At 35.5% G+C, this 144,179-nt stretch overlaps 2 protein-coding genes across 2 annotated transcripts; both read right to left on the bottom strand.

Moving 5' to 3' along the window:
* Positions 1-45,792: 45,792 nt before the first annotated feature.
* Positions 45,793-134,289, bottom strand: LOC132565104 (thyroid adenoma-associated protein homolog). Its single transcript, XM_060229715.1, has 39 exons — positions 134,217-134,289; positions 133,732-133,850; positions 133,265-133,431; positions 132,942-132,974; positions 132,558-132,606; positions 132,036-132,226; positions 131,540-131,628; positions 130,519-130,757; positions 130,243-130,308; positions 129,907-130,024; positions 129,666-129,735; positions 128,994-129,187; positions 126,496-126,648; positions 126,246-126,327; positions 125,977-126,134; positions 125,491-125,646; positions 125,136-125,246; positions 120,872-120,989; positions 120,375-120,523; positions 119,822-120,192; positions 119,414-119,559; positions 117,970-118,178; positions 117,751-117,860; positions 117,094-117,226; positions 116,340-116,459; positions 114,026-114,148; positions 113,732-113,829; positions 108,590-108,676; positions 107,950-108,084; positions 107,346-107,514; positions 106,965-107,071; positions 105,337-105,865; positions 104,277-104,354; positions 102,335-102,375; positions 101,714-101,786; positions 67,464-67,629; positions 48,113-48,223; positions 46,914-47,047; positions 45,793-46,475 (listed from the first exon to the last, which is right to left on the bottom strand). Exons 1-39 carry the CDS (start codon positions 134,280-134,282, stop codon positions 45,894-45,896), a joined length of 5,850 nt encoding a protein of 1,949 aa, XP_060085698.1. The 5' UTR covers positions 134,283-134,289; the 3' UTR covers positions 45,793-45,893.
* On the bottom strand, positions 109,886-111,920 carry LOC132565074 (regulator of G-protein signaling loco-like). The gene is made up of 2 exons (XM_060229682.1): positions 110,811-111,920; positions 109,886-110,464 (listed from the first exon to the last, which is right to left on the bottom strand). The coding sequence occupies exons 1-2, from the start codon at positions 111,918-111,920 to the stop codon at positions 109,886-109,888; spliced, it is 1,689 nt and encodes a 562-aa protein (XP_060085665.1).
* Positions 134,290-144,179: the final 9,890 nt, after the last annotated feature.

Here is a 144,179-nt window from a genome sequence, read left to right as displayed (position 1 = left end):
AGTTAATGTATCGCTAAACAGTGAAAATATCCCCGCGAAATTAACTGGTTTTATGGTATTTGTTATGTTAATTCATATATAAATGAGAGGAACCCAGTACTTCTAGGTCAAAGAATTCAAGAAACTCAGTTCATTATTAAACATTTGTCATACAGTCTTATCTTTGTCTGTCATAGTTGATAATAACTATCTACTAACACAATCTTCTATTCAATTCGTGATGTGTCGTTTCCAATATTTTGGTATAAAATCCAACTTACACGAAATTTGACACTAATACATGACGTCGATCTCCTAGTTCTCCACATCATAAAGCTGGAAGTTGATGTTTTCACCTTGAAAACGTACTTTTAAAACCGGCCAATGCCGGACAGGACGTAAAACGTAATTGTCCTTATTAGCCTCCTAACTGTCAAACGTTTTGCACTTAGCATCACTGTCGAGCCCTAGAAGCATTATGACACTGTTTAATTTGTTATCCGGTTCTATTTTATCTAATTCTATCTGCATATCGACATGTGCTGTTCACACGTGGGTCTTTATCACAACCTAAATCAACTGTCTTCTTCAGTAGAAAATGTATCTATTCTACACTCACCATTGCGGTAGGGATGTGGCGAGCTGGGATCAACACTGGCGTGATCTAATGACTTGTCATTGTCATTTTATCATTCAGAAATAACATCTGATTTTATCTATTAATTTTTACTTATTCGTTTATTACTGATTTTTACTTGCGTTACGGAATCAGGGGTTACAGATCTGTTTGTGGTTTCACGAATAAGAAGAATGCTTAATACGAGCGGGGACCGTTACTAAAAAAGAATCTTTTTTTATTTATCTGACTTGAACCGTCAAGGAAACGGAGCGCTACTTAAAGATATCTTTGATTCATTTGTATTATAAATTATGTTTTAGCAACAAACTACTTCGAATTTTCTTAAAATTAATTTTCCTCAAAGTCATGCTATTGCCAATAAAAAATTTATTCCAATTTATTTCTTTATCTTTTTATTTATTGTTGTTTTTATTTTCATTAAATCGAATTCCGTTGACAAAGTCCTGATATCTCGCCTTTAGTACACAGTAAAATACATGCTATAAAAATCACGCAGGCTTTACGTCTAAACTCTCACACATGGCTAGTAAATAACCTTATATATCATGTTGTATTTTTTTAAACATTCATTATCAAACTTGCAATTAATCACCAAAAATGCTATGAGTAAGAGTTCTCGTCTCGGTTCCCATGAAAAAGCAGCTACATTTGTTTTAAATAAAATATGGTGCGATAACACCGACCCTTAGATAACTGTTGGAAATATTTCTCTAAACTGCCTTCGCAACATGTGTAATAACTCAACATACATTTTATAGGTAAAACGAAACTAGCAACATGTCCCTGTTATCAGTGACTACCATCACAAAATAAACACGCTAGGCGCAGTGACGGGCATCACGCCTGATTTATATCAACTTTTAAATAAAGAATTCTCTCCTAATTAGAATCATGTGAGTGAGAGCTTCTGTCGCGGGCAGATATCATTTAAGAGACTGGATCATTCGGAATTGTTTGGTCATCCCATCAGTGAGACTGACAAACAGATGGATGGAAGCTAGATTATGTTTGGTAACCGGCCATAAGAGGCACGTACTTTTGCAGGTACTTGGCAGAAGCCAGATAGCAAAGTTATGATGCTTTTATTATTCTTCCTACCATATCCTTATACCTTCTTAGATAACTCGTCTTCCTTGTCGCATTGAAATCTCTGTGTGAGATGTCCTGCTTTGTTTTTTAGTTTGTAGTGTAATTGCCCTATTGGTGGTCATTGGAGCATTGCTACCATCAGACCTCAGAGACGTATTTAGTTATATGCATATGTCTCGAACAACCTTGTCTGCTGGAAGGCCGAAAGGTCGTAAAAGTGGACGTGAAACCAGTTAAATAAATAAATAAATAAGTATGGATAACTAATGACATGATATAGAAAAAACACTGATGCTAGCATAACTTGAAAGTTGAAAGACTTGTGAAGCAATAATAGCAAAGTCAAGTTCTAGATCAGAAGAAATCGTTCAGTAGTTGGTACCGGGCAGACAGCGCCAGTAGAACACACTAAGCCGTGTTTCCCATCATGCCCTTACTAGCACTACTCCTCGCAGCTAACTAACTAGCATGCTCCTGTAATTGGACATAATTTCATTCAAGTAATTTTCACTTTAAAAAAAATGCTATTTATATAATCTGGAGGTCAACTTTTTTGGCTTCAAAGACCAGAATCAGGCTTTGGTTCCCACCGAACGGTTGAAAACGGACAAGCGTAGGAGGTAGTGAAACAGAAATTACTCGGTCAGGGATCGACAGTGACATCACTCACAGCGCACGGTGTGCACCCTGTTGGCACGTGAGTGTTCACATGAAGTAACAAGTCCATTCATTAATGACATATACCCATATTATATGGATTTCTGACGTACGACATTAAATAATAACACGCTTTTTCAAGTACTTATGTACGCCCTGTCTCCGGCATATATCGTATGAAATGTCACCATATTTCATAATTGCTTAGAAGAAAATATTTTATTTTTTATTTTGATATCATGGTTATTTAAGAAAATTGTATGGAAATACGCTATATTTTTTTTGTGTTCCTCCCCCTCCCCCAATCCCCCCTCTTTTTCATTTCTTAGATACTAATATATTTAAAACTGTTATAATAATATGACATTGTCACGGTTCTTTGATTCATAGGCCCCGAAATGTTTCAGAATATACAAATGTACTTGACGTTCTAATATTTTCAGATCTATGAAAATTACAAATTTTATTGAAATATGGAGCTAGTGCTCCCCCCGGGTAAATTTTGACCTTTCTCTCGATCACATTGGGTTATGATAAGTCGCATCCTAGGTTTAAAAAACTAGGCCTCAGGCATGAGAGTGTTAAAAGGACGAAACATATGTATGTTGCGGTTTAATTCATTATTTGGCACCGATTTTATTTTTTTTTGTTAAAAAGTGGTATTCATTTGTATGTCTTTAGTACTATCGCCCAATAATGGACATTCTCGTTCCTATTCTTTTGTTTGTTTGTTTGTTTGTTTGTTTTGTTTGTATTTTTGTCCATATTTACTGAACATTATACACTAAATAATTATAAAGGAATTCATGCTTATTTACATACTGGTAAATGGAAACCGTCATCTACTGTAGTGCTAATCCACAACGCCGCTTTATTATGTACATTTTCGTATCGGCGTTTATGTATGTATGAATGCCACCACGAGTTTAGATGACACCAGAGTAAAGAAAATTGGTCTGCTGTGCTGCCTTGATTACAAATTACGGATTCAAATAGTTGTGTTTGGACTCTTTGATAGGAAGATAATATTTGGCATGTACCAGTCTATATATAACCATGGTAATTGCAAACATTACGCCAGAACATCATTAGATGGATGTATATTATATTGTTGTTTTTACAACAAGACGAGTTGAATATACTTGAATTAAGTTGACAGAATAACCGAACACAGGAGGCCCAAAATACAGTCTTGATATACTGTCAAAAACGGTTTTTCGGTGAAAAATGTGTCACTGGTTAGGAAAACGGTAAATTAACTTACGTATAAATGTAGTTTTAAAGGAATTATTGTTTCTCAGCAGCAGATTCTCGAACATCAGAATCTTCAAATACCTTATATAAATTTAACCATTCATTTTATACCGTATTGAGACAAACAGGAAAACTTGGTAGTTCTAAATCAGTTGAGATATCAGATAAAACACAAATAGTCGAAAGCATGTGATTTTTTTTCATGTGAATTAACCCCCTATCACTCGTCACTTCGGGATTAGACGAGATTAGACCACCCGGTCATTCAAGTCTGTGATATGTTCTCCACCAGTGTCCGCCCTAACGATGTCGATTTATATGTGGATATATTCAGTAATTACGTGTATTTAGGTCTTAAAGACAAACATTCTCCAATATTATTTATCATTTGAATATTCCATTTCCTGGCAAGTCGTATAAGTGACGGATAAGGTCTGAGTAGAAATAATCAGATATGGATTTGTCATCGCTCTGTCTACGACATCGCGTTTTAAACCAAATAAATGATCTGTCAGAATTGAGAAAAGTTTCTTCCTCTTCCGCAAAGTTATTCAAAATATAAACAATAGTTACTAGCGCCCCCTGGTGTTTTTCAGACAATCTATTGCGCCATACAAGAGCCGCGGTTCTCACGCTGTCCGCTCGCAAGTGTCCAATATAGTATTTAACAGCTTTACACGACAAAAAATAAACATCAAATTTTCAGATACGGGGTCTGGGTTATGGTGCAACAGGGTTCCCACACTGCACCATGCACATGGGGCCCCGTAATGGGGTTGCCATAGCATCGAAATATATTTCAATATTTCCTGGAACGTTCAGAGGACTTTCTGATATCAAATTCACTACTAAATTGTTAAGAGAATTTTAAAAGGCAGTCAGAATTGAAACACTCGATTTGAATGATTTTTTAAACTCAAAAAACAAAAATAAGAAATAAATAAAACTTTGATTCAACGACGAACTTAGTTTTTGAAATTTGTCTCATTTTCTTTTACGTTGAACAAATACGGATCCCGTGGCCCCATAAAGTTGAAATACACAGCACGCCTCTGAAATGACTGGTATATGCTGGCGTTATTTAATACATATGTATGTTAGCTGTAGGATGGTGGGAAAAAGTCGCCAAGTGTTACAGAAACATGTGGAACTGCTTTATGGTCCGCCGTCCTCACCACACTCTGTAATTACTAGACGACGGTGGGAAAATATTTGAATCTTTCTCTTCCTTAACGTAATTGGATAAACAAAGGACGCGGACCAGGTAGTCCCAGTAATGCTTCAACGCTCAAAGACTCTTGAATATTTCGTTTTATCTTAATAGACTATAAACATTTGATATGCTGGAATGTCTATATGCATCACGACCTGTTTAGATCAGAGCTGAACACACTATTATGATTATTTCGATACAAGGTATCAAAAAGCATAATTTGATCCTTGGCATGCACCAGTAACAAAGAGATTTCCCACTAGTAAACGCTCGTACTTCCTACTTTCTGTTTCAAATAGAAGATACTCATACATTTCAGTCTAGTTTCTGTACGATCTGAAAATGAGACCGTCACAAAATATTCAATATGATTATAAACGTTAATTATATAAACATTAGTGTGCATCTGAAATGATTTGAGGAATGAAATCATTTTCGAATTCGTAGACAAATTTATAAGAGTTTTGTCTATCAAGAGATATGTCTGGCGCTTATTTAAAATAAACAATAAAACAACGAGTTCAATAATTACGAAAACAGAAAAATTAAATCAATATGAATCCAGATTTCGAAATACTCGACGAAAAAAATTCTTTGCAGCCAGGATTTTTACAAATGATTATATAGTACTGCGATGGTGGGACGTTCTGTAAACCCGAGTACAAGAATTATACAAATTGTTCACATTTAATTTCAAAATTACGGCTTCTTTCATTCCTTTTTGATAAGAAGATATTTAATCTGGATTCCTTTCGAAATTATTTGGAATCATTTCAGTAGCAACGCCTTCTCAAAGACGCCACACTCATTGAAACACTAAAACCATTGGTGGTTCCGCCATTCGAGGATAACCAGTCTCGTATATTTTTACGATCTCGCAATTCTGGGAATGTAAGATTAAGATTTGGCTGGGAATTGACATGTCTTAATATATAATGATATCGTATATTGTTTTAGAAACTCAATTACATTCTTCACAGCCACCCTCGCGTTAAAAAAACATCAGGGTGCCAGCTTTTCGGTGCCCCTATGGTATTAACAGGCCGCCATACTTAATCTGAGAAGACCAAATGAATTAACACACAATAATGTTCAATGAACACAAACTAGCGCTGGAATTTCAATACACACCTTGTCTATGTGAACTTGCTTCAATGGTCGTTATACCGTATTAAAACAACAAGAAAAAAGATAACAGATGATCGCGTCTCGACCTGATAAAAGAACGGTACAGTTTCCAAAAGAAGGTAAAGTTACGCGGTTTCTTTGCTGAGGATTATATAACCTATGATCGCGGGTTTATCATTCTTGAAGGGATCTCGTACTAAATTGAATTATTTCGGTTGCCATAATTAAGTGATTTTGTAGATGAGAGGAAGGTAGTATCAATCTGTGAACTAGGATTTACCTAATCCCACACACAGACGTCCAGCACACAGCGTGCCTGTATGTTTATTTATCTGTTTACACAATACGTTTATTGTCTTTTATATGTTGTAGTTATATTAACTAACTTATAAACATGAAACAGGAAAGTTTATTTCTCGGTCCTGCTAACAATTTACAATGATATTACCTCGTGTGTTTGACAGCCCTAATTATATTTACGACATACGGCGGTTAAAAAACACACACACGTAACATTTACTACGAGGGAGAAAAAAAAATTGTATATAAATACTGTATTTTATAATGAACAGATGATAAAGGTAGTCATCAACTTTGATGTCAGAAAAGACTTCCGTAATGTATTACTGTTGTTGATACAACTTAAGGATGACCTCACCGTCATGGTAAACATCCTCTTCATCTTTATTCATTAATAATTTGATAAAACATTTACGAATATTTTGTTTATCTGCGTTGATTTGTTTTGTGCCTTCATGGATGATCTTTATTAATCAATACATAATCTAAGTGATAGAAACAAACTTTACCAATATCTCACGATAGTTGCTGAGGAGTTCGGTGACGGTACCAATGCCTGGTAGGTTTAGAATATCACAAGGGCGTGCGTTAATGAGTTATTTCTGGACTAATTATCGCATAGGTTCAGCCACCAGTTAGATCACAAGGTGCTTACTCTTCGTGGAATCTCCTAAACCTGATGTTAATTAGTGAAATACCCAAAACTTACGCGATTTTAGTCTATATCACTGCGGGGATAAACTAACACCTTCTCTCTATGTTTCCTGTATACAAACAGTCATTGTTATTGTGGCACGCCAATAAAAGCATTCCTATTAACCTGGACCCTTTGAACCTTACGCAAACGTTGATGTTTATGAAAATGTATCTGTGTTCGGCTGTGGTAAGTATGGCCCCCTATGGTCTGGGAGGGAGAGGGAGTTGCTTGGCCCTTTAACATGCACCATTAGCTCACGCGTTGATTGTTGTGGTTCACAGCAGTCGCCAAGGCGAGATCCCGCGGGATACAAACTATTTCCTTGTTTCATTCACCTATTCCGGAAGTTTGTCCATACATGAAAGACCGAGCAAGTCGAATTGCGATTACATGGATTCCCCGTAGTATCGTTTGAGATCAAAGGGGAATACCCTTCGCCACGCCTTTCACGCCTTCCATGGATATCAAGTAATACACGGCGAAACACACGGTTTAATTAGTCATGGCAATATGGGATTTATCGCCCTTTGGTGGAAGTCTTCACACAACAAACATGACACGGCTTTAGACCATGCTTGGACAAGTGCGAAGTCATTAGCAAGGGAATGTTGCTACTTTTATTTCATAATTAACATTTTTATGGTTTCTATACTAAGCATTTACAACATTTCTTCTCCGCAAGCATCGCCATTAATTTGCTTTTAAGAACATATTAATAGATATATGATTCCACTCCGATGTGAGTATGTGCTGGAGTTCGATCACAAAGGAGCATGACTTCGTGGAGTTTTATTACTTAACCGTTTCAATGGACTTGTCGGTCACTTTAAAAAGCAAGTGCAGGCTAATTTGTAAAACATGGCCACTAAGTGAGGATATTAATATCATGATCGTCAGTACAGACTCGATTACCCCTTGTCCGTCTTTGACACCTTACTGTTCTGTCCGTTTATAAAGTACGGTTCATTTGCGATGTAAGCACCGGCCAAGCAACCGTAGGTGTAACTATGTTAAGAGGACACCTGTATCGGACGGCTCACTGAATCTTCACGTATTGCAATGGTAGATACGAAAGAGATCAAACAAGTTCATCTCTGTATAAACAAACACTTTTGTCCTGGTTTTCGTTCACCTCGCTCATTTCTAGTTTCATTTTCACATACCGCTACTCACCTTCCCCACCCCGAACCTCCAGACATCATTTAACTGCAAGACAAATTGCAGCTTAACTGCTTCAGCTTAAAATAAAAGATTATTCTGTTAGGGTAGATGTCGTGAAAAGCAATGAAGAAGATAAATTTGTTTTGGTTGCCTTTTCAATCTAAAATTGGAATCTAGATTTGGGAGAAAACTATGAGGAGTGTGTTACAGTTAAATGTATTTGTACCCGCTACACTTCTGCTAGTATTGTTTATGATCACGTAAAGCCACGATTCAAAACAATTCCGTTCTAGATTTGTATATATTCTCATAGATGTGCCGGTCATTTTTATGGCATTGTCATTTGGCTATTATGTTGGTTCCATGAATAACTGACCAGTTTTGCTAGTCTTGCACTCGGCCCTTGAAAATGAAACACTAATTAGACATGGTGATTTATGTTATTAAGCTGTGATTTCTCGATCACCATTTTCCTGGAATCTGACGTAATCAACGTTTGTCATCCGCAAGATGGCGTACACGGACCCTTGGACTTTCGTCATGACATATTCCACGAACGACGAGTAGATGTAAAACATAGCTGAACCTTTTGATTTTGCAGATAAGCAAGCATGTCAGATACAGAATTACCGATCATACGAGGACGACACATGGCCTTTCTACACAAAGTTTTTGAATAATTCAGCTGAAATACGAATTTTGCAAAACTAATTGTTAAAGTTTTAAATCCGTCTCAGTCTAAGAAATCATAGTTGTAAAAATCATAACAAACCAAAAACAGAAGTGCATGGTCAGTCCGATATCTCTGAAAAGATTTCGTGTGTAGATGCACATCCTGTATTCAGCATGCCCAAACAGCTCTACGTCCCCGCACGTGAACATACAAATCGTAGTTAGTTATGCAAATATGTCTCGTTTTCAGTGTCCCATTCAGAGCTAAAATGTAGATAACTCTGATTTTTTTCTTCCTATAAATCAGGACCTCGCGGTTTTCTACTATCGCTATGTACTTAAGATCAACAATATCACAGATCACATCCTGGTAACCACAGTGTATCGTCCTAACACTAACAAACACATTATTTCTTCAAGGGATTACATAACACTGATTTAATTGATATCAAAAAAGGGTTTAGTTATTTATTTATGAGATGTACTTTTGTTATCGTCTGTAGCGCGTCATAACATATTTGTTTGTTTTTTGTTGTTAAGCGGTTAATGTCCTCGCAACAAAGACGTAACGCATTACAACAGTGTACTTTAAATAGAACATTATAATTTAGTTGTCAATACGATATTTCATAAGTGATATGAGACATGTATAGGACTGAAATATATTTAGGAAAAGAGTAAGAATAGAATGCTTTAGAATTTGCATTTAAACATAACACACGTCATACACAAAAATTGACATGAAATTAACGCATTTGATTTAAATTAAAGTTTTAGTTTTCAAATATCCTTGTTCCTTGTGACGAATACCTGTGCTGTCGTTCTTAACGGAAAGCCTGATTTAAAGAGGAAAATGTCATAGGACTGAGGGAATGGTAGGGTTGATGTAATTGAGAGGGTGTTTCAGTACTGTGAAAATGTCAGTATATCTGTGTCAGTATATACTATGGTTATCGATAGACTATGTGTCCTGTCAGTAATGAGGCAGTTACATTGAAATGTCGGTATAAAGAGTTCTTTGGTATAAATTATTTCTACGTATAGGACTTGCCAGTAAACACGATGTATCAGTACAGAAGAAGTGTAAGTAAAATGGGTATATCGATATATAGGATCATATTACAGGAATTTGGAGGATATTCCGGGTAATCAACATTCTTTGTTATCAGTGGTAATATGACACAGCCACTCCTTTACAAATGCTTAATTTCAAAACCTCTCCATATCAGTGTTCGCCACAATATAATTACCTAACGTCTTAACCTGTAGCTGTTGAAATATAACCCTAAACTGCTGTATATGTTACTGAGAAGGGGCGACAACTCAGTGTTTATCTGAGACATGACGCAGTAGAAACTCTAACCGTCGGGTCCAGGAAGTTATCGCGCTGGCCAATTAGGACTAGGGTGGCACGACAGCTCCCGGCGGCTTGCCTTTTTCAGCAGTTGTTCCCAAAGATCAGTTGTCCGATTAGCCGTCTATCCTACTACCTATCTCTGCCCTGCTAAATGATTACGTTGATATGTTAATCACTTTGTCATTAGAGCTAGTTACAAGGTGTCTTGTAAAAAACGGATAAAAGCCGTCAGATTGTGTGTAACGAAGATCTGGGTACTGTTGTATGATCAGACCACCAGGCTGGACGCTGGATCCCTCGCCAATCCTCTACACTGTTTCGGACGTTAAATTGGCTTTTTAAGTCGTTAACCAGACAAAGATTTGTGCTTCCTGACGATTTATAGACCCACTGAAACACGTGTGATTTTGGCGCTGTTGAGATATACCATCATGTACATATGATTTATGTCAATAAGAATGAGGTGTTCCGTTTAATAAGGTGTCAATAATGCTGCTTTGCGTAAATATTGATTACCAATTTTGGAAATTAATAAATTAGACTATGGAAGAATGTGAAACAGAAGTAGATATAAAAGCAACAGGGACATATGTAATATGAATTATCATGTTGCGACCCTTTTCTATATGAGAACCTTGTTTGTATATGAAGTAGTCCTTTAAACCTGTGTAGCTTAGTGTTGTGATGATAAGGCAATATATTATTGTAGGTAATTTTTTGTGTATTTTCCACAATTATGTATGTTTTCTGTTGTTTCCATCGATAACTTTCTACATATCATTGCTCATCCTTAATATTGTACTTGACCCTGAGATATACTTTGATACAGCCGGACATAAATATCTCAGTCCGTGCCTTGGGTTATCGTTTGTTTCATAGACCATGAATAGAGCCAATCATGTCGAGACATGGAACTTCCGGTTGTCTATAAAGTCGGGGACTAAAGAGAACCCTGCAGTATCCGTCGCTATACATCTTCTTTTATGGAAATATAACATTGATGTACATAAACATCGCGCGCAATTTTGTTTTCTCAGTAATAAAAAAAATATTCGGAAAACGACTACAGATTCCTTTGTGGCTAGTTTAGATAGAACACTAGAAAATGTGGCGTGAACATTTAGATCATTAGATTGAAAGGTTATAATTGTTTATATTAAATTACTCATCACATGTCACGTTTTCAATCACGCCTGATGGTAACAGTTATGTATACATATACCTGACAGGTAAGTACACACAGGTGTGATGTCGTAAATATCTGATAAATCTATTGATGTTAAAACAAGAGTATGCCCCCCACCTATTCTCTATCTCTATCGTTCACCAAAATTGTCTTGAACCCAGTTCACATAAAAAACGGTGTGGTCATTCTGCACGCGTGTTCGATCGTCATTCATCCTACGCAAAGCATTACGGGTGCTCTTGTCGGGGTGTTGTAATATAATTGCTGATTTCCGCTGCATCATTGTTATCATATATTTTCCTCAGGTAACACACAGGTAAAATAAACACAGGTATGTAATTACCTGCTAAACCCGTTAGACTGATGAGGAGATAGGAGGGACTTCACACAATGGTGGCGACAAAGTAACGGTCATAATTTGTCGCGTCACACCACGTGCCTTCTCTGACATGTAACATGGTTACCTGCTATCGGTGTTCATCAGCGGATGTCGTCCGTGGTCATTACGTGGGAGCACAATAACGTCACTAATCGCTCTATTACCTCCCCTTGAGATGACGTCACTAACTGACCGCCTCCGTGAACCGAATTAATCGGTACTCACTGTTAAACATCATGTTAAATCTCAGGTAAAAAAGAACGGTGCATGACTTTGACTTTTTTTGGCACGGTAACTGTTGAAGGACTTTCCAGACCATAAATTCTGCCAAAATTTCACTCGGCGCTATCTTGAAATCAGCTGATAAAACGCGGGGAGGTCAAAGGGCACTTACTCATTTCGCCAGTTTGGCTACATCAGAAATACCATCTCATTGTAGCGGTGATGCACGCTCGCGTAAACAACCGCACGATAACATATCTTACGTTACGGGACATCAAGTAAGGTTTACAAACTTTGAAATCAGTTTAGGTTTTTATGATATGCCAAAAACACCGATGTGGGGAAATTACGCTCCCCGTGCCGTAAAGACTAATTTCTGATCTACAAACGTTTATCCCTAATGGGCACGTATATAGTCATCAGTTTGTATGCACTCGAGGTAATATTAAGGGCGTTTGATTTTTAAGTCCTCGTTAAATTTTATCTGAAATGCGCTTTTCCGTCAATTCGGTTCAAAACTGAATGAAAAAAGAGCATTTCATTTACATTCGTCTGCTTATCAGTTAAAAATTAAATGCAGAATAAAGACGAGACACTTTGACGGTGAACTATATGAATATCATGATTACATTTTATCTTCGAGCCAAGTAGACATCTGGGTAAATCAAGGCACATCTGACAATCTAATGTCTCTAGTTTAGTATATTAGCTCTGCTAGGCTCACCCCGATACATCATATTATCTAACTAAACAGTGGCGCAATACCGAATGTTACTTTTATAAAACGCTGTGTAATCTATGAAATCAGCAACAATTTGTCTATTGTGCCTCTAATATTGTATATTACAAAAATTATATTTTTCATATCGTCATACAATCTATAATTTTTCAACCGTACAACTTACGTATTTTTTTTCAAAAGTTTTAACAAGCAAAACGCTGTGAATACAAGGAAGTCAGAGCGCGGGCTGATTTATGTACGGGATTTTTTTAACGTTAAACATGGACGTATAGAAGATAATTACGTCAAAAGTAGTCTTTGTAGTAATGATTGCCAAGAATGGAATCGTGTTAGTGTTACAAGTTCACACCGAGAGGATGGGGGAGAGGGGTACGTCATCAATGAGGAGGTGAAGCGGGGCTGTTAGTTTTATGTTATATAGAGTGTGTAATAAATACATGTATGAAAACCTGCTCATCAGAATCATCATTAGCAGCTACAGCGGCTGTGGAGCCAGACTTAGCGCTATCTCCTTCAACAACCTGTCAGACAACGTAAACACATGGACTTACGCACGTGATTAACACGCACCTGCAAAGCTATCAGCGGCAGTTAGGGGAGGAGGGACGAGGAGGAGACAGTGGGGAGAGACCCGGACCGACGCGGAGACGGAATCGGTAACTAGTATGAAAGTGGACCAAGACGGCGAATGACATCTCTAAAGAGGAGCCGGAACTCATAGAGAACCTATCAGTCCATTTGTCATGAAAATAATAGTTCACCACTAAAGATACAACAGATGTTTCGATGTTTTATAAACCCGGGCGTAATAACGGACAGTTACCCGAAATATACAGATATATAGATATACATATATATATATCAAATACAGACTCGCAAGTGATCTTGACAAGAGAATCTAGTCGTATGACGTCATTCAGATGCTTTTCCGTAAATATACAAGTACAAGTACAGTTTCCTTGGCCCAGCTTTTCGCATCAATTTTTTTCTAACATTAAACAACACTCAATGGCTGTATACCACACGATTAATGTGGTGCAATAAAACTGAAATAGCGTAGAAATAAATAAAATACCGATACATTTTTATAGAGTTAAGATACAAAATAAGTACCAATCGGGCTTAAAAATGTACCTAGTGACTCCGAGTCGGTCCGTGCGTCCGAGATTTTATCAACGTTTGTAGGATTTATGCAGGTATGAAATAAGTTGGCAGCTGAGTTGTGGTATTAAAGATATGACGGTAAACTCGAGCGAAACAGATCGTGAAATCGGCTGATACATATCATGAAACGTACTGTCATAATTTATTGGGTCAATGATGTATTTTAGCGTGATAGGTACCAGATATATACATTTTGATCTTGGTTATGAAAATGTACTCTTAGAAAAATTACACAAGGAAGTTCGTTAGCATATAATTTCATTATTGCTACTGTCCTTTACCGACAACAAAATGACTGTACTGTTTAAAAAAGCTAGTACAAATGAAGACTTATTGAATTTTTTTGGGTGCGTCGACTAGAGGTCATGGGCTCGATTCCAGATCGGAGGAGCTTCTTCCTTTCTTTCTAGCACGTGTTGCTATTGCTTCTCGTGTGTATGTGCATGCTTGTTCCTGGATATGACATGTCATTAATGCTACAAGGTATGTTATCGTATGTTAACTATGGAGGCTTCATGAACACTCCTATTCTAAGATCTTTCTCATTTTGTGTTTAAGGGATCAAAAGGCATACTGAGATTGGTCTAATGTATACAGCCCTCACATCAGCATTGTAAAATAGGCGGAGGAAGGGAGGGTGCAGAAAGGGAGGACGTTTTAGAGGCAAACTATACTAATCTCAAACATAAACGTAAATTAAGATGCCAGCGATTTTTCATTAAGCTGCTACCCCACATGTAGGTAAACAGAGGGCCATGAAGGTCACGGGAGGTGAGCGAGGTCACCTGTAGACGAGGGTACAATTAACTAATACACAGGTAGGGCTGGACTGAAACACATGTTCCGTCTCTGCCATAAGTGTCTGATAATGAGGGATCCCTCCGTATCGCACCAGGCTACGCTTGTGTCGACTTTACAAGATTACGTTTGATGTGAAGTGGGCTGTTATCTCGTCCTCTGGTGCATTCACGAACGTGCACATGAACGTGCAAGTGTAAAACATATATAAATAGCACAATCAGAAGACTAGTAATTCCTGCCGACACAGAGTCTGAACTAATCAGGATATTCTAGGCACGGATAAAAGTATTTTTACAGGTTGTGAAACCACATGTTAGCTTCAACAGACACGCTACATATTTTCTTTTTTCAGTTTGTGAAGAAATCTAAGACCGCATTCTTAAATTAAACATTTGAATTGTATCTAATACAAAAAGTGTTTCCTAGCATGCTGACAGTTTTCTCTAAATCAATGAAAATGTATTGGCGTTTGCTGTTACCGCTGTTGTTTGCTTTATTTGGCGAGAACAATACGTGTATTTCTTCAAATGAAAATTTACATTTTGTAATTGTATTATGTAACATGGAATATTATTTGACGGACTGTTACATCTATTCTTGTCAGTCGTCCTATAACTCCAGACAGACCGTCACATCAATGCAACCTAATAAGACCGTCACATTCGTGAACTCCAGCACAACCCGTCACATCTTTGCACTCCAGCATAAACCGTCACATCTATAACATATCAAAATCATTCAACAACTTGACCAGAAGTAATATACAAATATGTAAATATGGGAAGCGAGATCATCCAACACGATTTCCTATTACATTCTTTTTATTTTACAATAAACCGAGGAAATTGACATCAAAGTTCATTTGCACCCGGTGAACTTTTGGGTAAACCGGAATTACGTCAACGAGCGTCAAATATAGTAAATGAACCGATTCAACGGTGTCGCCGGCCCTCCCACTCCGCCTTTGTCTATATGATTGATTACTGATTGATGAAAAACAAACATTCCTTTAATTCGAACGAAAAGGAAAAATATGTTTACAGTCGAAGATAACAATAACGGCGTGGGCATATCTAGTATAACAAACATTATTCCTTGTAATTCCTAAATAAATGAATAAACAAGATATAGAAAAAATGTACAAGTAAGTATATCTGCATTAAAATGTTTGGATTTTGTTTTAGAAAAAAAAACATATAAAAACAGAAATGCACGAAAGTCATGACACAAACTCACAACTGTTTCACACGGTCCGTTTTTAACACGTTTATCTCTATTCAGTGTTTCAATCACCAGGTTGAAACCAAAACGGAAATCAGTGTCGTTATATAAGAGAAATATGCCGTGCAGAGATATGCTTGAATGTATCTGTTTTGATTGCCAAACAGCTATACATTTCAAAAAATGTAACAGTGAACGAACAACATCAATTTTAGGTATCTAAAAACGACAGAGCAAGTTAGGTTTAAAAAAAGCATGTCTCTAATTTGTTCAAGTGGTTGTGGACAACATGTTGCCAAGATGAAGAAAAACAGATTAGAGGGCAAAAGGTACAAATTAAAAACGCATACCTGCTCGGCTGGCTGGCGTGTGTGGATTACAGGATTAGGATTTATTGGGGGAACACTGCGATATTGGGAATTTTGGCACCGAAGGCGCGAGTCGGAAGTGATTAGGGCGAAACCTCAAACTCAGCAGCCAGGACGGCGTGTGTTAAAATTAGCAGCCGAAGTGGCGTGGCTTAATGAAGAAATTACATAGGTATACAACAGATGTACCGTAAAGGTAGTTCGGGTATCTCTCGGGCGTCAAGGTTGGCTGTATTCTGACAGTGTTATAAGATATAGGTTGATTTGGCTACATATTGGAAGGAACAATCAATCTGATAACTTTCTCGTGTAAATCACCAACGTAGAGATCTCTTGTCACTAATTATCGTATTAGTAAAACTACGCCCAAGGCCAACATGAAAAATAAGTAAATGTTTTAATAGTTTTATTTCCAGATTTTTCGTCCGATATATTTGAAGTCTTTAAAACATTTTTATAATCCACTATCATTATCTAATAACTGATGTCATTTTCCAGTTTCATCACGTTTATACCAAATAATAAACACGAGAACAAATGTTAAAATAAATTATGGAAATTACCAGTGATTATATTTGTCCCTCATTAAAGTCAGTTTGTACTTTCATTAGAACCAGAATCTGTTGCGGTTGTGCGCAACATGCTCAGGTATATTCACAAATTACCCAATGATGTTCAATCCTGTTTTAATTATAGTTGATTCGGACCCATGGAGATCGTTAGTGCCATACACAAACAGGTGGCTAGTAGCAAGTTCAAGGTTACCAAGAAAGCGGGGTCGCCGAGGGGTCAACCAGACTCCCTGTCAGTGTGGAGATTAACCCGTTCATCCCCACTTCCGAATTCGATAAGATTGGTCCATTCTACTAACGAGTTTGTACCCACAGAAAAACAAACAGATCTGTCGTGTTATGCCGACTTGGGAAATATGAGATATTTGAAAAGGACAAACCCCTTCCCTGACGCCCTTGATATGGACGTCTGTGTTTTCATATTTTATCTTTGACATAACAATAATATAAGTAAACATATACTACTGCCTGTCATATAATAGTGTATGTACTACTCACTATACTACTGTCTGTTATATAAGAGTACTATGTACTACACACTATACTACTGTCTGTTATATAAGAGTACTATGTACTACACACTATACTACTGTCTGTTATATAATAGTACTATGTACTACAAACTATACTACTGTCTGTTATATAAGAGTACTATGTACTACACACTATACTACTGTCTGTTATGTAATAGTACTATGTACTACAAACTATACTGCTGTCTGTTATATAATAGTAATATGTACTACAAACTATACTACTGTCTGTTATATAATAGTACTATGTACTACACACTATACTGTCTGTTATATAATAGTACGTATGTACTACACACTATACTACTGTCTGTTATATAATAGTACGTATGTACTACACACTATACTACTCTCTGTTATATAAGAGTACTATGTACAACACACTATACTGTCTGTTATATAATAGTACGTATGTACTACACACTATACTACTGTCTGTTATATAAGAGTACTATGTACTACACGCTAAACTACTGTCTGTTATATAATAGTACGTATGTACTACTCACTATACTACTGTCTGTTATATAATAGTACTATGTACTACACACTATACTACTGTCTGTTATATAATAGTACTATGTACTACTCACTATACTACTGTCTGTTATATAATAGTACTATGTACTACTCACTATACTACTGTCTGTTATATAATAGTACTATGTACTACACACTATACTGTCTGTTATATAATAGTACTATGTACTACAGACTATACTACTGTCTGTTATATAATAGTACGTATGTACTACACACTATACTACTGTCTGTTATATAACTGTACTATGTACTACACACTATACTACTGTCTGTTATATAATAGTACTATGTACTACACACTATACTGTCTGTTATATAATAGTACTATGCACTACACACTATACTACTGTGTGTTATATGACAGTATGAATATATTACTGTTTGTTATATGATAGTTTAAATATATTACTGTGTGTTATATGATTGTATGAATATATTACTGTGTGTTATATGACAGTATGAATATATTACGGTTTGTTATATGATAGTATGAATATGATACCATTCACTATAACATTGTACTATGTATTATGATACGTGTAATGCTGCCTCTTATATCGTAATATGAATGTAACATTATTATGTTATTATATGACTGTTTTGTAAATGTTGACCTCCTGTCGTACACGAAATCTCTTTCCTGTTACACCTGAAAGTCACGTGTCAATAACAACATTACGTGTCTATTTGAGGTCACGACGTGCAAGTCGCTTCAGTGCATGCGCCCGGCGCCAATATTAGGTGTATAGAACACGGTGAAGGTCCCCCCTCCCCCAACCCAAACAGGGACGGGACATCGACAAAAACACCTTACAGTGTGAAAGGTGCCACATCAATGGGGGTACACCGTCCAAATCCGTGTTGGAGCCTTCTCCATACATCGCTTATCTTGGCACCACTAGATAACCCGGGATATGTTCAAAGACCCGCGAACAGAACATCTTCATCGTGTAGTAATATTACATTCCCCTCACGGCTTGTCAGATGTACATAAAAGATATAGATCTATTGGATTCCTCATCCATAGTCAGAAACCGTGAAGAAAACAGTTCATTGTCGATAGACTTGTTTCCAGGCCGTACAACAACGTGTTAAGGCTATTTTAATTGTTATTGAAGTACTTTATATCGTTGGTGCACGAAATCAACTATCTAAAGGGGACAATGACCTTTGTACCTCTCTAGAAAACTCATAATCCGATCATTCACAAATTTGATGTTGCAATTGAAAACATTTATCATAACTACTTAAGGTATACTTACTTTGGTAGTTTTTTCAGTGCTTGGCAGTAGTTATAAACTCACACTCCGTGAATATAATCTCGTATGTTAAGGGGAATAACTCTTACCAGCAATTTATCAACAAACATGATTGCCACCATTTTTTTGATCCTATTAAATGAGAATTTAAATCTCGTGTTCTGTTAGAAAGTTGGTTTTAAACCAATTTTAAATGTGAATTCGACCAAACCATCATACAACCCTGTGTTATATACACTTAACTGCAGTAAAACTGAGAACAAAATGTACGTAGAATAGACGAAACACGCCGTTCTTTAATGTCTTCATATTGATAATCATCACATCCATGTACCGCAAAGAAGGGTGGAGCACAAATTATATCAAGTGAATAAGGAAAAAAGGGTCCCCTCTAACGTCATAAGAGGTTACGTAAACAGTTGGTATCACATTTGCGAATAAGTTTTCAACGCCGATCGGTAGTTGTCGCTATGCTGATTTTCGGTAATTCGAAGACATTAGTAATGACAAACAAACTCCAATACATGTGATTTGTTAGTTCCAGTACAGAACAGAGAAGCCCAATACATGTGATTTGTTAGTTCCAATACGGAACAGAGAAGTCCAATAAATGTGATCGTTAGTCCCAGCACTGGACAGAGAAGTCCAGTACATGTGATTTGCTAGTTCCAGTAGTGAACAGAGAAGACCAATACATGTGAATTGTTAGTTCCAGCACGGAACAGAGAAGTACAATACATGTGATTTGTTAGTTCCAGTACGGAACAGAGAAGCCCAACACATGTAATTTGTTAGTTCCAGTACGGAACAGAGAAGTCCAATACATGTGATTTGTTAGTTCCAGTACGGAACAGAGAAGTTCAATACATGTGATTTGTTAGTTCCAGTACGGAACAGAGAAGTTCAATACATGTGATTTGATAGTTCCAGTACGGAACAGAGAAGTTCAATACATGTGATTTGTTAGTTCCAGTACGGAACAGAGAAGTACAATACATGTGATTTGTTTGTTCCAGTACGGAACAGAGAAGTCCAATAAATGTGATTTGTTAGTTCCAGTACGGAACAGAGAAGTCCAATACATCTGATTTGATAGTTCCAGTACGGAACAGAGAAGTTCAATACATGTGATTTGTTAGTTCCAGTACGGAACAGAGAAGTCCAATACATGTGAATTGTTAGTTCCAGTACGGAACAGAGAAGTCCAATACATGTGATTTGTTAGTTCCAGTACAGAACAGAGAAGTACAATACATGTGGTTTGTTAGTTCCAGTACAGAACAGAGAAGTCCAGTACATGTGATTTGTTAGTTCCAGTAGTGAACAGAGAAGTACAATACATGTAATTGTTAGTTCCAGTTGTGAACAGAGAAGTCCAGTACATGTGATTTGTTAGTTCCAGTACAGAACAGAGAAGTACAATACATGTGGTTTGTTAGTTCCAGTACAGAACAGAGAAGTCCAGTACATGTGATTTGTTAGTTCCAGTAGTGAACAGAGAAGACCAATACATGTGAATTGTTAGTTCCAGCACGGAACAGAGAAGTACAGTACATGTGATTTGTTAGTTCCAGTTGTGAACAGAGAAGTACAATACATGTGATTTGTTAGTTCCAATACGGAACAGAGAAGTCCAATACATGTGATTTGTTAGTTCCAATACGGAACAGAGAAGTCCAATAAATGTGATCGTTAGTCCCAGCACTGGACAGAGAAGTCCAGTACATGTGATTTGCTAGTTCCAGTAGTGAACAGAGAAGACCAATACATGTGAATTGTTAGTTCCAGCACGGAACAGAGAAGTACAATACATGTGATTTGTTAGTTCCAGTACGGAACAGAGAAGCCCAACACATGTAATTTGTTAGTTCCAGTACGGAACAGAGAAGTCCAATACATGTGATTTGTTAGTTCCAGTACGGAACAGAGAAGTTCAATACATGTGATTTGTTAGTTCCAGTACGGAACAGAGAAGTTCAATACATGTGATTTGATAGTTCTAGTACGGAACAGAGAAGTTCAATACATGTGATTTGTTAGTTCCAGTACGGAACAGAGAAGTACAATACATGTGATTTGTTTGTTCCAGTACGGAACAGAGAAGTCCAATAAATGTGATTTGTTAGTTCCAGTACGGAACAGAGAAGTCCAATACATCTGATTTGATAGTTCCAGTACGGAACAGAGAAGTTCAATACATGTGATTTGTTAGTTCCAGTACGGAACAGAGAAGTCCAATACATGTGAATTGTTAGTTCCAGTACGGAACAGAGAAGTCCAATACATGTGATTTGTTAGTTCCAGTACAGAACAGAGAAGTACAATACATGTGGTTTGTTAGTTCCAGTACAGAACAGAGAAGTCCAGTACATGTGATTTGTTAGTTCCAGTAGTGAACAGAGAAGTACAATACATGTAATTGTTAGTTCCAGTTGTGAACAGAGAAGTCCAGTACATGTGATTTGTTAGTTCCAGTACAGAACAGAGAAGTACAATACATGTGGTTTGTTAGTTCCAGTACAGAACAGAGAAGTCCAGTACATGTGATTTGTTAGTTCCAGTAGTGAACAGAGAAGACCAATACATGTGAATTGTTAGTTCCAGCACGGAACAGAGAAGTACAATACATGTGATTTGTTAGTTCCAGTTGTGAACAGAGAAGTACAATACATGTGATTTGTTAGTTCCAATACGGAACAGAGAAGTCCAATACATGTGATTTGTTAGTTCCAGTACGGAACAGAGAAGTACAGTAATTTATCAGACCCAGTAGTCGTACAATCTCTTAGTATACTAATACATACAAGTACTTAGTTGAACTGATGTCCTCGGGTTTTCCCGAGTGTAGGTTCATCAGGGACCCAAGTTAATTAAGGAGTGACAGAATAGCAAGTAAACAGCTCGGAATAATTCTCCGTCGTGTACTTGTGCGCGTGCAGATGTCATCATGTGTGTTAATGAAATACATAAATGTACTATATTATAGCTTGCCGCTATTGCTGTCAAAAGCTCAAAGAACGATAGTGAATATTTTTAACGAAAATATATAAATGCGTAAGTTCACATGTTTAAATGTATGATAAACATATTGCTATTCTGAAAGTATAAATGTACATATTTACCACCGCCCTATAGAAACGAGCTATTTATATTGTACCTACGGTATGTAGGGATAATGTAGGAATCACTCGCTATGAGGAGGGTCTTGTTTTACTTAGGAGGGTCATGTAGTGTACGTACATGAACGGGCGGGGTTCAATCAATTCTCCTAACAAAGCCTCGCCCTCGACGTAACATAAACAACGGCTGGAGAAATGTAGTATGATTCATATATACAAACTGGATGAGGTAAAGTAATAAATATGGTTGGTTGTAATCACTTGGCTTGTCAAGGATCATTGGTTATAAGTAACACAGAGTGGATAGTATATGGAAAATAACTTTTTTATAACGTGTATTGTTATTATTTGGCTCAAGTGAGGAATCCTCTGTTTAAATATCCATTTGAAAAAAACATTTCCTGCTAGATTTAGAAATGATAATGTTGAGGTAGTTGAACAGTGCCAACCATTAGTTTGAAATTCTCCGCCATCATCGACTAGATTGTTTACGGAGATTACTGAAAAGACACGAGTCCTAATCACGGTAACTATCGTTAATTCAATTGGTTTTCAGTTGAAAGATGTTCAAAACTGACTGTTAGAAGTTATTGAGGACATTTATCCGTCGATCTTCATATTAAAATCTATGTCACAGTCCCTATTACATCATCGGCACGTGCTTCAGGCTGTGTACGTCACCTTTCCATTACAAATGTTTTACTTATCAACCAATATACGGGCATGTCAGACGCACAAGGTTACATCACGGCACTGTTTTCATACACAAAACATTCAATCATTATCAAAAACTAGTGTAACGGTTTCTCTCTCTTTTTTAAACTCATCTGTTAATGTGTGTTATTGGACTGACAGTATGTTATGGCAATTTTGACCCCCTAAAATGCCACCTCCGCCAACAATTAATCACGGGCAGCCAGGTTCGTGGGCCGGGTCATCAATGGCACGTGGTCTAGGCGCCAAACATTCGAGGTTTCAGCAGCTAAAAAAAACTTGTTACCATGTCCAACACAATTGCTGCACTCATTGTTACAACCCCTGTTTATAAATATCCTATCTGTGTCGCTTACTCTAATTTTACATTGTGTGCTGATCGAAAATGACCTTTAAAAAGAGGTTTCGTAACTCCGATATGAATTTAATACCTCGCGTTTTTTGTATTTTTCGTTCATAGTTAAACGCCTACTTAATTTACCCACTGCATGTAGAAATATACATAATTTTGTTAAATATTCTGTTATATTTGCTGTATTTATAAAAAATATTTCATTAATTCGAGACGAAATATTTCTCTATTTTCGGTATCTTGCGGTCAACGCGAAGAAGTCCGGGACGAGAGAGGACAAATGACGTGCTGGATTACTAAAATAGACATCATTATCAAAAAATACATTTGTTGCATGAGATTCAAAGACAAATCGATTTCTGTCAGGAGATGGCCTAAAGTTACAACTGGCCGACAAAGACAGGACAAGGGCTCGTGGGAAAATCTAGAAATCAAATACTGTAGCGCTTCTGTCCGAATGTTTGTCATTAATTAGTAATGCTAATTGGAAAATATACCCTTCAGTTAAAGTTTCATTAACACTTCGTGAAAGGCACATGAATCATTGCTCACTTTTACGTCAACCTGACCCTCCTTTGACAACCTCCCCCTGTCAGAGGTCTGATGGGCGTGTCGCTCTGTAATGAGTGATGCGTGATGATGCCACCCTGGTGCACTCCCCGTTGGTCCTGTAATTAAACTTAATGTAATACATATAGAAATATGTCCCCCACTTCTGTCACTTCCATTAAAGGTCATTTTACATTGCTATGGTGCATGTCAAAATGGCAATTTTGACTAACCTGTCAGTCATGTCATATTATAATGTTGACCTTATTTGGTCAGTGTAACTCGTTAGGTGCATCAATAGGTTACATAGCAAACGATAACTGTTTTCTAGATACGGTGAAAGACTTAAGATGAATTCTCTTAAAGGGACTAAATAGTAAGATATTTATTTCACAACTTGTAACATTTAAATATCCGCTAAAAGTTGTTTACTTTGGGTTAATTATAATATTTTAAAGTGTGCATGATTTTATTAACAATGTCAAAAAATTAAAATGAAATAGCAATTTAGGATTCAGACTAATTCTAACTCATTTATTTCGCCCTGTCACGCGTAGAGCGTGAAACAAGAGGTCACTTAACAAAATAAGAAATGAGACATGGCTTGCAAATTAAGTTTTGGCTAATTACATAAGTATACATAGTAAGGAATCATATCAAAACGGCGGGTTAAAGCAAGGCTCCGAAAGGTCATGTGATGAACTCGGCTATCTCCGATCAAAACAGCGATGGGTGGTAAACACACAGCGAGTGTCGACTAGCGTTAGTTTGAAGCTGATAATCTTTATCAATTTTTCTCAGAGGGTGTATTATAATTTTGTCTAATTTTAAATATTACAATGTCCGCCCGAAATCAAACGCATGTGAAATCTAACAATTTAGTGTCCCTTTAGATTACAACAATTGCAAGCAGAAACATAACTTGATGTTGTTTGGGTGGTGACAGTATTCAGAAGACCGATATAGTAAAATCGATACTTTGCTGGAATCCGTCTCTGACAAGTCAAGTTGTCTTTGGTTTATTTCTGACACTGTCATTGGCCATGATCGCCATCACCCTTAACCGCATTCGTCCTCGTGCCCCACCCCTATCTCCTTTCGTCCTCTGTAATATAGATATAAACTTAATTTTTTTTACAACAATTGCGAAACATGTCATGTCAACTTATACTAATCACTCTTGATGGCCCGGATGTAAGCGCGCGAGGGGTCTTATTGTGGGAGGAAACCGGAGTACCAGGGAAAAACCCACGTGGTCGGGCAGATGACCCCCTTACCTTTTCACGTCCGTTTCGGGAATCGAACCCCTAGGTGATAGGCGTGTGCGTTACCACTACCCGACCCCTATCCCTCTTTGTCATCCCGGTTCGCTCCAACTATGACTTCGTTCGTCCTCTTACTCCAACTTAACTCCTTTCGTCCTCTTTCCTCACCCCTTAACCTTAGCTTTCCTTCGCCCCCACACCAAACCTCAGCAGGCATGTAGCATCATAAACACAAACAGATAAACGACCTTTAATTCAAACGTCTTGCGTGACATAACTAGTGATGGTATTCCAAGGAACGTAATCGGTGAGATTGTGTTATGTTAGATATCATAAGTCATGTGGTTTTGCTTTGCAATGCTTCCCTGGTGGTAGGATAATTTGTATATAATGGTCCAACGCAAAATATAATGAACTATGAATTGATTAGCAGGAGACTGAAGCACTACTATCACAAACAATTAAATTAAATAATTAGGAGAAAACTACAAAACCAGATGATGAAAATAGATATAGATAAATGAGAACGAAAGCCAGTTGAATCCCGTAGCCTTTTGTTTAGTCTATTGCTCTTGGGAAATACTCCTCACTGCGTATCACCGGAAACAGTCCTTCCGTGTGGTCAAGGACAAACGGCAATGGTTACATTTCATTACGTCAAGTAAGATATTGATAAATATAACAACAAATAATACACTGCCGTATTCTATGTTTGTTCTGTTGCGGAATGTGACCCGGAAGTGGACGTTTTCTCGCCCCCGCGGTAGAAATCATTGGATAACGTCATGATTTATGTGTTTATCTATTCTGAAATAAATATACATGTTTGTGTCAGTTTGATTCTAGCATTTTATTTTATTTTTGAATACTTGTATATGATTTGCTCGATTAAACAGGTATTTTTAACTATTTTTAATACAGGGATCGTGTTGTAAGGAATTCCAAGTTCCAAATTCAATCCTGAGTATTGATTAAAAAGACTTGAATCATCATATCTGTCCTAGAAAAATGGGTGGTTTAATAAAACTATCAAACAAGCCTTGAGTTTAATTCCGATATCCTTCTTGAGCTGTTTTTTTCTTTTTTCTATTCTTTTTTTATTCATTTAACCAGCATTAGTCCCGCTACTATTTTCTTACTCTCACTTCCAGCGTAGGGAGAGTGTTATGTAGCGATAACATGTATTGGCTAATAAACGTGAAGTGTACATGAATTCCAAAATTCAGCTTTATCAATTTTCGATTAAAATTTAATAACTCACATAACTTTAAGACGCCAAGCTAAACTTTCCGGTTTTTCTTACATCAATATTGATCGAATCCCTGTTATAAATGATTTAAAAATAAATAAAAATATCGATATATTGAAAAATATCGAGGTACACGTGAATATGTCAGTAGGTTTTTGTGACGTTACAACAAGCAGCTAGATTGTGTAATGTTCTATATCATAACATCCGCACCGTGACGCGTCTTTTCTGACTGTCACTTTGATTCAGAGTAACGGCCATGATGATATGTACTTTGTACGACAAGTAGACTAACGCTTGGCTTATCTATAACCCCGATCTGGGAATGATGGCAAACAGTCCAGAAAAAGACAGTTAAAAGGACCTGATTTAGGGAATATAAACGGTCTGTAATGAAAATCATCTGTTGGGAAATAAGGCTGACACTTATTACTCATTAAATCTCTCAATGGGCAAGAAACCGTATCCATTCCGGAATATACGCACCGATCCGCTCCACCATTTACATGTATGTCGGTTGCGTATAAAATTCCGGTTCCGTAATTGTAGCGGATTAATTCTGGGAAAACGAACGAATGATTGTAGATCATGTGTGCAAGTCAATAAAACTCGATTCAAAATTGCGATAATTGTTCTTGATATGTTTTATGATGAAACGTATACGGCAGCAAAGTCGTAACTGTCACAAACATTTATTTACATTCAAACGGAATATGTATATACACGAACGCCGTGCGAGTGCATTACATTCTTATTGTGAAGTGGAAGCGGGGATCAAACGCCCCTGAATATACTTACCAACTCAAATGGTGGGCTGACTCATAGCGTCACCGAGTAAACAAGGTCAGGTACATCTTATTGCATTCTTAGCCGACGCTGCTTCCTAATTAAATACATATATCGTAAATTTTGTGATCGCATCAATGTATCAGCATTGAGATTTCTGAAAAAGGATTAAAAAGAAAAAAAATTAAAAATGAAAACGAGGAAAATACACGGACATACGTATATGAGATCAACTCACAGCAATTTTCTTCTACACGACATAAAGGTTTTTAAACACACGCCACAGATGTGCAATTCCTACACATAGCAAGTGAACGTCTGTGTAACACATCTATACCTTTGTTACAACATGTACTCTGGGTATCTCGAACTGTCTGGTCGCACTTTGTTTCTCGATTTTACTAACTGGCCTTTTGGAAATTAGATAAAGTATATTGAAGAGAAGCATATATTTCCTACAAGCCATTTAAAAAAATCACGTTTTTGTAGATCAGAATTGTGAGTTGTGAATAAAAAGGATTTCCGGGCTGAATGACGTACCATGCAACTACACTCACATATGACAATTACACATATTTTACACTCATGTTTCGAGTGGATTTCAAAGAAAGCATATCACAATCATTCTTCGTTAGTGAATGAGTCAGTGATGACAGTTGCATGTTTTCAAACAAATCTGACACGTTTTAGTTTCTTACTTCATATGGGCTTTTCACGAGCGAGAAATTAATTAGCTACAAACACTACTCATAGTACAGCTAACGTCATATATTTTATACTTACATAGCTTCAGTACTTAAATATACAGAATGTCGACAGACAATTTCTAGAGCGTGAGAGTTACAAGTACGTCAGTACCTGATCTAAAGCATTTTAACATATTTCATTATTCTTTTGAAAGCCAGAGGAAGCCTTGAAATCTTACGAACATATCACATCTACTGCCATCATGTGGTAGAAATATGGTCCCAGGGAGCATCTCAATACACTGGAAGACAGAATAATGAATGCGTTGTCTGTTTCGGCAAGGTTGCTCATCAACAAGACCATCGGCCCCAGCAGTTCGAGTCAGTTGATACCGAAACGAATGTATCAGTGAAGCGTTACTATCGAAATGTTTATTCACCGACCAAAACTTACCTCCCCGCAGGCACAGCGTAAATATGTATATTTAGTACTCTGTATCTCCATTGAGCTTTCAAATGCAAAGGAGCGTGACTGCACTTTTGCATTGGGCCGGGACGTTTCCAACACAGCACAATTAATTCATGGAGACGAGACAGCAATGGCAACGAGTCGATATTTGTGTACATATTCTATAATCTACTTTAAGATGACGACATCACTGGCCGCACCTGCTGTCGTTTTCTTTAAAGTACATTCACTTTTTAAGAGCAAAGACACTTTTCTCTGTTAGTTTTATCTCAGAAATGACAATTGTGCAATATACGCTGTTTATGTATAATACTTTCCAGTTCACTAATTATCAGTACCTTTAGTATGTGACACTATCACCTTGAACTGCTGCTTATCAAAATTGTCTTTCAATTTATCTTTGTACATATATATATATGAGGGAAATAAGTCAAACATTATTACGTAGACGTGAACACTTTTGTTGAAAAAAAAACTGCAGTTTGCTCTTCATAAGGCCCGATTTTCGTCCTTCAAGAATTTTCTATGGTTTTGATGATTCACTGCTTTTTTTGCCAAGGAACAATGATTTGCATGTCAGTTCATAAGATGGATTCATCTTTCGTCTAAACAGTACCGGAAGCGGAAATGGTGTTATATCTACATTAGTGGGTATTCGGGATAGTATCTGTCTAATTTTGGTATGTTATGGATGTTCGGCCTACAGATAGTACACGAAAGTCGCCAAAGACATAGTACACACCTGCTGTTGGTGTATTTCGTTATCGCTAAAAGCTTATTTTTACCGAAATATAATCTTTTCTGCTACCTGACGTTTTGAATTCTGAATTCGATGATGTCGGGTCAGTGAACACGTGGTTATGTTCCATTATCTACGCTAGATTTGAACATTGTTTTACTTGTCAAAGATCAGGTACGTGACTGGTTCGGGTTCCTACATCAATGATGCCGAGTGTGCGGTAGAGACATGACTGATAGTTGGCTGTGTTCTGAGGAACTAACTGAACAGACAATAATATCTTGTTTAAAACTAATTTTCATCGACACGATAAACACTTCTTTTCCGTGTTTACGCCGCGGAGGCTTATCTAGTGCACGCAGGGAGTGAAACGGTCCATCACTGTCACTCGAATTGATGTATTCTTGAAGACGTGTACACAGACTCCGACATCACAAAGACATGGTTTGATACACTGTGGTTAGATTACAGGATTTCTGGGTGTAATTTATTGTTGGAGCCAACCTGATTTGTGTTATAACAGATTATCCGCTGGAAACATGTTACAGAATATACTATATTCGTGACACACACCAGTTGTCCTACATTTCAGACTATTTTCCTATCTCTGCTGAATCAGACTTTTCAATATTTAACGAAAACAAATATGAATATGCATTTATTCTAAAAAACACACTATGTTGTAAACAATGGAAAGAATTTTGTAATGTATACAAAATAACATTATACACGAGAGTTCATTTTAATCACGCGAGTATAATTGACAGTCTATATAAGGAGGTATGGGCCATGGATCGCAGTATTGATGACTAGGGGTAATGAAATCATTATCACGTATCAATACAAACAGTATTTAAAAAAATGTATTTTTCATGTAAAGCGATCGTAAACAATAGGTTGTGACAGGGCCCTTATGTGTTACGATTTTTCAATATGCTGTTGATCATGGACGAATGGTTGTGAAGTATGAAGTGATTATCAATATTACAGACAAGTCGAGAGCTATCAGTCTCTGTTTATTTCTATTGACATCTGTATATATTTCATTAGGCTGTCGATAGGTGTGGTCCCTCCTGGTTCACGGGTGGCTCCACTGTGCAATGCTGTTTCACACCTGACAAATGCGATCATTTCGTTATGGTAGCACGGCACTGCCCTATACTGTTATTTTTATGTACTGACGTAAACATTGTTGTTATGCACCATCTGCCGAAGTTTACATGTGGTAACCTTGTGGTAATGTTGTGGTAGCATATTGATGTAAAGTCATAAATGATTATGTTTCTTGTGTCTGTTTTGTCTCTGTCACAATCTCGTACAACATTGGCCTTACATTTCGTACGCCCGGTCACAAATGGGTTTTGTGTCGTGGAATACACCTTGTCTATCGGGAATTGTCTTCGCGTCGCAGTAACGTCCTTCGCAAATTTTTCTCACATATAGTGTTGGCTGCAACGAACTTGTCTTATGGTTTCACCTCTACAATTCATGTTTAGTCCCCGAAACTAAAGCCCTAACGTTTATTTCACATTTATGTATGGTCTCTTTCATTGTGAATTAAGTTTTACGTTCTCATTAATGTGTCACAAATTGGCTTAACGTTTTTTCGTCGCCTTTCACAAATTGTGGTTTGTGTTTATAAATGATGTCGGTTACAACTTTCAAACCTTTTTTGTGGTCTGTTACGAAATAATTTTACGGGGTTTTTAATTTAAATACATGTTTTATTTATTCTTTTTTGACGAGTAAATTTAAAACCCTATTTGCTTTATCGGATATCCCTTCGTGATATCGCTCTAATATTCAGCAACATACAAAGAACTATGCTAGTCACAAACCAATATTGTAAATGTTGCAGATGGTATCGAACCACAGCAGATTAGCATCTATACAAATATTGAGGTAGAACATTCGTACAACAGCACTAACACACGTATTTATCCTGCCAATAGGCGACAATACACAGCGACATAGACAGGTGTTGTTCCACCCCAGGGACAGAATATCGTATCATTTGGACAGGTTGACTGCACAAATTGAATTTTAAAGCCAGGATGATACGAGGAGACGTTAACAAAGATATTCTTTAGATACAGCTTTGTCTCATTAATTTGTTACTACAACGAAATACAAGTCTGAAGCAAGCAAAGCCGATTTACGTGTTTCCCGTGACGTAAACCAGTCGTTATTGTAACAAAAAATACCGAATCTTTCAGTTACATTTCCGCTTAGGAAAAATTATACCATTATGTTGTGTTTTTAGTTTATGTAAATCTATCGTAAGTGTACCATATGGACATTAATATCCTGCAGCGGTAACACCATAACCGTTGTATACAGCGCCACCTGTCTCATAGTGCCCGACATTTCCACCAACCAGGACCGAGCTTACATTGCATTATTACATCACGCTATATCAGTCATTACATGTCTTGTGTTTTTGTCCTGCAGGCACGTGCCCAGAGCACAAACAGGACTAGGTCACTATACTTGCGGCTCATGCAAACGTAAACAGTACCAATTCCATTATGACAAGAGTACAACAGAATTCGGTCAAGGCAAACGTTGTTTTCGTTTTCTTTCTCTCGGTTGATAAATATCGTATGCAATTGTACTTGTAACTTTGCATTTAGCACACTTGAACTTGCCTTTTTCTGCTTTTAAGGTTCGAACCTCGAACCTTGCGATGAGGTTCAATTATTCCCTGAGCTACATAATGTCATCCATGTTATTATGATTGCAACATGTGATCCGTAACCATGAGCCATATTTGAATAAATAAATATCATAAACAGATTGTCATGGAAATAAGTTTTCAGCAGCTGATGGAGAAGAGTGATACAGCATTACATTGAACAGCTGGACTTAGATTACCATGGAAGCCCACACAGGCTGTGATGTTACGGATGAGCAACAAACATCAATGGTATGTTGCCATCACAAATATTTGTGTCGTAGATCGATCTTTTGTTTCACTGACGACATAGAAGGATAACATCGAAAAGTAACTATTTTAGGATATTTCATAAATACTTTATACTTATTAAAATGAAAACTATGTAAAACCGGATATAAAGTGGAATATCTATTATTGATCAGCAGCGCGGAGAAACGCGGAATCGACACATCCACCTTCGGCTAATAGTGATAGGTATTTAAACTCATTAACAACGCTGGCTACTGGCGACAGTGATAGTATCATTTCCAATCACTGCTTCATCATCGACGCTTAATGTGGATTTCTCACATAGAAATACAGTACCATCAAAGAAACAAACAACTTTTGAACATAACGATTTTCATATTGAAATTAGTCTTTGGGGCGTTTGTATTCATTAAATTGGAAGTTTGCTAGAGTGAAAATGATCATAAAATATTTTGATTGTAAACTAATATAACTTGTTTTTCATTCGTTCATCAGAGTAAAGCTGTTCAGTGATATGTAATATACTGGAATACTGTGACAGTTTGGCTTTTTTCAAGAATGAAATTAAATGGGATTAATTGGTACCTTGAAAATAATACATGTATATGTAAATTGATGTATTTTGATAACTAAAGCGCCAAAGTTTAAACCGTCAGATTTTAAAAATTTATTTATCTAATTAAAAAAACACCTTTGAAAATACTTTTGTAAAAATAATGTGATCTGTTTGTATGTTTATTTGAAATGTAAATATAGATATAAAATAAACAGATATTGTGAATTCGGTTGTAGGAATCATAGCATCGCGTTTATCAGCTTCTCGATATGTGCAAACAAACGTACTTCGTGACCCTAGATCACATGAATCGGTACAGAGTGTTTATCAAATGTTAAACACGTGGTCCTAATTCAGAATAATTTACGAAGAAATTGATTCCAAGTACTGAAATTGTGTAGGTAACCAGAATTAGACGTTAAACAGTACAATTTCAGTACGAAATAGCCATCACACATCTCATTACACGGTATGGTAACTTGATGCATTAGTTTGAGCCCCCCTCCCCCACACTCCCTCCCTTCCCCTCTATGTCCCGGGCAGTATCATTAGATAGTACACATTACCAGCAGCCGACCAACCAGTAATTAATGATTGATTTTAATTGATCTATGATGAATCAAATTCTCCAACACATGTGACGAGTCAAGTGGGCCCTACTGAAGTAATGTTGTAATTTTCTTTCATCCTCGGTGTAATTAGCCGGTATCACTAATTATTTACATTCCCGCTAAATACAATATCTCTGAAGTTTCTGACAATCTGTAAATAACTCCCCGTTTTTTTATAAGTATATCATGCCTATATACATTAACTACTTTTTAGCAAGGTGAGTTTGGTAAACAGTATCGAAGATATGGTTTTAATTTTGTCTGAAATGTAAACTGTATATGACCTTGTTGTGCCTTCGTCCACTAGTTGTATATTAAAACTTGGAAGACACGTGTGCGAAATTTTACGTCGACTTTACATGTAAATACATACTATGTTTTCAAATGGTCATAAAACGGCAAGTAAATATAGCAGGGACGGAAAAGTTCCAGCTAGTATTGAGCGTATATTGAAAATTCATCAGTCATTCACAACTGAATGAAAGATCTACGAATATTAACCGGCACACATATTGTTTTCTTGCTTCAGTTTGTTGTTTTGAAAAGTTTCAACTTGTTTTCGTTAAAACAGTTTTTTATAACTTTTCAAGAATGAGGAATTTTCTATGGCCGAATAATTAGTGTTAAGTGTCCATGCTTACATTACGTCAATGTAGAAAACGATTCGATTTTACACTTCCCCGCCCTTGTCAAGTTACCTGTCTCTCATATCGATGACATTTATAACACTTTTGCTTGTCATTGTAAGATTGACAATGAATACATGTCCTAAAATAGGTCTTTATTTTACTTTCGCTTCCAAATAATGTAAGATGTATACATTTGTACATGAAAACATTTCTATAAAAATAACAATTCTTACGTAATAGTATGGCACTTATGATAGTATGTTTTGATTTCCAGAAGTTTCGTATGGAATTAAAACCAATTTGACAAAGTACACCAAACAGTAAACAAGGCGCCACGTGTTCCTTCTTAAAGTGGAGTCGAATGACAAATGTACGTAACTGCAGCGTTTCCAGTTAAAACCATTACAAGAACGAGCCGAGGAAGAAATCTTTTCTATCGTGACCGTTTTATTCTGTATGTTTACAAACAACGCCAGGTGTTGGGTTGTACCTACTGACCCTAGATCTGTAGCCATTGTGTTGCTCATTATTAACAAGAACGACCTTCCTTCCCGCGCTCCGTCAGCGTCAGCAGTTTGTAAACAACAAAAACACGCATTCGCATTAGCCCTATGTTATTGTATGAAAACGAACATCAACAAATATTCTTGACTCCAAGATCATACGTATATGGATGGAAAGGCATGCCAGCGGTATTGTGTGCATGCCTTCCCGGCAGATGCTACCACTCTCTGGTCATTCATTGTTGCAAGGGAGATCACTCTGCCTTACGGTGATGACACCATGACCGAAATATCATGAAATGAAAGTCAGACAATCCAAACGTAGTATGACGTAACTTGGTGGAATTTTATTGTTTTTTAAGAGGCTTAGTCTCAGTCACATATAAATGGAATTTTTTAGCAAATAGTTATAGTTTTATCGCCGTGAAATATACCGAACATAAAAGGAAAAAAAATGTCCGCATAGTTTACATAACTTGAAAATAATTAAATAGAACCACGCTAAAAAAATCATTTATTTTCAATTTTCATTGTTAGTATAAAACATCGACGTCCTCGTTGTGACCAGTATAAGTCACATCAAATTATAATTCTCTTTTCCGAAAGGAAGATGTGTAGTTTTCTTGAAGGATTGCACCAAGACGATAGATACAGTAACTAGTAAATCTGCGCTAACAATAAATAAAAAATGGCCATTCAAAGACAACGCATGTTCTTAAAGGAAAATAAATATGGCGACATAAAAAGATCGGTATCCAGATGGGTATGACGAAATATATCTCTTTTCTATTTATAGTAAACTAGCAGGTGAACTTGAAGCTATCTCGTGTCTGTCCTAATGAGGCGACACTTAATGGATTCATTTATATAAGCTTAAGATATTTTATCCTTAAATCAGAGAGAACACGTTTTGGGAACATGCGTATTAAATGTTCATGTCCTCGCCTGCATTTACAGTTAATTATTCTGAAGTCATCTTCAAGTTTAACAACCCGGAACCACACCTGTCATACATCATCTGGTGTTACAGTCGAGCACACCTGAGTGCGTGTTACCGTTTCCTATGAATGATTTTCTATAATGGAAATATATTAGTTTTGATATACTTTCTTTACAAACAAACCGAACCCCAATATACAACTGCGTACCCATTACACTAACGACATGGCCACACCCATCTCGTAGTCTCCCCGACTGGTCCATACTCCTCTTCCGACAGGAACATACGCTTGTACCATAATGATACACATTTCTGTGTAATTTTCTGTTCTCTTAGGCTAAACCTCTTTGTACGATTAGGCTACATGTAATATCGTCCCCTGTCTCATCAGGATACATATCTCTGTACAATAAGGCTACACCTCGCTGTACCACAAGGATACATCTCTCTGTACAATAAGGCTACACCTCGCTGTACCACAAGGATACATCTCTCTGTACGACAAGGCTACACCTCGCTGTACCACAAGGATACATCTTTCTGTACGACAAGGCTACACCTCGCTGTACCACAAGGATACATCTTTCTGTACGACAATGCTACACCTCGCTGTACTACAAGGATACATTTCTCTGTATGATAAGGTTATACCTCGCTGTACAATAAGGCTACACCTCTCTGTACGGTAAGGCTACATTTCTCTGTTTGATAATGCTACACCCCTCTGTACGATAATGCTACACCGCTCTGTACGATAATGCTACACCGCTCTGTACGATAAGGCTACACCTCGCTGTACCACAAAGATACACCCCTCTGTACGATAAGACTACACCTCGCTGTACCACAAAGATAAACCCCTCTTGTATGATAAGGCTACACCTCGCTGTACCATAAGGATACACCTCTTTGTATTACTGGGCCGAATCCACAGGGCTTCCTGTCACTAAACACGAGTGACCCTAGTATGACTAAGACGCAACCATTTTACCACCGGACCACACCCAGAATTCGGCTGGGTCACACCCCTCTGTACACAATTTATTACACAAGAACATCTTACACGTCCGCAAGCTGCTCCAACTTTACATATCGTTCTGCTTCAGTGAAAAGACAGGTGTGAACTAACTAATCTATTGACACCTGAAACATTTCCGAGTACAAATTATTATCAATTACCTCAATGTGACAACACGAACGAGACGAACCCTCGATTAAGCCGAATTTTCTGGTAAAATCGCTCTTTTAGAAAAATAGCGGCCGTTGTTAAATAAATAGCTGTTAAGTATCTCCAATTAATGACAGTTATTTAATGTAAACAACAAACATGTACATAATTTCATTTCAAACACTGAAAAAATGCACATTCATTCTCACGTATATATACAATTAACAAGTTCTTTAGGTACAAACTATACAAGGATGAGTATAAATGTACACAATCTCGACAACAGAGTATCATACAATAACTGAACAATAACAGGATAGCATTTATCTCCATACGTGTGATTAATGTTGATATATGATTCATACGGAAGTGTAAAAAACAAACTAAAATAAAATCCAAATGACGTCATGTTGAATTACGGAAGATTACAGTGATGCATGATTCCGATAACCCATGCATATTTAAATATCCTTTAGTTCAAGTGACGGTAAATCGTTGTTGTTAATAGATACAAGAAGAACCTGTAATTACTGGTATTTGAACAATGCAATCGGTAAACTATAAAATCTAAATATTTTATAAAATGTACGCATCAGAGCTGGTCACGTACTTAACACGAATGATGATATATTTGTATATTTAATCACAATAACGACACAAGTTAGCATTTTCCTTAATGCACATTTCAATGCTTAATTTAACAAATTTCATCAAAAAATAAAATCAAATAAAATAAAAAAAACGTAAGGCATGTTTCTGAATACGGTTGTATATTAATTTTTAAAATGATAAATTGAGAGAAGTCGTAACCTGCACACGTTCCTTCTCCTACATAGTTTCAAGAATTCATTATATGCTATTTGTAATTTTGGAGAATATAAAAAAAACATCAGGGGCAAATCCTCTGCTGAAATTAGACAAATTAAAATCGAATTCATATTTGATGAAAAAAAAATAAATAAAAAATAAAAACAAACAAAACAAACGTTTTAAACATCCATTGTTCCTATATCAGCTACCCCCTCTCCCCCAATAAAGAAAGAAATATATTTTAATACATATTACCACGGACTTAGCTATATCTATGTCTGTGGTATAACTGATTATCAATCAGCTGATATTGATAATTGACAGACATACACATATCTGTTGTTGTTCTTTCATTAAAGCCTTTAATTGATTTAACCATTAAATTTGTATTTATTTTTAAAACATGTAAATTTCATGTTTATTGTCACCATTCACAATCGTACAATGCTGAAGGATTATCTTTACACCTGATTATTTTTGTCACACGGGTGTGCTCTAACACGAGTCAAGGATATGCACGTTCTGTGCGTTCAATATTATTTCTGCAATTCAACAAAACATCAACATGTGTAATACCTTCTAAAATCGGCAATTTCGATCCATATAGAATTAGATAACAAGGTACACGAGATTGCTTTTTAGACTTAAACTTCGATTTAGTTGAGCGAAATATAAATCTCCAGCGACTGTTTAACTCACAAATAATGAATAAATGTCGTAAATTGTAAATGTTATTGCTGACGAGACATAAGTCCTGGGCTTGTGTTGTAATTTTTACAGGCGAGGATAACACTTCTGATTCTTTACCTTTAAATTAAACATTATTCTAACAAACCGTAAATAAACACCTAATATCACGGATAAGGACCCTCTTGTAAAATCATTCGCTTCATAGTTACATTATCTGACTTGAAACCATAAAAAACAACACAGGTAGAAATGTGGAAATAAATGTTTTATAAAATTCCGTATTTCCCCCTTAATACTCTTGTAATGAACAAAATGAGACATCTTGCCGTACAGAATCGAGAGCTTTGTTTATATCTTTGAGCGTAAGTTGTGTTACGAAAACTTCAATTACGTTTTCAAGAGTCTCCGTGTAAATCTTTCTTTTGTTCATATCTTGCTCCAGTTTTATTCAGTTCGAGTTAGGATTCTGATTCTGATGATATTTTGCTATTATCTTGTCTTGTACAGCAGTCGTGACTATTGAAAGCGACAATTATATATCTTATAGGGGCAATCAAACCCACATTGTCCGGAAACTGTTTCTAAAATTGTACATTTGTATTTAAATAATGATATGCTTTAAAACATCCTTAATGGCTGGCCGACCAAGCAATCAAGCAATCAAGCAAGCAAACAAGCAAGAACGCAAACAAGCAATTAAGCAAACAAGCAATTAAGCAATCAATCAAGCAAGAGAGCAAACAAGCAATTAAGCAAACAAGCAATTAAGCAAACAAGCAATTAAGCAATCAATCAAGCAAGAGAGTAAACAAGCAATTAAGCAAGCAAGAAGCTATTAATCAAACCTATCAAACAATAATGTACAATGTAATAGGATAAATTCTTAGTCATAAAGGGACATATTGAATGCATACGTATACAGCAAATAAACATTCCATTTGCGAGTCTTTTAATACGCCATCGATTGCGAGAACATCAAGACGCACAGAAGATTGTTTCAAAACACAGTGATAAATATTCGTAAGAAGGTCGAGTTCTAGCTGTTTGCGTCGCTGTGGCGTTGAAATGAAATTTTCATCATGATGTAGGTAACTATAAACTGATACCTGCAAACTCTCAAAACATCTGGAATGCATAAGTCAATTAAAGGTCATGTGTATTACAATGCCGTTAAATTAAAAATAAAGTAGACCCTGCCATTTTTAATTAAGGTTTTGAACACAGTTGACGTAAGGCAGACGACAGCCGTAGCACCCTCGCGCTATTTCATTTGATGGGTTCATTTTACGTGCTCTCACGTGAAGAACTCCAAATTCCAAAAGGTGAGAGAGATTAACCCTCTCGAGTAACCACGGGACCTAGATGGGGACGGTCAGTAACAACGCTGGTGTTGATTAAAGTCCGACGTTTTAAACTATTTTGTGAGCTCTCGTTATGGAAGCACGTGTTTCGTTTTAACCTCCCTAGTCGTCATAATGCCGATTGCGTGAACACCGCATTTTTACGGGCACGTGGTTTTCGTGGTAGAATAGTTGAAATCACTTCTATCGCAAACAAAAGATATATGGATTGGACAAAAGTTATTAGAAATAAATATATGCAGAACTAGTTTATGAAACAATAGCATACTCTTTTTTTATATGAAAGCATTTCGGATTTACAGGGAGATTTCAGAAAAATAGGAAAGAATAGGATTAGGGACACCAACGAATATTTGAAAAATGTGTGGGAATGACTTGTGTTACCAGTGTAAGATTCATACATATCTATTAATATATTGATATACATGGTCTTGTATAATACAAAGTGATTTTCCCTGGTCAATACAAACAGTACAGATACTTTACATCAGGGAGAAAAGCGCAACTTTTACTGAACGCGGTATTTTCTCCAGTCATTAGAATCCATATATAGATAAGTACAACCGTGATGTGAAGCAATGCTGTGTATGACCAGAGAGGAAGCCATGGTTTCTCAGACCCCCCCCCCCCCCACACACACACAAAAAAATAATCCCCCCCTTAACCTCTAAAAACCAATTAAAGATTTCTACTTCAATAAATGGTATCTTCTCTGTATTAAATTTTCCATAACGTCCATTGTCCTTACATACAGGGAACCAGAGGACGTATAGACCTTAAGTACAATTATGTTAGAATATATTTTATAGAATACACTTTGTACAGTAGAACTGTCTGACATACACGTATGTGTCATCAGCTACATACGTCCTGGTGATAAGCTCCCAAACATTGTCTATGCTATGGTATAAGGTTTGGCGTTGACCAGTCCAGTAAAGCCTAATCAGAGACACACAACCGATTCAAAATGGCTCCATTTCAAAAAGTTAGGTTGCTACTAGTTTCATTTCGGCCTGGGTTACTAAGTATTTCTCTTCTGCGATATAACGGTAGGTATTTACTCCACACTCAACAGGTATAAAGATCCATGGTCATTAACATTTCCCGATTGATATACTGTTTGGTTCTTAAATTCTTGAAATCGTTCATTGTCAAATAACGTTTTTTCTTTCGTTATTTTAAAATATTTTTGTCATTAATGATAACTTTGAAATGTAATAAATGGGAAAAAATATGTTTTTGATTAGTACCATATATATACTGATATTTTTCTTTGGTTCGTATTCAGGAAATATATATCGTTTATCTTAAATCTGTAATAACTTTAATTGGAAACAACCTCTGTGTATATTCTTTGCGTTTCTTCGTCCACCCCTTCCTCCCCTCATTATCAGAGGGGTAGACTCCTAGCGAGTTTCCAAACACATCTATTCACCATTGATCGTTATACTACCCCAGGGAAGAAAACTGTTGTCATTTACAAGCCACAGGATTCATACCTTCGCCCCACCCTATCCGCTCATTAAACAAATTCCTGAAAATATGAATTTGAAGTATTGGGTAGATGCTGTTTTGTGTCTATGGAGAAGTCTTGACACCTCAGTCGTCATGATAATGTCCCATCTACGAGTAAAAGTGCGGCGTCACTTTGGGGGTCCGCTTAAAGTACACAGGTTTTCTAGCCTTATCATGTCAGCACTAAAAGAGTATCATTATTTATACTTCTGCTTGTAAGTACCAACCTCGTTAGTCCGTATAATTAGGTCAGTACGCTGGCTAATTTGTCTTTTTTTTCGTAATTTTGTCGGTTTATCGACCGAATGACTTTCTGTTATCTGGTATTCGTACACTCCCTGACCGCCTTAAAGTCTCTCTTTCATCCGGTTTTCGTTTACCCCTCACCGTCTCAGTGTCTTTCTGTCGTCCGATATTCGTTTACCCCTCACCGTCTCAGTGTCTTTCTGTCGTCCGATATTCGTTTACCCCCTCACCGTCCTAATGTCTTTCAGTTGTCCGATATTCGTTTACCCCTCACCGTCCTAGTGTCTTCCTGTCGTCCGTTATTCCTTTACCCCCTCACCGTCCTAATGTCTTTCTGTCGTCCGATATTCGTTTACCCCCTTACCGCCCTAAAGACTTAATGCCTTTCTGTGGTCCGGTATCCGTACACCCTCTTACCGTCCTAAAGTCTTTCTGTGGTCTAGTATTGTACACCCTCTTATCATCCTAATGTCTTTCTGTCGTCCGCTATCCGTACACCCTCTTACCGTCCTAATGTCTTTCTGTCGTCCGGTATGTGTACACCCTTTTACCGTCCGAATGTCTTTCTGTCGTCCGGTATGTGTACACCCTCTTACCGTCCGAATGTCTTTCTGTCGTCCGGTATTTGTACACCCTCTTACCGTCCGAATGTCTTTCTGTCGTCCGGTATTCGAAAACGCTTTTCTTACTCTCTTACTGGGTAACTGTCATTCATGTGGCTTAGTGCAGAGGTCAGTGTGCGGTGATGTTATGAACAAACAGTGATGACTGATTAATGATATCAATACACATTTCTGTGAAAAGCGTGTATATGATATAGGATATTGTGTGATCGTACTAAAGCTGAGGTGGTGACCTTGTCATAATCAACAGCTCCACAACAGAGGTATAAAATGAATTTTATAACTAGTTAGAATGATGTAACGTCCCCAATGACCCCAATACTACCAACAATATGATATCGTTCTCCGCTTGTTTTACCTGATCCTTCACTAATTAGACCTCGTATACGCTAGTCTGCTCTAGAGTTTATGATGATTAAAACAAATAGGTCTATCAACATTCGGTTTCACGAATCATCAGATACAGTTATAGAGGTGGCGTTACGGAGTTATCAGAAATGTATCAAGGGACCGGCGTGTTCCAGATAGAACGTCATAACACATTTGTAGGTTTGTATATCATTAAAAATATGAGTTTCTAAGACAACGTGAGCATTTTATTTGTTTTGGGTCAACTTTAAAGGATAGATAAACAATTTTACTGATGATTACTGATGACCAGCTGTATAAACAGATAGAAACATCTATGGGGGTATGTAACAGAGTTTTAAATATTTCATAACAGACATTGAAAAACAAGTTATATATTGATGTGGCATCAGCTTAAAAGATGTATATCATTAGGATTTGTATGTAATGCGGCCTCAATAAGCCGCAGTGATTGGTCAAACATGACTTGACAATTACCTGCAAATCAACACCTATTTCCGTGAGACAGAGACTGATAAGCTCGCTCTGATTGGTCAACAAAGATATGAGATGTTATTGTGGTCTAAAGAAATGCCCGTATGATAAAGATTGACAAGCAGTAATTGATAAAAAACGATCTATTAAGGCTGCAGACATCGCCATGAAATAACACAGAGCGCGGAAAGACAATACATGACCAGCCAATTAGACCGGTAAAAATAAAGGCCTGACAAACTAACCGATGGTTGACTAGTTTGTGTGGTCATCGATATTGGTCAAAACAGAGATTTACATATCTCAAATTTATGTGTCTTGTTAAAAGGATTTCTTAAATCTTAGTGTCGGGCGTCGTCGTAGAAACATACCTTATTTCACAAGGTAATGATGATTGGCTAAAGGTTTGGCAAATCAGAGATTGACTAAATCTTATTTGACAATTGGCTAAAAAATGTTGACAAGCCAACGGTGATTGGTTGATTTTGTTTTTGTAATTAGTGTATGATAATTTACACCAAAACTGGTATTTCAACACTGTTAAGTAATCACTGACGATTTGTCAGATGTCTCTGGCAACAGGTCTGCACCAGTCGATGTGCCGACTGTACTGAGTGGAACACATGGGTTTCACTTCCACAGTTTAATGTTACACACAACTAGTCTAGATAAGCCGTAATTTAACGAGCTTTAATGCAGAGAAATACACTAAACAGCGTGTTAACCTATCATGGACACCTACAGTCAAACTTATAGGTATGGTACACAGCAAAGACATGTTGCCAAGGAAAGCTGTACGGTCCGTAGCTCGATGATGTATGGTGAAAGTTTTTGGAATGAAAGAGTTGCCTGTGTAATATTGGCTTGGCACCACGCTGTTTGTCTTATCTCAAATCTTAGAAAGTTAAAGCAAAGAATATCCCCTGCTAGTTTACCAATTCATCAACCAGGAATTTACGTTGAGAGTTCAGATACTCACTTGATTAACAGAGAAAGAAACCTTTTAACAGGAACAAAACGTCTTTGTTCAAGCTTCAATATCAACACAAGATGACTTCTTAATTTACGTTTCAGCAACATTTTTTCGAAGCCTCGGAACTCATTATATTGGAAATTTGGCCAAGACCCCATCAGATACCTATGTTTTTCGTTTCAAATCAAGTCATCATCAGATGTTAAATTTGAAATACTAAAACTCCAGCTTCCAAGTCACCTTAGTATTACCGTGATGTGTCAGAACTCTGATATTTTCTGATGAATGCGTTATCCGTGATCTGCTCGCACAAGAACCGGTCTGTTTCGGGCATTCTAATCACTGACAATTTATTTTGATAGGCTATATTTTGCAAAATAAAGATTTCAGATGATTTTTTTTCTTAAAAAAAGAAAATTATTTTTCCGTCGATAGTTTATCATTAAATAACATTTTTAGGGCGAGTTAAAAATCATTTGGAAGTCATGTACTAGTTTCTCAGTGCAAGCCAACATTTAGAGCTCACAAGTACTTTAATTTATCCACTGGAGATTTGGGAAATGAATTCCTGAGAATCTTACCTGAGATCGATAATTAACACTGATTATCAATTACTTTTCAACAGGTTTTATTTTTTGATAAAATCAAAACAGCAGAATGCCAAGAATACCCCAAATCAATAAACATCATCTTCAGATTTTAACCTATTTAATACAATACTTAGACACCACATATCCCACAGATCACTACAACATTAACAAAGTGTTCTAGAACATTGAAAATCTTCCAGTTTTACTGAACAAATAGATATCCCCAGTTGTAAAATAAAAGATAGAAACTTAACGAGCTATGAGCTAGTTTATCAGATAGGTAATGTGTTGTCTACCTGTATAATACACTATATGTATATCTCTTACCAAAATAGAAAAAAATTGGCACACCTATAAAAAAAAAAAAAAAAAAGAAAGAAAGCCAGCTTGTTTTGAATTTAAATATGACTTCCATGACCAAGAGGTCATGTAAGCTAGTTGTCTGGTGACAGTGAACACTTACATCTCATACTAGACAGCAAGACAGGACGTCCTTAACCTTTGACCCCTAAAATATTTCTGTCATCCTATCCATATAAATGCCTACATTTTTATTCATCATAAAGTACTTTATTCGATAATGAAACATGATTAAACACATTTCCTTCTCATTATTCAATTCTGAAGAGTGGCACACACAAGAATAACGTTATAACATTTACAGAGAATCTGGGTGGTCAAAATGCTTACAATGGAGACATCCAAGTATTTACATTGCAAACTTAATGGAATTTAGTTTAAATATTGTTTTAATGATGGTACAGAGCTGTTGTAATAGGTTGTTAATTGTAGACACGTGTAATAGGGAGGATTTGTGATACAAGACTTGTCTAGTGTATGTAATACTGGGGATACACAGTGTGATTCATTATCTAACTAATCAGGCATTTGTTCCGATCATCAACAGCACAAAAAACTTACATAAGTTGATATGATTAACTAATTTACAATACTTAACATCATGATTTATTGCTCCAGACAGGCTGTCATATAGATGTTCAAGTCACTTCAAAAGATATTGTTTATATCAGTAAGAATATCTCTTTATAATCTTATGATTATTTAAAATCAAATCCGTAAAAAGTAATGGATATACACTGTATTTGACAGGAAAGTTTCCAATGAAACAAAATTTCTCTTCTTATTGGCTTCATTCAGACTAACTTTGTTTAGGTAGACATCAGGACTAACAGCTGTGTCTAGAGAGACATCAGGACTAACAGATGTGTCTAGAGAGACAGCAAGACTAACAGTTGTGTCTAGAGAGACATCAGGACTAACATATGTGTCTAGAGAGACAGCAAGACTAACAGATGTGTCTAGAGAAACAGCAAGATTAATAGGTGTGTCTAGAGAGACATCAGGACTAACAGATGTATCTAGAGAGACAGCAAGATTAACAGATGTGTCTAGAGAGACATCAGGACTAACAGATGTGTCTAGAGAGACAGCAAGACTAACAGTTGTGTCTAGAGAGACATCAGGACTAACAGATGTGTCTAGAGAGACAGCAATACTAACAGATGTGTCTAGAGAGACAGCAAGATTAACAGGTGTGTCTAGAGAGACATCAGGACTAACAGATGTATCTAGAGAGACAGCAAGATTAACAGATGTGTCTAGAGAGACAGCAAAATTAACAGATGTGTCTAAAGAGACAACAGACTTAAAAATGTTTAGCTGACAGGGAAATCATCACAGAATAACAAAAAAATCACAAATATTAATGTTTTTTTCCAGATTTTTATTTCTTCACAATAGCATACTAATGACCATAATAGTTATTAAACAAGCTAAGATGAATTTTACTATATCCACTACAATCATTAAATATTTATCTCTTCTTACATCATTGCACTTGACACCAAGGTGTTTACCACTGGGATCTGCTCCCCTAGTTTACTGATAATACAAGAACCAATGACATCACACTGGTCACAAAGTGTGTCATTCAAACATTTGACCACTTCCATCAACTTCAGGGTCCTGTAGATGTTTGGAAACACTGTCCTGTACCGTGACACTTCCAAGAATGGTGATGATATAGATACCACTTCCTGTGCTTCAATGGATTTATGTAAGTTGCCTAAAATTTCCTTGAATATTATTTCAATTTCTGAAAAACTAAATGTAGCAGTTTCAATATCTCTTAACTTCACAAAGTGTTTGATCACTTCCTGTGAGGGAAAATGTCTTTCACAATATCTCATAACATTATCAAGTTTTGTGATATTTTTATGATCAGAGTTACCTTCCTTTAGTGTCAAGCTTCCTGACTGATCTGTGATAGAAGACTTTATTAAATCTTGACCTCTGGTCAGTTGAAGAAGAAGTGTGGTAAGATGTTTGATGATTAGCAGAACAAATATTACATCCTCACGGTAGGTATTCATCTCACCCTTGTCAAACAGTCTTTCCTCGACAATCTGAAGAACATTAATGATTTTTATTTTACAGTCAGTTATCAATAACTCAACAAATTCAAAGTTTGTGTAAATTTCCAATAACCACAACAATATAAACATGTAACATATAATTCCTCAGAATCCCAGTTTTAAACATCAAGTTTCCTTTGGGTATCAAGGATGTAAATTTTTTAGTGTCATTGTATTTAAAACATAAGATTTTACAAATAATCAAATATATTAAAAATTTATCTCACTGCAGTTTGTTGGCATATATCATACAAAATTGATTACTTTAAAATTCAAGGGTTCTCAACTTCACCTTGTCTGAATAATCCTTCGAACTAGTCAGACTATCAGATTTTTAGCCGTTGTAGGATATTTTGAAAATTTTCTCTTATTTCTGGTATATTTCAAAGACTTGCACCAGCCCAATATTTAAAGTACTGTATTACTTACACTATCATCACCATCATCCCCCTTTATCCAGTTGAGGAGAGTAGACAAGCATCCTTTCCATCTGGTTGTAGTGCCGTGGCAATTGACCAACTGACCAATCAGCAGGTCCAGCGACAGAAAAGGCTGTACTGTACCTGTAAAAGTTATGTTAACTGGTCAGTATAGGTTACTAAAATGTCACTGATCTAACACTGACAAAATCTAACCAGAAACATCTGGTAAACTTTAAAGTGAGTACTCAAAACATGTTAGAGAAAAATATGTAACAGATTAAATAAATATGAAATTCATAAACAACTGTTAGAAAAGTGTCTTTAAAATTGTGTACTTTTTGAGGAATTTTCTACTTTCTGGTGTACTGTCTACTTTCTGGTGTACTGTCTACTGTCTACTTTCTGGTGTACGTCTACTTTCTGGTGTACTGTCTACTGTCTCTTTCTGGTGTACTGTCTACTTTCTGGTGTACTGTCTACTGTCTACTTTCTGGTGTACTGTCTACTTTCTGGTGTACTGTCTACTTTCTGGTGTACGTCTACTTTCTGGTGTACTGTCTACTTTCTGGTGTACTGTCTACTGTCTACTTTCTGGTGTACTGTCTACTTTCTGGTGTACTGTCTACTTTCTGGTGCACTGTCTACTTTCTGGTGTACTTTCTACTGTCTACTTTCTAGTGTACTGTCTGGTGTACTGTCTACTTTCTGGTGTACTGTTGATGTACTGTCTACTTTTTGATTTATTGTTAACTGTTATGGGAGTTGATAACATTGTAATGTCAACAGTTTTTATACTTCTAAGTATCCTGTTCAGTAGGAGTCCCAAAACTGCAGATTACACACATGTAAATAATGAACAAGACTGGATTCCTGCAGCATCACAGATTCTCATACAGGAAGAATTTATTTTTAAAAGTACAAACCTGTTGAGAAAACATTCCATGTCAGCAGTATTGAATGTAGTTCATGGGAAGAGGGGTGGGGTTGGGGCTGGAGGGGTGTAGTGGTGGTGCTGTGTTGAGGTGAGGGGCGGGGTAGGGATGGAGTGGGTGTAGTGGTGGAGTGAGGGGCGGGGTAGGGGTGGGGAGGGTGTGATGGTGGTGTGTTTGGGGGAGGGGCAAGGTGGGTGCTGAAGAGGGTATGGTGGTGGTGTATTTGGGAAAGGGGGAGGGTACATCATGAGTAACATTATTCAATTAAACTTACCTGTGTCCTCACAAAGTTTGGACAATGCCTCAGTAATCATTTCTTTCACTTGACCATCATCCTCTTGGAGCAAGTTGACCAAAACTGTCCAGAACGGAAAGGTCAGGTCACCTGTATACAATAATAAAATGGTAAGTAACATATCACATACATATCAAATATCTATGTGACAGGGAAAAAACAATAATATAAAATCTGGAGTCGTCAGTGTCGCTTCCAAAGATCTGTCATTTATAGCAATCATAAATGACGTAACACCAGAATTCAATATGTAAGTACATAGCAGTTAATAAACATCAGCAAGGCTGTCAGTTAGTGTATATGATAAAAGTTTAATATCAAATGTTGTAGTTTTTCCCACCAAATATCAATGAAGCATCACTTTGTGTATGGTAGTGTCACTGAACTGACCATACCTGGTCAATAGGTTGTAGAATTCGGTCCCCTTATTAACCCGACTTTTTTTCTATCACCTGTTCCATCACTAGATACAATATCTGGTTGGAATCCTTCAGTAATTCTATCGAAAATTACAGTGATAATATTTGACAGATTTCATAATCCTTATCTCTGAATTTTTATCTCAGAAATGAAAGGTTACAATAGAGTATTACTATTTCTGTTCTAATCTTTGTCTGGGCAGTATAACACAGCCTTATTCACCACACAGTGACCATCCTCAATACACACCTATACCAGAACATTTAATTAGCCCTGTGTACAGGCAGGTATTCTTACTTATCAGGCACTAATTAATTACAGTAGATTATATACTGAGATGAGCTGATTAGTATCAAAAGAATGGTCCTATCTTGATGTCTGTTAGCCAACACTGTGTCTGGACCTTAGTTCTGATATCAGTATCTAATAACCCCTTAATTAACACCAGGGGGACAACTGGGTTTAGATACTTTAAACATTGATTTCAACACCTATACAAATTCAAAACAATTAGTGATTTTTAATATACATACTTGTGTCATATATCAACTGATATCACAAAACAGTGATTATATACAAAAATAGGCCAGGGGCTTACCAAACCCTAAATACCTACTGCCTGTTGTGTTATGTAACCTTTGTATTATTTTACAATAATTTTGCCCACAACCCATGTGTGGGAAACTACCAAGTATAATTAATTCTATTCTAATGAATGCATCAATATTTGAAAACATTGTGGAATCTAACGACATCTCTTATGTATGAAATATTTTTATGCAGATTAAATTGTAGATAGCATTGAAAATAATAAGAGTTCTGTCCACTGTCACACAATGATCAAACATTTTATGCACAATTCTGTAAATTAAACATTCTTCACACTATGATCAGAGATTTGTAAATTAAACATTCATCGGACCATGATCAGAGATTTATGAATTAAACAAGGATCACACCATGATCACAGATTTATAAATTAAACATCCATCACACCATGATCAAAGATTTGTAAATTAAACATTCATCGAACCATGATCAGAGATTTGTAAATTAAACATCCATCACACCATGATCAGAGATTTATAAATTAAACATCCATCACACCATGATCAGAGATTTATAAATTAAACATCCATCACACCATGATCAAAGATTTGCAAATCAAACATCTCTCATACAGTGATCAGTTATACAGTAAGGTAAAAAATATCTCTTACATCTTGATACAAGATTCAAATTCAATTCACAAATTGATCAGCTCTTTGATATCCCAATCTGTTCTAGCACCAAGTAAAACATTTCTTGCACCATGATCAGATTTACTGAGCTCACTGATACTATCCTACCTAAACTACATGCCATTTTCTAGTTTCTATAATGTATTAAATGGTCAAAAGAAGGATTAAACTAATTGACAATTAAGTAATTCTTTTAACTGCACTGTTTCAAAAGAATGAAGGCATATCATTTTCTTCTTACGAATATCAAATTAATTATCCCCAATAAAAGAAATTTCTCCTCTGTTAAAACCTCAAAGGGGAGTTTTTTCTCAGCTGAGTATACTTTTTGTACAATTCAGTAAGAAGTGGTGATCAAGGGCATCCACCTGTCTTTATCTAATGATATTTTACTCAAACAATCATAAAATGTTGGCAAAAACTGTAATCACGGAGATCATCAGTTAAATGGGTAGTGATATACTTATATACATAGATAAGAATTTATGTTACATGATAAACAATGTGTTTTCTTTAATACAGAGTTTGTACAAGGGTGGGAAAGTAGGAAAGATCTGGGTGCTATTATCAGGTAATTAGACCTATCCAGTAAGTGTCTGCTCTATCTGAGTGGTTATAATCACTAGCTACATCTCCATGCCACTCCATGGGACATGTGACTACTGCACAGACTCTAAATGAGCAAAAGTACAATGGTAACTCTCCATGTGTGTTGATTGAAACATTTGAAATATAAAGCGTCTTTTTCTCCATTCTATTTTCTTTAAAATGAAGTAATTTAGACTAGATAAGAGGCCCAAATGTGAACAATTTTTGGAAAATGATTGCTTTCCCAACAGGTATATCAGAGGATGATATTTTAAAATCAAATGACCAAATTTCCCCTCAAGGGCCTTATCCCTTGGCCACTAGGGACAATGATACATTTAGTTATATGAATAAAGATTACCTTTCCCCAGTATTTTTTTCTAATTTGGTTAAAATCCACTCATGTGTAAAAGAGAATAGCATTTTAGATAAAAATTTAGGAATTACCCCACATGTGTTTTGCTCAAAGTCTCATAGCTGGGGTCAATTCAACTTTATTTATAAAATTATGATTGTGTTCCCTGTCTGATGTTTCAGGACAAATTTGGTTGAAGCATTTTTAAAGTACAAGTTTATGCCCTAGTGTACTGCACAAGACATCTAGGGTCAGATGACCTAAAAAAAGACAAAACGAGACCTTGTAAGGGTAAGGAGTGTTGGATATTTAATGTAAGTATTAGGGGAGAGGACACTGTATAACACTATGTAGTGCCACCTCCTCTATGTGATGGGTGATAGGACAGGAGACATTGTGTATCCAAATATGTGGTGTCCCCCTCTATGTGATGGGTGATAGGACAGGACACATTGTGTATCCAAATGTGTGGTGTCCCCGTCTATGTGATGGGTGATAGGACAGGACACATTGTGTATCATAATATGTGGTGTCCCCCTCTATGTGATGGGTGATAGGACAGGAGACAGCGCATAGCCTAATGTGTGGTGTCCACCTCTGTGTGATGGGTGAGAAGACAGGAGACAGTTTGTATCCTAATGTGTGGTGTCCCCCTCTATGTGATGGGTGATAGGACAGGACACATTGTGTATCCTAATGTGTGGTGTCCCCCTCTGTGTGATGGGAGATAGGACAGGACACATTTTGTATCCTAACGTGTGGTGTCCCCCTCTATGTGATAGGTGATAGGACAGGAGACAGTTTGTATCCTAATGTGTGGTGTCCCCCTCTGTGTGATGGGTGATAGGACAGGAGACAGTTTGTATCCTAATGTGTGGTGTCCCCCTCTATGTGATGGGTGATAGGACAGGAGACAGTTTGTATCCTAATATGTGGTGTCCCCCTCTATGTGATGGGTGATAGGACAGGAGACAGCGCATAGCCTAATGTGTGGTGTCCACCTCTGTGTGATGGGTGAGAAGACAGGAGACAGTTTGTATCCTAATGTGTGGTGCCCCCCTGTATGATAAGTCTATATGGGAGGGAGATACAGGGTTATCATGCCTCCAGGTGATACATGATTAACACACATATTGCATCTAAATTATCTCATAAATCCTGATAGACAAGCCAAGTTGTATCAGAGTAAATTAATTTCACATTGATATCTTGATAAAAGTTGTCAGACAGCTTGTCATGGTGGCCAGTAGGTGATGCTATGTGTTAGAGGGGACAAACTATTGGAACATGACTTGAAATTGTGTCAAGAAAATCAATTTAAACTCACTTAGATGTTAAAATTTGTTTATCTTTGAAGTAATCACTGATAGGAATATTTCATAAAATAAATTAAAAAATATCTACATGAAGGTAAAAATAATCTTCAGGGCATCAACTGTTAATGTAATTATACCCACATGAATGACACCACATGGTAATTGGGTATTTCCCTGTGTGGACCTTCCCTCAGGAATTTAAAAATTGAAGCCTGTGGTGTCATATGTAAATTGTGGTGTAAAGAAAAAGATTGGTATCATAATTTTGAGGACTTTGTTTTCTCTGTTGATTAAGTGTCAACAGGATTGACTCGAGGTGTCATTGTGAAAACCTGACACACGCTAATATCACCGCCACACGAGATTGTGTCCATCCTAGATTTTCCTTCATTTTTAAGGTCTCATTTTACAGGTTACTGCGTACAGATACGATACGAGAGGAAATTGAAACTGATTACAACCCATATAAACCTTACATAAATATCATACATCGTAATAAACACTAATAACAATGACATTTAAAAATGAGGTATCTAATATGATATTATACGATATTTCGGAGATCTTTGCCAATCCTTTATTCAATGTATTTCTACACAAACACTAACGTTCTATCTACTTTATTGAGTATCCTTCAATTCTAATAAATAAATCAATAAGCTTTTAGATAAAGCTTTTACCTGGCACTACCTTTCGAAGGTCTCAATATATTTCCTGTATCATACAGGTGCCTTTCACATGGTTAACCCTAATCTTCTAAAATTTGAAAACTACAATTGTATTTAGAATCGTCTGTACTATAAAACATGTGTGTATCAGGAAACCATCAGCGTTTCTTTAAATAAATCTAATGAAAATTTGATCTTGGCTATTCAAAGACAGATAATCAGTGAAACTGAGATTTGAAATTGGAGAATCAGGATTGATATCAAACAAATATTTGATAATAAATTGTCTTGAAAATAGAAACATTTCTGTATGAAGTGACCTCACAACACGCTATCTGGATATCTGATGTCGACTGGTGACAAGTCGTGGCAAGATGTTGCCAGGAATTGTTCAGATAATAAAACAAACTTGTTAAAGAGATTTCAAGTTTTTCTTTGTTCAGGCATTGATACCTAAATGATGTCTTCCAGTGACAACAAAAGTAAAATCAATTTCAGATTAAATATGAAGATATAACATCCACATAAAACATACTTTGATTTACTGAGAAAATAAAATAGTCGGGGTGACCTTGTAATTAGAGAGGGATATAATGCTGGGCGTGACATAGATATCAAACGTTCTTATGATAGAGACCAGTTGTTCTTATGAGGTCACATGACTTCTTTATCCTTGATCTTTGCAGTGTTATGGAATCTTATAGGTTTCCACACAGAGAGTGAGCCATTTGTCATAACAAATGGTGCTGACTGACTTGTAGCTGTCCTATCTCACACCATCATGTAAATACCGAAAAGTACATCAGGTCATTTCATCAAAGTTCACTTAAAGTACAGGTACACATATGTTCCGAGGAGTAGTTTTTGTGTAATATTGATATGTGATTGTAGAAACATTAATGCTGAATGAATACAATAAATATTGAATAAGTGCTCTGAGATGTTTGGGATGATATTTAGTTGCACCACCCATGCGCCTTATAGAATACAAGCCCTTGTAATTTCTTTTTTATTTTGAAGTTTATCAAATTATCAAGATATATTTACAGACATGTGATTATAAGCTCGAAGCATGTTTTTCATACTGAACTAATCAAAATTGAAAAAAAAAAAAGTAAGAATTAATTTTTTTATACAGATGTAATCAATAAAATGAAATTTGATTCACTGGAATGTAAACATGAATATTACAAACACAATGATACTGTTTACTGTGGTACAGATAATGAGATGATTGAGCAAGGGTTGCTTCATGAATTCAAAGAAAAATACCTGAAATTTCCCAGTATAAGAAATGAAATCTACATCACTGATAAGTGCTGTTTTGTCTAGAATTCAGAGAAATAAACAACGGATCATAATGTTAAGCTTCCCCAAAACATAAGCCTGACTGTTAATCAAGCACAGCTGGGGCTCCCGCATGTGGTACCCATTATCACTGCACACTCACACTTCTTAGCTTACATGTCCCGATTTTAAATAGATGAATTAAGTGCACAAATAATTATTCCCGAGGAAATGGGAGATTTCTTATCTTTCTGTTGTACAGAGATAGAAAAATAAATAGCATCTTCTCTGTTGCCCGTTGCTATAGCCAAGGGTTAGGTTTGGTATATAAAGTTATCTGCAGGTGTGGTGTTAGTATAAAGAACCTGGACTCTGTGGGGTTGGAGGTAGATCCTTTGAAGATTCCCACCAGACCTGTGACCTCATGCTGGTTCTGTTGACCATTGGTCAAATAGACATTAACTAAGTACTTAAGAGTGATTGACCTCCTACCATGGAAAATGATGGCTTTGTAACTATGGTCATAGTAGACTCATACCTTATGAAAATAATCAAATCATTTTGGACCCTCCACAATTGTAACTTCTCACAAGACTCCAAAGGAAGTGAGGTTTATTTGAGAAGAAAATGATCCAGAAAATTTCTTTATCTCTAGAGATAGTTTACAAGGAGTGGAGATTCCAGGAGGACTCCAGGAAGTCCTGATTACACGGCAATTTGATGGGATAGGCAATGGCAATACTGTTAAAATCATTAATTTTTGTGGGGGATTAATATTCAATGATTTCAAGGACACTCTTAATCCAGGAATCTATTTGTCTACAAACTTTCAAAATAAATATAGGTAGAATTATTGGGTTATATTTATCAACAAAATCAAGTGTTCACACAATATTAATTATTTGAAAAACCACGAAAATTAAGCCCCACAGAAATGTATGACTTCACAGTAACAGAAACAGGTATTGCAAAGAATTTTTTCTAAAAATTCTTCCATCTCAAATGATATTAATGTTTTGAACATCTCTGGTTGTTTCAATAAATGAAATAACAAGAGGCCCATGGGCCTTAACGGTCATCTGACAAAAAGCAAGCCAAACCTAGAAAGTGGGTTGAAGTCATTCATTTGAACAAACTTGGTAGCCTCCCCTCCAAGCATCTTACAGGCCCAATATCAGCACTCATGGACTTTTGCTTGTTGATCGTTTGTATATTTTAACATATTTGGTGACCTTGAAAGTGGGTTGAGGTCATTCATTTGAATAAACTTGGTAGCCTTATGCTTATCACTCATACTTAAAAAGTCCTTTGTATATTTTAACATATTTGTGTGACCTTGAAAGTGGGCACACAAACTATTAGCATTATTTGAAATTTGAGAAGAAGTTATTTAAAGATTTTGACATATTTGACCCCTGTGACCTTGAAAGTTGTTCAAGGTCATTCATTTAAACAAACTTGATAGCCCTTCATCCCAGCATGCCACAGGCACAATATCAGCAATCTGAGCCTTTTGGTTATTGAGAAGAAGTTGTTTAAAGATTTTAACATATTTGACCCCTGTGACCTTTAAAGTGGGTCAAGGTCATTCATTTGAACAAACTTGGTAGTCCTTCATCCCAGCATGCTACAGGCCTTATTTTAGTTGCCTGGGCCTTTTGATTACTGAGAAGAAGTCCTTTGAAGATTTAAAGACATTTGAACCTTGAATGATTCATTCATTTTTGGTAGGGTTTCATCAAAAAGCTACAGGCTAAATATTAGTTGCCTGGGCCCTCCAGTTATTGAGAAGAAGTCGTTTGAAGATTTTAAGACAAACCTTGAATGAAGGTCAAGGTCATTCTTTTTAACAAACTTGGTAGGGCTTCATCAAAGCAAGCACAGGCCAAATATTAGTTGCCTGGGCCTTCCAATTATTGAGAAGAAGTCGTTTGAATGAAAAGTTTACGGACGGCGCACGGCGGACGACGACGGACGAAGCATGATGACTATAGGTCATCGGACCCTTCGGGTCAGATGACCTAAAAATCAGAGGTGCTGTTTCAGGATTAACAAAACTGCAAAAAGCACGAATATTACATAATGGTCTCGATTTGGTGATTGTCATTGAATGGGATGTGAAAAGACTAACAAACTTAAGAAAATGTCTTTACTAGTTACAGAAACTTTGCTTTTTAAACTTCCTAACTCATAGATAAGATCAAAAGATAATTTTACACTTATTTCAGAAATACCAGTGTCACTGTGAAAGCTCGTACAGCCTGCGGTATGTGATGTCACCCATAACAATATCCGTTCAGTCCTACGGTATGTCATGTCACCCCTAACAATATCTGTTCAGTAGAATTCCCAGCAACAGCTATTGCTTTGCTTTGTAATAAGTTCACCCACTACTTCAAGTTTGAGGCAACGTATAGGCACCCGGGCTTATTACAGGATATCTACAGTATATAATGTGCAGGTGTAATGATGAATCACGTATCAACGTCATCCAATTCCGTGAAATGATTAATGTTTTCTACAAACATATAGAGAAGGGTTGAAATTTGAAACACTTCTAAATCTACCTGCATGCTACGCTGCAATATGAAACAAATTTCATCATCTTATGTTAATCATAGTTATCGGCTTGGATAAAGAGTGGTTGAAAGTATGAGAGGAAACCTGCGTAGTTGAGAAGGTAACCTATACCTACTGGTATTCATATCAGATCATGAATTCAAACTCGGTTGACTCAGTAAAAAAAGCCAGTGTTGTACTGACCAGGATCCACAGCGTCACCAAGCCATTCTCAAACAAATATTAAGATGAGACTTCCTGTTTGTAATCAGCGTTACTAGGTTATAATAAATAAATTCATTAATGAAATATATTCAATATTTCAATTTTCAAGACAGCTTATACACCTGTGATATGTTATTATATATCTCAATCATTAAGCTGCCTTACACACCTGTGATAAGATATTCCACATTTATGATACAGAGAACTGAACATTAAAAAATCTTAAAACTAATTGATGTAAACCTGTCATAATTTCAAAGTTCCATCAGTTTGAAAGAGGAGAAGAAACTTGATAATAAGAACCTGAAAGTCAATGTATCTTATGAGGTGACCTTGATCTTATTGACCTTGAGTACATCAGAGGTCACGCTAATAGAAACACCAGAAATGTGCTATAAAATAGAAATTCTGTGTATATCTGGTTTCAAAGCATACCATTGGACAAGCAATGCATGGCCAGCATATCAAAACAAACAGATTTCTTTTATATGTCAACTTAATGAATAGCTCAATGCCAAACTCTGCCAATCTACATTCTACAGTCAGGGGATCAAATAGTTTTAGGCATGGCAGAACATTGGGTAGATTAGTCAATAACAAGGACGGCTGAATCCCATGGGATCAGGAGCTAGCCCCCTCTGTATACAACTCTCCACTACATGGTCCTGTAAATTGCATCCAAGATCTATATATATATATATATGTCTTCTTTTCTTTCTTGTGTGAAAAATGGTTTCTTCTCTACTTCAATTTTCACAGCTAAAATCACAGGTTTCTCTTAACATGATAACAAACACAACCTCTAGATATCCCTGATTTTATATCAAATGTAACTCTCAAGTCAAAATATCACAAAATAACCAATTAGAATTTTTCATACTGACACAATTCTCATTTAGACAAATGTTTTTTGTTTATATTTTTGTTTTGTTCTTGTTTGGAGATCATAGATAGGCCGACATGATTAAGTTTTAAATCAAACAGATGAAATAGAGAAGTGTTACTGGTATGTTACATAATAATTTAAAAAGCATGTCTTTAACATCAGGTGTCACTTAACGCATTAATATCCTTCAGTGATACGAGATGTGAAATGAACAGTAAGATATATTGTGTCATACTACTATAAACTGTCTGAAATCAATAAATTTCTTCTGTCACCCTAAATTTATGATATTGGGTATATATATATATATATATATATAATTATATTTACAACTTCTTATATTAGTCAATATCATAAATATATCCTGCTATAAGAAAGTTTTCCTTTTGAATCTTGTATCAACATTTTATAAATTTTTTCTTTTTTATTTGACTAAAAACGTGATACTAACTGGTCTTTTAGAGTTCTGTGATTGGTCAGAACTATATACTCTGTTGGAGATAAATTTCTCTGGAGATAAAATACCAAGTGTCCATGGGCATTAGTAGAGTGATTTATAACAAGCCCAGATGATATTATCTGATCATCTGTATCCCCCCATTCCCACAGCCTGGCGTTATAACCTACTCTGCTTTATATCAGCCGTCGCAAACCAATTTTTCAATTAAATGTTAATAAAAAAATCCCATTAGTAATTATAAACATCGAAACATCAGTATACAGGAAAATGGTTTTAATTTCATTTAAAATTTATAAAACATAAATAATCATTGAAAAAATTGTTTTTATAATGGATGAACATTCTCAATTGGTTTGACTGTGTATATATATATATATACACTGTATGTTTATGCTTAAAATAGAATAGTTTGTAAATATGTTTTGAAATCACAGGTAGATAAGTTAGTTTTAACTACCGGGTATACCATATAAAAACATTTTTCTTTTTTGTCTGAAAGTATTACTTCTGTACCCAATGGATTTCTGTGAATTATGACTGCAAAACTTCAGAATATTTGTTAAAAATAAAACTGATTTAAACTTGTGCTCATTTCTTAATTTCATTAAAATAAAAAAAATGATTTTAGAAAAAAAAAAGCCACTTTTTGATAATGGATTACTATTTTCCATGAGCATATATTTGTATATTTCAGAACTGAATGAACTTGTTTGTTAGAAGAAATATTTCACATTTTTAATGTTTGTAAACATACTTAAACTTAAAGCATCTTGAGAATATATTTAGTATTTAGGGACTACATCTACATTCTTTTCTGTCACTATTTATACATATTTAAATACAAGAGTGATTGAAATGAACGTATACTGCTGTTGCAGTGCAGTGGTATGATATAGCATTAGATCTATCAATGTCTGCGGTCATATTACATAAGTTCACACAGTGTCTGAGATACAGTTTCCTCCAATTAACAAATAAAATCCACAATCATCAATGGATATGTACCTAATCTCCTTATAATCTTACAAAGACAGCTTGTGTGTTAGAGTCAAATGAATCTGAACAACTGCACCATTGTTGACTGCATTTTATCCACAAAGCTGATGACATCCTATCTTAAAGAAAAATCTCAAATTACGACTTCTTGAAATGTTCTGTTTTTTTTTCTGTTTCTAAGTGCCTGTTGTAACAGCCATAGAACTGTTTATTCATTAAAACTGAAAATGCAGCAAAAACTTCTAATAAGTAAGAGCTGATACCAGAGGGAGAAAGTTTGGCAGGAGACATGGCACCAGGCATGAATCAGCGTAATACTTTCAACCAGAAACTGCAAATACACAAAACATTATCCAACTATGTTTATATACACTTTGGAAATCTGATCTCTGTGGGAGAAAATAGACATTTTCCATAAAATCGACAGAAAAACAATTTAAGTAGCAAGTTACAGTTCCCACAAAAGTTTAGAAGCTGGTGTAGTGTTTCGTATTGGTGGAGACATGGGACAAGGCATGGTACATGTCCAATGCTGACTTATACATGTGTCGGCCATCATGTTTATACAGGATCCGCACTAGATATCTTGATCTTGTCTGTGTTTGACACTGACCTGTTTACAGGGTAATACCAACAGACTTTATCTGATGAAGACAACAGTGTATTTAATTGCTTCACAATAATCAGATCAATGCATCAGATCCCATAAAAATCAATATGTTTACTTTATTATCAGTTTCTTATTCTACAGCATTTCCAGGAATTTTGAAGCATGTTTTTATAGTAAACATTATAATGTTAAATTGCCTCGTATTTCTCTTAACTGTGCATGCATTTCTGCGAAATAAAGCCCTCCTGTTAATACTCAATTGCTATTTCCCTAAAACATAGACCTTTCTCATAATAACTCCAACCTCCTTCCAATCATTTCTAATCTAGCCTTCTTCCCATCACTTCTAACTCCAGTCTCCATCCCATCATTACTAAACTCCAGCCTCATTCCCATCATTATGAACTGCAGCCTCTTTCCCATCACTAGTAAATTCAACCTCCTTTCCATCATGACCGAATGCAGCCTCCTTTCTATCATGACTGAGTCCAGCCTCCTTTCCATCATGACTGAGTCCAGCTGAGTCCAGCCTCCTTTCCATCATGACTGAGTCCAGCCTCCTTTCCATCATGACTGAGTCCAGCCTCCTTTCCATCATGACTGAGTCCAGCTGAGTCCAGCCTCCTTTCCATCATGACTGAGTCCAGCCACCTTTCCATCACTACTGAGTCCAGCCTCCTTCTCATCACTACTAACTCCAGCCTCCTCCCCATCTCTACTGATTCCAGCCTCCTTATCATCACTACTTATATCCAGCCTCATTCCCATCATTACTAACTTTGGCCTCTTTCCCATCACTTCTAACTCCAGCCTCCTTCCTATCACTATGAACTTCAGCCTCCTTCCCATTACTAAACTCCAGCCTCATTCCCATCATTACTTATTGCAGCCTCTTTCCCATCACTACTAAATCCATCCTCTTTTTCATCATTTCAACTCTAGCATCCTTCAAATCATTCCTAAATCCAGTCTCCTTCCCATCAACATTTCTTCATCATTAAATGATATGTATATCTTCATCGTAGTAATTTCTGTCAAAAACACTTGCAGACAAGTTTTCACATTTGCCCCCCCCAAAAAGATTAAAAACATATAACACGTATTTTTTATACAGGAAACTGGTCAGTTTGATATTTATCTGTGTATTTGTGATAATGTTGGAAACATTTACTGACATGTCTCAGCCATCACCTTTAGCTTTGTAAGTGTTTCACATTCACTGTCACTAATGGTTACAAGTACTACTTGTCTGCCCTCTTCAGAAGAGATGTTCAACTTATGTTTTACAGTAGGAAATTGTTTAATGGTCAGTCTTGAGAGAGTGACCACATTGCTTCTTGACTTTATCTGACCATTTATCTGTGAAGGTCAAGGTCAAACCTATAAAACTTGCCAGACCAACAATGGTTCAGTAAGGACCAGTGTCAGATCCATCTGCCATGATCAATGTTTATGGCTGTCCTCTCTGACCTTAAAAGATGGCGGATACGCCAAGTTGATCAGTTGGAACCAATTGTGTTTTATGATCCTCCATCCTGACCCATGCTTTCCTTGACAAACTCATATTGACACAAGGGTGGAGTTCAATCAAATTTGTTTGATGACCCCCTATCATTCTCTGACAGGGGGAGGTCTAGTTGGAAAACATACATACACTGGGGCGAGGTTAAACCAATTATTTCCTGCCACGCCCCCTCCACCTCCTTGACACCCGTCAGTGGTTCTGCTGACAGGAACCTTTTCCCTGGCGTTTTATTGTCCTTCTTTCCTTTATCTGATAAATCACAGGTAACCATTGCTTTGGGGATCTTGCCAGAGTTAGTTTGATATTTTCTCCACCTTGCCCCTGTCATCTACCTTTGTATCTCTTTTACATCTCCTTCATTTTTCATGTTTGCCCCCTCAACCTCTGACACAATCCTTCGATTGTAAATCTGGGGTGGGATGGGTTTATTTCTAGCCGGTATTCCTCTGCTGACAAGGATGTGGTAACTAATGACATATTATCATGAAAATGTTGTTAATTGACACCAATACTTCCTTGTCACTTGGTAAATAAAGAAGTGGTCAGCAAGCAGGGTATAATGGTCATTGTGTCCTCTTGTTGAGGAGGAGGAGGAGGAGGAGGAAAGAGGAGTGGGGGGGGAGAGGAGTGTGTGGGGGGGAGGGGAGTGGAGTGGGGGAAGGGGAAAGGTAGACTTGACAGGTTAAATTTATAGATAACTTTACTGGTACACTTTATATTGCCACTATACAACAGTGTCAGGTCATTGGAAAAACCTATTGTGTCCATACTTGCATGTCAACTTACCCTATGTTATCATCCTGTAACTTCTGTACCTGTCCAGGCTCATTTAAATGCCATCTGACCCAGACTATGGATACAGACACTCTGACATTACAGAATGACATAATACTGAAATATGAGGAGTTCTTTAATTGTTGCCAAATTATTGAGGCCTCATAGAAAAGAGAATTTGATTCCATGACTCCTGGAAAAATCTATCTCTTTTTCAGCAAGCTCTTAGATAAATCTATTTTGATACCAGATTTTGGAGTGTACTTATACCAAAACTAAGGCTCAAGACTTTGGAGTGTACTTATACCAAAACTAAGGTACCAGACTTTGGAGTGTACTTATACCAAAACTAAGGCTCAAGACTTTGGAGTGTACTTATACCAAAACTAAGGCTCAAGACTCTGGAGTGTACTTATACCAAAATTAAGGTACCAGACTTTGGAGTGTACTTATACCATACCTTTCTGATCAGATTTGGGATTGTAGTGATATAATGATAGCAGACTTTGGATGTGACAGACAGGCCAGTTTTACACATCTCATTTACAACAGTTAATGATCGTCCCTAACATCTCCACTTTATCACTACATCAGGGATACCATCATACCAGGAATACCACACAGATGATGTTATCATAAACACCATTTTATCTCATCATTTATGAATCTGTAGTTGACAAAGTTTAATCTAAAAAGAGGAAAAAACACACCCCTTATTTAGTTTTCTCTGATGATGTACGCCACACTTATAACAACTTACACATGCAAGAATAGGCTATCTCCCTTGAAGTACATTCTGAACGCAGCTTAGATATCTTTGTTCCATTTCTTAATAATAAAATATAAATTGTCATCCTTTCGTTTATGTCAACATGATGGATGAATTTATCCGTAATATTTCTCTTGATTAAAGAAAAAACAGTCATCAGTCGCTGCTAATGGGAGGTTTTCTCTCCCGTGTTTAGTGTGACAGTACATTTGCTACTTTCTATTTCATTTTTTGTTTCATTTTTTACATTAATATAATGAAGATATATATCACACTAATTCATGTTTTAATGGTGAAAATGTGACCACGGAAATATCTTGAACAAAAACATACTTTAAGTATTGTAATAAACTAAGGTGTTATGTGGAGGAGGTGTGGAGGGAAAATTAGGGCCTGACAGAGTGTTGTCATTCAGTGGCCGAGGACAGCTATTGTTAATGATTTCAATGTGTATTTCAATGTTTCAGATGACAGTCCTGGTTGATGTTCGACTAAAACAAGGTATGAAACACAGGCCCCCTGGACCTTTTTAGTTTGATTACTTTCTGCGTAACTATTACATGTTTTGTACCTAAAACATAAGACCCATTACCTCCTTGACCCCTAACCCTCCCTCCTAACACCTTCCTGGAGGTCCCATCCATCTAATGGCCCCATAAACAAGCCCCTAGGGGTTTCATCTGTCCAGTGTAACATTGTGATTTATAGGGGACGTTTGTTTACAGTTTCTCCACTTACAACAGCTCTAAAGCTGAAATAACATAGGTAGTGAGTGATAAGTAAACTCAATGGTAAAGAACCCTGGTACCTTGACACTCATAAAAAAATCAATAAAGACTTGAACCAAAAACTATAGAATATACATCATGTGAAGTCTTACTAACAAAGCATTATCTTATATCTGTGATCCCATAATGGGACAAGTGTCATTTTTTTTAAGAGCGTGGTCTTCATAGAGATGTTCACTCAACACTAAACAGATCTGTTGATCAAAAAATAGAAATTTACATGTTCACTTTTGATGGTTGTCCTTTAAACACAAGACCAGTCAATTTAACATATAGGCAACTATATTCAACATCGTTGGAAAGAAAATGTTCATCTGCCGATGTCAACTGAGGAACATACAAAAGCGCCACTCAAGGGTTCAAGAATGTGAACAAGTAATATATCTACCATTTATTTTAAGAAACTGATTTTCAGAAACAGAATTTATGACAACAAATAAATCCTGTCCATTTGTGATTGGGTTATACAACCCTGAAGAGTTTTTCCATTTCTAACTCTGAGAGGTGCGATGTGTGTTTCTTATCAGGTCAACAATTAAAAGTCCTAATTGTTTATTGAAACTTGATAATGTCTCATTATTTCTAAAATAAAGTAGAGGTATGATGGCAAACAGAGGTTTACATGTAGTCTGCATGGTTTTTTCATGACAGTTTCTCAGTAAATCAGCTAGTCCCTATAGGTTATATTACAAAATCAGATGACATGCACATTCTGTTGAGGTTAAAATCAATTGTTCTTTATGAGGGGATCAAACTACAAGAAAATCCTTAAGACATTGTAAACTTAGGTGAGGTCCAAATATTGAACTAAAACACTAACGCCTTCAAATATTGACTTCTAACCTAATCAGATAAGTCAGATGTATACATGGAATGTCGGGTACGCTCACAACGTTAATCCAGAGAGAGAGAGAGAGAGAGAGAGAGAGGGTCATTAATGATAAATATTAGTCAGAAATGAAGAAACCTTTGATTACAGGACTTACTCAAACAATAGGGTTGTTTGTAGCAGGTGAGTGGAAATTTTTACAGGTATGAGTAGCCAACAGATGTAGGTTTGTAGGTTAGAAAGTTATACATAGGTTAATGCTAAACCAATAAATGTTTGTCCTATTTCTTCAATTGTCCCCTGTAACAAGGGCAAATAAAGTATGTATCTTAACATCGGGTAACACTTGGAATGTGTTTTATCGCTGTGAGGAAATTTATGATATAAGTATACATTATGTAGGTCAGAATGCTACAGGTATAGTAATAACAGCTGGTATTGATTCTGTGATATATCATCCGCTACGTATGTAAAGATGAGGTCTTTAAAAAAAGAACTCTCGGTGAACTTATTGAACTAAAGATATCAAACTTCTTGCTCCAGCTGTTTAGAAATTTAAGAACATGCTCCAAATAAGAACTTGTTTTTTTTTTGCTCAAATTACATGCAAATAAAATAGATATTCCAAATACATAAATACTTACTAAATAAGATATTGTTTGTTTTGTTGTTGGATATTCTCACAACAGAAAAGGTCATATAAAGAGAGTGAACATTGATGAAAGTGTCACTGGTAGACACTTTTATAGTGCTATCACACTGGAATATCGAAACATGGACCAATTTGAATCATGACCTTGAGCTATGGTCATGTGACTCCTTATTTTAAGTCATCTTTGATTCATTATATCATAACAAATTAATTTTGACCTTTACCTTGACCTCCGATATAAAATCATGCCTTTTCACATTTTATTCTTATCAACTTATCAAATATAAATAATATTTGTCATTAGCGTTAGGTGAACTTTGTTTCATATCTTGCCTGAGGCAATATAATAACTGAGGAAATATTTGGTAAAATTCAGATGTAGGTCACAGTGACATCACTAAGAGCAAGGTACAATGTTTGTAACAGATTTAAAAGTTATTTGTAGGAAACTGACATTGAGTGATAAAATTTCAAGTCTCATAAGGATATTTTTATCTCTGAAAAGATATGTTCTGAACAAGATATACAATGTGAAAGGCTATCCATCCATAATACAGATTACACTTGTTCTGATAGATACAACCAAACTATCACTTCATAATTTATGAAATATTAGAATTTGGAACTTTTATGTTAAAAAATGGAAAACCAGTATTTATATAGACAGGAAGCTTTTCTTTTTACCCAGGAAGCTGAGTAATCGGGCTGTCTTGTGCTAATGTGGTTGGTGTCCTTGTACTTAAATAGAAATTACTTAAACTGTTCTGGATGACAGCCGATGGGCCTCTTGTATGTTGTTCAATGTAGTGGTCACCAGATAATACAAAGCAATCCACCTCAAAATGACCTTGGTTACTGACATAGAACAAAACAACACATCCGCACAAGGCACTGTATAACCGGACTATACAAAATTCCAATACATTGTCATATCTTCATTGTCACTTTTTATCTTTAACTAACAAGGTAAATGTCCTAATTCTAAAACAGATTTCCCTTCTCATATTTTTATGTCAGTGATAAGATAAAAATGGTATATAGCAGCTGTGTGCATCACATTCACAAAGAACAAGGAATGAGTTCCAGTGAAAGGGAGGTAACTCTGATTTAACAATCACATTAAATTGTAATAGGCATCACTGCCTGATAGTTTTTCAGGTAATCATTTAATAGGAATCTTTTAATAGGATGATAGTGAACGCAGGCATTTCTGCCTCTGTATTCACATCATAGTCTATGACTTTGACAAAATTGCTATTCATCTTAACAACATACAGTATTTGTTTGTTAACAAAACTGTTTTCACTCATGGATTCCAACTTTTGATCCATACTATCATTTTTTACATACAGACCTGTCTATTTATACTACAGATTTTACCTGTAAGTACACATAACTAAACTTTCAAGAAACTTGAAAAAGAAGCATCAGAATCAAACTATCATTGTTTTACTTATGTAAAACTCTTATTTAAATAATATAAATTACCAGTGAACTATTGGTTTGTTTTTGTTATTTATTTCTCTGGTATAAATTACCGGGTAAACTTTATGCATTTTACAACAATTTTGAAATAACTATGTCCAGCTTATATTAATCACTCACTTTTCATTTTTCAGCACAAAAAAAACTTTAGACTGACAAAAAAATCTGAGAAAAATAAAAAAAAAAGAGGAAAATTTGGATGAAATTGAAATTTGACCTGTAAACCCTTAGTTTGAAGCCACAAACCAAGTGTCAATCTCCGAATATAACAGAAAGAACTCTGGACAACTGAAGCACAAAAGGCTGGAACTGCCCATATAATCAGATTTTTGAACTGGAATTCTAACTTCATATGTAAGACTGCAAGTTGAGGTCACAGACGAAATTTTAAGTCAGTATCTTTTAACATGAGGTAAAAGGGTAATTCTCACAGAAAGCATTAAGGAAAAATATTTAGAAAACTGACATATGAAGTAGAGACTAACACCATATGTACCACTTCCCCCTGTCTCATGGCAGAGACATATAAAGGTTAGTTTCTATAGGAAAAATAGTCAGTGACATTGTATTGTCAACAAACTAGAACACTCATGGAACAGACACAGATAAACACTATATGTCCCACCCCACTCCCCTCTGTTTCATGGTAATGACATATAAAAGGTTAGTTTCTATAAAAAATGGTACATGACATTATCAACAAACTAGAACAGTCATGAAACAGATGACTAAGCATCTCCCCTATAAATGCTGTATTGTTATCAGAAGGTAAACCTGAAGTGCAATGACAAAAATAAACAGAGATCACATGTGGAAATAATATCAAAATATATGAAAATTGAAATGATACTTCTGACATTTGGAAAAATAGATATCTGTGATGATATAAGTACTGACCTATCTTGTTTTCAGAGTCAATCAGCAGAAGATCAGCATTTTGACCTATGACCTTGGCACAGCTGACTTGTAGAAGTGGACACTGCTCTGAGGAGCTGTGCTCCTTGAGGACCATCAGCCATTTCTGTATTGGGTCAGAGTTATCTGCCCCTAATCTCGGCAAATTCTGTGAAAATAGGAAGAAAAGTAATAGATGATTTTTTAATGAATATTCTGAGAACATGTTATCAAAATACTTATTTTCAGATTATGTTATCAAAATACTGAAATGACTAAAGTTTATGAAATATTCTATCTGACAAGATCTAGTTCCTGTTCAAAACTAACACAAGAGCGACAAATTGTATTTCTATAACATCAAAGCCATGATCTTGTTTTAAAGTGAACACTTTTTTTTTTATCTTGATTCACACTATAGTGAGATAAGACTACTTATGTAATGGATAATATTTAGAATAAACCAAAACAATTAATAACAAGTATGGAATGTTTAACAGAAAATAACAATGTCAAAAAAGACAGAAAAACAAAGTCTTCATTGTTAAAGGAATGTTTGTCACTGGAGGCTTTGTTTCAAGTGTTATGAGGAATCTGAATGTTTGAAGGCTTGTAAGGTTGTACAATTGCAGATAATTGGCAGATCTTCCCCTTGTTAATCAGTTGAGGAAGCTCTGTTATGTCTGGGGTAGCACCTGCTCCATATAGTACAAACTAAGTACAAAAACTACCACATACATACAGGCATGTGGCAATCGTAAACACAAAATGTACCGAGAGGGCCCAAAACCACATGGCAAGCGCTGAAAATAGAGCTGTACCTGTGAACAATCAAGCCCTTGAAAACAGAACACAACCTAACTCAACTGTCAACAAGTATTGTTTCTTACAATGTGTACTTATTATAGCAACAACAGTATAGCCTGCCAAACTGCTGGAGAAAGTTAGGAGATTACAGCAGACTGAATTAAAAAAGTTGGGCATCCAAGAGGACTATTCCAGGTCAGAAAATGAAAAAAAGTTGGATTCCAGTATGAATAATGGAGGCTTTCTTCCTATCCATGGAAAAGATCCCTGTATCATTGCCGGTGTTCTTTATCAAAAAGATTCCTCAAAGGTCTTCTGTACTTTACAAAGTATAGAAGGTCTCACCTGTCAAGATAATTCTGCTACAATCATAGGTTTCCCTAAACATTGCAAAATCAAGGTGTTTTTTTTTCTCTACAGAATGAGCTGCTAGGATATATACAAAACACCTACATATTTTGAATAAGTCATCCCTTCATATTTCATCTTAATCCTTAAACGCTGTAAATAACTTCATGTTTAACAGATATGAACCAGACCAATATTGTGACTTTTGGCTGTACAAATAATAGCAGCAGGTTTCAGGTAATGATTAAAATCCCTTTCCAAGCTACCTTGACGCTATGCAAGGCGAAAGCCAGAGGAATTCAAAGGGGATACAAAAACATGCCAGTATACTTAGGGAACTAGCCAAACACATGGCAATGACTGAAACTAGCAGTATACCTGGTAACGATCAGCTGTAAGGTGCACAAGCAAAGAGGCCATGAAGTCTCGTGTGGAGTCAAGGACAAATTGAACAGGTATCATGTAAGTTATGAAGCATAATGGAAACACCTGTTGCTTTGTTAAGAAATGCCAGCGTTACCGGGATTTAATCCAACCACAATAAACAGGAAGAGTCACAATAACAGTGTTGTTTCTTTATTTATTACACCAAGTTATCTTCACACATGGCATTTCTTAGTCTCTACTGGTGTTGAATGTTCGGGAGTATAGAGGAGAAGCTGACTGGAGCGTTAAGAAATAAACATAGCAGCAGCTTTAATGATAACATATAACTTTGTTTTTCTAAACTTTATGGAATCAAAGTACATGTCGATGAAGGGTAAAAACTTGTACAAAGACCAACATCTGTAAATAGAGAAAGACATAGTCTACATGTTTCCCGATGCCCTCTCCAGGATTTGTCTTGGAGAAACAATTCATTCTTACTAAGTATTTCCTTCCAACCGTGACTATATGTTTATTGCAGGGGTATCAGGGAAGGATTCAAGTTCTGGAAAGCTGTGTGAAGTTCATGTTACTAATGTTGAGTCGTCCAAGATTTTTAACTGTGAAGATTGAATTTTCAGAGCTTTTAACACTTGAAAACTGTCTGAAGTTCTCATATTTGATATGGAGATGTCCAAGATTTTTACTGTGAAGAGTCATCTAAAGTTCTAAGTCTGGAAAACTGCAGGAGTTCTTACTGGGGAGAACTGCTGTTCAAAGTCAAACTCTGAAGACTTAGCTTTCCTGAATTCTAACTTTCAAGAACTGTGCAAGGTTTGGGGAGCTGTTTACCCATGAACCAGCAACAGCAAGTCCTTGTCAACTATGAGACAATCCCCTGTTTCTAAATTCCTAAAACAGACTATTTACAAACAAACAAAAAAGTAGGCATTGATTTTGGTCTTGGAACCTTGTATAAGAAATCAGTACATGGTTAGACCACCTGGACCAATGACTAAACCACATAAAAAAGCAGACCAAATTCTAAAGTGGTCAGAAGTAGAAATTTTATGGTACGAACTCTCGTTGAAGAGGACAGTTAGATATGCTTAAACCACCAGGTGGCACTGTAGGAAACATCCTAATTGTTCAAGATTGTCAAAGTCCTTAACTTTACGATCAAAACACTCGTCAAACCGAATGGTTCACTGGCTATCTTCCGACCTTTACACTTCCTTTGGCCATTAAGGAAGTTTTCTCAAGTGTAAATTAAGATGGCAAGTTGAGCTGTCTGGTGCAGTATTACACTACAAAACACCATATTGTTGATATCACCAACACATGCAGTTGACCACAGCCTGTGTTTTCTACTAGTTGAATTCCTCCTCGGTGGAGCATGCAGAAAAACATTGGTCGACTTGAAAGCAAACAGTGTTTAACTTTCTGTGGTAAGGAATTGATACTTAATTATACACTGGGGTCTGGAATATCTCAAAGCAACACATTACCAATCACCTGTTTCTTCATATATCTCTAGAGCTTTTTTGGCCATGATTTTTTTCATAAAGACAGTTGATTGCACCTGAGATTCCTCGTTGGAGGATTTCAGTGTTTGTAAAAGAAAAAAAAAACATGGTTTGTTACTATTCTGTGATCAATTTACTTCTACGCATACGGCGTTTGTTAAGTGAACAGGTCAGACAGTAACAAAACACAGGTAACCTAATGTCAGATGGATACATTTCAGCATAAAATCTACATCGCTGCATGTCAATTTCACAAGAAACAAGTATTTCCATATGTTTTGAAATGCTGTTTGGAATAACTGCTAGCTTTTGCGTTTAATAATGAAAGGCACTCCAGCATGCCTTATGAAACTGTATCGCTGAGCTTAGTCATCTTTTGAGTTGGTAACTTAACACTATGGGAAACAGCCTCAGAGGATTTTTGAAGGGAGGATTCTTTGCTAATTATCCTAAATGTCTGTGTTTTCCATAAAATTTGACCATAACTCTTCACAGCATGCTTCCTCATGTCAAGAAGGGGGTAAAAAAATAGTCTGGTTTGTAAACAAAAACATTTGATATCACAGATAACTAATTACAACCACATTTTAATCCTGAGTAAATAAGAATCGGTGATTATTTATCGAAGATATTGGCTGTTGAATGTAAATAAATTTTAAACTGAAGTCAAAACAATGTTATAAGTTGAGAAAAACATCTTCCAAATATAGATATAATTAACGGCTTATTTTTCTGTCCAAAATTTTATTTGAATATCGAAAAAAGAATATACAATAATTATCTTTAATAGACAAAATAGCATGATGCAAATTGCAAGAATTTTAATTAATATGATGTATTCAGTCAATAATATATTTCTTTCTGCTCTGCATAAACAGGATCACTAATGCTCGATAATAAAATTTGAAGTAAATTTGAAAACATATATAATTTTCCAAAATAAATGACAGAGAAATTAAATAGTTGTATTCTACATGTGAAAAATTCCTTGTTTTTCTTTTGTTGAAAAATCCGCACCCCCACACCCAGAACAAAAACATATTTCACACAGGATGATATACTCTAACATTAGACAGTATTTATTTATTTAACTGGTTTTTCCGTCCACTATTATGACCTTTTGACCTTTCAGTAGACAAACCTTAGACAGGAAATACCTAAATCAAATTTATAAGCCAGTACAGACACTGATCCAAATATTCAACAGTGACTGGTTTACACATATAAGGAACCACTGTGAAATATACTATGCTAAAATGATGCTACTCATTGCTATCCCCTCTTGTTCCTGTACTTGGGAAAAATGTCTGCATTTTCATTTCATATTAAATCTTATGAAACAGCAAAAATTAAAACTACAAGAGGACTTTTGTAAAATCTCATATACAATAAAAACAAATTTAATATACATCACGACTCAGAAAAGTTACATTTTGAAAGGTTTTAAAGTAAAGGTGTGGAGGACAATTTTGATGTGTAGTTTTTGATTCATGCCGTGACATCATTGTTCATATTACGAAATTACAATCAATTTCTGACAAGTGAAGCCAGGGAAAATTGCTCCAAAGTATACTACAAAAGTGACATATAGACAGAAATATTACATGGGTTAATTTAATGGATGACAGATTTTGCGATTATAAGATTTCTTAAATCAGGGAAAAAATTTATTGTGTGGAAAAGAAATAGAATTTGTTCTTTTGCACATGGTAAAAAGCTTTTTTTTTTTTAAAAAAGAAAGACAACTTTTAAAATGGAAACATTTTCTTATGAAAATTTTGAAAAGTTGAAATTGAATTACCCAACATGTTAACCAAGTCATCACATTAAAACACAATGAATGTGTATCCCACACTTCTCTGCATGATATCAGATTTCAAACCAGCCATGGTGATCAGATTCCCCACTGAGCCATCAGTCCAACCCCCTACAGTGGTCATGCCCAGGAGACACCTGTGCCCTCCTGCTGGTTTTTAAAGTCCTTTCTACGTAATTTTATGCTCCCCCAAAAAATATTAATGCTCCATTGAATAAGGCTTATGGAATTCCACATCTGGTGATTCCTGGCGCTTTGTGCTCACAGAATCTCACCAACGACTGCCATGGTAATACAGGCAGAAATGACATGTAAAACATGTGTCCATCCCTCCACAAATTGGAAAGGATACACATTTCGTGACTGAAGGAGACAGAACATCGTTGTTTAATTGGAAGCTGCGGGGGTGTTAATAATGCACATCACTTTTAGGCCATGTCATGAATCCGAAATCTTTGAAACATTTAATGAAAAAAATTATATCCTTAAGATGAAATAGTTGAAGGTATACTCTCCAGCCTTTGATCTCCATCTTTGTCATCCTGAGAGACAAAATTAAAGTAGGGCTGGTACTAGAAAAGAAGAATTTCTCAATTATGCCATGAGATCCATTTGATCACCGTTAATACAAATTAGATTAATGTACCATCACCGGACGTAGTGCTGGTGGTAGTGCTGGTTCGTACATATAACATACCTGCTAACATGTTAATTAGAGACTTGCAGTTTTCAAAAATGATTTAATTACAAATGAATTAACCTCACAACAGGGAAACGTGGGAAATTCAGAGCCACAAGAACACTTCTGACAGAGAAGGTGATCATGACGTTGACGTTTCTCGCAGTGATCATGCTCATGGTCTGAGACTAATGTGGAAACTGACACATATTGTACCAATATCTTACATTCCATTAATTGTGTCAGATTTTGTTAAGCGCTAGCAAGTCACAGGTGTGCATATAATCTGCGGGATTCATGTTAAGTCTATGGACAAAGCTGTCACCGAGACTCTGCAGCTGGTCAAAAATTGCAAAAACATCATATTGTGTCTTAAACTAGATGGTATCAGGGATTTTTTTGATAATTCATAAAAGATGTCTTGATTTTCCTGATAAAATAGTTGCATGTTTGAGAGGTACTTTGGCAACAGCATCTGACTAAGATGCGATCAGATAAAAAGAAATGGCTACACAAATGTCATGATCACATTCGCAGTAGAATCTCTTATCTGTTGTGTCGGCTAAATCGTCCCAGAATATCGTATCTCAGATTTTATCTGATGTTCTGTTTCACTATATCACTCACGCTTCATCTCAGTTATGAATAAAATATACAGGTATGTCCGACTGTTAAAATAACTTTGACGATTCTCGATCGCTTTATATGAATTACTCTGAACCCTAATAAACAGGTATATACAGATATATTGATAAAAATGGGTTTTATTACATATATTGTGTATAGGACTACCACATATTCAATATAGATTATACTCTATATCAATACATCACTGTTTAAAAAATCACTTTGGTCATGTATGGAATAAATGTAACATGGCTTGAAAAATAATTTACCATCTTTGAAACCATAAATTGACCAAATATGATCTACAGGAATCAAATGAGAGTCACTGTAAAACTGAAACGGTCTAACAGTAAGTGGAATAGAAATGACTGTCGCTCCTAACTACACCTCAGTGAGGTGACAAACTGAAGCATATTGTTGTGTAGCAAATATCACCTCATACATCAAAATCTTCACGCAATCCATTCATTATTTACATAGCTAAAACTCCAAAACATTTGAATCTAATGTTGCTTTTTAGGAAAGAACAACCATGTTTTTTTTTTTTGTATTGAGAAAAGAATATTTCTACATATTCCAATTCAAATGATATTAAAGGACCTAAGCTTCAGCAGTAGAAGGTTTCAAAAATTATTTTTATGACAGGGAAAATTCAAATGAACTTTACTTCCATTAGCGATTAGATGTTGAACGTTTTTTCCCAATTGATCCCAAAAAATGTGTAAAGAGATTGGTATTTGGACAGTGTGACATTGATGGAGAACCTCGTGCCGTAGAAGGCGTTTGTATAACGACCAGTTGACATACATTACTGTAACCTATCGGTATGACATAGGGAATGACACTATAACCTGATCACCTGACCATCTGTTTCACCCTTGAATGACGATGGCATGTTGAACACTTTTTGCAGAAGGGGAGATAAATATGTCAGAAAATGGACAGAACAGGGAAGGGTTTCATTTTGCACTGTAAACAGAACTGGTTTACAGTACAGTTAGCCGAGAGACTTTGAGTGACACAGACAGCGGAATCAATTAATCCTGGTTTTTTTTCCGTATATGAAATATATCTGACATTACGACTTAACAATCCGTGAAAACCTTTCCTTCACAAAATAGCAACACATGATCATGCGGAGTTTGGTCGGTGACCAACTGGGAAACACAGCAATGGATGACATGTTTTTATTTTATTGTCCGCTGTGAACACTACACTTACTGCACAGGCCATGCCCCCCACAGTTTTTTTTACGCTCTTCAATAATTTGCGTCTTCCTCCATGGACAACTTCCTGTTTTAAATGAAACAGTTATACACATGTAATTACTCAAGGTCATGATCGGAGTACTCACTGACTGCGGGTCCAGTAAAGGAATCGGACATCTTCAATTGTCAAGACCAGATCAAGTTGACGAATTTTGAAATCAGTATGTAATTTGTGATTGGACAGTAACATGTTTTTGTTGATAATTTTCTACAATCCATCCCCATAGATTTACAATCTGTACTAACATTGATTAAATAAAGGTGATCTCGACATACGATCAATTAAAAATATGAAGATATTTGATTTAATTCAATCTGAAACAGAGCGATCTACAGTCATTTTGTTTACAAACATGAAAATTTAGACGTAATTATTGTCAGAATTTTCTCAAAAAAAAAAAATCTAGATTCTGATATTGCTTTTAAGCATGAAATGAGTATTCATTTTAAATGTTTGAAAAATAAAAATTTTGCTGGTCTATACCAAGTTATAGCAGGTACTTCATAAAAGTCAAATATACCAACTTGATCTTACTCAAAAAAGGATGATTAAGAAAAATTTATCATTTCTATTATTAATAATATTCTCACACCAAGAAGTATGAACAAAGGAGAACAGATTTTTTTTATAAAAAGCTTCACACATGACATAAATAGATGCAGGTGAGCGTTAATATTTTATAATATAGAGAAATACTTTAACAACAATTTTGATGGAAATACATTCCTTATTTTCTCTACTTTATATGTAATTAGAGAAATGTTTAGACTGATAGATCGTTTAACTAAAGATAAATAAATAACTACATTGGGAGGAATTCAATGTGATAAATTAAATACACAATGTACATTCCGGGATCTGCACAACTGGAATGTCCTAGAGAGGGGAGGGATAGCAATAATCATCATCATTACTTAATTGATGAGGAAAAAGACTGCATTCAGACATATGGAAGAGATTTATTTTTTACCGCCTTGTCATCTTGTGAGTTACACACCTGCAGTAACCGACCCCGACTTCACCCCCTCCTTTCGACTTCACCTCCTCTCTTCGTATGCAGCTGTTGTTATGTTTAACCATCATATGTACAATTTTTTACAACTTCAAAATTATTTGACCATAATTTTATGGTATATACATCTGGATGGACAGGGTGATACAGCACCAGGCTGTAGGGGGGGAAGGGGGTTAAAGAGTTGGGGTAGGGATCAGGGTAATATAGCGCCAAGCCTGGGGAGGGGGACAGTTAGAGGTAGTGGATCATCACTGACACCAAGTCAATGAGGTTACATGCCACTCAAACCAACATTACTTCATCACCAGGTGGTGTCATTAGAACACTGTACTGGTGGGAAGTCTTAAGTACTCATTCTTGTGTTACACCATAATGTACCTGACTTGGTAGTACTTAAAGACTAAAAATTGCTTCCCTCATCTGAATCCTCATATCAACAACAAACATTAATCATTAAAGTTTGAATTTTTTCCGTAGTGTGTTCATATAAATTCAAAATTTTAATATTATTATTTGTTGATATTTTGTCAAATTTAAATATCTGGATTATTATGTTTCTTAAAAAATTTAAAAGACTTTTGAATCAGTAGTTGTTGTCTATTGTTCCAGCTGCCTCAGTGATATAAATTAAGTACAATTGTTTATGGATTTCTGGTGGCACTTGTTGTTAACGACAAACACCAGAACATCGTTTTCTCGTTAACCATGAACACGTTTTTATCTTCCTTTAGTAGTGATGTAGATCCTGATCAAGGTCACTGATGACATCTCGGTGCTGTAGACAACTCTTATGAGCTTATTTAAAAAACATTAAAATGTTTCCTCATCCTTCTGACCCTGCTGAAACCATGAAAAAAAAATCCTGCACAAATTATTTCACTATCAATAAAATGTTTACTTAATGAATAAAATGGACAAAAAATTCCTTAGATAATGGAAAAAAATAAAGAGTAAATGACAATTTGGTTTGAATTGAAACTGTTAGGGGACATACTGTTATTCCAATGTTAAAGGATGTTGGTTTCATTTAAAAGATAATTTAATTAAGTGTGCCCCTCGGTCACCCTGAGTTGTAAAAGGCTACACACAGTTGTCGGCCTATCATAATCTGGCTACAAAAATCACACTCGTTCACATACTTTTGCAATAAAAAATTGCTGAAGATATGTATCTCATTTCCCTAAGACGCAATAGAAATCGTACATGTGAAAAAAACAAAACAAAGTGCATTAAGTGTAATGTCCGTACAATATGAGAGATATTCATGTTCTTAGAGACAAACAACACTTCTCAATACTAATACAGACATAGGAGAATGTGTAGGATGAATATTCACTATTTACTAAGTTTTGTAGAAATAAATGATTACCAGTAAAGATGGTGTTGAGGAGGTGTAATCACTGTCGATGCGAGGGGGTGGAGAGAACAAGTATTACAACATTATCTTAGAGGGTAGATCTTGATCAAACAAACTCTTAAGGACATTCAAGTGTTGGAGGGGGTGTAGTCAGACTCCCTCATCAACGATTTACATGTAAATCTCCACTTCAGAAAGAGTTCTTTCACATGTTTGTAGAATTTACACTTCATTTGTAAATCTCTTAGCTGCACTGAGGTGATGAATTGTAACACACATGTCTATAATTCTCAATCAACATTCAAGTATGTAGAAATGTTTTTGTTATTATGGTGAAAATTGAATGGTAAATTAGGTTGAAAATTCTGGTCACATTTAATTAATAAAACAGCAGCCCTGATGTCACCATGGAAACAAAACAATCATATACCATTGTAAGTTTTTTTTTAAGATTAATTAGTTGAATGAAAACAAAATAATAAGATTTTGCAAGTTTCATGTCATTTTGAGGGTGGAAAATTAAATTTCCCCTGAAATTAGTGATATTGGAAAAATAATTTTTTTTACATTTTTATGTTTGAGTCAGGAATGCATGAAAAGGATTTATGACATATTAGGAAGGTCAAATGTCAAAGTGATCAACTTAACTTTGTTGAGGTCAAGGTCATAAACTCAGTCGATTGATTTATCTTCTGTAATTCAACCAGGAATTGTTATAATAACCAATAAATTCCTCAGCGTGACCTTTATCAATAAATAACCAACATAAACGTTGATACCAAACCAGGCCGTATTATTGGACGTAAAACCTTTTAACTATATATATATATATATATATATATATCTATGTACCATACCGTTATACTATTCAGGCTTTTCATAATGAGTTATCTGCTCCTGGGAGCAGGAATTGATTGTTATTTCATAACTTTGTGAGAAAATTACATCAAACTAATGATGTAACAACCAATTCCTGCTCACAAGAGCAGATAACTCTGTTCTACAAAAAAGACAGAATACCTGAAGTACTGTGAAAGGTGATACAAATGTATTTTTGACAAATTCTAATTTCAGCTACTGACAAATTGGGCAAAATTTTTGTGGTTTTCCAAATTTTACTATTTTCTAGACACTTGATTATGTGGAAAAAGATAGACCAATGAATTGCTTACACTAATTTTAACATTTTGAGGAAATATGTGTTTGTGGATTAAGAATGCTCACAAAATCAATGAAAATAAATCCCCATTAAAACAAATGATTTTAGAGTATTTCTGAGTACTTTAGAGTCTCTCTGTGTATTTGAGTATTTTAGAGTATTTCTGAGTATTTTAGAGTCTCTCTGTGTATTTCTGAGTATTTTAGAGTATTTCTGTGTATTTTAGAGTCTCTCTGTATATTTGAGTATTTTAGAGTATTTCTGTGTATTTTAGATTTTATCTGTTTATTTGAGTATTTTAGAGTATTTCTGAGTATTTTAGAGTCTCTCTGTGTATTTGTATTTTAGAGTATTTCTGAGTATTTTAGAGTCTCTCTGTGTATTTGAGTATTTTAGAGTATTTCTGAGTATTTTAGAGTCTCTCTGTGTATTTGAGTATTTTAGAGTATTTCTGAGTATTTTAGAGTCTCTCTGTGTATTTGAGTATTTTAGAGTATTTCTGAGTATTTTAGAGTCTCTCTGTGTATTTGAGTATTTTAGAGTATTTATGAGTATTTTAGAGTCTCTCTGTGTATTTGAGTATTTTAGAGTATTTCTGAGTATTTTAGAGTCTATCTGTTTATTTGAGTATTTTAGAGTATTTCTGAGTATTTTAGAGTATTTCTGAGTATTTTAGAGTATTTCTGAGTATTTTAGAGTCTCTCTGTGTATTTGAGTATTTTAGAGTATTTCTGAGTATTTTAGAGTCTCTCTCTGTATTTGAGTATTTTAGAGTATTTCTGAGTATTTTAGAGTCTCTCTGTGTATTTGAGTATTTTAGAGTATTTCTGAGTATTTTAGAGTATTTCTGAGTATTTTAGAGTCTCTCTGTGTATTTTAGAGTCTCTCTGTGTATTTGAGTATTTTAGAGTATTTCTGAGTATTTTAGAGTATTTCTGAGTATTTTAGAGTCTCTCTGTATATTTGAGTATTTTAGAGTATTTCTGAGTATTTTAGAGTATTTCTGAGTATTTTAGAGTCTCTCTGTGTATTTTAGAGTCTCTCTGTGTATTTGAGTATTTTAGAGTATTTCTGAGTATTTTAGAGTATTTCTGAGTATTTTAGAGTCTCTCTGTGTATTTGAGTATTTTAGAGTATTTCTGAGTATTTTAGAGTCTCTCTGTGTATTTGAGTATTTTAGAGTATTTCTGAGTATTTTAGAGTCTCTCTGTGTATTTGAGTATTTTAGAGTATTTCTGAGTATTTTAGAGTCTCTCTGTGTAGAGTCTCTCTGTATATTTGAGTATTTTAGAGTATTTCTGAGTATTTTAGAGTCTCTTTCTGAGTATTTTAGAGTCTCTCTGTGTATTTTAGAGTCTCTCTGTGTATTTTAGAGTCTCTTTGTGTATTTGAGTATTTTAGAGTCTCTCTGTGTATTTGAGTATTTTAGAGTATTTCTGAGTATTTTAGAGTCTCTCTGTGTATTTGAGTATTTTAGAGTATTTCTGAGTATTTTAGAGTATTTCTGAGTATTTTAGAGTCTCTCTGTGTATTTGAGTATTTTAGAGTATTTCTGAGTATTTTTGAAAAAACCTTTTAATAGACATTTTATTCAACAGAGAAAACCATTTCATGGTTTCTTTGAAAATTAATCCTTTTTTGCATCAAGCTTTTCGGTAAAACCACCAAAAATTTAAACCATAGAAACCTATAAACAATAAAGAAAAGTAAATGACCTGTGTTTTATATGTATAATGTCACGATACAGTACCTTTTCACCCCTAATTTTATGACGAAAGTTTGCTGAGAAATATGTTTATATCTTACTAATGACTCATTTAAGTAGTTTTAGTGTGAAAATGTGTTTTCTATTAAATTTCAGCATCAGCTGCTGCTAAAGAAATGGTACTGATTCTGTAGCAGTTCATCAGTCTGAAGATAGCTATCCTACAGCCCAAACATTACTCTTGACAGTGTGAGATCTAAAGTGTTATTTTGTAACCTTGATTAAATCCCAGCCTCCCACATTTCTGTACTAATCTACAGCCAGGCAAATACTTACCTCTGGTAATGAGACTGATCAATGAACCTTATGACATAATATATCAAGAGCTTATAGGTATTACCACAATCTGTGTAGAGTCAGCAGGTAGCTACAGATCTGATAGGCTGTAGTACATATTAAATATGCAGATTGTCAAATTCTTTAGCTGAGATCATCAACAGTTTAGATAGGTAGATAATGGAACAGAAGATTAGTCAAGGAAATGAAAACGTATATTAACTGGTCCTGTAAACACTTTGGAATGTTACTGCAAATGATGATAAAATTGAAACCCAGCATCGTCTGGCCATTTCATTTTTTTTTTGTGAAGAGAGACCCTAAAGAAAGTGCTAAAGAAGGCTGTAAGAAAGTAAGGACCACTTTCTTCCCTCATTCCAGGCCAAAGGTGATGGTATGAGGTTAGGGTTATCTCCCTGGTTGTGTGTTTTTAATGTACCCTCGGTACTTTATACTGAATGTTCCTAGTTATGTACCCCAATTGTTCGTGATAATGTGATCTCATTGTTTATATTATGTGACTTAGTTGTTTCTGATAATGTGGCCTGGTTGTTCCTGTTATATGGCCTGGTTGTTTTTGATAATGTGGCCTGGTTGTTTCTGATAATGTGGCCTGGTTGCTCCTGTTATGTGGCCTGGTCGTTTCTGATAATGTGGCCTGGTTGCTCCTGTTATGTGGCCTGGTCGTTTCTGATAATGTGGCCTGGTTGTTCCTGTTATGTGGTCTGGTTGTTTCTGATAATGTGGCCTGGTTATTCCTGTTATATGGCCTGGCTGTTCTTGATAATGTGGCCTGGTTGCTCCTGTTATGTGGTCTGGTTGTTTTTGATAATGTGACCTGGTTGCTGCTGTTATGTGGCCTGGTTGTTTTTGATAATGTGACCTGGTTGCTGCTGTTATGTGGCCTGGTTGTTTTTGATAATGTGGCCTGGTTGCTCCTGTTATGTGGTCTGGTTGTTTCTGATAATGTGGCCTTGTTGTTCCTGTTATGTGGCCTGGTTGTTTCTGATAATGTGGCCTTGTTGTTCCTGTTATGTGGCCTGATTTTTTCTGATAATGTGGCCTGGTTGTTTTTGATAATGTGACCTGGTTGCTGCTGTTATGTGGCCTGGTTGTTTTTGATAATGTGGCCTGGTTGCTCCTGTTATGTGGTCTGGTTGTTTCTGATAATGTGGCCTTGTTGTTCCTGTTATGTGGCCTGGTTGTTTTTGATAATGTGGCCTGGTTGCTCCTGTTATGTGGTCTGGTTGTTTCTGATAATGTGGCCTTGTTGTTCCTGTTATGTGGCCTGGTTGTTTCTGATAATGTGGCCTTGTTGTTCCTGTTATGTGGCCTGATTTTTTCTGATAATGTGGCCTGGTTGTTTCTGATAATGTGGCCTTGTTGTTCCTGTTGTGTGGCCTGATTTTTTCTGATAATGTGGCCTGGTTGTTTCTGATAATGTGGCCTTGTTGTTCCTGTTATGTGGCCTGAATTTTTCTGATAATGTGGCCTGATAATGTGGCCTGGTTGTTTTTGATAATGTGGCCTGGTTGCTCCTGTTATGTGGCCTGGTTGTTTCTGATAATGTGGCCTGGTTGTTTCTGATATTGTGGCCTGCTTGTTTCTGATAATGTGGCCTGGTTGTTTTTGATAATGTGGCCTGGTTGCTCCTGTTATGTGGCCTGATTGTTTCTGATAATGTGGCCTGGTTGTTCCTTCAGATTGTTCCCTATGATGTAACTAAGTGACCCCTAGTGATATGGCTTGGTAACTGTTAACGGTGTGGTGAAAGTGATCTGTTTCTTCAGATAATAATTTCAAAAATGTGGTGTATCTAGTCAATTCAACGAGAGAATATCCCTCTCCAATATTTGTGGAAAGTAAAAAGAAAAGATTTTTACAAACCTTTTTCTCAAATAAAATCTGCAGTTTAGAGAGATAGAGTTTTGAATCTCTATTTTGACTGTTTGAACTAAAAAGTGACTGATTTTATCAGTATCATAAATAAACGTAGCTATTTAGTAACACCTTAAACTACAAACAGGAATTAAATCTTTAGATCTGGGTATTTGAAGGAGGGGGCATGTTTAATAAGAACAACTGTCTCTAGGGTTAAATTAACAAAGTGTCATGGCACCAGTGTAGATGTGGTTTTACATGCTACATTACAAGTCAATTACTAATCCATCTCCTTCATCCTTCAAACCATCAAATCATCCTAGATTCCATGAAATTGAGTTTTTCTGGTTAGAAATTGACAAGACATGTAATCAAGTTTCATGTCTTTCTGGTTTGTCCATTCACCTTCCAGTTGTTTGATTGGATAGCCATACATCCCTGGTATAAAACTCTCTCCACCAGGGCAATGATTTCCCCACAGCAGACAGGTAATGATGCCTACCAAAACCTATCTACATTTAGTATAGACCTAGACACCTTTTCTCCCATATCTGTGTAATTACTCCACAGTCTGAAGTCTGCACAATAAAACAGTAAAAGCTAAGCATGTTTACTTTTTATAGCAAGTGTTAAGTCTATCTCATTACAAATGTACTTTAGTATACTCAAGTGCCAATATGTAAAATTTACATAAGTACCTGGTATGTCAGGGCAGTTTTTAAACATCTCCTTTAGAGAAAGTATTGACCATCAAAATCTTATTTGAAATTGACCTTCAGTTTTTGACCACTGGAGTGAGATTCTGTAAATGAATGGACATATTGGATGGAATCTACGATTGATTAAACACCTGTCATAAACAACTTCAAAAAGTAATGCCTATCATTCATCTGACATTTGATTTCAATATTGATGATTTTGACTTTTAAATAAGGACCCCAAATATACCAATGATATATCAGTTCCTCTTTAAGGTGACATATCTGTTCTCAAAATATTTCATTTTTTTTGTCAGCACAATGTGTATTAACAATAATATTATATCTCTGTGACTTGGTCAAAATATTTGGACAAAATACCTGTACAGCAAAAATGAAACCTACTATTTTACAAAAGTTTTAAGAGATGCATGTTGATAGAGACTGTGGTGAAGTGTTTTGGTCATCACGATTTCACTGGGAAATATTCTATTTCCTTCTGTGATATGAAGAGGGTCAAGTTCGATATTTGTTAGTAAACCTGGTGGTTCTGTTGTTAATCCTTGTTCTCACGAAGCAATAAGACATTACTTGGATTGACCAAGATTTACATGGCAGGTGTTAAAGATGAAGAAGTAGACCCTTACTCTTTTGGAACACCTGGTCTAATTATTGTTTAACAGGATTTTCTGTTTAAATCATTCTTTTGGTCATATTTTGCCTGAGTGTCATTGATTTTAAGTTTGAATAAAGAAATGTATTTTCTTTGATGTTTCTGTAAAATGTCACTACATCTGTTCAGACTGTGTTGATGTTTCTGTAAAATGTCACTACATCTGTTCAGACTGTGTTGTAACTCCTATGTAAGTAAGTGTAAGCCATATAAAGTATATATAACTCTTTTGAGAGCCAATGTAACCAGTACCATGTCTGTAGATAAGACCTTTGAGATCTTAGTCAATATTTTCCAAAAATTCCAAATTGATACATTTTACAAGTTCTAGACTGAAATGTTATATCATGACTCCCATAATTTAAAAAGCTATAAATTTGATGAATTCTACGATCATGAGAAATTTCCAATTAGCTCAGCATCCCAAAATGGAATGTCCAAATGTTTGAAACATTTGTCAAAAATCACAAATGTGATTTAATTGATACAATTTTATAAAACATTTCGCAGAAAACGCAGAATAATTTCAAGGCAGTTTTTTTAGAAGCCTAAGTCACTGGGTATGAGGAGTTCAAATAATGTGCATAATAACATATGTCATTTATCAAAAATAAACAACAACTGTGTTGTGTGATACAGATTTTAAACTCATCCAGACAGAGTCTTCAATCTGAAAAAAACAGCTGATGTTGAAGACAAACTGTCTGTTGATATCAAAACTAATTCTAATCTCTACCTTTAACTATATTGAGGTTAGGATATACACTTAACCTTGTCTGAACTGGACCTCTGACCTCTGAAATGGCCGTTATCTTCGGCAGCGGGACTGGACATGTACACATGTTTACAGGATAGGAAGTTAATGGTGATTGGTCAAGCCTTTTTTTGAGATAATTTGGTCAGAAAACAAGAGACGTAAAAAGGAAAATTGAGTCATTTCTAATCTGATGGAGATTGATGTCCATAGGCAGATTAAAGAGACTGAACAGGAATAGTTGTTAGCATTAAGTATCAGCTGATAAAACATTTAAACTGATATACAAGGCCATTCCATCTATACGGTAACCTCTGATGACCTCATTTATCAAAAATAGCATTTCCTAGTCAAAATATTTTCTCTCAATTAATTCAGATTTATAATGAAAACAATAAACCCAGGAGGCCTGTATTGATCACCTGGATATATCAGCTTTAAAGAATTTTTATTACACTGTTAGATTTTTCAATGAAGATGAGGAATTTTAAATCTTCAAAATAGATTTTGACAAAATATTTAAGCATAAAAAGAATAACTTGAACTCCTACCTCTATTTCAAATATCTAATTCCTCTACCCCATTGGGCCACACTCATCAGCCCTCCAGAGGGCAACAGCTACCACTTACACAATATTGAATTCCCTTCATCAAAGTATACTTCAGACCAAATTTGAACAAAATTCTGTCATTCCTATAGTCAAAGAAGGGATGTTAATAACAGTCTAAATTTGCCTTCAGTTTAGGTGTCAGCACAACAGGAAACAAATCAGCTAGTTTTACAAGTTAAAAGTTAATGTAATGATATAGAAAGAAAAGGAATGAAGGAACTTCCGAATTCTGAATTCCTAAACAGTATCAGGTAAATTAGCAATGTTTCTATAATGTTTTCTTAAATCATATAGGTACAATATTTCAAAGAATTTCACAAGAATGAAAGAATATAACTGAACTCTGACCTTTGTTATAAAATGTAAAAAGACAAGAGATAAACCATATCATCAGTTTGTAGACATGACCTCTCATTATTGATCTGCAGTAAATTACTTATGACTTCTAACCTCTGACTTGCAGTACAATACTGATAAAAATATGACCTTTCACCTCTGACCTGTGGTACAATAAGCATATGACCTCTCCACTCTGACCTACAGTAGTAACATAAACCTGAAATATTATTTTGTCTCAAGGTTTTTTAAAAAGGAACTAAGCATTCATCACTTAAAGTTATGGAAACAACATTTCAAACCACAAACACAGATTACCAAGATAGATTTTAAGTATGATGGAATGTCTTTAAGCCGTCATGACAACAGTCTGAGTTATGTCAAACACTGTTTGAAATCTGTCTTACACATTCACCTTAAAACGCAATCATCTACCCAAACAACTTACTATGTATTTCACATGTAAGAAAGGAACGTAATCAGGTCTCCAGAAAACACTTCTCCGCTCCGTCCATGCATGACTACACACCATGACAGTTACTTACCAGAACAAATGTGGCTACATTATTAGCAGCTAAATTAAACAAACAACGTGATTGAAAAAGACATCATCGTCAATGGTAAGTCATTGATTACAGCCAAGCATGAGAAACAAATACCCTACCAAACGACAGCTCAGGCAACCATCTATGCATGGCTGCTAGCACTTCTACCATAATATTTTCCCCAGATATAAAACCAATAGAAGAGGTTATGATGCTCGGATACTTGTGTGAGCCCCTGTGAAGCACAGCCACAGTGCTTACTGTCAAACTTATTAAAATATTCACTGTTGCAAATAAATTTAAGAAGGTTGTGTTACGGGACATTAGTTAGGGTCTATAAACACCAATAGATGGCGACCATGTGAGTCTGCCATCAGTGCTTTGACTTCTTCATCTGACATCACACCATTTATTATCTGTTTAAAACATCTGTATAATGTTGTTTTACTTGGGTCCTACTCTATACCTCACCCGCTAGTCCAGCACCAATTTCACTTTTCAAAGATTTGTGTCGCCTTTTGCTTGAAGTTATCCCCCATAAGCATTCTTTCCTTCCTTTTTCCCACACACCGTCAACGCATAATTGTCTGTCTAAATTATATTATTTAAAACTTCACATAATTCGTTGATTTATACACCTTTCTTTGACCTCCCAACCATTCTTTCGCATCATAATGTTTAACCAGTTTTCTCTGAAAGTTTTTAAAGAAAATTTTTATGAACATCCCTGGAAAATTGTATTCCGATGTGTAATTGATTAATTTCTTTCAATTTTCTTTCTCCTTTTTGTTTTCTTTTCTTTCTAATAATTTCTTAATGAAATAACACTTTTCTCGAAACTAAAAGAACCGGTAATGTTTTAAAATGACCGTTTTCGTCGTGCCTAATGTAATTTATAATTTGCACTTTGCTTTACACGTATCACTTGTTGCGACACACTTGGCCGTAACAAGATTTTAAATCAGTTTTTGGTATTTTGATAGGATATTAATAAAAATGCATGTACTTTACCTAAGGGGAGGAACGTAGACACTTACGGTTGCTAGAGAAACAACATTAAAATCGGTGCTACCAAATATTATCTAGAAAATAATTACAATTTTCTACACATCGTAATGTTTAACAAAATTAACTCCTTTTTTTTCAGTGGAAGAAGATATTAGTTGGAACAGCTGAGAGATGTTAGATTTAATTAAATGTATGTATTCTTGAATACCTCATATTCATAAAACTAGGGGGATCTCATTCCCTGACATAGAACCACAGTTAATGGGAGAAATATCTGCGCTAATTTGATAACCACGGCCATCCTCTAAATATCAAAATATCATTTAGCTTCCATGGAGCGGCTTTGAAAACAATGACCATTCTAACTTGTGACTGATTTTTTGAAGAATGATTCTTTTACGATATATCAAATAAAAATGAAAACATATAGGAATCTGATAAAATCTGATATCATATACACAGACAGGTATTTATAAGAAAGATTTCAAATCTGTTTAAGATAGCTGACTAAGAAACCCTGATGTTACAAAACAGTAATACAATTAAATAGTCAAAATGAATTATTTTCATCAAAATAGGTTTATCTTCCTCAGCAGTTTTCTGCTGTACATAAGATCAGAACTAATTTGGAGTGCTGGAAACCAAAGAAAGAAAAAACAAATTTATGTATTTTTATGAATTCAAATTATGGAAAAACAAATTGAAGAATTGATTCAAAAAGTGATGACTATATTATATTTGTGAATCAGAACATGAACAATGAGCTGGGATTTAATTAAGTGTGAGAGGATTAGCTGATGTTTTCACTGCTAGAGCCAGGAGGGAAGAGATAAATCAGCAGGGAATCTGGCCGTCAACACTTGGTGAAGTATGGTACCACTTGTCTCCATGTAACACCAAACCCCCTCCTTCCCCTAACTTAATGAGACTTAATATTAAGTAAATCCCTCCGTAATACCCAGGCATCACCACATAGAATAAGTTACATGTCATCCATACAAAATCTAGGGCTTAGCCATAAACCCAAGTGGCATGATTTTCAATCTTATTAGACAGAGTTTCCCATGAAAATGTGATTAGAATTTAGATGAGGGGAGGGACAATGGCTAATTGGTACCAGACTGTGGGGGAATTTATAACAACTGAGCCCCACAGCCAGGCAAAGGTACAGGGGGGATTTATAACAACTGAGCCCCACAGCCAGGCAAAGGTACAGGGGGGATTTATAACAACTAGGCCCCACAGCCAGGCAAAGGTACAGGGGGATTTATAACAACTAGGCCCTACAGCCAGGCAAAGGTACAGGGGGGATTTATAACAACTAGGCCCCACAGCTAGACAAAGGTATAGGGGGATTTATAACAACTAGGCCCTACAGCCAGGCAAAGGTACAGGGGGGATTTATAACAACTGAGCCCCACAGCCAGGCAAAGGTATAGGGGGATTTATAACAACTAGGCCCCACAGCTAGACAAAGGTACAGGGGGATTTATATCAACTGAGCCACACAGCCAGGCAAAGGTACAAGGGGGATTTATAACAACTAGGCCCTACAGCCAGGCAAAGGTATAGGGGGATTTATAACAACTGAGCCCCACAGCTAGACAAAGGTACAGGGGGGATTTATAACAACTGAGCCCCACAGCTAGACAAAGGTACAGGGGGATTAATATCAACTGAGCCCCACAGTCAGGCAAAGGTACAGGGGGGATTTATAACAACTGTGCCCCACAGCCAGGCAAAGGTACAGGGGGGATTTATAACAACTGAGCCCTACAGCCAGGCAAAGGTACAGGGGAATTTATAACAATTAGGCCCCACAGCCAGGCAAAGGTACAGGGGGATTTATAACAACTGAGCCCCACAGCCAGGCAAAGATACAAGGGGATTTATATCAACTAGGCCCCACAGCCAGGCAAAGATATATGGGGATTTATATCAACTAGGCCCCACAGCCAGACAAAGGTACAGGGGGATTTATAACAACTGAGCACCACAGCCAGGCAAAGATACAAGGGGATTTGTATCAACTAGGCCCCACAGCCAGGCAAGGATACACGGGGATTTATATCAACTAGGCCCCACAGCCAGACAAAGGTACAGGGGGATTTATAACAACTGAGCCCCACAGCCAGGCAAGGATACACGGGGATTTATATCAACTAGGCATTTTGCATTACTTTTTAACATAATCCCATTTAGTATTTATATACACTTTTGCCAGTGATGTTTAAGGGCCTCTTTGCCTATTTTATTGAAACACCCTTCTTGATTGTTCAGAAAATCTTTTCCTGGATGACGTCATCATCTGACCATAAGAGGGTAACAGAAATGACCTTTTCAATTTTGGAAGTAGATGAAGGCCATAACCTTTCCAGCTGATGGAACAGTCCTTGCCTACTTTGGTGGGAGTGAACCGGGCTGCTTCCAATCTTTAGATTGTTGTTTGGGTAAAATGATGAACCCACACTTCATCTATAGTCACAAACCTCTTGAGAAAGTTAACAGTATTTACCTATGAAAGGTTCATATGAGCATGTGACAACAACCACCTGGTGTGTTTCTGTTTAACTGTCAGAAGTTTTGGTACCCAGCAGGCTGAGTGCTTTCTGGTTGTAAGATCTTCTGTAAGAATGGAACGTAATCCAGAGAAATCACAGTTGTACAGGCTTTATATCTCTCTGTAACTTGGCTGTCAGACATAACAATATCATGGACGTTATTGACCATTTCTAGGGTTGCAACAATGACAGGCCTTCCAGGACAGGCATCATCCCCAAAGCTCTGGCGGCCACACTTAAATTCTGCCAACCACCTTTTCACTGTAGTATATGAAGGGACATCAATCCCTAGTGTTGCTACCATCAGTATGGATATACTTAGGTACTTGACTTTTTTATGCAAATTTTGAATCATTGTTCTTTCAGCGATTTTGTCAATTTTGAAAATGTCACTTGCCTTGTTTACTTTAGAGTACTACCTCTTAGACATTAACAGACCAAATAACGCCAGTTACAGTCAGGGAATAGTAGAGCTGAAAAAGGACGTCCGTGCTTAACTTCTTCAATACAACTTATCAATCAGCCCTTGTACATGTATTTGCAGTCTAGAACTTAACTTTTTTTTTTTTTACGTTTGAAAAAAATTAACGACAAAAACACTTTATATCAACAAAATGCGATATTTTCCATTTTCATATTTTTTTTATGAGTCCAGTTAAATAGGCAGCATAAAAATTATATCATTTTACAAGCTAGTACCAAAATTTGTTATTTATCTATTTTATTTCCATTTCCTAAATCTGACAATTATTGTGATGTTTGAGATACATTGTTTTCAAGATTAACTATTTATGGAGCAGAAAAGTTACCAAGTTGCCAACATTAAAAGAAAACCCAGTCCAGACAATGAGTAAAACTGCATTACAGATGAAATATGTATTTTCAGTGTGTGGTATAAAACAAACATAAGTCATGTTTTAGATACTGGTAGATAGAGTCTTTACGAGACTGGAGTCTGTAATGTATGATAGTTCTAAAAGAACAAACCTTTTCCACCAACTGTCAAACAATTTAAAATTTTTTTTTGTTAAAAGACATTATCATTTAAAGCATTGTTTGACAAAACTGCAACAATAAGATTAGGACTCAAAACCAAACCAGGACTTTCTAACAATGACGATTTGCCCAGTCTAATTAGTTTACATACAGATATAAGATGTAAAAGACTATCAATCTCCATACTTTGTTCGGTAAAACAATATCAGAAGTGATTTATACAGATGAACCGTAGGAAATCATAGGAAATGATTGACATCATGTTAAATTTGTTCTCTATTTCACAAATTTTTTATAAAGCTTGTTTCTGAAAATCTTCAGTTAAACTAAATCAGGAGAAAGGTATATAGGTCATGTGACACCAAGAAATTGTGAATTATTAACATACATAGATAATTTAGAATTACTATATGTAATGGAAGAACCAGACCCCTATATTTTCTGACACAGGAGTGCCCTACAGTGGGGTAACTGGAGCAGGGAAAAGCATCACACCCTGTGAAATAAACAACCCCCTACAAAGAAATCAACAACCCCACGGAAACATCTATTTCACAAAGCTTCTAAATCCTTGTTTTTATTTGCGGTGGTAAAATTAAATAAATTATTACACAATTTGGACATTTCTGCCCAGTTTGTTTGTCGAATGTAACACATGATGTTTATTTACCAGCGAACACAAGAACCGAACCAACATCCTTCAACACAGCGTTGATATGTCAGTGCCTAATGGTCGACCCCGCAAAACAGCACTTTATTATTTACAATAAACATATTTGATAAGTGTATCAGAAATACTGACAAATTAAAGAATAACACGACTATTTTGCTATTGAGGTCTTGGTATGGGACATTTGAATTTTTGTTTTGGTTACCAACTAACAACATGGAACACAGGAATGTTTCTGTATTTGATGTTATGAAAAAGTCTCAGTTAAATGTTGGTCTATGTATTGCATGAATGCTTAAGTAAAAGAAAATAAATTCAATGCTAAAATGAACCACTCAGAAGATATATCATTATCTAATTATACTAATTTCAAAACGACATTTACAATTTGCAATTTCAATCAAGAAAAAAGACAAATGAAAGATAATGTGAAATTTCCATATTTCTGTTTAGGAATAAGAATTTCCATTCCTATGAAATTATGAAATCTGGCATAGACATGTGATAATTTAGCGTAACATAACTGTCTTATCTTTTTTAAAATCAGGAAATGAAATAGATTATTTCCCCTCAATAAAAGGGGATCACAGGCCCAAAAATGTAAATTGACATACATATATTTTAATGCAAGTCAGTTGATTTCAAACCAGAACAAAGCACTTTCAAATCTTAAGTTTTTTCCTCATCTATTTATTGTCCATGTGTGTACAATGTATTTAAAGCTGTCTTTTCTCTTGTCTAGTTTGTCATTCTAAATGAGTTTGATATTTTCGCAAAATTCAAATTTTTACCAAACTATATATCAAACTATATACATGTGTTTTTACAGTTTTTCATGGAGGGGGTTTGGAGGTTAGAAGATTATGTAAATTGTCTTTGCGCCCTATTACTTTAGGAAACTTAACTCCTTTGAAGGTGCAGAAAAACAGGGAGGGTTGACCAGTATGGACATGATATTTGTGGATGTAAGGAGAAACAGGCAGACACATATATATATAAAAATATGCCAACCATCTTAAAAATAAAAAAACCTCTCCATCTGTATGAAAACAGAGACCTCTTCACAAAGTCTAATCTTGTTTCTCATTATAAGGAAAAGTTAGATAAAAAAGTAACAACATTAGTGTATTCTGTGCCTGCTCTGCTGTCTCTAATCCTCCTTCTTTGATGGCCCTGGTAACAGACACCCCTCCAACTGTTACCCCCATGGAGATTATAAACAATAAATTAAAGGGCTGCCTGACATCACATTGATTCTCATTAGTCACATCTATAGGCCAATTCATCAGGTAGGACAACCCCTACTGTTCGTACACATCCAACACTATCATCAGTTAACCATTTTCATTTGCAGTTTCTTAATTTTTGAAATTTCATGCTTTTGATGTGATGCTGTAAGTGCCATCTGTTGAGGGATAGGGGACTAACTATCAAAGGGGAGATTATCTATTTTGCTTTTGATCCAGGATATTTATTAAGGTTTTAATTTTGTAATATCAAAAACGATTAAGATTTCTTTACAGAATCAATTTCTGAGATATACATATGTAGAATGGGTTTGTCTGGCTCCACCTGGTTAATACAAAATTCAACACATCATCTCTTCAACTTTAATTTTACTAAAAAATATTGAAAATTTGCAAACATTTTACACCATATTTAAGTTTGATTTATGATATCTTTGATTATCTGAATTTCTACCATGTCATCTTTAACGGTAATATCAGAAAAGGGGAGATAACTCATCCAATCAAGATTTCATCACTGTACATGTCAGCATGGCCATTTATCATGTATTTGCAGGCCCTATAGGTGTCCACAAGAGCTCTTACACTTTGTACAACAAAGTCCTCAGACTTTGATGTTTGGAACAACAGGGGAGCCACCTGGAGGAAGGAGTTGACAGACAAGGGAGATCACCCATATTATTGCAGTTAAACCTCCATATCTCAACAAGTCAATTCATCATCTGACCAGTGGTAACCAACAGCTTAACAGAGGATGCAGCTATCAATGATAATAGTATGTCCATTTCCCACCATGCTGTCATGATAGAATTGATATATTAACTAGTGCTGCCACCTGGGGATGGAATTATGATGACACAGGGAGATCATTCAGTCACTGGTATTCTGTGATTACAGTTACAGCCTATGGGTGGTCTGTGGGAGTTCTTCTCCCATTGGCAAGTACACTGGAGACATAATGGGTGAAAGCAAATCAAAATCATTCATCATTCCAGCTAAAATTTGCCCTCTCCTTCAATGATAAAACATGCAGATGATAATGATGATAAACCTGGCCCCACATCGAGGAGCAGACGCCAATAGTGTATTGTTTTTAGATGTAGATCAGCAATGTGTTTGTCAACACACCTGTAAATTCACCAGTAGAGCCATCACACTGAATCTTTACACCCTGGAATCTGCTTTTTAACTCTACAGTTTGTGGCTCTTCCTTCCCTAAAGCCTAATCAGACGTGGTCTGGCCCATAAATCACCAGTAAATGTACAGAAGTAATAGGGTCATTATCTATCTTTAATATACAGCTAAATTACATCACCAACCTTATCCTAAATATCACACCACATGTCAATATACAGCTAAATTACATCACCATCCTCTTCCTAAATATCACACCACATGTCAATATACAGCTAAATATACAGCTACATCACCAACTTTATCCTAAATATCACACCACATGTCAATATACAGCTAAATTACATCACCAACCTTATCCTAAATATCACACCACATGTCAATATACAGCTAAATTACATCACCAACCTTATCCTAAATATCACACCACATGTCAATATACAGCTAAATTACATCACCAACCTTATCCTAAATATCACACCACATGTCAATATACAGCTAAATTACATCACCAACCTTATCCTAAATATCACACCACATGTCAATATACAGCTAAATTACATCACCAACCTTATCCTAAATATCACACCACATGTCAATATACAGCTAAATTACATCACCAACCTTATCCTAAATATCACACCACATGTCAATATACAGCTACATCACCAACCTTATCCTAAATATCACACCACATGTCAATATACAGCTACATCACCAACCTTATCCTAAATATCACACCACATGTCAATATACAGCTAAATTACATCACCAACCTTATCCTAAATATCACACCACATGTCAATATACAGCTAAATTACATCACCAACCTTATCCTAAATATCACACCACATGTCAATATACAGCTAAATTACATCACCAACCTCTTCCTAAATATCACACCACATGTCAATATATAGCTACATCACCAACCTTATCCTAAATATCACACCACATGTCAATATACAGCTAAATTACATCACCAACCTTATCCTAAATATCACACCACATGTCAATATACAGCTACATCACCAACCTTATCCTAAATATCACACCACATGTCAATATACAGCTAAATTACATCACCAACCTTATCCTAAATATCACACCACATGTCAATATACAGCTACATTACATCACCAACCTCCAGCCCAGTCGAGTGCTGTCTTATGTAAACTTGATACAAATATTGTTATATTATAATTTAATAGTCAAATTTATAAAATAAATATTTATGTATTTATCATATGGAAAGAAAATTTTACTGAATCAAATCTCACAAATAATTTAGAGAGAAAATAAACTGAAGCATGAAAATGAAATGACTGTTTGACAAATCATAAACAAAATTTCTGAAACTAATTTACAACAGTAAACATCCTGTTGTTAACATCCTATTTATTAAAATTTTCTTTCATCACAATTTGATTTCAAAATCATACATTGTCCAAATATTACTCATTTTGACCCATATCTAACAAAATAAATGTGCACTAACACACTTCATGATGATTAATGCAATAAATAAAGCACAAATCTGATTTTAAGAAGTCAAAATTGACATTGAAAAAACAAATCTTTAATCAAAATATGTAGATTTTGGGAAGTAAACACAACAGGAAAAAAAAGAAAAGCAATTAGTTAATCACCAGTGAAATGTACAATCCTTATACAATGATTAAGTAAACCTACCTGATAAGTATAACTTTACAATTATATATTACTCAAAAGTACACAGAGTGGGGCAGTGTTTCTGGTCATGTTGTGGTGTACAGTTTAACCCAGCATGGGTGATCCTTAGCTTTACAGTCGTACTGTCAGTTCTCAAAACTGCCACCCCAAAACCACAAACTCTAATTCTAGCTAATTACCTAGGTAGGTGACGCTTAAAGAAGAAACTTCCAAGGCCACCTGCGAAAACTTTTATCTATCTATTGCAAACAGCAATACATTCAGGATGCTTTTTTGGGAGGTATTCTAATATACAGTCATCTCTCAACTATGTCTCCATTTGAAAAACTGATAGCTTTCTCTGAGGGATGAGCAAGAAGGTTGAAGAATGGCAATCATAGTGTCATAAATGTACTGTTAATAATTTTTTCCCATATTTAATTTCTTGTGTATTTTTGATAAACATTTTTTTTAACTTCATGAATAACACATCTAGGTTATTAAAGAAAATATTTCTCTCTCAAAATAAAATAAAAAAAATCCTTTTAATTTAGATAGAAATTCATCTTGGGATGTCTCTTCAATTCTGAACCCTTATTGTGTTTCTAAACTTTAAATATGTAAATTTGTTATTTAGTCTGAATATCTGCACACCATCACATTATGGTTCAGAACAACCGTCAGTGCAGGTCAGAACAACCATCCTAAACGCAATAGGAAATTCAAATTTTTCATTTGACAGTTTTATTGTAAAATGTGATATTTAATTTCTTATATCTGAAAATCTGAAAATATAATGTTACAACTACTGATTATAAAATATTTATCTACAGCCTTTGTTGGCTAAGTGTTTACAGTGACGTCATGAGAGATCGGACATTATCTAACCAGCTGGCGTGCCCTTGGCTGGGCTCCTGTGTATAAGTAGTCAGGTTTATTGGGATCTTACTTCTGTATTACCACATTGGATAGGCATAAACCGTAGATAACTGGTATATCTGATTATACACTGTAACTTAGAATCAGTTTATACAAAATATTGCAGGGAAAGTGGAAAGTCTTATCGTATTATGATATTATCAGAGTATTCCTGAAAGCTTATTAGCTGTAAAGAGATACATCCGAATGTGTTTTAAATACAAAAAATACATACTTGTACCTTTAAAAAACATGTAAAATGTTCCGAGATTTTAACCTTGTATAATCCTTCAATATCTAAATTCATTAAAAAAAAACAGCGAAGAAAAAGTCCAAAAAATGAAACCTCCGGCATATGATATTTATCTGTATCACAGCTGAGTATGTAAATCAACATCAAGATTTGGTATCTGAGCGTGGTCAAATACACACACACAGGCATTGAAACTTGATCTGTGTCTGTTATTAGAAAGCCAGCTAGTGGCCATGTGTCCCCTGCTGTAACACAGACCACACTTTATATCAGAAGGTGGGTTAGGTAATATACCCCAACCTGTTAATTAGTCGCCAATTAGGGGAGGCACATTACACTTTAGTTCCTCCCACCATCTAACCACATTTTATGTCCATTTCAAAGACAGGATTAAAATTGATGTCTTTTACAGATATAAACCAAGTCATGCTGGACACCTGATACACAGATTCTGGTTTACATAATGGTAAACCAGGGACCCTCAATCTATACTTATCTGACTGTAATCTCCTACCAAATTACTGAAAAAGGTCAAAAGTTGAACATGAATAACCTTGGAGGCAAAATTCAAGGTCATATTCTTGTCATATTTTTATTACTAAAATTTTCATGTATTGCCACAATAACAGTTTTCTCTGATGAAATCAGAGTCAACACTTTTCTTATAATTTCAAAAAAAAAAAAAAAAAATGGCATGAATTTTTATTAGTTAATTTTCTTTTGAATATGTTTCAAAGGTAGTAAACATGAAAGTAGATTAGACAAGAAAACACGAGTATCTAGGAATGTCGTTAAAACGGAATGTGATACATATGTACAAGTTACATTGGACTGAATTCACAAAGTTTCAGAATTAGTAAAATACTTGAGTGTGTGTCTAGATTCCTGTAATGCCTATGTATATAAGGTTGGCATACAGAGATGTTTGTAAAGTGTGTCCAATTAAACACCCAGAAAGCATATCTTTCCTTAAATGTTATGACGGTAAACAAACCCAGTTTCCAAAATCATATATTAGAAAAATTTACAATTGTAAATAATCTCGACATTTTGAATTGTATCAGGTATAATGCAAAGTACTTGTAACTGTTTTTGGTATTTCCGATATTTTAAATATGTATCCGACCGACAGTAAATCAAAAATATCAATGTTTCCAGAGATCAGACCCCCAGACAACATGGAATACCATCAGGTCAGTCCTTACTTGTACTTTAAACCTCATTTCTACAGATGACTCAAAATATATACCCATGTTTCTCAAATGACAGCCACTATCAACAATGGTTTACATGTCTTCAAAATGTACAGCTACCATATACATGTTCTTCATGGTATTGCACGAACCTTCATAAGACTTACAACTAGCCATACACACACTATGTGTATACCAAAACATCACTATATATTCATATTTGAGCAGTGAGTATTTCATATTATTGTGTAATAGATTAACACCTCCCTCCATTTTTTGCGGGGAATTGTTCTTTCATGTACACTAGGTGTTAAGGCTGATATTTTCATCAATAATAAAAAATACCTAACATTTTTCTAGCTCTCTATCCCCCCTCAACTGGTCTCCCTCCTATCCACCTTAATAAGAATATCCATTTTTTTCTAAATCTGCCCATGACTGACACTATAGTCAATAATTGAGGATACCTGTTATTTTTCTAAATCTCTCCCCCCACCCCCTTCACAGTGGTTATAAGTGGTTATAACTGACAGGGGTGATAAGAGATCCCCCCACTACCAATTAATGTCACACTGGAGAACCTAAATCTAATCAAACATTTAACAATCTATAAATGAGAAGCACATCTGGTGGTTCCTACCAAGTCCTATAACAATTAAAGTCAAATAACCACTAATATATGGGACCTTATCCACCCAAACAAATCATTTAGGTATTTACACTAAGGTATGTAGGTACAGAGGCCGACACTTATCAGGGGAGACAATTGTACACTTGTGTATCAGGTGATGACACATACCAAATTAATGGTGTAAATCTGAGAGGAGGACCAAAATTCTGAGTACCTTTTGTACTAATAAGCGAATTAATGCAGAAGATCTTGGCACTAATATAATATATCTACACTAAATGAAGGAATTAGTCTCTGTCCCACTCCTAGTATATTTGTTTACACAATATCATGTACCAATCAATTATAACTTATACCATTAACTCTCCCAGTTCACACTTGTTTATCAGATTTCCTTTTGATACAGTTTCCTTGTTTATTTCCCTTAGTCCTGTTTTTGTTTAAGAACATGCTGAGAAAGTTTTCTTTAACTGCAAATAAAAACTGAACTTGTGGGGTAATTAAAGGAACATACTCTTATCAAAATAATGATAGACAGAAAACAAATAACTAGAGATTTCTTTCTTTTGGTTACTGATGTGAAAATCATATTTTGTAAAAAGAACTGCCTTTTTCCTGCGTAAAACCTTTTTACTTTTTAACATAAGAATGAAATGTCAACATGAACCTTAGTGATTGTCATCTAAATTAGCCAATCTCGGGAGACGTAAGTCTATCGGTATGTATACAAGAAAACATGATGGGATGTATCTGTGTTCTGATATCAGACAGCTCCTATCTTACATCCACATTAACAAAAACAGGCCTGGATAGCTGACAGAGTGCTGATGTATATAAATATGAGCGTAAAATATGATAAAAAATGGGTTGTAATCTCCATCTGACATCTCCCACCCTAGGACATGCTTCTTGTGATCAGCTCTCGCTATGATTTGTGTTTTTCCCCCAGCAGATGCATGTTTACCCCTGGAGCCATTGTCAATCACTCCACTAATAAGACAGGCACAGTTTAATTTTGTTCCCACAGGTACTACCACTGTTCCAAATCCCTGTCCCACTGGTACCATTTTTCCTAACCTAATTCCCACCGACAGCTACCCCACTGTTCCAAATCCCCACCCCACAGGTACCCTTTTTCCTCACCTAATTACCATCCCACAGTTACTCCACCATCCTGAATCCCCACCCCACAGGTACCATTTTTACTAACCTTATTCCCATCCCACAAGTACTCCACTGTTCCAAATCCTCACCACACAGATGCTCCACACCTTATCCATACCCTAAAGACAGTACAATTCCTTATCCTGACCTGTAGGTAATCTGGTCCAAATCCCCACCCTAAAGGTACCAGTATTACAAATCCCAACCCTAAAGGTACCAGTATTACAAATCCCCACCCTAAAGGTACTAGTGTTACAAATCCCCACCCTAAAGGTACCAGTGTTACAAATCCCCCACCCTAAAGGTACCAGTATCACAAATCCCCACCCTAAAGATACCAGTGTTACAAATCCCCTACCCTAAAGGTACCAGTATTACAAATCCCCATCCTAAAGGTACCAGTATTACAAATCCCAACCCTAAAGGTACAAGTGTTACAAATCCCCACCCTAAAGGTACAAGTGTTACAAATCCCAACCCTAAAGGTACCAGTATCACAAATCCCAACCCTAAAGGTACAAGTGTTACAAATCCCCACCCTAAAGGTACCAGTGTTACAAATCCCCACCCTAAAGGTACCAGAATTACAAATCCCCCACCCTAAAGGTACCAGTATCACAAATCCCCACCCTAAAGATACCAGTGTTACAAATCCCCTACCCTAAAGGTACCAGTATTACAAATCCCCATCCTAAAGGTACCAGTATTACAAATCCCAACCCTAAAGGTACAAGTGTTACAAATCCCCACCCTAAAGGTACCAGTGTTACAAATCCCAACCCTAAAGGTACCAGTATCACAAATCCCAACCCTAAAGGTACAAGTGTTACAAATCCCCACCCTAAAGGTACCAGTGTTACAAATCCCCACCCTAAAGGTACCAGAATTACAAATCCCCACCCTAAAGATACCAGAATTACAAATCCCCACCCTAAAGGTGTATAAAAACCCTCCTAATAATTCTTAACTCTCTTTCCAGAACAATGCTTCTCTCCGTACTGTAAAGTTAAAGGATGAGTACTTGATACCCTCATTATTATTATAACTTAACTCCAACCCTCATCCCAGGGACAGATTTTACCTTTCCTATTCTCCACACCCACAAGTTGTTACACCTTCCCTACTACAACACCCCCAGGTGCATATCACCTTTCAGTAAAACCAAGCTGTAAAAAGCAGTAAAACCTCATCTTTCTACATCTACATTCAATCTTGTCTGTAATCAACCCCAAACTCAAAAAAATTCTATCACAAATTCAAACAAATTTTTCATAGGTCACACAAGTCACACTACTCTTTCCAAAGAAAAATAAAACAATGTTTTTTTCACAATATTTTTTTCATTTCTTTATGCAGCAAAAAAGGGTTTTTGTTGGTGTTTGGTTAACACCAGATAACAAGTATTTGTATGTAGGAAGATATATTCATGGTAGATCTTCTTGTAAACACTGATGAATTGGATGTTATGGTTATTTGTAAATCAGGGAGAGGGTTTTTCTTTATCAGTTCACAACTGAGAAGTACAGTGTTTTGATTTGTGACAAGACTATGACAAATTGCCTTTTCACAATGTCAAGAAATCGCTCACCATCTGACACAGAACCAGCTGTCCGTAGCCTTGAAATATCTACCATTTCAACACCTGGGCTTTAAAACCTATATTTAAAATTTAGGACTTCAGACTGAGAAAGGTTGGGATGAACATATAAACTCGACATCATATTCCTGTTACATTCCACGATTTTTGTTGGTTGATAAAACCAGAGACAGCACATCTGGGTCTATATAAAGCTTGGCACTTAATATTTTGTCAGAAATCTATAAACTGTAGGAACGTGTATAAAGATGTCCCCTGTTCTAGAGAGATAAGACGCAAGTTTATTTTAAAATGTGATGATACTGGTACCATGACGTCTAACCCCTGGTATTTATCTGTAATTCTTTATTTACAAGCCATCTGTATCATCATAGACCTCCTGGTACACTTCCTAAAACAGGAAAATAATATCAAGCCGATACATAATGACTGTAGCTGGATGAACTCACACTTTTGTTGGAAATCCTAAAGAGCATGGCCTAAGGGGGATAACTCTGTAGTATGTAGTTTTGGCTGGAGAAAAACACCTGTATATTTTAAACCTAATCTTAACAGTCTGATTTACTTGTAACAATTTTAACCCAGACAAAAATCCTCAGCATATATTTCCCCTGTGTCATATCAGTAAGAAAATAGCCTCGTTTATTTCTCCTGTTTCATATAACACCATAAAAAGTGATTAGAAACTAGCCTGTACTTACATCATGTGCTTCTTCTATCACAGCTCTTATCACGACGCCAGTAAACTGGATCACTGCAGCCCTGATCTCATCCCTAGAGAGGCAAGAAATCAAAAATGTTATCACTTTTCCCTGTATAAACAACTTATCTCAAAAACTAAATATTGCGGTCAGTTTCAATTTCAGTTCCATTCTTCCGCCCACTCGTGAGAAAATCATTGCCTTGTACGTTTAATACTCTGAAGATTTGAACTAAAATTTATATAATGAAAATTCAAATGATATATCAACTGTAGAATATAAATGATATGGAATTCCATACATTTTTAGGATAGACAAATAACATCATAATAGACAAATTTAATTGGAACTTTTAAAACTTTTCGGTAACCTGAATTATATAATATTTACCACGTCTTCCATTGTCTGGGAAATCTTGCCAAAATGTGGGTATATCAAGTTCAGGAATGCAGGGGTCTGAGTTGCCTAATTTGATTTCAATTATTTTTATTCCTGTCATGAGGTAGTGATATATATATCCTGTATGGTGTTGAAGGTTGCCATAGATAATAGAGAACAAGACCATGTGTAATACTCTCTTAGTACTGACGAGGATTGTGAACCCCCAAAGCACTTACATACCTCGGGTTAGACTGGATAGTGTGTAGGCATGTCTCCAGTATCTACAAGGATAAAGTTTACAAGGTTAAAGGTCGAAAAACCTAAATAAATCATTATGACATGGTTCAGACAACTAAGATTACAACTATGACAAAAGTATCTAAATAAATCACCTTGGAAATGGTTACAAGAGTAAAGGCCACAGTATCCTGATAAATAACATTGACAAAGTTCACAAAGGTAAAGGTCAGAGCAATCTGATAAATAACATTGACAAAGGTCACAAGGGTAAAGGTCAGAGCAGCCTTATAAATGATATTGACATAGGTCACACAAGTAAAGGTCAGAGCAGTCTGATAATTACAATGACAAGGTCAAATGGGTAAAGGTCAAAACAGTTTGATAAATAACATTGACAAAAGTTAAAAGGTTAAAGGTCATAGCAGTGTGATAATTACAATGACAAGGTCAAAAGGGTAAAGATCAAAGCAATCTTATGAATAACATTGTGACAAAGGTCACATGGTTAAAAGTCAAAGCAGATTGTTGATTACAATGACAAGGTCAAAAGGGTAAAGGTTAAATCATTCTGATACATATCATTTACAAAGGTCATATGAGTTAAGGCCAGAGAATTCTGATAAGCCACAATGACCAAAGGTCACAGGGGTAAACGGCAGAATACATAAATAATGAAGTTTCAAAACATCTTCCTAATTCTCTTCAAACATATATAACACAGCAAAACAAAGCACTTAGGAAATACATCCTCAAATTACAATTTTTCAATGTCAGAATGTCAAGCATCAATCTGTATTTATAAGAGAGCACTATATACTCTGTATGACTCATGATGAGTAAAACAATAAAAGGTAAGCTATGGTATATCTTACAGGAGTCTGTGATAGTCTGGTGTTTTTTCTCATATATTACATCACAGTATCTATATAACAACAACAGGAGTCTGTGGTAGTCTGGTGTTTTTTCTCACATATTACAACAAGATATCTATATAACAACAACAGGAGTCTGTGATAGTCTGATGTTTTTTCTCATATATTACAACAAGATATCTATATAACAACAACAGGAGTCTGTGATAGTCTGGTGTTTTTTCTCATATATTACATCACAATATCTATATAACAACAACAGGAGTCTGTGATAGTCTGATGTTTTTTCTCATATATTACATCATAATATCTATATAACATGGACAAAAAAAAATATATATATATATTAAAGTTCAAAACATTTCTGGAAATTATTACAGGTGATTGGTTCACATGTCCATACCTCAGAAGAAACAATCAGACTAAGAGATGTAAACCTATGGTGTGAAGAGGATTTTCTATAATATACCTAAATCTGAACAACCCCCCCACCCCCGCCCCCCCCCCCAAAAAAAAAAAAAAAAAAACAGAAGGAATTTGTTGTTATGAGCAAAACGATAATAAAGTGAAATTAATTAATAACCAAAAAAGATTCTAAAGAGAAAAATAAATATGAATTGGTTTCAATGATTACAAAGTTATGTGACCCTTGTGTTAAAGGAAGAGATCTGTTTCCTATCTACTGTAAACAGACCTATTGCATGTGTATATACCGGCATTTTACCAGGTAATACAGTTAAACTATCATTAGAGAGTAATTGTAAGAGGAAAGGAATGCAAAGCGGTCATGTTGTCTATCAGAAAATCTACTGTGCTAAACACAGGTTCAGGACTGAAGGAATTAATCTTCCTTCTTCAAATTACCACTGACAATTCAAAATACTATTTAGCAAAATTTTTTTATCCATGTTTAGTTATCAAATTTTGGTAGTCATTATGAGAATGAATTAATTCCATCTAACATTCATACCAGAGTGAATGTTGATCTTCCATCTATAATACATAGAGTGTGCATGTATGAATGTAGGTAACTTGTAACAGTGTTACATGAATGTACAAAGGGAGGTAACCTGTGATGGCGTTGGTCCTCCTGACAATGTCCAGTCCCATGCAGAAAGAAGAGGATGGCAGGCTAATACTTCAAACACCTATAGATAAACAACAGATAAAGACTTAAATGTAATACAGCTTAATTTTACTTTGTTTTATAATCAAGAAATCTAGGAGGAAAACTACATGTAAATAATCTTAACATAAACTTTTTGAAAAACAAAATGCCTAAATTAGGGAGAAAAAATAATTCTGTTGATGCTTTTTAGACACCTGTATAGACTAATTAAGAACACTATAGCTTTTTTCAAAGGTTCTAAATTATCAATATATGTTACTGAAATAGCTTTACATAATAAATATGATTTTAACATAAATTTAGTTAATTTATTAACCTGTTTGTGTTTTTGCTAACTTTAGTACTAGACTTCCAACATTTTTTTCGTTTTAAGATTGGAAAAAATTAATGTAGAGATATGTACATGATGTTATATATTTACCTGGATAACATGACTTTTACCAGGATAATATGATTTTTATCTGGATAATATAGATATATAGATTCTGGATATTTTAGACATACCTGGATAACATAATGTTTATCTGGATGATATAGATCTTCCTGGATAGTATGATTTTTACCTGGATTATTTAAATTTACTTCAATAACATTACTTTACCAGGATGATATATATTTACCTTGATAGCATAATTATTACCTGGATGATTAAATTTACCTGTAGATTTACCTGGACTATTTAAATTTACCGGGATGATTTAAATTTACCTGGATTATTTAAATTCAATGCAATAATATTACTTTACTGTGATGATATAGATTTACCTTGATAACATAATTTTTACATGGATGATTTAAATTTACCTGTAGATTTACCTGGATGATCTTAATTTACCGGGATGATTTAAATTTACCTGGATGATCTTAATTTACCGGGATGATTTAAATTTACCTGGATGATTTAAATTTACCTGTAGATTTACCTGTATGATTTAAAGTTACCTGGATAACATGATTTTTGACTTGATACTATAGATTTACTAGGTAAACATGATTTTTACCTGGATGATACATTCATAGTGTGTCTCCTCAGTCAAGCCTCGTTGTAACAATAGATTCAGGATGGATACAGACTCTCCTATCTCGTTTCTAAGAGTGACCAGTAGATCTCTGCTGAACTCACTGGAGACCTCCACCCCCTGGAACACTAGTGTCCGCGTGTCCTCCTGTGTGGCATCAGACTGATCACCATAGAAAATATCTCTTATAAACACCAGTGCTATCAATCTCACCTCATAATAAGCACACTGTAGTAATCTCCTCAGGAGGGATATTATACCAGAGTTATTTCCCTTTACATGTGTGAGCTCTAGTCGTGCAACAGCCACAACAAATTCTGTAAATCCGGCCAGTTGTGGCCAATCCTTGAGGTCAAATAGGTCAAGTTCTTGTTGTAAAACTTTCGTATATTCATCTCTAATTGTTGTAAGTGTTAACAATATTTCTTCATCTTCCACATCTTGGTAAATCTTGATGATTCTGTACGTCACATTTAGAGCTTCTGTCCTTGTCATCACACAGGTATTTCGTCTGAAAAAAAGACATTTCAATATCATGAAATGTAGTTATATTGTCTTTAAATGTTGTTTATGACTGTATGTTCACTATCTATATGTTATATCAGGTCCCCTTATCTTTCCAACAGTCTGTAAATGTCTCCCTAGTCATCAGTTTTATCCAGACTCTCGCGTAGCATGATAGTTTGATCCTGATCAAATCAGATCAATCCATACACCACATTAACACTAGATCTAAATCACCACTCATCCCATAAAATCAGATAATGTGTTATCAATAGGCAGTCTTTATTGAAAAGTTCCATTATACTGTAAACAGAACAACATATAGTTATGTTATACGATGATGTAATGACAAACACGCTGCCACTGCCAGGATTTGAACTAACAACCCTTTGGTCTCTAGCCGAACACTCTACTGCTCTACAGAAGGGAAATTCCCACTAGCTGAGACAAGTAAGGTCACCTAAATTCTTCACACCTACACTACTCCCTCCTTCACAAAGTCTTTGACCCAAAAGACAACAACAACCCAGGTTCAATATCTCCAAGGAAGCATCTCAATCTCATATATCTTCTATCCTTGTGTGGTCAACAATGCTGAATCTGAAAGGAGGAGTATTGAAAACACCTTGCCACTGTGGGGTTCGAACTAGCGACATCTTCGAACTCTAGCTGTATACTCTACTGCTCGACCTAGGGGAAATTCCTACCAGTCAAGGCTAGTAAGGCAACCTGCACTCTCAACCTCTACAGCTAGTAAGGCAACCTGTACTCTCAACCTCTACAGCTAGTAAGGCAACCTGTACTCTCAACCTCTACAGCTAGTAAGGCAACCTGCACTCTCAACCTCTACAGCTAGTAAGGCAACCTGTGCTCTCAACCTCTACAGCTAGTAAGGCAACCTGTACTCTCAACCTCTACAGCTAGTAAGGCAACCTGTACTCTCAACCTCTACAGCTAGTAAGGCAACCTGTACTCTCAACCTCTACAGCTAGTAAGGCAACCTGTACTCTCAACCTCTACAGCTAGTAAGGCAACCTGTACTCTCAACCTCTACAGCTATTCCAATGTGAAGACATTACATGTGATCTGTAATATATCTGTGTTACCTTGTTATAAGCCAGATTTTGTTGAGCCACTTTGACAAGAGGAGATGACCAGCTTGGACCCTGATGTTCTCACTGACACTTGGTAGAGTCTGAATCAGCTGGTGGACCTGTGTGTACAAAAATATATATATCTATAATTGTTCATATCACAGATGCTGGAAAAGATCTATCGGTACAATTTCTATTTCTCGAATACAAAGTTAACATCGTTAAAGGACTATATGTGAACAACCATGTGTAATGATATTTCTAATCTGCCTGAAGTTTACCAGGGAATAATACTGGAGATTTTATAGTTTCCCAAGTCATGCAGAGTAAGACACTTGATATATTTTCTTCAAAATGAAACAAAAAAGATCCAATGATGATATATAAACAAACCTGGGGTAAGAGTCCATGGATGAGATTCTGATTGGGTGATTTCACGCCGAAGTCAGGAAGCATGTCCAGCAGTTGTGTAAGTACAGAGGTCAGCTGACCTGGGAGAACCAATGGCTGTAGAGCTTTGGCAGACATGATCCTAGTCTTGTATACAGCACTAGAACTGCATCTAAGATAGCAAACCAGTGATTAATTTATAATAATTCTGACGATAAATCTGTCTCTCTGTGAACCTATACATTCTCAAATCTCAAAAAGCTCAAATCTTACATCTTTCACTTTTCTTTTAATACTTACAGAACAACCAGGAACTCTCAAATAATCTTATACATCTAAAAATGTAATGTCTATTTTTGCCATGTCTAGAGCTTACTGACTGAAAGGAATATCAAAATACCATTAAGAAATTTATTGGTTTTGTTAAAGTTTAAAACATTCAGTATTTTATTGTAAGCATTTATAATATATCACCCTAATATTATTGCACATGTATCATTGCTTCAAGGTCTTATTTCATTATGTAAAAATAAATATTTCCAAACTAATATAAACAGGAACTGGAGTGGTAATTTACTAGTTACTGTTTTGGGGATGGGATACCTACTTAATGACGTATGGGATGAAGGCAGCCAGATTGAGGCTGGTATCAGCGCCCTCTAGATGAGAGGGAAACAACCTTCCGAGGACCATCAGTATGGGGTAGAGTGACGGATGCAGGTATAACATACCCTCAGAGTTCCTGCGTGTGAATAGTCAAATAGAAACATTTCATGTCAGTCTTCTGATTATCAGGTGTTGTACAAATGTATAGATATACATAGGTATTCTGTAGAATCTGTTCACCATCACACTGCTTCAGTTAGTGTCCATTGTTATACTTGTAAATTTACAGATGTTATTAAAACTTTAAATGCTAATGGTACACAGTATAATATATACTATCCTTGGAACATTTTGATTAAAAAAACAATGACATTAATTAATTAAAGAAACTAACACTTTGAAACTGGAAATAAGTAAGAAAGGTTTGTCCATGATATCATATTTAAATCCAAAGAATGATTGCAAATCAACCAGGAAATTGTATAATTAAAATCTTTTAATTAACATAATTACTGAAAACAATTTAGTATGGTTAAAACATTGTTAAAAAAGTACCTATAATTATTGTGTTATGAAGATTTGGTATAGAGACTAATGCTATCACTTCAGTCCTTCTCTACAGAAAATGATTAATAACATACCCTATGTTTTCTGTTGCTGTGGCTAGCTGGTCCAACAGAAACTTGTACAGAGAAGGGTATCTGTGGAAAAAGGCCCTTCCTGTCTGGCTGTCAGTAAATAAAATAGAATTGTGAAGTGAAAGATACACTTGTAATTTCTCTGAATGTCTTCAGTTAATATCTGCAATAGTGTCAATGCAATGTGAGGAGTCATTTGAATTTTCTAGATACATAGTACTTGAGACAAATTTTGAATTTTTTATGAAACAAACATTACACAGAATATTTAGACAAGTAACAGATTTCAAAATTATTTTACAAAAAAAAAAAAAAAAAAAATCCCTCTTAATGAAAGTTTGTATTGTCAATAATGAGACAACCTCTAACCAAGTTCACTATGGTCAGGCAACAGTGTAACCTTTGTGCCAGGAGACCATTATTAAAGATATATCCAGAATATCCTGGAATCCAGACGCTCCAGTGACAGGAACATTTATCTCAAAGGCAATAAGAGGTATACTGTAGTCTTATTTCACACAGATACATGAATATATACCTAGATAACTCTTATCGAACAAGAATTCTTTGTATCAAAATTTTATTTCAGGTGTTGTTGTATTCCCAGTTGAATTTAAACAAAAACAGGTTTTTACAGTGTATGAACACTTGTATACTAAAAAATAATTCAAATTTTACATTGTGTCAAATCCATCAAATATGTATCTGGCTTTGACACAGAACTTTAACTAACTGGATGGTAGTTAAACTCTGATTAAAGGGTAAACATATACAATACACATATCTTTAATGAGGTAATGGACTAGTCCTTGTCTTTATGTCTATATTTGTTGGTACAATTTCTATGTACTAAGTACTGTGGTAATCCGTAAATATTATGAAACTCTGCTGTTTAAAACGATATAAATATTACTTTGTATGGATGGGAAAAGATAATTTTGAAATTCCAGCTGTAAATCTCAGGTCACTATTGTTACTGAATTTCTTATAGTGACAACCTTGACCAGAAGAATACTTATTTCTTCTGATCATTTGATTGGCCAGACAAAACTGGTCAGTCAGTGGACAGGTATAACTTACATTACAAAGTATAAAAGAACTGGTTTAAGGATATCATAATTTACCTGAATGAAAACAAAAAAGACAATTTTTTTAATTTCATTTTTTTTTTATTAATTGTTAATGAAATAAATAGTTCACAGCTACAGTTGATATAGCACTGAAATGATTTGGTCCTGAGAATCTAGTACAATGTCTACACACTTCAGAGTCTTAATAGTTCTGCTATACATGTGTATCTCACACTTCACTTTCCAGTAATGTTCTTCCCCCAGGAAGATCATTCTTGTTCTCCTTCTTCCCAGAGATTAACCCTTGGATTGAGGACTTTCTTTGCTGTCTGTTTACCACCTGTGAGGTTTCCGATTTAAGAAGGATACGACGATTATCAATTGTTGAGACATTGGCATCCTTATTAATGCTCAACATCCTTCTCTGTCCTGACAGTTGCACACACACCTGATTTAACTTGACACCATGTTTCTGGAGGACAGGAGTCAAAACTTCACTGATGGAACGATGAGGTTTTGTCTTCACTGCGATAGACTTTCCATTTGGCAGTTCCACACAAAACATTACACGTCTGTTGATAACAATTTCTAATGAGGCCAGAGTAGAGATGTCTTTTGAGAGGTTCAGAGGTTTCGTAGATCCAACGAGAGAAACGTCAATTGCTTTGAATGGGATGTTCCTTTTGGTGCACAGACGTCCTAGCACTGCCTCAACTGTCTGACCAGGCTTAGCGCTGACGACGGTCGAAGAACCATCTGGTAAGATCACGCGGCAGAAGTGGAAATCGTCTCCGTTTTCGTGGTCATCCTGTGAATTTACATTAAAGAACAACAATAAGAATTTTGTAATAACAGAAAATAGAGCCTTCAATGGGAATTAAATATCGGTGAAAGTATTAGCAGTGATTGTAATTATACCATTGGTGATGACTGGTATGAAAGTAACATAGTTTGAAATCAAAATTACACAACATAAGGTAGTGAAGTCTATGAGGGTGTATACCATTGCTAATAACTGCAAGTTTGTAAGAGATAAAAAGATATTTAAATTCTAATCCTAGAAAACATTAAGCAACACTCCTTAATTCAAATGGCTGTCTTATCAACGTCTATTACACAAAATTCATCCTTTAGTTGTTTATAGTCATGCTTACCTCTTTGTTGTTGGCCTTTATCTCCTTATGAATGGTTTCAAGGTCAATCGATAATCCAGGTCGCGTCAAGGTCGTACTGTTGACATCAGAGTCCATGGAATTAGACGAGGCGGAGATACAGCGGTGTGCTTTCAGATCGGTGTCAGATGTTGTTTTGTTTGTAAGAGAACTACAGTTATTCTTCTTCAGGTCAGAATCAGACTTCGCTTTAATAGCTTGTTTCATTGGTTTTTGCTTCCATGGCAACAGTGACAAACGTTTTCTGAACTTGGTGTCCTCTGTATCCTGTCCCTTTGTTTTTGTCAGTCTTTTCTTGCCTTTGTGCTCTTTGTTACTCAGAATTCCCCGGAAATCATCCTTAGGAAGGCCAAGTGGCTCATTGTTCATTTCCCTCATCAGATACGTCTTGTATAACTCCGATTTAAGAAATCTTGGGTAACTGTCTGTTTTCATGAGCCTGTACACCTCCTGCTGTGCTTGATCAAAAGTTGACTCACTAGGTGTAAGGAGCTCAAGCTCCACTTGTTGTCTGGTAGTATGATCTACATTTACCGCATTCAGTGCCATCTCTGATATAAACTTGGTGTAAATGTCTTTAGCTGCAGTTTTTTTTCGATTAGGATCACAAATACTCTTAAATTGTTCACAAGTCCTCCAAAATAAGATATTTTCTTCACTGAATTCCTTTTTGAGAAACTCGGTGAACACTGAAATGCCACCCACACACTGTAGTAACTTCTCAAACGAGACTGCCCACGATGATATATAACTTACTATCTCTTCATCATTGTCTGTGTCGTACATGTCGTCAGCGTAGCATGTTGAAGAGAGGCGATTACTAGCCTCGAACTCAATGGCAGCCAAGGAGTGATGCAGGTCAGACATGCAGCTAGCATTATTTTTAGCCAGTTTCTTCAATTGTGCATGTTCAGAACTTTTTCTATGTTGACGTCTTCGCTTTTTAAAGACTTTATCAAACTGGTCAATTCTTTCCAGAGATGCTCCTGTTAAACCAGGGTTAAGGGTAATGTCTAATACACACTTTGCACTAATGGACTTTCGACGATTAAACATACCACTCCCAGAACTAAACGTGATGTCCAAATACATGATGTTACCAGTTTAAACTGTAACTAGGAATACTAATACAAAATCATCAATGTCCTTACTGTTTGAAATCTCATTCAATACTGCCTTCATCTGGCTGACCAAGCTTATATATATCCTGGTCAAGTTACAGCTAGTGGTCACTCACTTTGACACCAGTACATTCAGACCATAAATTGTAATCAAGAATTTTCGGTTTTTCAAAACACAATTTACAAAAGAACTACATTTTACTATTAGTACAATTAGATCAGGTAACAATTAAATGTCTATGTCTGGTGCTCAGCCAATCAGAACTCAGGTAAAGGTAGAGCTGGTGGTACTAGCCAATCATGGTAGAGCTTTGATTAGCCTAGTGGCATGTGTCAGCTTTAGGGCTAAGGTGTAGAGACCAATCTAACAGTGGTTATGTGTGTACAGGTAAGCTGGTTATCTGGGGCTAGGATCTAGTCATGTTTTCACACCTGCACCTACCTGTTTAGTTGACCTTATCAGAGTATCTGGTGTTGTACATGCTAGTTGACAAGTAATAGTAATTAATGTGTTTGTCAGACTGTAATCACACAAATAAATCTTGTTTTATATTAAATCAAGTTCATTATAAACCTTGTTTGACAAGCTATTTGTTTATCACAACCATCTAATGTACAATTTCGCATCTATTTTTATCCTTTCTTGAAAATCTTTTATTCACTTTTGTAAGTGAAAATCTTTTATTCACTTTTGTAAGTGAAAATCTTTTCCTATTTCATAATTTAAAAAAAAAAACAGTAAAATAAATCAACTTTAATTATCATTTTTATATCAAGGAGGTAGTAAACCACACACTAAAATGTGTCAGTTTATATTTGTGTATCAGAAATATTTATCAGTAATTCTGATACAACAACATATCATTATTATTATTTGTAACTACAAATTTTGTCATTATTTATTTAATCAGTATCAGATGTCTTAGATCAATTAACAAAGTCAGTTAATTATCTGATAGTAAAAGAAATAAATTTTATTGTAGATATTTTATTTTCACTTACCAATAGTGCTATTGTTCTGAATAAATATATTTAGTTTATATAAAGACATATCAATTAAAAATGTATTGATATGAGAATAAATGGTTTGATTAAACATATGTTTGTTAAATTTTCTATTTTACCAATAATGCAATTGTTCTGAATAAATATATTTAGTTTATATAAAAACTTATCAATTAAAAATGTATTGATATGAGAATAACTGGTATGATTAAACATATGTTGGTTAAATTTCCTATTTTATATATGAAATAATTAGAATTGTGATGGCTTGTTGTACACATCGTCTGTTACTTAAAAAAAGTCGGTATACTGACAATTTTCTTGAAAAGACATAAGTACAATACATCTATATACTTATGTCACTTTCATTGAGGGATTATATAAAGAAAATTTAAAACAATGAATCCGACATACAAAGATTGAAAGGCAAATATGCCGTCTTTATCATGTTATTTTATTTTATCATTAATTTTATCATGATTAAAAGTAAAGACAAAGCAAAGATATAACATATATTCACTACCAAATAAGAAGAGGACACAGTCACAGGAAGGGACAACAATACAACCTCATGTCTGAGGTAATTATATTTCTCAGTAATTAGTAATTATACCTGTCTTTCTACTTGTCCTTTCATTCTGTGGATATGTACGTCCTGAGGACAGACATGTACAGATCATTTATTGATAACAAATGTCCCCCAGGACTTTTTAGATCAGACAAACCAGAAGGACTTATCATTACGTGTTTCTAGATCTTTAAGGCAGTAAAACTTACCAGTTTTTCTTGGACACACTACTTTCATCCTTGCTCCTTTTAACCCCAAAAATACGTGTCACTAGAGCACTCAATAGAAGTGTGGCAGAGTTCCGTACCTGGAGTCAAAATCATGTGATTTCAATGTCAATATTATCACAATTATACTGTAACTATTCCACAATAATTGACAGAAAAAAAAAATAAACATCAACAAAATGTAACAATTCATTTGATTTACTGTTAGCAAATATATTTAAAAGATTTTAAAGAATGATTAATTTATTTTAAATACACTCAAGTTGTCTGACTTACAGCCCAAAATGGATTCTGGAACCCGAGTATGGCTGCCCGCAGTCCATCAGCTACAAAGGGTGCCACATCATCAGCGAGTCTTGTGTCTCGGTACAGCGACCTCAGAGTGTTCAAGGCATGCACCTACAAATTATTCACTTGTAAGTATTGATATATTATAGTATCATCATTTCTTTTCTGATCATGTTTAATTATAATAAAATAGACATCTAATTAAGCTTTACGCTTTCTTATATCATTCTAGGTATTTCCTCAAAGTGGCAAAAATTAATAAACAACTCAATGTCAAAATCTGAAAATTGATTTTGAAATTTTGAGATGTTATAATTAATTGACATGTATTAGAACATCTCTGATTGAGTAGGTGTTTCTATCTATACAGAGTATCACATTTGCTAACATATCACCCTGTACAAACAGCTTGCTTAACCTATCACCTTGTCCAAACAACCTGGTGACACAGTGATCTCAGTAAGCTAGCACTCTCCACCCCAAGCCTGATGTCACAGTGTGAAGTAACACAATACTAACATTTACATACTGTAGAAATTTACATCAATCCCAGACAATGAAAATATTATATAATTGTTGTGTAAAGATATTCTAGTCCTCACAAGATTTAGCAATTTTTATAGGTACAAAATGAATTATGATACATTTGATTTTATGCAATGAGATCAATTATGGATAAACATGTAATATTGTCTATGGAGTATTTTTCTGACTTCCATCTAAGAAAACAATACTTTTAATTATTACTTAACCCTCTCACACTCTTTATATCTTAGAGCTTGTTACATCATTTTAACAGAGAAAGGTAAACCTAACAGTACCTTCCTTCCAAAAAAATATTACTGAATGAGGGCAAAATGACCCAAAAATGCACTTCCTCATTTAACAGTGATAACCAAGTCCAGACACAATCATGCCACAAAGCCAGTATTCCTCGTAATAAAACAGGTAAAAAAAGTATGATTGACAGGTAATACATGTTACATAACAAAGTTTATTTTTGAAGCTAAATTGTAATTCTGGTCATTACACATTCAAAACATTCTTTCACGTAGCTATTTCAGATCCTAGTTAATTTCAGGATTTTACAGCAACTAATATCAAACATCAATTAAATGTTAAAAAAATCAGTTTAGTTCTTTTCTGAAGAGATTGGAATACACAAGCCAGCATTCACAGTCAAGACAGCCTTTCTATAGTTTCCAGTGCAGCATAATAAATAATTTTTGTGCAAGTTTCATTTTTGTTGGGTATTTTCATTTCAGCAAATTTGATTATATATAAACAATGTATAAAAAGGGATCAGATACTCAGGCAAAGCCTATATAAACCTTCTCCATGGTTATATGTAAGAAATTTTGAAAGAGGAAAACATTCAACCATACACTACACTATCATTACTCATCCAAACCAATACGCAGTATTAGCAACTATCATTATAATTAATGAAAATTTGATAAACAATTTTGAAGTATAAATAATATTAAATTAGAAAATTACTACAGGAACAAGGGGTGGGTTATAAAAACTCACCAGATATGAATACAGTAAAAATATATTGGAATACATAGTTGACTGTTAAAGGGATATGTGACAGGTGACTGTTTGGGACAGATGTAAGTATAATTGTGACCTTTATAGACAGGTGTTGATACAAGTAACCTTTATAGACAGGTGTTGGTACAAGTAACCTTTATAGACAGGTGCTGGTACAACAGTAACATTTTTAGACAGGTGTTGGTATCAAAGTAACCTTTATAGACAGCTGCTGTACTAGTGACCTATATAGACAGGTGCTGGTACAACAGTATAACATTTTTAGACAGGTGTTGGTATCAAAGTAACCTTTATAGACAGGTGCTGGTACAACAGTAACATTTTTAGACAGGTGTTGGTATCAAAGTAACCTTTATAGACAGGTGCTGGTACCACAGTAACATTTTCAGACAGGTGTTGATATCAAAGTAACCTTTATAGACAGGTGCTGGTACCACAGTAACCTTTATAGACAGGTGCTGTACTACAGTGACCTTTATAGACAGGTTATGGTATAACAGTGATATTTATAGACAGGTGACATTTATAGACAGGTGTTGGTATACATTGACTTTATAGGCTGTTTTTGACATACAGATTCTAATTTTATAGTCCAAGACTGAAATTCTATTCTTAGTTGAATTTTATAGACAGGTACATGTACATAGACTTTTCTTTACATTAGAGACTTAAATATTAGTGATATTGGAGACTTGATCTGATGATAGTTTTCACCGTTTCCCACAGAGCCACAGATTAATCATACCTGTGGGTTTGAGGCTGACTCCTGTCCTGTACTGTCTAACAGCGCCATCTGTAGGAGTTCTGTCATTGTCTGTTTAAAGCATGGCCTGCCTGTACTTATTGGTTCTGTGGTGACTAAAGTCTGAAATACACAATGTCAGGTAACAATTTACAGGTACCTCAGACCTAAGTATAAAGATATTACTGAAGATATCTAGTAATTTAACAGTGTGAAACGAAATTAATTCAAGATGAAGGACCCCAACGGAAATAAGCGTATATTGTTATGCTTTTGGGGCTATCCTTGGATAGATTTGTTTAACATATATATCAGCTGTCTTTATTGTGATTTTATGTTCCGGTGTTGCATGTTTTATTTATGTCAATTTTTCACCTTATGTACTATGTAACATGTATTTTATTTATCATGCTTTGTATACATTTGTGCAAATCTTTCCTGAATAAATTTATTATTATTATTATTATTATTATTATAAGATAAAGATAGTGAGATTATATTATGAATCCACCACAAAAAACTTGATAATAAAAACAATTTCCATGTTTTGATAAATATGATAAATTACAGGTAAATGTCAGCTGTTTACTAACATTTCTATCTGCTAAAATCATCCAAGAATGATTAATATTGTTTAGAGTGACCCTTCAGACAGACCATTTCAACTTTGACAGATTTGTAATGACATTTTGGAGAAAGATTCAACATATGTAGTCTACTTCCTTCTCAATCTGTTATGTAAGTATTTGAACTAGACCTGAATGTAGAAGGGTACACCAGCACTACGACGAGTAGAACACAACTTCGAATTAGGATCATCTGCTTGGATGTCTGCCATTACTTCCTGTAGCCATCTCCGTGGTAGCTTGTGTAACTCCTGAATGTTACTCCTGAAGAGAGAAATTGATAACATTTAACCCTTTCGGCACCGTAGGCGACTTTGGTCAATAAAGTTACATATCTTTATTATTAGCCAAGATATGCTTGTTTCAGTAATGCTGCCATTGTTTTCGGATATTTTCCGGAAAATATTTGGCGCTGAGCTGTACATTGTAAGAGATAATTGGCGCCAAAAGGGTTAATATCCGAAGGATGAAGGTCACATGAAGGTCAGATCCTGTTGGAGTGATGGATTATTTATTCCAGGTGGGTTAAAATCAGAAAACATCAGTTTTTTAATAGGATAACGTTCGTAAGACAGTATCTTTGATGCTTCAGTAGATCACTTTCTAAATAACTTTTTTTGTATGCCAGGAATCAGGTTAGTTTTCCCAACATTTTAGAATATCTACCTTGATTCTTGGTTGACAGATATTTTATGCATTATAAGGGTCTTAAATCTGTTGGTTTTCAAGTTCATATGACCCACTGAATCCATGTAAAAGACTGTAAATTTATAATGTGAGAAACAAACCTCCATAACATATCAGCCATCTTGACAAAGCCAGCATAAGCCAGCTCAAAAGCACCTCTATGTACTGACTCCAGCAGCTGCTTCTTGAAATAGTTTCCCATCACCAGTATCTTAAAAACGTAAAGAAAACAACAATGTTGGTAAATTTCCATTTAATTGAGAGTAAATACAATAAAATTCAAGCCTTGAAATATATATCTACAGCAGTAGCATTATCACCTGGTCACATGATAGAAGTCCCTCAACGTCAGGCCTGCCTGGATCAGAGATGGGTGCTGCTAGATTTAGCTGGCCGAGGAGGAGGGATACCTCTTTGATATTTCTCCAGCAGCAGACAACAAGGTACTCTGGCATCAACATCACTGTCTCTTTACTCCGCTCAGCATCCTTTAGACTGTCGGGGTCAAGGAGAGTGTCCAGGTTCAAGCCTGAAATAAGACAGTGAATAATGACATCACAACACCTACCTCATGTTTTGAATCACTGAATTAGCGTTATCTAAGACAATGTAGGTCTGAAACACACTCACTTAGATACTTTCAACTTAAACTTTACACAAACATTACTTGTTCCATTAACATATTAAACAGTATATTTCACCTATACTTCGCAAGTGTATGACAGGTTTTAAAGGTAAAGACAAATCCAGGGAAAAGACAGCTAACATCCTCTATAGTACTAACTACAATGGGTCATTTTATATAAAGTTTCCATGCCACAAAATTGATAATGTCATCAAGTTTTATTTCTTTTTCCGTTTTTTTCAATATGGGAGGAAAATAGTCAAAACATGTCTATTCAGTGAACAAAGATATCTCAACCCACATGTAAGAGTTTGGCTGCTTGCCTCTAACTGACCAACAAAACTCTTACACTGTCTACAGACCCATGTAAGGTTCTAAAAATCTCTGGGACTATAAAACAATATTTAAAATTTTTCATTTTTCTGGAAACATGTTATTTCAATGTACCAGGAAATGTATATACTTGTCACATATTCTAATTTCCTATCACCTGTCAGCAGTGACATCACTTAACATCTATTTCAGGAAGTCAACACATGTGATATCAATCATACCATAAAGATTGGCAGATAAATTGTGGTCAGATGAAATGGAAAGCTGTTCAGTGATTGTTGGGTGGAGATCTGAAAATACCCCTCCTCCATTATACTTCTTACACTGACATTCTGTCTACACTGTTAACCTGTCTACACTGACAACCTGTCTACACTGTTAACCTGTCTACACTGGCAAGCTGTCTACACTGACAACCTGTCTACACTGACAACCTGTCTACACTGACAATCTGTATACACTGACAACCTGTCTACACTGACAACCTGTCTACACTGTTAACCTGTCTACACTGGCAAGCTGTCTACACTGACAACCTGTCTACACTGACAACCTGTCTACACTGACAATCTGTCTACACTGGCAACCTGTCTACACTGACAACCTGTCTCCACTGACAACCTAATCTCTAGTGAGTACTTTACAGTGACAGCAGATTATATAAAATCCCTCCACATCAACGTTAATTGTTTGTGTATAATGACTTTCTCTTGTTTAATGGTTTCGATGTTCCAACGTGAAGACTTTTCATCAAATTTTGCGTGACCTGTATCAATGTGTCAATCTAATCTACAGAAGAACTTTACCACCAATGGCTTCCACTGGTACGTTGCCCTCTGGTGATGTGTTATGGACAACAGGGGAGACAATTTCTGAAATTTCCAGGCAAATGTTGATAAGGTTCTGTATGAAGGACTGCCAGTGCTGAAGAGACTGATCCTGTGCAAGGTTTCTGTGGAGGAGAAAAAGTCATTGACCACGTTATGTCTCACTGGTGTCCAAAGGTTTTAATGGAGAGGACATCTACACATACAGTATATAGGGTGATAAGTCTAAACTGTTCAGATATTTTTTTTCATATATTACTTTACCACACATTATGTTTGTTTATAAATTACATATTTATCTGAAACTGTTTTGGCACAATCACATGTTACACCAGCTGAGTAGAAGACAGATGTCATAGTTTCAACAGGTAAAGAAGTCCTGCTTACTTCAATGCCACGTCGAATAGGACATATCTGATGCAGTGCAGGGTAGGATATAAGGGACGGTTTGCAGCAGCCATGATCAGACTTTCTTTAGCAACCTCCTTCTGATCTTGTAGGTATGACAATAGTATCCATAGCAACAGTAGACTTCGTCCTGATTGGCTATTGTCCGCTGGAGGCAGACAGAATGTCTCTCTGTGTTTTGTTAGGAAGAGTTTTGACTGATAGCTGTTTGAGTTTTTCAGAATGTCATATATTTCTGGTTGTACCAGAAGGACTTTGAAGAGGTAAGCTGCCGTAGTACAATCCTGGGGTCGTGTTGATGCAGCCAAGGTCAAGGCAGTGTCAAAAAGAGGCTCTAAGTTTGAAAGGCCCTATGGAAAACAACAACAGATTAAGCTACATATTCAAAAATTGAGGTCAAAATTTCTGATACATATTTCAACATGTGAAAATTGTGCTAATATGTGGAAAAATTTTAAAAAAAAATCTGAAGCATTCTGTCATGGACAATGATTACTAAAATCTGAAGGAGGGAAACACAACCAGTAAGTACCTCGTGGTCCCTGCGGTGCTGACAACAATACTGTAGGATTTTTGTGGCTTCCATCTTGTTTTCTTCAAATGTATCTGTGAGACACTCCAGGAGGGACTGAAGCTGTGGGGCATGGACACAGCCGACCAGGTCAAACCCAAGGTTATCTCCTATGCAATGAAAACATATTTAACCAGGTCAAACTCAAGGTCAACTCCTTGGTAATAAAATGAGACATCCTACCAAGCCAAACGCAAGGTCATCTACTATGCAAATGATAAACTACCAAACACTGAAATAACTTGACACAAGAGTCCTTTGGTCTATCTATTTTTTCAACCTGATAAATATCTTTGTGGAACAAATTACCAAATGAGGACATGGATAATTGTATAAATATTTCTCAATACTGGTGAAAAATACAATAGTAATTAAGTCACAAATCATTTCAAATAAATACTTGTTTTGGTTGATCAGGTTACCATGGATACCATCAAAAATAATAACAGAAGTCTTACCTATGTAAGGAAGAGCTGTGATAACTAGAGACAGGATGGACAGACAGGTGGTGCGGCGGGCGAAGGATGAACCGGACAGACACAGGAACTGGTGTTCCACTAACCATCCCACAAAGTCCTGTACAAACATAAAAACATTTCTTTATATCTATGGATAAACTTTGCGACTTTATATTTAGTTTTTCAAATCTATGTATTCCAAAGGTTACAGACAAAAAAAAAGTTTGCTATAACAACCTCTTTCAGTTTCTCTGATACCATAGCAATTCAACGGACAACAATTGTACCAATATTTCACATATATTCAAAATTCATTTGCTAAATACAAAATTTCAATGTTGTTTTATTGAGATTCTGTCACAGAAAACCTAAACAAATTAACAAGATCAGCATAAGGACCATATTCGTAGTAACCTTATTTTCCTTGGGGCATTTCAAAATGTGTGATATTGAAGCCCAGTGTGTTACAGAATGACGTTACACAGGAGTCCATCATCCATGTCATTATCCATATATAATGATAATGACCATTACAAAGGTTATAGAGACAATTACAATGGACACTGTAAATATTTTCTATTATATCCCGATTATCAATTATTCCTAAATCACAGGTCAAGTACATAACTAATCTACATCAGATGTCTATTTCTTGATTCTTGTATGTCATTAAACTATCAGGTTATCTCATATAGATCAATATCACTGACATTTACCCATGACATAATTAAATCACTATTTCATTCAAATACCTTAAATGTTTAGGCTTTAAGAAGGGGTAAATATTGTGTAAGAAGAAATATTGTTATCACAATATGGCATTACTTCAGATGGGAAGGCCAGTAAAATGGACTTAAAAGTTTATTATCGTTTTCTAAAATGCTTTTCAAAATTCTGATGGATGGACCGTCATGTCACTTTTAAGGTAACTTAAAGCTTGTGTCAAAGAATCATTAAAAAAAATACTTCCTGAAAGTCTTTGTGTGCATATCTTTGTATTATAGGAATAAGGAAACAATATGCATGAACAATTTTCAAAATTTGCTGAAACATGTTTCCAATGTCATGAAAGTAATATTAGGGGGACCATCAAATATCCTCATAAACCTTGTCATTTTGTAATTATCTAGTTATCTAGGGAGACTCTGTATGTCTCTCTTATCTCAGCCTTGTTATAACATACCTGATAGTTATCTAGGGAGACTCTGTATGTCTCTCTAACCTCAGCCATGTTATAATGTACCTGATAGTTATCTAGGGAGGTTCTGTGTGTCTCTCTAACCTCAGCCTTGTTATAACATACCTGATAGTTATCTAGGGAGATTCTGTATGTCTCTCTTATCTCAGCCTTGTTATAATGTACCTGATAGTTATCTAGGGAGATTCTGCATGTCTCTCTAACCTCCTCTCTAACCTCAACCTTGTTATAACATACCTGATAGTTATCTAGGTTCTGTATGTCTCTCTAACCTCAACCTGTTATAACATACCTGATAGTTATCTAGGGAGATTCTGTATGTCTCTCTAACCTCTGAACAATAGCTCTAAACAGTTGTTAAAATCATATCTAGGGAGACATGTCTCTCTAACCTCAGCCTTGTTATAACATACCTGTATATAGGTTAAGTATTGTTATTGTTATCTAGGGAGATCTCTAACCTAAGAATATTGTTATAACATACCTGATCTCTAACCTCAGCCTTGTTATAACATACCTGATAGTTATCTAGGGAGACTCTGTATGTTTCTCTAACATCAGCCTTGTTATAACCTGTATAACCTGATGATGTTATCTCTAACCTTGTTATAACATCCTTTTATAACATGCTAGGGAGATTGTATGTCTCTCTATCAACCTCACCTTGTTATAACATACCTGATAGTTATCTAGGGAGAACCTCTGTATGTCTCTCTAACCTCTCTCTAACCTCAGCCTTGTTATAACATACCTAGAGATTCTGTATGTCTCTCTCTCAAAGTAACCTCAGCCTTGTTATAACATACCTGATAGTTATCTAGGAGATTCTGTATGTCTAACTCTAACCTCAGCCTTGTTATAACCTGTTATAACAAATAACATACCTGATAGTTAAACATCACCTGATAGTTATCTAGGGAGATTCTGTGTGTCTCTCTAACCTCAGCCTTGTTATAACATACCTGATAGTTATCTAGGGAGACTCTGTATGTCTCTCTAACCTCAGCCTTGTTATAACATACCTGATAGTTATCTAGGGAGATTCTGTATGTCTCTCTAACCTCAGCCTTGTTATAACATACCTGATAGTTATCTAGGGAGATTCTGTATGTCTCTCTAACCTCAGCCTTGTTATAACGTACCTGATAGTTATCTAGGGAGATTCTGTGTGTCTCTCTAACCTCAGCCTTGTTATAACATACCTGATAGTTATCTAGGGAGATTCTGTATGTCTCTCTTATCTCAGCCTTGTTATAACATACCTGATAGTTATCTAGGGAGATTCTGTATGTCTCTCTAACCTCCTCTCTAACCTCAACCTTGTTATAACATACCTGATAGTTATCTAGGGAGATTCTGTATGTCTCTCTAACCTCCTCTCTAACCTCAACCTTGTTATAACATACCTGATAGTTATCTAGGGAGACTCTGTATGTTTCTCTAACCTCCTCTCTAACATCAGCCTTGTTATAACATACCTGATAGTTATCTAGGGAGACTCTGTATGTTTCTCTAACCTCAGCCTTGTTATAACATACCTGATAGTTATCTAGGGAGACTCTGTATGTCTAACCTCAGCCTTGTTATAACGTACCTGATAGTTATCTAGGGAGGTTCTGTATGTCTCTCTAACCTCCTCTCTAACCTCAGCCTTGTTATAACATACCTGATAGTTATCTAGGGAGATTCTGTATGTCTCTCTAACCTCAGCCTTGTTATAACATACCTGATAGTTATCTAGGGAGATTCTGTATGTCTCTCTAACCTCAGCCTTGTTATAACATACCTGATAGTTATCTAGGGAGATTCCTTGTTATAACATACCTGATAGTCTCTCTCTCTAACCTCAGCCTTGTTATAACATACCTGATAGTTATCTAGGGAGATTCTGTATGTCTAACCTCAGCCTTGTTATAACATACCTGATAGTTATCTAGGGAGATTCTGTGTGTCTCTCTTATCTCAGCCTTGTTATAACATACCTGATAGTTATCTAGGGAGATTCTGTATGTCTCTCTAACCTCAGCCTTGTTATAACATACCTGATAGTTATCTAGGGAGATTCTGTATGTCTAACCTCAGCCTTGTTATAACATACCTGATAGTTATCTAGGGAGATTCTGTGTGTCTCTCTAACCTCAGCCTTGTTATAACATACCTGATAGTTATCTAGGGAGATTCTGTATGTCTCTCTAACCTCAGCCTTGTTATAACATACCTGATAGTTATCTAGGGAGACTCTGTATGTCTCTCTAACCTCCTCTCTAACCTCAGCCTTGTTATAACATACCTGATAGTTATCTAGGGAGATTCTGTATGTCTCTCTAACCTCAGCCTTGTTATAACGTATCTGATAGTTATCTAGGGAGACTCTGTATGTCTAACCTCAGCCTTGTTATAACATACCTGATAGTTATCTAGGGAGACTCTGTATGTCTCTCTAACCTCAGCCTTGTTATAACATACCTGATAGTTATCTAGGGAGACTCTGTATGTCTCTCTAACCTCAGCCTTGTTATAACATACCTGATAGTTATCTAGGGAGATTCTGTATGTCTCTCTAACCTCAGCCTTGTTATAACATACCTGATAGTTATCTAGGGAGATTCTGTATGTCTCTCTAACCTCAGCCTTGTTATAACATACCTGATAGTTATCTAGGGAGACTCTGTATGTCTCTCTAACCTCAGCCTTGTTATAACATACCTGATAGTTATCTAGGGAGACTCCGTGTGTCTCTCTAACCTCAGCCTTGTTATAACATACCTGATAGTTATCTAGGGAGATTCTGTATGTCTCTCTTATCTCAGCCTTGTTATAATGTACCTGATAGTTATCTAGGGAGTTTCTGTTTGTCTATGTTAGCTCCTCTCTAAACTCATCCTTGTTATAACATACCTGATAGTTATCTAGCCTGTGTCTCTCTAACCTATTGTTATAACATACCTGATAGTTATCTAGGGAGATTCTGTATGTCTCTCTAACCTCAGCCTTGTTATAACATACCTGATAGTTATCTAGGGAGATTCTGTATGTCTCTCTTATCTCAGCCTTGTTATAACATACCTGATAGTTATCTAGGGAGACTCTGTATGTCTCTCTTATCTCTGGCTTAGTTTTCTTGTTCTTCATGTTCCTCTGGAGTGTTGCCTGGCTCTCCTGTAGTCTGAACAATAGCTGTAAACAGTTGTTAAAATCAGACCTGCTGCATCATACCATTATAGTATATAGGTTAAATATTGATTGTTCTTTTAAATAGAATATAATCAGTTGCAAATTACTCATTTATGGAATTGGAAAAAAAGGTGTTTACATCACATATACCTGAAATGCAGACATCTTTGGGAAAATCATTTCAAAATGTGCAATAATTCTTCAAAATTTATACTTAACTTTATACTAGAAAACAATAAAAACCTGCCTTTTTTAGGTGGGCCAGAAGGTGTTGTCTGAAAGATGGCGATTGGTTATTCAGGTTCCAAGGTAAGAACTGTTGTAGTAAATCAAACTCAGTCTTACTGATGACCTCTGTTGATCTCTGGTTCTCACAAAGTAAGGCCAAAACATCTAGTCTCACCTGTTATTTTCAAAAGTAATTAATACAATTACACTGAAAAAATCAAGTCTCACCTGTTGTCATCTAAAGTGATCAAAACAATAACACAGAAAAAATCATTTTGTGATGTTGTTTAATTGATTTAAACAGTTCAAGTTACCAACATATCAGCACATTATCTGTATGCAAAAGTTTTGATCAACAAGTATTTGTTTGATTACTGTTACACTGGCAGCTCTTTACAAACATTCCTGTGATCCTGACTTACATGTTCGTTGATTGGAGTCATAACCCGATTTATGAATATTAAAATGACAGCTCCAAACAAACATCCTTGTGACCTTGACTTACCTGTTCATCTTTATGTGCCATAGCTTGTTTGATGACTGTTATACTGACAGCTCCATACAAACATTCTGAGGACCCTGACTCCTGGTTTTGAAGCAGTCCCATCACTCGAGCTCTCCTTAGACAAGTCACTAAGGCTCCAAGGTGTTGATCAGAAGAATCTAGAACATCACAGCATCATGTTGTTAGTGGAGTCCTAATTTCATTAATTTATCATTAATCTGTCTTATTTATTCCTAGATTTTTGGTGAGGGTGATAATGGATACCATACCTTTAGAAGTGTCCTTGGTCAGCTGCTGAACCATGTGATGAAGTGTCATCTTGCCATTCTTCAACAACTTGGGCAGGATGTACTGTGGATATAGAAAACAAAATAGACACTTAATACATGTATATGTGTCTAGTGTGGTCACAAAATAGATAGAGCACTTATTTTCAATAAACATCCAAACATTTTTCCAAGAATAAGACCACAATGCTCCCATCTGATGCTTAAAAGAGATCCAGAATTATGATCATACCTCCATCACATGAAGTTTGTGAAGTTTATTGTTGCCAGACAGCACGTCCAGGACAGGGTCGACCCACAGGGTCAGCCATTTTGTCTGGCAGTCATGGGCATTTCTCAGCTCTCCTTGGTGGGCCTCACATAGCCTCTGATACAGCTCACTGGCCTGTGAGTGAGAAAACTGAGATACACAAGATGTAATTACAGATTCACATCTATAACTGTTACTGATCTACTGTCTATGAATCTAAAGCTAATTAATTTGACCTATGACCTCAACGGTACTTTGACCTCAGTCACAGAATCTGAGAAATAGTTAAAGACACTGATTTGTCACCCTACAATCAAGTAGTAACCTACTTTCAGATGTTTTAAGCAATATGAGTGTCCATTACATTTCAGGAAGAAAAACATGCCTGCAAGTAAGAAGTTATGGCAGCTAGCAACATTGAATTGAACCTGTAAACTCAATGAGACATTGACCTTTGGCATATAGATCCAAAACAATGTATGCAACACAACACCTTACCATCCTGTACACATCTATGAAAAATCATTATTTTTTTCTATCTCCATTGAGTAAGAACTTATCATCCAGATAATGAATTTAATTGAACTTAATGTTGCCTTGACCTGAACTACCTATATAAGGTAACCTTTAATCCACCCTGCAATCCTACAGTAACCATCTACGTGTAATCAAATAATTTGATAGGTGGATGGACATAAGAGAGAAAAAAACACTATTGTATTACGTCACACCTCTAAGCACATATTTATTGGATGGTTGGACAGACAGAAAGATGAAATGGCATCCACCTGCTTATTGAACTAAAGCAGTCAACTAATATAAAGATATTTTGATCAGTGGTGTAATGATCAGTGGTGTAATGATCAGTGGTGTAATGATCAGTGGTGTAATGATCAGTGGTGTAATGATCAGTGTGATGATCAAATGTGTAATGATCAGTGGTGTAATGATCAGGTGTAATGATCAGTGGTGTAATGATCAGTGGTGTAATGATCAGTGGTGTAATGATCAGTGGTGTAATGATCAGTGGTGTAATGATCAGTGGTGTAATGATCAGTGGTGTAATGATCAGTGGTGTTATGATCAGTGGTGTAATGATCAGTGGTGTAATGATCAGTGGTGTAATGATCAGTGGTGGTGTAATGATCAGTGGTGTAATGATCAGTGGTGTAATGATCAGTGGTGTAATGATCAGTGGTGTAATGATCAGTGGTGTAATGATCAGTGGTGTGATGATCAGTGGTGTAATGATCAGTGGTGTAATGATCAGTGGTGTAATGATCAGTGGTGTAATGATCAGTGGTGTAATGATCAGTGGTGTAATGATCAGTGGTGTAATGATCAGTGGTGTAATGATCAGTGGTGTAATGATCAGTGGTGTAATGATCAGTGGTGTAATGATCAGTGGTGTAATGATCAGTGGTGTAATGATCAGTGGTGTAATGATCGTGTAATGATCAGTGGTGTAATGATCAGTGGTGTAATGATCAGTGGTGTAATGATCAGTGGTGTAACGATCAGTGGTGTAATGATCAGTGGTGTAATGATCAGTGGTGTAATGATCAGTGGTGTAACGATCAGTGGTGTAATGATCAGTGGTGTAATGATCAGTGGTGTAATGATCAGTGGTGTAACGATCAGTGGTGTAACGATCAGTGGTGTAATGATCAGTGGTGTAATGATCAGTGGTGTAATGATCAGTGGTGTAATGATCAGTGGTGTAATGATCAGTGGTGTAATGATCAGTGGTGTAGTGGTGTAATGATCAGTGGTGTAATGATCAATGTGTAATGATCAGTGGTGTGATGATCAATGTGTAATGATCAGTGGTGTAATGATCAGTGGTGTAATGATCAGTGGTGTAATGATCAGTGGTGTAATGATCAGTGGTGTAATGATCAGTGGTGTAATGATCAGTGGTGTAATGATCAGTGAATGATCAGTGGTGTAATGATCAGTGGTGTAATGATCAGTGGTGTAATGATCAGTGGTGTAATGATCAGTGGTGTAATGATCAGTGGTGTAATGATCAGTGGTGTAATGATCAGTGGTGTAATGATCAGTGGTGTAATGATCAGTGGTGTAATGAATGATCAGTGGTGTAATGATCAGTGGTGTAATGATCAGTGGTGTAATGATCAGTGGTGTAATGATCAGTGGTGTAATGATCAGTGGTGTAATGATCAGTGGTGTAATGATCAGTGGTGTAATGATCAGTGGTGTAATGATCAGTGGTGTAATGATCAGTGGTGTAATGATCAGTGGTGTAATGATCAGTGGTGTAATGATCAGTGGTGTAATGATCAATGTGTAATGATCAGTGGTGTAATGATCAGTGGTGTAATGATCAGTGGTGTAATGATCAGTGGTGTAATGATCAGTGGTGTAAAAGTAACATGAATGCTGAAGCAAATTTATTGCTTTATCACAATTACATTGCACATCTTTCTATTGTAGAAAATACAGAAATACCCACTCACATAACAAGATAATGTTTGCTCCTTCATTTGGTTGAGAACATCCCTTGGCATGCTGGGTAAAACTGTCAGGAAGTGGGTGGTGCCTACATATCCCACAATACCACACAGACTGCCATATTTCCCCTTGCATGACCAGTTGATGTCAAGGATGAGAGTACGAGCAAGGTCCAGCAGAAAACTGTCTTGGATGGGATCTGAATCAGAAAAGAAAAAAGTTTGAATAAGTTGTATAACTAGTACAGTATGTGTTTAAAGCAGCTAGTATATTATATGTTGAAAGCTATGGCAAAGATTTTAGTTACATTTCCTTTCTTAGAAAAAGTCTTGTTAATCAGTTAAAGAAGGCTGTTACAAGCCTATAAACCTTAATAACTTTTATCTTAATGTACAAATTTCACATATTGGTAACCAATTTTTTTAAACTATTAGTATGGTACAATTAGCTGGTCTGTTTTTAAACAAATGTGATTTTCACACAGTTTATAGCTTAAGTGCTAATGTTTTACAAAAGTACATTTTTTTTCCAAATAATGTTCCCACCATTCAGAACATATTTCCAAAAATTAACAAAACCACACAATTTGAACTGACACAATCAAGTTTTACCATCATGAATTGCTCCTGTCAAATATTGATACAATGTACATTAATGTGTGTCAGAGTATTACTTACCAGTTTGCTGTGCCAGAGAATGAACTTTCAATGAATTTGTAAAGGTGTCTCTTGCATTAAGCCTTATTGCCTGTAGAGGAAAATTATATATACTGTCAACATTCTTGGACATAATTTTGTTAATGTTAAAAATAACTTGAAAATAATGATGCCATTTCTTGTTCTTTCACTCTAAATCAGTTTTTTTACTTACCAATTTTATTATTATCTAACCAAGCTACAGAAAAAAACATGATCTTACATCTACAGTGTCCTCCCATGTCGCCCAAACATATTGCAGGACTTTCTGTAACGTGACCTCACCACCTTTCAACCTTGACCTCATGGCAGGGGAGACACAGTCTGTCTTCAAACAGGCACTGTTAAACCATGAAACAAGTGAGATAAAGTAGTCACACATAAAGGATTTCTCCAGACAAAGAATATTTCACAGATTTTACCTTGACCAGTACACGATATAAACTTCAAGTCGAATGAGATTTTGTTACAGAATGTAAGCCCTTGACTGAGATAAATCAATGTTAATCACACCAAGATAACACATGCTATTATCCTAGACTGATCATGAGTCACTTACCTGGCACGGACTGTCCATAAACACATAGACTTGGCCAGCAGTAGCTTGCTACCTGTGTCCTCACACCTGAGAATAAAAATATATTCTTATTTTTCAGAACATCAACTAACACTTTATATCTGCTATCAATACGTACATTCAAATACATTTGGAGAAAATTCCCACCATACCATATAAGGAATTCTGATTTGTTTTGTTTTGTATTACTTTTATATAAAGGAATCTTTTTTTTCTCTATATTTCATTGTCTCTGAGGGACTACTCTGTGATACTTACTGAGAGTTTAACTGGAGAAATTCATCTGGGAATACATCCAGTAGAAGACAGGTGTTGTCCATGAACTCATACAGGAGGTCAGCTGGATCAAGGTGAGCAAACAAGCCATAACAGAGACACAAGTGACTAGTAGGAGTAAGAGGGGCAAGGTTTAAAGAGTAAAGACCACATCCCTCCAACCAGGAATACTGAGGTGCTGACGTCTGAACTACTAGTCTCCTGAACGCTGCAGACAACAACTGAAATAGACAACAATAAACTAGTATAGAATTAATAAACCATTGATGCACATATATATAACTTTTAATAGGTCACATTGTTGACATTACTGAAGAATTAAAAAAAATCATATTTCTAAATGTTCTGCAGTATACATAACTAGAGTATCAGTGGAACAGATGAGAGCTCCCAGAAATAACTTTACTGGAGACTTTTTCAGTATGTGGATTTTGCATTTGGTCAAAATAATGTCATTCTGTCTGGGATTTAATTTACAGGTCAGCTATCTGCAATGATTATTATTTATGTGTGCTTATGAATATTTTTGTATTGCAAATTGTCTGGGAGATGATCTAGAGCTCAAAGAGAACAGTCATTGAAGCAGTTTTCCAAACATTTACTTACAATAAGCTGTAAGTTTCAATGGGATTAAATCCAAATATAGTTTTGCTCAGGACCTGAATTTTTTACAAAATGCAATATGACGTAATAACGGGGTTGCCGACTCTGACTTTGGAACACATTGTCTTGGTGTGAACAATTTATAGACCAAGTTTCATTATTCTACTTTAAATGCAAACAAAGTGATGCTCCAGACATGAAATTATGATAAAGGGAAACAAATCAGGAGTTGTGGGCCTTTAATCTAGTACACTTGACAGACCAGGTGGCAACTAAATGCTTCCCTGAGAACAAAAAATTTAAAGTCAATACACATTTTTAACCACGACAAGAACTGTTGATATTTTAAGATACAATGGCATGAAATATGATATAACCTCATTCCATTGTGTTTGGTTACCTGGGCGACAACTTCTTGTGGACAGAGCAGTTTGAGCAGCAAGACTAGATTCATACCACAACTTGTTTTACAGTCCAACATGAAGTTGTCTATAAAATACAAATAAAAACAAGTTTACTGCCTGTTTTGATATGCAAAGTGCTGAGCATCCTCCTGGGTTTTGAGATGAAGATACTGAATACTCAATTATAGTAAATGTTAAGATACTGTCTATCACATTACATAATAATCAATATCACAGATTGCAACCAATGAAAATACAGAATACAAAACCAACAGATACAATAACCAATCAAAAGCCTTGATATCTCTTTGTCCTTGATTGTAATGTAGTTTGGTCCGACATTGTAAACCGAGGTTCTGTCAAAAAAATCTATAAGATTCTGATGCACATTGTCTATTTATCAATGGAGATTACTTTTTTAAATTTTAATTTAACAAAAATTGAGTACATTAATGCATTGTGAAAAGAGGAAAGAATAAACAAAATACTTACCTGATTTTAGTATTTTCATGTTTGATGCCATCAGTGAACTGGCATATCCTATAAAACTTTTCTGTGATTCAGATTCTGTCAGGATCTCTAGTATAGTCATGTGACACTTCTGAAGCATTCTATTGGTTGTTTGTAAAGCTGTTAGGCAATTGTGCATCAGTTCATTCTGTTTGACAGGAGACAGGCTTGCACTGTGATAAATAATATTCAAAATGTTTGACTACAGAAAATAATACAAATATTTGGAATTACCGAATTCAGAATCTAATAATTCTGGGGATATCATTTCTCTTATTCTTTTTCAATTCAATGCATGCTTAGTCATATACATTAAAGTAAATATGTATTTCAACTTTATGAAATGAGCAATTAAAAAAAAACCCCAAAAACACCCTTATATTCAGGAGTGATATTAACAAAGAAATTAAGTACATAAATATAAGCCTTTAGAACAGACTCATGAATGCATAGTGAGCTGAAGAAAGAATGAAGTTTTGGTGAAATCTGAAACATGTCCGATACCTGAAAAGCTCGATGAATTCAGACAGTGCTTTGCTCAGAAACTTCATCACTGAAAAAAGAAAAATTCTAATATCAAGATAAACTTTGATATGAAAGTATTGTCTCATATAAAACTTCATAAAACATCAGAGAATTACGTTTTAGATTAAAAAATCTGTGTGTGTGTTGTAAAGCATCAAATTAAAGATACTTGTCTGGAGACAGACTGATTCATGGAGGGTTATAGTACAGTAAGATATTGGTATGGATTAACAATGCACTGAGGTATGATCACCTAATGTGTTGTCAGTATAGACTGCTAATCATATGCATCTTCCAACAGTAGAGTGCTACGTGAACATACGACATACAAGCACCTATATATATTTTATTAAGAAAACTCACCAGGTAAACTTATCAGACAAAGGCAATTTTCTCCTGCAAAATAAAAATTGCCAATTTTTTATTTCATACCTTCATTTCATCTTCTAAAAAATTTTTATCATACATGCACATGTCTTAGTATATGACATAATTTTATGATTTAGAATGAGACATGTACTTACTGTTTGCTTAGTTTGTTTGGTAGCTCAGGGAAACACCTGTTACCTTATTGATTTGAATTGCTAAAGAAGCAATGATGGTTTAAAATCCAGAAAGAAAAATTGCATGAAGCCTTTCATATACCATAGTCAGAAATATGTTGATGGACAAATCTCCATTCTTACCTAGTTTAAAGTTCTCCATTAAACTAGACACAATGTCCACAAGTGACCTCCATCCAGTTTCACTTGAGTCAGCTCTTGTCTGACAAGTAGTCATTTTATTCAGGAGCTGCTCTGTTAACGCCCCCTTCACTCTGTCTCTGATACAGGGAAGATAATTCTGGAAAGTGCTGCAAATATGGGATAAACAGAACAGATAGAAATAATTAGAAAACATCTTTAAATGATATAGTGGTATATCATTCAATATTTGTGCTGCGATACGTCCAGGAAGTAAACCAATACCTCCTGGCTCAAATAGAAAAGTGCACCTGTTACACAGTAATGATAAAGCATTTGTTGGCATTTCTACGGAAACCGTCATGGATTATTACCCAGCATTGGCTTGATATTGGTTGAATACAATATACTGCTTCTGATAAAAAATGAATCTTAATCTCCACTTGTAGATAGTAGGTATAATATCGTACCTGGCTAGTATTCTCTTTACTGGGTGTTTTGGTGGACAGTTGAGGTAGATATTGACCATGAATTGTAATGGTAAAAGCAGTTCCTCCTCAGTTATCTGTTCTGTTAAACCTGCACACATCTGTTTACATAAAGATACATTAATTATCACAGAATATAAATATGTTTATATGTGCACAGTCATTTCATTACAGCAAAGAAATAGAAGAAAATTCCTACATTTGAAATCACTGTTTTTATTTTTCATTTTTTAGTTAGCACAGTATTTCCGAGTTAAGACAACTTTTTACAACTTTAATTTGTTTAGAAATTCAGGCCAACAGCAATCTTATTTTGCTACAAAGTATGAATACTTGGCTCATTCCTTTGCCAAATCTTGAATTGGAAGGGTACAAACATGTATTTTGATTAAATAGTAGTGTTGTAAATATTTGTGTATCGTTTGTAATGAGAGTGAAGAAAAACACATCAGACTGACATTACTTACTGCTTTTATCATAGGTATTTGTTCTTTAACATCACTGTTTTCAAACAACCTTTTCAATTCCTGCATGAAGAAACTTTTTCCTATAACAAATAAAAAAAATTGATATTTTAAAATTCACATCTTAATATTTAAGATAGACAAGATCAAACTGGAAGCATCACACCAGATAATTATTCTGCAATAAGCCCAGAGTTTTTTTTTCTCACTTTTACTCAAAGTTAGGTAAGTGGGTGAAAGGTCATGGAATTAAGCTTGTTGTTAACTCTATAAAACTGAAATAAAGTTTAATTACCAAACATTGGTCTATTAACAAATTTATTGGACAGCTCAGTAAATCTTGATATAGATAAGACAGGAAACTATTTTCAATGACCACGTATACCAGATCTATGTTATTTCAATCAATTAAAATCCTTTCAAATACAAGGCCAAGGTCATTTAATAAAATTGCCAGTTTCAGTATATACATCACTCATTAAACTAAAATACATGTGACAAAGGTATAAACCAATGTATAGGGTGAAAGTACAACCATTGTGACATTCAGTGTATAAAGGGGTGCAGTAACTCATAAAAGGATAAGTATTTTGGTCAAATGTGATGTTATATGGTAATAATCTGTACTAAATTGTGGAATTTCTAAAAAGAATTATCAGTGTCAAATGTATAATGTGTAAATTAGTTATGTTTAGACAAAAATTACTTGTGATTGCACTATATTTCAGTGGTATAAGTTATTTGAGTATTTACAGTTATAAGTTGACATTAAAGTATAATTTACTAGTATTTGGGGAGTATTGGGTTAATGTTGTAGTAATGTGCAGTGTTGTGTATTTAGATGTTCCCTTTAGTCATGAGAGATGCATAGTAAAGTACTGTACTTCAACAAAGGGCAAGAAGGAACAGGCTCGCATACATCTCTAAAAATTTAACAATAAATTGACACTGGCAGGGGACACTGACATGCACCTATAAAACCCTGGACAGCCATTTTATCCAATCATCAAATGGATGTCACCATTATGCTCATGATGTCATATTTTATTTAGATACCAAATTTCAATAAAATCAGACAATATATCAATTTCGATCAATCAGAAGTCTCCATTTGGCAGCTACTTTGGTGGCAATTATTATGCCATCTAGAGGGTGTCTTATTGATTTACATTCACAAATTCTAATCTCAATTTGCTGAATAGAACTTATGTTACAGGTGGAAAAGTATTAGCCAATCAGGAACCAGAAAATGGTGACTGTCCAGCCATAGTTTTGGAGAATGTTAGAAACTTTTACAGTGGAAAGTGATAGATGAAAAAAACAAAGAAAAGAATAGTGAAAGTCTGGATTATCATGAATAAGTCTCCAAAAGAAGTTTGGGAGACTTAATAAGAGTGCAGCTCTTGGATGTCTCAGGCACCTCATTGTTATCTTCCTTTCGATATATGTTACCAATGGTAGTCAAATGGTCCTTAAACAAGAAACGGTACTCCTGTGGAAAAATAGTCTCACTCAACCATCTCTTGAAATTTTTATAAAGAGTTCAATAGGCTTTGTAACCAAGATTAGAATTACCACCTTACCACCTTTATATGTGTGTACCCATACCTGCTAACTTTTCAAAATTCTTATGGGAGAGAAGTGTGAACAACATTTTTGACTTGCCTCAATACCTAGTGCCTCAATCAATTAATGTATATCTAATGTATACTTTAAGATAATTTTTAATTGATATAGTGCATGCTTTACTATACTATAACAATGAAATGAAGGATCAACTTGGAATTTATTAATTTAAATTCTCAGTATAAATGGAATTCTTAGAATTTGGGTTTTTGGCTTAAGTAAACAAGAATTAGTTACTTTATGGGTAAGTGATGTTGTTATAAGCATAGATCTATGTAAACCGTTGATGTGACTGAAGTGTTTTAACTAAATATAAACATTAGCCGTCTGTGATCCGATACTAGCCTTCTGCAGGACCTTGAGTGAGCAATAAATAATTCTCATCGAGATGTTCGTCAGCTCTCAGAGCTGTTCTTTGTGTAGAAGATGCCATACCAAATTAGCATATGCCTAAATTCCTATTTCTAAACGGTACATAAACATATCAAAAATGTGTTTTCGTTGTCGCATCGGGATCCACGTCCGCCCATGGAGGCTGCCATTTTCAGGTCAGCAGTGAATGAGTTGCGCAATCATTTCAGAATATAATACAATTTTGCAGAGCATGTGTGTTGACAGCTATACTAGGAAAGAATTAATGACAAAAGTGAAATGAACTAACATATTTTGCCACGAATATATTAATCTACTGTTTGTTTATTGCAGGTTTTTTGATACTTTATTTATTGCAGAGCTAATGTTTATAAGGCAGAAAACAACTTCCGGTTCATACGAACGTGCGTGCACTGCAAGTTATGTGTGCATTCAGTTGAGAAAGTTGTATGGCGACAGCGCATTCCAACTGGAAGACAATTTTTTGACTCAAAGTAAGTATTTTATTTTGGTAAATTACAGGAATTCTGAAATGTTTTTACTTTGTTTGGTCATGTTAACTTTGTCATAAAGCATTAATGATACTTTTCTGCAGGTCGTTTTGACATTTGACAGAACCGCGGCTGTTGGGCACGTGTGTGCAAGGTGTCAGTGTAATGCGTAGTTGTAGGCCTTGTGACGGATACTTAAGGGTTAACAACATATCATACTGAAGGATAAAGGGGCTCTACACCATACGATACGAACTCCAAATCTGTTATTTTATTGATTACATAGAGCAGCTTTGGGTAGAAGAACAGGTTGGGAACTATTTCGGAAAGTCGTGTCGCAACTTAAGAAGATGGCGTGTACAGTAGTTTACAGTTCAGTTGGACATTTCTGTCCATCCTAGATATGAAAATAAAGAATTTAATCAGTAATTCATTTAAATTAGAAACTTTTCCCGTCATCTTTGAACATTTCACTGTCAAGAAAAAGAAGAAAAGAAAAAAACAACCAAAAAACAAAAAAACAAACAAACAACAAAAAACCCTTCAAAACACAAAAATCAAAACCATCAACAACAAACCACAGAGAGCTTATAATCCATTTCTTAGTATTCAGTAAGAAGCAGACACTGACATCTTTTAAGTGTCGTAGTAACTGCCAAGCTTTTTTTGTAAAGTTGAGTCACAACTTGGTGGCATACCACAGATGAATGTTGTGTCAGCCCTCTGCATGTGATGGACTAGTGACAACAAGCCTTTTAATCAGTCAATGACAGACATGAAATCATGGATTTGCACCTTTTTTATGTGTTGGGTAACTTAGACTGACCTATGCATGTTGAGTAAATGGTGATCGGCTATATAATGTTCAGTCACTGGCAGACCCTTGTTAAATGTTATTGAGGATTGATGCACTATACTTCTTATTCACTTCAAACAAGGAACAGATTTTAGTGTAGAATTAATAGCAAACTGCTCCTTGATGTTTGTTTAGTATTGGATGTCTATTAGTGACAGGCATCTGTTTGATGTGGAGTCAGCAATAGGATTGTGTTGAGTCAGTGGCAGGCCTGTATTTAATGTTGAGTCAATGGCAGGGTTTTATTTAACAATGAGTCTGTTGCAGACCTCTATAAAATGTTGAATCAGTGATAGGCCTCCATCTATTTTATATGGAGTCAATGACGGCCTTTTAATCAAATGTGGATTCAGTGACAGATCTTCACTAAATATTGATTCAGGGGTAGGCCTCTACATTAGACTTAATGTTGAATCATGTGTTGAGTTAAGTGACAGATTTTTATATTATTATACATTGATTCAGGGACAGGACTCCATTTAGTGTTCAGTCAGTGATAGGCTTCTGTCGGGTCAATACCAGGCCACTTTTTCGTTGATTTAGTGCTAGGAATCTATTTTATGTTGAGTCAGTTGTAGGCCTCTGTTGAGTCAATACCAGGCCACTTTTTCGTTGATTTAGTGCTAGGAATCTATTTTATGTTGAGTCAGTTGTAGGCCTCTGTTGAGTCAATACCAGGCCACTTTTTATGTTGATTTAGCGCTAGGAATCTATTTTATGTTGAGTCAGTTGTAGGCCTCTGTTGAGTCAATACCAGGCCACTTTTTCGTTGATTTAGTGCTAGGAATCTATTTTATGTTGAGTCAGTTGTAGGCCTCTGTTGAGTCAATACCAGGCCACTTTTTCGTTGATTTAGTGCTAGGAATCTATTTTATGTTGAGTCAGTTGTAGGCCTCTTTTGAGTCAATACCAGGCCACTTTTTATGTTGATTTAGTGCTATGTAATGTTAAGACTGCAGTGGCAGACTTTTATCAAATATTGATTCAGAGGCAGGCCTGTTTTAGTAAGTGGCAGGCCACTTGGCAAGGCTTATTAATGTTTACTTATGTATCAGTTTAAGTGTTTGTTATATCTTAATACAGAAAATCAATAGCTATTGTAATAATTCCATCCCAGTGATAGTCCTGTCATCAGATAGTTTGCATGTCGTAACTCGCTTGAGAAACTGGAATTTAGGTCATGACTAATGTAGATGTTCATTTTATGGTCCTTAATGTGTTTGCATGTGAACTTTTAATGATGGTGAATGAATTTATAAGTATAGAACATAATGAAAAAGATGTTTAATTTTTTACAGTTCTTTCAGAAGCCTGTCAAAATGGCCATTTTGTAAGTTAGCAGTGCGGGAGCCTTGAAATGTGTGCATGTGTATTTAGACACTGCTGCTTGAGGGAAATGTTACATTGGTAGACATGGATAAAATTTTGCTTGTAGAATTTAATGTCAACCATGTTGTCCACAATTTATATCTTTATATGACAATAGGGGCATTAGATGGTAGGCGAGGCATCTCTGACCTCTCACTGAGACCTCTCATGACGTCTGTACTGCATGCAACCAGTGCAGTACAGACAGAACCATATCAGGTTCTATTTGTCAGGGGGAAATGTGATAATAAGTGGAACCTGATATGAACACTTGACACATTTTTCCGGACGTCTAAATCCAGAAGTTAATTTTCAGATGCACCAAAGTGATTTGTTTTTAACAGAAATTGTTTGAAGACAATAAATTTAAAACTTGATTTGTTTTTCTGATAAGAACAGTGATTTCCTTGACTTTTGAAAGATCTAAACTGCAATCATAATTATCGTGAACGATCATGATAATTCATATCATATTCAGTTTACATGTGGTCAGATTTGTATGTGACACTTTCGTGTCATCAGCTGATGTTTTGTTGTATAATTTATTTGTCCATTAATGTATAGACTCCATAATGATGTATCAATGTAAAGTTGGTATATATACAATCTGTATCTCTGTAATTATGATAAAATGTGTTCTGAAGACCGCAACTCAATCCTTTTTGACAAAAATAGCCAGCAGAGTGTGAACTATTCACCTTTGAGATGCCATGTTTCATTGGCTGTTAAATTAGTGGCTATTGGCTGTTAAATTAGTAGCTATTTTGAATGGCCAATCAGATGTTGTGAAACACAGCATATGGAAAACCCAGTTTCAGAACATTTTAATGTCACCTTAACAGTACTCAGTGATTTTAGCAATAGATGATTTCAAGAAATATTGAAACGTCGACCTTCTGATATTATGACCAATTGGGATTTCCAATCTTCATTCCATACAATGCATTTTTTGTTTGAACAAATTGTCTGGTTTGGGTCCCATGGATTATTGTAAAAAGAAACAAGACAAACACAATTTTTCATAAATTACGGTTCATAGTTGATTATTATCTTAAATGTCTTTTGCAAAATAATCTGTTTTGTTTTTAAATTGAACTTAGTATGCATATTAAAGACTTATTTGCAAAGAAAAGTTGGCCAGTAGGGCACTGATAATGTTTACATAGTGCATCAAGGTGTGCCATATAACCCTTCTGGGTCTAGGAATCCACTGATCCTATCCTCATTTACCTGTGATTAACCTGTTTTTTTGTGATAATCAGCAAAATGAAGTAATATTAAGCCCACAAGAATTAATGACATTATCAGATGTTGGATTACATAGAATATATAGGGGAAAAAATCATGTGTTTCAAGAAATGTTATATTAACCAGAAAATGACATTAACAGATGTGACATTAAGTAGGTTCGACTTTACTTGTATTCTGCTAACCTGCATGTATAGGAATATCTATGGATTATGATAACTAATTCTGGGGTCCTGGTGATTAGTCATGTGGTTACAAAGACGACTGGTATGTTTTGCTGTTCATGTTGTGTAGTTGTGGACATATTGGTGTCTTGTGCAAGGACCTGTTCTGATGCCTTGTCTGTACTCGATAATTAAATCCTGTTAAATATGATAAATAGATTACTAAATTATATTTGTGTCTGTCTATCAGACTTTTAGTTGCTATTAGAATGGAGATTTTAAAATTCTCAACATGTGACCTTGAGGAAGAGATATCTATCCATGTTATGGAGGAATCCAAGAAGCACACTATATTGGTGGAACAAGAACCCTAAAATTTCTACAGCATTTGCTACTGAGACGTGGGCACCGGTTGTAACCATGTTACACTATCTATAGAGGAAGTCTAATTGTGTGATTATGCTTGATAGATTTAGTCCTTGTTGTTTGGCCTTGTCTCATTCCTCTTACTTAACTTTGAAGCTGACGGTGATCAACATCGATTTAAATCCAAATTGGTCTTTATTGTCTTAGGAAGTTTTTTTTGAGTTAGCAGTTTAACTCAATAGAAATCACTGGCGATATTTTATAAATGGTTTGGTAATTGTAAATGTTTTTCACAAATAGCTGTAGTAACCTAATGTATAGAATTCAATTTCAATCTGAATTTCTTTTAAACCTGTGCTATAGCATTGTACAATGTAAGTTTACAGTACGGGTGATATCTTTCAATACACGCCTGTGTAACTTCCTTATAGATTGACATCCTTATTCTTCAACAGTCACTGGCATTGTTGGATTTAGTGTTTAATTGTCAGAAATAAAAAGGTTTAAAAATTTTTACCTAGTCTTGACACATAGATTAAATATGTGACTTGCATTAGAGTTAATGCCCTTAAAATGTTTGAATTTAACCTGGAATGAGTTAAAAAATATGAAAAGCCATTTATGTTCCACATCTAGGGAATGATAATAGCAGTTTCTTAAAGCTATATGGTAAACAATATAGTGATGTAAGTAATTGTTTGTCAACTGAGCTCTTAATCTCAAATCATAATTCCTTATGTAGCTTTAGATATATTTTATTTTATTTTGTTTTAATTAGTTCAGTGAATATTTTATTGCTTTAGAACATTTTATACCTATAGACTACTGCCAGGGATGGGACCCCACATTCAGCACAAATATGTCCTCACACAAGAGAGCACTCATTAAAGCCCTGTAAACCCCTGTTCATCCAGTCATACTGTAATTCATTCTATGATTCATTTATTCATTCTATAATTCACTTTTTCATCATAAATTCCATTTATTCATATTAATTGACTTTTCAATGAGCTGTATTTATTAGTAAGTATATATCATACATGTTTGCATATACATACATCTCCACGAATCTGACACAATTTCACACTGCGACACATAAACAAATGAGGCATTTAATGTTAGCATGTATCTTCTGACAGGCCAACCCTTAATATGTTTTAGATTTAGAATTGAATTACTTAAAAATGAAGACATTTATTTGTCCCAGAAATCCTCTAATTGTGAATTAATGCTTAATATATTTTCTGTAGAGTTAAAAGCTAATATACATCAGTAGAATCAACATTTAATTATTGCTCATACAGGTTCCAAGGCAATAGGGAAGCATTTTACTGTAATCAGTGACATTTACAATAATCCTAGACTGGATATGGTTACTGTAAATCCATCAATTTTGAGGGTAAGAGGGATTAATTTTTGTTATCTTAAGTACTCTTATCCACCAATTGATATGTCCATAACCTGTTAGAATTGGTAAAAGTAGCTTTATTGAGCTGCATTATCCATAAAAACAAATTTTGATGACAAAATACTAGTATTTTTCTCTTTTTCCGTCAAACAGCAAAAATTAAGTCCCACTAAAATATATCACTTTGCAGTACATTGTATTTCTTTCTAGAAAGCAGTGAATTGACCCTAGACAAATGTAGATTGTACTTGGTTAATAATAAGTCTACAAAGATGGGAATTTGTACTTGTTAAATTGTTTGCATTTTTAGTATTTGGTGTACTCGTCGATAAAATCTAGTATTCAGTCCTCGGGAGAAACATTAAGTTTTTAATGAAAATATGAAGCTCTCCAGAGAATCTGATCGATTTGTCGCAATTTCATTTAGATAAGATTTTTGTAACTGAGAGCTGTGATTAAAAAGATACTACTGAAAGGAAATCAAATTTTATCGTTTTAATTCAATAGAGGACATGTAGGCAGGCCTGCTGTTTTATTCTGATTTGGGTGATGTCAGGGTTAGTTAGTGCTTAAGTCATTTTATCAATTTTCTAGGACTAGTCATCAACATTTGATGTAATTGAAAGCGATGTTCTGATGAATTCTGATCTTGTCTGTAATAACATGTCAAATTCCGAAGTTGTAATAAACAGGTTGAACGATACTGAGAATGTTAATTTAACAGGTATTGGACTATCATGTATTACAGAAATTTATCATAAATCTACAAATAGATTACCTTTACTGAATTTGTACACAAATTATACATAGATATAAAGGATCAATCTAAATTCCACACAGTAATTATTGGGGTACTTATACAAGTTATCTCATTTTTTTGTCCACATCACCCAGGGGTACTTGTACCAGCCAGATCTCACTGTTTCTTGTCTATTTTAGACTCAAAAAGTTTTTGATGTAAGATAATTTAGACATAATGGGATGGTTAGTTCAGGGTTAAATACACTCAGATTAAATATATGTATTTTGAATTGTTATGCTATTAATGATTTAAGAGATATGAAATATTGGCGAGACAAAATTGTCTTCCTTGTAGAAGTATAGCGGGACAGTATCAAATTAAGCTTCAAGTTTTTCCATTGTTAATCATATATTGTACTATACTTGTACTGTCTTTACTTCTGGACTCTTTGTACTATTCTATCACATTTCTGTTTCTCATAGTGGTACATCCTGATAAAATATATGCATAAAGCCAACTGGCTACTATCCTGAGATCCCTACCAGCTGAGCAGATACATAATTATGGGCTGTCAATTGATATAGAGATGAAATGTGTGACATTTCGAGGAAGCAATTCTCACTTGTAAATCCCTCATCACATTGGTGTAGTGTTATGATATGCCTTACCTCGGATGGTGAGGTGAGCAGGGCTCATGCCATTGACTGAATATAAGTAAGGAGGTTCTAAATGGGAGATACAGCCACGGACTTAAATATAATAATATACAAGTCTGTGATACAGCACAGATAATATGTGAGGATCTGGAGGATGGGGATACCATATACGTATATATACATATACCAGAAAAAAAACATTCAATAAGGGTCTAGATGAGGAACACCACAAACACACTTCAATAAGTGTCTAGATAAGGGATTCCACAAAGTGCCTCAATGAAGATCTAGACGAGAGATACCTCAAAGACGCTCAATAAAGGTCTAGATGAGGGATACCACAAAGAGGCTCAATAAAGATCTATATGAGGGATACCACAAAGATGCTCAATGAAAATCTAGATGAGGGATACCTCACTGACACTTAAAGGTTCTAGAGGGATACCTCAAAGATACTCAGTAAAGCACTATATAAGGGATTCCATACAGACACTCAGTATGTGATTGAGGCTACACAAATCATAAATTAAGGTCCTGGTGAAGCCCATAGGTGGACAAAACTTGTTGACAATATGAAATAAGTACTACCAACTTACTCTAAGCTTTTTGCGGTTGGTATCTTTCTTGGTAAAAAATTTTCAAATGACTAGTGATTGGCCGATAATTGGA

This window comes from Ylistrum balloti, unplaced genomic scaffold, assembly GCF_031769215.1.
Source record: "Ylistrum balloti isolate Yb309-2 unplaced genomic scaffold, AGI_CSIRO_Ybal_v1 Utg369572, whole genome shotgun sequence".
Taxonomy (NCBI): Eukaryota; Metazoa; Mollusca; class Bivalvia; order Pectinida; family Pectinidae; genus Ylistrum; species Ylistrum balloti.
This window is presented reverse-complemented; position numbering and strand designations above follow the sequence as displayed.

Bases quoted from the DNA above. Each gene is read 5' to 3' on its own strand.
- LOC132565074 (XM_060229682.1), bottom strand. From the start codon at position 111,920: ATGTATTTGGACATCACGTTTAGTTCTGGGAGTGGTATGTTTAATCGT. The intron at 110,465-110,810 runs GTAAGCATGACT...GTAAATTCACAG, and splicing joins TAAAGGCCAACAACAAAGAG to GATGACCACGAAAACGGAGA.
- LOC132565104 (XM_060229715.1), bottom strand. From the start codon at position 134,282: ATGCAGGAATTGAAAAGGTTGTTTGAAAACAGTGATGTTAAAGAACAA. The intron at 105,866-106,964 runs GTAACACAGATA...TCTTTTTTTCAG, and splicing joins AAAATCTGGCTTATAACAAG to ACGAAATACCTGTGTGATGA. The intron at 102,376-104,276 runs GTTACCTCCCTT...TTATCCTTGTAG, and splicing joins GAGGACCAACGCCATCACAG to ATACTGGAGACATGCCTACA.